General features: G+C 35.7%; 2 long non-coding RNA genes across 2 annotated transcripts; one reads left to right on the plus strand and one right to left on the minus strand.

Moving 5' to 3' along the window:
- Nucleotides 1–18,144: 18,144 nt before the first annotated feature.
- On the minus strand, nt 18,145–81,834 carry LOC307183967. The gene is made up of 3 exons (XR_013827643.1): nt 81,698–81,834; nt 24,402–24,499; nt 18,145–18,204 (listed from the first exon to the last, which is right to left on the minus strand). It is a non-coding gene; the product is annotated as an uncharacterized lncRNA (long non-coding RNA).
- A 494-nt stretch (nt 81,835–82,328) lies between these two features.
- Nucleotides 82,329–86,375, plus strand: LOC307183966. Its single transcript, XR_013827642.1, has 3 exons — nt 82,329–82,461; nt 85,033–85,127; nt 85,250–86,375. It is a non-coding gene; the product is annotated as an uncharacterized lncRNA (long non-coding RNA).
- Nucleotides 86,376–144,179: the final 57,804 nt, after the last annotated feature.

Here is a 144,179-nt window from a genome sequence, read left to right on the forward strand (position 1 = left end):
TGAAGGTATAGAACATTTCCTGCATCCCATTAGGTTCCTTCATGCACCCTATAGTCTACATCCCCTGCCTCTGTATAACAACCCTTCTGATTTCTATAAACATCAGTTAGTTATACCACTTTGTGAAAATAATTAAATGGAATCATACACCATGTATGATTGGCTTCCTTCACTCAACATACCTTTTTTGAAATTCATGGTGCTGTGTGAACTAATATACTCGTATCAATCAATATAACATACTACCAACTAATGCAATAATTGACTAATATACTGATATCAATATAATAATATCAATTACATGGATATATAACAATTATTTATCCATTTGTATTTTAGTTGGCATTTTGCTTATTTTCCATTTTTGAATTATCTGATCTGACTTGAAGTGTGGGTAAAGTTACAACACTGCTTCATTTGATTAATAGATTCTTTATTATAAAATAAAATTAAGCAATTTAATCTTCTACAGGATTTCTCTCTCTCCTGGCAATACTAAGGAGTATTTTCTCAGCCTCTTTCCCTTTATTTTAGCACCCTTCTGTTAACTAAGATAAGTTTCAGTGACTGTATAATATGCCTAATTGTCTCTCCTACTCTTATGGTCTCCCAAAATGGAATAATGTGTTTTGGTGTGAAGAAGATGTTACATAACTCATTTGTAGAGACAGAAACAGGGGAATTTTCATGATTAATGAATGCTTATCTATGAACTGTTACATAGGGCCAATCTACCTATTCTGTGTTTCACTTCCTGGACTAAGAAAGGAAACAATTATGAAAATATTGTATATGAAAAACTCTCAACCATAAGTCTGTTTATGTTCAATACAATTACATGTTCTCCACGTCTCTGCCTGCAGTGATAATATGTAAAACAATATGCTTATTCATTCACCTACTGACTGCTATTTGTTGTTGTTTCCTATTTTTTGGTTATTACATCCCCCAAATTAAATTGGCATAAACACTTGTAGGGACATATGCTGTTATTACTCTTGGGTAAATACCTAGAAGTGGAATAGTTAAGTCATGTGGTAGGTGTATGTTTAACCTTACAAGAAATGGCCAAACTGTCTTCTGTATTGGTTGTACCCACTTACAATCCTACCAGCAGGGTATGAGACTTCCAGGTGTCCCTCATCCTCACCAACACTGATATAATCGGCCTTTGTAACTTTAGACTTTCAAAAGACAGTAGTAGGGCTTCCCTGGTGGCGCAGTGGTTGGGAATCCGCCTGCTGATGCAGGGGACACGGCTTCGTGCCCCGGTCTGGGAAGATCCCACATGCCACAGAGCAGCTGGACCTGTGAGCCATGGCCGCTGAGCCTGCGCGTCCAGAGCCTGTGCTCTGCCATGGGTGAGGCCACAACAGTGAGAGGCCTGCGTACCGCAGAAAAGACAGTAGTGATATCTCATTGGGGATAATAATTTGCATTTTCCCAATGACTAATGAAGTTTAGCATATTTGCCATCTTTTTTATCATCTTTGCTGAGCTTTCACTTCAGTATTGTGCCCATGTTTAATTTTGTTTCTTCTAATTCAGATTTGATACTACTTTTTATAACAAGATACTTTATTAGATATGCAATTTCCAAATATTTTCTCCAAGTCTGTATCTTTTCATTCTTTTAACAGCCTTTCACTTTGTTTTTGATTCGTAGTTTTTACACATTATAAATACTAATCTTTTCTTGCATATATAAACTTAAAATATCATCAGTTTTATGGGGTAGCCCTGTCTTTGACTTTGTTGTTTAATGTAGGCTTTTAAATTATTATTTGAATACAGTTAAATATTCTGATATTTTCAAATGTGGAATGTGTATTTGGTGTTTTTTCAAATAAGCTACCATAAACTGAAATCATCATGATATTCTTGCATTTTCCTCTATATTTTTAAAAATGTTTCCTTTTTTGTTTAGATCCTTAATCCAATCAGTGTATATTAATACAGAACATTTTTAGACACACTTCTGCTGGTAATTCCAGAGTTTTCAACAAAACAGAATGAAGCCTTAAAGAAATTCTTCAACTTACAGGAAAACTAGTGAATTCCCACACAGTCATGCAGCTTCTACTTTTCATAGAATATATTTCCTTCTAACAGAGTCCTAGAGATAAAGTTTCTATGTCACCTCTCTTAGCACAGTTGTTTTATTTTCTCATTCAGTTAGTGGTCCCTACTCTACTCTTATTATAACAATTGGGTTAAGAGGTCCTTACTCCACTTCTCCATTCAGATGGTCCTGCATGGACGTTAAGTACTTAATCCCTAGATATTAAGGGCAGTATTTGTAGCAAAAAACACCCTAGTTTCTGTGACTCTAAATCACAAGTTTCTCTACTTACATGTTGGTCGTTCTTTGAGTCTGAAATACAAGAAATCTGTTCATTTATTATTTATTTTTCATTCTTGAGCTCAACAGTGTTTTTAAAATTGTAGTATTATTTATTTAACATTATTATGAATTTGCGTATGTAAGTCTGTATTTTCTCAGACATATTGATGGTTATAATGCTTTCTTAAACCAATTAATTATTTTTGGTTTTCTAACATACATTTTTTAAAAATTATTGATTTTAAATTACATTGCACTGTAATCAAGGATTGTTCTCTCTGGGGTATTTATCTTTATGGACTTTTAAATAATTTCTTCATGATCAATTTTTCAGTAAATGTTTTATGAATATTACATGTGACCTCAAAAGGAAACACTAGTTTTAAGCTGTTAATTGAGTTATTCAATTGCTATATACACTTACTAAAATATATGTGCTTGATATGTCTGTCTCTGAAAAATTTGCTTGCAAATGTTTCGATGTGAAGGTGGTTTCCCAACTTCATAACATTTATAACTTCTTTTGTATACATATATATATATTTGCTTTGTGTATTTCAGAAGCTAGTTTGCAATATTCTACAAAGTTATAATTGCTATAATTTCTTACAGCAATTGTTCCTTTTAGTTCACTAACTCTGTGGTAATATCATTAATAACTAATTGACAATAATCATTATTAAACTCCAAATATTTAAAAAGTAAATGAATATTTAATTATTAAAATAATTATGAAATCCATCTTATTAATTATTAAATTTCTTTAATTTCTACAAATAGACCATATTAAAACATAGTTATCTTATATTTAGTGTCTCTATGTGAGATTTGTATTTTTTTATATCATTTTTCATTGCCCTACTTTCAGGCTTTCAGGGTTATCTATCATGTTTTAGATTTGTATTCCAGCTATTGCTAGATTTTTTATAAATAACGGAAGCTGGGTGACATTTGGTGGATATGCTTACCCTATTTACATTAATAAAAATTATTGATGTATTTAGATTTGTTTACTATCCCATTTCTTTAATTGACTTTTTAAAAATTAATTTATTTTTGGCTGCGTTGGGTCTTTGTTGCTACATGTGGGCTTTCTCTAGTTGCGGCGAGCGAGGGCTACTCCTTGTTGAGGTGCACGGGCTTCTCATTGCGGTGGCTTCTCTTGTTGCAAAACATGGGCTGTAGGCGCGCAGGCTTCAGTAGTTATGGCTTGCGGGCTCTAGAGTGCAGGCTCAGTAGTTGTGGCACACGAGCTTAGCTGCTCCGTGGCATGTGGGATCTTCCAGGACCAGGGCTCGGACCCATGTTCCCTGCATTGGCAGGTGGATTCTTAACTACTGTGCCACCAGGGAAGTCCCAACTATCCCATTTATAACAACCTGATTTTTTGATGGCAGTTACTATTGACTAACCCAAAACCTATGCTTAAGCTTCTTTTCCCTTTTAAAGTGACCACATTTTGTCAATTACCACTCCTTTAAATGTCATGATCCAGATGACAGGCAGAGGCACCTGAGTAGAGAAACAAATGTAGCCAGTGCCACCCTTCCTCTTTTCTCCTAATCTTATTAAGGGTAAAGAGCCTGAAGCTGCCTAACCCTCACATAGGCATCAATCACAGATGGGGATAGGCAGCAACATGCTGAGGAGATGGGGGTCAGGGGAATAACCTCATTCCTTGATGTAGATTCATTGAACAGTAGAACTGATGTCAGCACCTTCCTATTCCCAAACTTCTACATTTCCACTTTCTTTCAACATCTTTTTTTCTTAATGACTGTACACCAGTATATAACATTAAACTTCTCTCACTGGAAATTGACAAATTTAAGCCTAATAAGACAAATTACTCTTTTCTACAGAATCTATTCCTTCAGAGTGTTTCCTATCTTACAGACTCATCCCACAAGCCAGAAACCAAAGCATCGCTTTTGGTTCCCCACTCTTGTGATCTCCTAAACCAATTTGCTACTGAGTTCAGTTCATTTATATTCTATGCTTGAATTCATCCTTGTCTCTGCATTCTTCCTTCATTTTTGTAAGAGTTTTCTAATTTACCCTCCACTTTCCAGCTTGGCCCCTTCATATACATCTGATATTGCTGTAAGGAAACTTGTTACAATTCTACATTAATTATGTCAGTCCTATTATTAAAATTATGATGTGCCCTCCCCCATGATTTCAATATGATTTTCACACTCCTTGTCTTAAACATGCAATTCCTCCACAAACACATCTCTGTTTAACTTTCCCTTTCTAAGCCCACCTTTACTCCATATGCTGACTCATCTCTAGTCATATTAGAGAATTATCTTCTCTGAATGTTGGACAATTTAACACTTCTGCATCTAAGTATATAGCATTATTTCAAAAATAGACTATCTTTTCCTGTACTCTTTTTTTTAAATTAAACTTAACTCTTAATCTTCCTCCAAAACTCAGCATCAGTGTGAATTTCTGCAAGCCTTCCTAGAAACTCTCTTCATAGTTCCTAGATGCTCCTTTCCAATGCCTGTGCAAACCTTAAAGCTCATTTTTAAATTGTTGTCATTGGCTGATATTTCTGTCTCTTGTCCTAATTGGACATCACAATGCAGTCTTAATATATTCCTCTGAATTATCTCCCAGCTGCACTGTAGAAGAAACTACTCATTACACTGGATCATCTGATCACCTGCCCAGGTTTTCTCAAACCATTTTTGGGAATCTTGTTAAAATGTTTTCATGCTTCAGAAATAAATCACCTTGGAGTTCCCTGGTGGCTCAGTGGTTCAGAATCTGCCTGCCAATGCAGGGGACACGGGTTGGAGCCCTGGTCTAGGAAGATCCCACATGCTGCGGAGCTGCTAAGCTCATGCGCCAAACTACTGAGCCTGCACTCGAGAGCCTGCAAGCCACAACTACTGAAGTCTGCGTGCCTAGAGCCTGTGCTCCACAACAAGAGACGCCACCGCAATGAGAAGTCCACACACCACAACGAAAAGTAACCCCCGCTTGCTGCAACTAGAGAAAGCCGGTGCATAGCAACAAAGAACCAACGTAGTCAAAAATAAATAAATAAATTAATTAAGAAAAGAAAGAAATCACCTCAAACCAGCTTATTATTCTACAAGTTATTCTTTCTCTCAATTCAAATTTACAGCAAGCAAAGAAAATAATCATATAGTAAACAATATTAGATAATTTCATGAAATATAAACTGTTAGTCTACATCTGGGCTACTTTCCAGTTAATAGCAATTTCCAGGGTGCCATGGTTGGGAAAATAGATTGCTAGTGGGAACCCCCTGTACAGCACAGGGAACTCAGCTTGGTGCTCTGTGATGACCTAGATGGGTAGGATGGGGGGAGGGCGTGGGAGGGAGGTCCAAGAGGGAGGGGATATATGTAAACATATAGTTGGTTCACTTTGTTGTACAGCAGAAACTAACACAATGTTGTAAAGCAAGTATACTCCAATTAAAAAAAAAATGGGACATTCACTATGAGTGAATCTCTGGGCCTACTCATATTAAAAGTTAAAATGGGATTTTGAAAAATAAATGATTATTCAAATATAACAAATTATGAACTATTTGTACTAGTTTCTCTCTTAATTTGATACTAAACACCTGTTTCCACCATATTTGCATTTTAACCCCTTCACAAAATTTAAGCTTTTAAGAACAAGTTGAAGTGTCCTTTATTCACATGTAACAAGATAATCAGTGGATTGAGTTTCATCCAAGTATTTGTGTCTTTCTACCTTGCAGAGAGAAAATGCCTGCCCCCTTGAAATGTGGACATTACATCAATTGAAAAATAGAGTATAATTTTAAAGTTTTCCCCCTTTGCATCTAGACACATAATGTATGTTTGGTGCCTGGAATGTTGTAAAGAACTCCATCCGTCAGCATGCTGGAAAAAAAGGGAGCTAAGTCAAACTGGCAAACTTTGAGAAGAGTTTAATAAAGGGACTAAAGTATGACAAAATTATAGGGAAATCAAAAGTAAAATACAGGACCCCAGGGTGCTGTAATTACCCCTAGGTCTTAAAGTACAGCAACACATCAAAGTCACTTTCCAAGGCAAGTAGCTATAGGAGAGAACTGCCTTTCCAGAAAGGGAGAGTTCCTGGAGGGGTACAGCAGGTCTCAGCCACCACTAAAGCAGCAAGCCAAGAGAATAAATAACACAACCTTACTCAGGCTTCCTAGTGTTCCCAGTTGTTCCAACCACCCAAAGTTAGATAACAAGGGATCCCATGCTGTCCACACAGGACAGCCTCCCACAGCAGAGAGCAGATGAAGAAAATGGAGAATGAACCAAGAGTCACAAAGGGAAAATCTCCAAACCAGTCTACTCCATAACTTCTCAGCATTCTTTCTTACATTTTACTCTGGTGAGAATTGAATTTTTATAGCACAGGAGAACTCAAAGTCCCACCAGCAACCACACTGCATTTGCTGAAGTCAACTCAGTTCAACTTCAGCCTGAAACTGAATATATTAGACATCATTAATGTTCTCCATATAAGGCAGTGGGTTGAAGGTGGCAGGAAGAATCAATCATTAATATAGTACAATCTTTCCTTCTTTAGCTGATCAGAAGAACGGAATTTGTAATCAAGTTCCTATATTGCTAGTACTTTCTACTATTTCTTTTCTCCTCAAATAGCCAATCAGTTAGATGGACTATTTAACCAATTGGGTGAGCTTAACCTTCATATCTTGGAGTTATTTTCTATTTGAGTTTACTTCAGTTTTCCATTAACCAGGATTATTAACTAAGAAAGTAGTAATAGGGACCCCCAGTGAATACTTAGGTTTCCAGGCTTGGTCCTGCTACCTTCCATGTGTATCAGAAGGCAATTTTCTTCTAGTGACTGGGATCACTCTCCCTGGCCAGCACATATTCTCCTCTTCATGTTCATTCAACAACATGAGAAACCCAGTCTGGCCAAACAACAGTCATGTATTTGAATTCTGACTATATTCCTCAGTGAAAGCATTTCTTTATTGGGCTCAAAGACCTCTAAGTGTTTATGGCAGTTGCCATATCCCGTAGAATGACACCTCAACATTGTAGGCATTCTGACTTTAGACATCAGCACACTTCCTTCATGCTAGCTCTTTCTAGGTGATAGAACACATAAGACCAGTTGATTCTGTGAGTGAAAATCTATTGCCACATTTCACTTCTTATAAAACGTGCCCAGTGGTCAGAGGAAATACTGTGTGCAAAACCATAGAAATAGATAACACGATTGCTATAGAGTCAGATTCCCTCTCCATGCTCCCTCAAAAATGAAATGCGCAGGCTTCCCTGGTGGCGCAGTGGTTGAGAGTCCACCTGCCGATTCAGGGGACACGGGTTCGTGCCCTGGTCTGGGAAGATGGCACATGCCGCGCAGCGGCTAGGCCCGTGAGCCATGGCTGCTGAGCCTGCGCGTCCGGAGCCTGTGCTCCGCAACGGGAGAGGCCACAACAGTGAGAGGCCCGCGTACTGCACAAAAAAAAAAAAAAATGAAATGTGCAAAATCAAATTTTCATGAAGTGATCAGCTATTTTCCTCAGATAAATGGGAATATCTCATGAATTTGGCATTGGCTCATGCTATAAGCACGTTGTACACTCAACAGTGGTGCCATCCAGATTAGCTTTGATGAGAAGTTCATGTTGAACTCATGTCTGTCCCTGTTTCTTGCCTCCATTACAACTTTATACATCAGGCCATTAAGATGGAGAGATTGAGAAAAGAAGCTGATAATTCTAGCACTGGTCATCCATCTGATATATCTGATAACTGCATGCTTTCTTTGCAGGAAATGCTCTTTGGTAGGCATTTATGTTCAACATAGATATTTTTGCACTCCATGTCATGCATTTACACATCTTTCTCCCAAACTTTTTGCACTCCGTTCCAATATTTGGAGTTTTTTTGTTTTGTTTTTTGAACCACTGGTCACCTAGTCAAAGCACTAACTATTAATGACGCATTTCTAATTCAGCCTCTCTATGTAGAAGGTCTTCTTTCCATGGATTGAACAAACAGGTGCACCACCCAGAGATCTATCTTTAAGGATAATTTCTCTTCTCCATTGTCTTTAGAGCTACCCCTGAGTGGGGCTTTAGGGAAGAAGTCATTCATTTCTGACTGGTGGCAGCAGAACGTGCGGATATATTCACAAATCAAGTTCCTGTTGTCCTCTGTTTTATTCATTTTGAGCAGAGGCCACAGGTATGAGCTTATAGGAAAGAAGAAAAGCAAAAGGAGATCTAGTGCAGGAATCTGTGATATCTGCTCATGTAGCTTTTTTTTTTTTTTTTTGAGCTTTCAGGAACTAATCAGGTCCAATCTCCTAAATACTATTTATATTATATAATTTAATGCTGTTGTGCATATCCATTTTTAATTTATGAAAGTATTTATGAATGGATGCATTTTGTATGTGATATTTATTTTGTGAATTGAATAACAACCACTACATAATGAGCAGTTGAACTTAATTAATGAGTTTGTATTTCATTGTATCAGTTTCCAATTGCCATCATAACAAATTACCACAAATCTAGTGGCTTAAACAATCCAAATTTATTTTCTTACAGTCCTGGATGTCAGGATTCCAAAATCAAGGTGTTGACAGGGCTGCATTCTTTTTGGAGGCTTTAAGGGATTATCTGTTTTCTTGCCTTTTCTAACTGTAAGAGGGCACCTGCATTCTTTGGCTCACGGAGCCATCCTTCATCTTCAAAATCAGCTGTGTAGAGCCTTCCAATCTCCCCCTCTCTATTTTATTTGACTTGGAACTCTGGCCTTCTGCTTATTAGGACCCTTGTGACTATATTGGGCCCACCTAGATAATTAGCGATAACTTCTTCATCTCAAGATCCTTAACTTAATCATATCTGCAAAGACCTTTTTTGCCACGTAAGGTAACATGTTCACGAGCAAATCCCAGTATGAACCAGACAACATTTCAAATGGAGAATAATTTGTCAGTAGAAAAGGGCATGGCCTTACTCCCAAATTCTCTGATTTAGGACTCAATCTCTCACTGGGATTTGTCAAGGCGCCATGAAAATTCTCTCTCTGACACAGACACTTGCAATAACAATAGGTTTCTGGGTCATAAGGCCCAAGTAGCAGGGCAGTTTGCACAGCAACCTGGATCTATTACAGGGCCCTTCTCATTCTGGGCTCAACTCAAAATTAGCAGCCTTTCAAATGACCCAGGAAGAGGATTGGAATAGGATGGCCAAATGTGACATACATTGCCTTTAAAATCCATAAACATGATCCACTAAATATTGTGCCTCTTTATTGATAGTGATTGTTGAAAGGTGCAACATTTTTTTTACCTTTCTACAGCGTAAGAAGACCACTTGAATCTAAGATATTTCATCAGTTTTACAGATCCGTGAATACTGAGGGGCTTATTTGTCAACCTTTAGCACCCTGTAGTTTACTAAGGATCTAGGATGCTGGCTACTTCCTGTGAATTTGTTTTGGAATAATCATACAACCAGGAATATAATGGAACAGTGTTGTATTCTGTGCAGTATCAACACATGTCCCTAGTCAAGAATATTTTATGACAGAGAGTTGGGGAGGTGACATAGCTCTGAAACAAGACAGGAAAGGTATGACCTTGTATTTATCATGTGACAGCAAACTGCTTATGTTTTCCTTTGCTGGCAGAGATAGGGGGAAAAAGATGCATTTCTATTTCAATAGCTGTATACCAGGTGTCAGAGTCTATGTTAATTTTCTCCAGGGGAGATATCATATCTGGAAATGCAGCTGTGATTGGAATCATTACCTAATTATGTGGGTAATAATCGACTGTCATTCTCCTTGACACATCTGGCTTTACACTCTCCAAATAGGCATATTAAATGGGGATGTGGTAGAAATTAGCACTCTTGAAAATTTCAAGTCATTGATGGTGGTACTAATCTTTGTAATTCCTTTAGGGGTGTGATATTTTTGTTTGTTTTGTTTTCTAGCAAGTCAGCATTGGGCAGGTGCAATTCCAGTGGCTTCTACTGGGTCCTTCCTACCATAACAGTCCTTTGTCCATGGATCAGAAAATCAATGTGGGAATTTTGACAGCTATTTCTTATTTCTGTTCCCTATATATGTTTGGGGTTGAAAGAAATAACCATAGAATGGGTCAAGATTGCACTGGAGGTAAATTGGGTCAAGACTCCATTTATTACCTGACCTCCATAAGTCACCCACTTCATCATTAGTTTCCAGAAACAGTTTAAAGTCAGGAGCTAATAATCCCTATTAGATTTGGTATTTGCCTTCCTCCTGAGAAGGTCTGAAGGAAGATTCAAGGTATATATCTGTGACCATATTGTAAGGTTCTTCCTCAAGTTGGTCCTGGCTTCCCCTCACTCAAGACACTGTAGGTCTATAAAGTGGCTTCATTTTTGAAATGGGTGAAGAGGTCATGAATTTGTACTAGGATGTAATCTCATTCATTTCTAAACCCCAGCAAATAAATTATCCAGCACACTACATCCCTGATGATCAAAAAATAAATAACTCACAATATGTGGCTTATGGCTCTAATTGTTCCTATCATGTCTCTAAAATTAAAGGCTACCACCAGCCTATAAAAAAAAAAATCCCATTATTCCCATTGAGATCAAGCAACCCAATTCCACTACAGCATCTCCTACCATCATCTCCATATTAGAGTTCAGTCACCATAAAACCTTTCAAGGGTTCTGGCAGCCCTCTCATCAAAGCATTTCTCCATGCCTTGGTAAAGGGTGAATCTTTTTCAGGCTCTCTCTCCCTGGTAATGTGAATAAAGGGTGGCTGAGCAGACTGTATATAATAGATTTGTTCCAACATTCCCATCTCCCTCAAACTTTGGACCAATTGCATTATAGTGTAGAATATATATTGGAATTTCAATCTCATTAACTATAGGTCACCACTGAAACCAGGATTTATTTAGCCAATTTAGCAGATTCTTAAAGTGACTTTCAGGTACTTGAGCCACTGAATCAAATAATGAATTCCTATCTATTAATTTTTCTTGGTCAATCTTTCTCCTCTATCTCAACCCCTCATAATTCCTGCCAAATACCTCCTTCCTCAGTGAGGCAATACAATTTGCTGAGTCTTATAATTCTTTATGTGTATAGACGATATCTTATAATCTGCTGGAATAGGCCTTCTACTTCTTTTTTTCCCTTTTCCTTTCAAGCCATTTTTCCACCTGTGATATAGTCTTTTGCTTGTTTGTTTGTTTTAATTCTATCTTGACCTAGTTTTGAGGTCCTACCCAAAGGCTTGTCAGGTCTTTTTTTTTTTTAATTCTTTTATTTTTTTAATTTTTATTGGAGTATAATTGATTCACAATCTTGTGTTACTTTTGGGCATATAGCAAAGTGAATCAGTTATACATATACATATATCCACTCTTTTTTTCCTTCTGAATTATTTATTTATTTTTTAACAACTTGTCAGTTGTTGAGCAGCTGATTTAGTCCTCACTGCAGTCACTTTCCTTATCTGATTCTCACATTCCAGGCCACTAAGCACTCACCCTAATGACCCCAGGGTCAGACACTAGATAACTAAGGACAGTCCTTATGCACAGGAGTCCACAAAATTATTCAAATTAGCTAATAATCTGTAGGGAAACAGGGCCAAACCCAGCTAACCCTTACCCACTCACCATACACAAACTGCCCCCTAAGCTTCAGACTGCTGTTACCCTTTCACCAGATGCAAACCTGTATGTGGCCTTGCCTGGCAGCCTTCTCTGCTTGGAGCTGTAGATAACAGAGTTCTACCTAGCATTGACCTCATAGTATATGTATGTGTGTTGAATTGCATCATCAGAAGAATCTTTAAAGTTTATAAGACATTGGTACCATGAGGTGAACTGTGAAGCCATGACCATTGACTCTTAGATAGTTTCTTGGGGGATGGCTCTTGGATTACTAAGTATCTATAAACCTCCACAACAGTGGCTTGGAAAGGAAATACTCCTGACACTGAGCTCAGTCCTGCTTGAGACTTATTGCTTGCTGCTGTGTCTACTGGTGGTTGCCGCATCACCAGACCCAAATGTCCTCAGGGTGGGAATATTCAAAACTAGCAGTGCTAATTTCTAAACTCTGGTAGCTAGACACTCACCCAAACAGGCCCAACCTAGGACAGAAGGAATGATGGATCACTCGAACTGCAGTTTCTGGGACCAGTTTCAGTGGGTTTTAGTGGCCTCACTTTGGCCTTAGTGAGTTCTTCTGCATATCATCATGCCAAGGGACTCATACTTCCAACGAGGGGGTTACCTTTGCTGTCCCAAGGAGAGTGTGCTATAGTTCTCTAAGTACAAATACTAGTCCTTATACTTAGTCTAAGTACAAAAGCTTAGTCTCACTCTCTTTAGAATGAGAGAGACAACTGGACTCCTTCTCCCTCTCCCTTTTCCTACAAGTTCCTAGGATGCACCCAGAAGTTTTGCAGAAGAAGTTATCAAACAAAACAAAACCTAGATACAGTGGGAGGAAATTTTAAAAATTAGAAAAAAATTATGTGTGTGTGGATGTATAATTTGGCACAATTGAAAATCCAAACTTTACTAGAAGAATTTATATAAGATAAAGGTAAAAACAGCACTGACTGGCTTTTGTGCCTTTACATCAGAAGTTCTAAATTACATTTCACATGTCCCAACATGCACCAACTGATAAGGCTTCATGCATTAATCAATACTGGGGTTCAAATTAAAGATATATCTGGGGATCACTCTGAATTTATACATGGTGCCTCCTATAATTTGAAGAGAGTGATTAAATATGACAGAGGAAACTAAGTATACTTCACCTTAACTATAGCTTTGCCTAAATTTCCCCTAGCTATACTATCCATTGTCCTATAAGAGGCCATATTGGGTATAAACAATATGACACTTGTACAAAATTAAAATTAAATTAAGCCCTGGGCAATTACAAATTGGTTTGCCAAAATAAGACTCTATGGAACCACCATTTAAACTGGTTAAGATGGTTCAATGTAAGTTATAATAGGGCCTTCAAGTGTTAAAACTTATTATATAAGAACTAAGTAATGAATTAATGGAGATTATCCTCACTGCTTCTCCAACTGAAAATCCAATTTTGCCTGTTCTTAAACATAAAAAAATTATGAATGGTGCCTCACGGTGGATTACTGCAAGCTTAATGCTATGGTCTCATCCATTAAGGTCCCTGAACCTGATACCCAGTATTATTGAAGTTACTAATATCATCCATTCAACAACTGGTAAATATTTTGCTACAGTAGATTAGCTAATACATTCTGTTCAGTGCCTATTTCAACAGCCTCTTGGCTGCAGTTTACCTTTACCTCCAAAGTGACACAATACGACTTTTTCAAACTACCCACGGGTTACCTTAGCAGCCTTGCCTTTGCACACAAGTTTTGCAGGAAAGATTTTTAACTGCATCCAACTTTCTCCAGGAGCACACATATGACATTACACTGAAGACATCCTCCTCCAAGGAGTTTGATTTGACACAGTCCTTAAGGATCTACATGTCTAATATCTTTTAGTCCTTTTTGAGTTCTGGAGGCAACATATTCCTCATTTACAAATTTTACTTAGCCTCACTGATGTTGCTACTTACAAATCAGTCCACTACAAAAGGTGCTCTCTCCAACAAAGGCTCTAAAATTTATACAAATTAAAATCAACACACATTTCTATTAGTGCCCCCAGGGGCTCCTTCACTGTAGAGACTTTAACAACCTCCTCTCACGTTTTCTGGAATCTCTGGACCACCTATGATGAACATAAGGTGTTAATGGGCTTCTGACTCAAGAGACTATCTTTCTCTACCCAGTGCTATACACTGTTAAAGTGAAAATTGCTGGTCACATACTGGGCTCTTTTGAAAACAGAGACTCACAGATGCTGAGCCTATGACCCTCTCTCTACCACCTGCCCATTATGCCTTGATCCATGGATGCAGCACCCCACGAGCTCCACAAGGCTGTCAAATCCTTCTTGATTCAGTATGATACCAAACCTGGGCCCTGTGGCATATTCCACCTGCAGGAGGGGGCGGTCTCTTCTGTTCTTAGTCTCTAGCCAGATACCACTGCTGGAAGGGTCAATCCTCCCCAAGACCCACTGGCTACCTGGGGAACCCCCTGAGATTAACTGAGTCAACACCAAGGAAAGCTCATAGACTGTGCGAATAGCCTTACCACCATCATAAACATGATGGAGCTAAGTGAAAAGTAGCTGCTTTCCATACCTTAACCAGGATGTCCCAAATAAATAATGAGCCCCAAAGTGAGCACAAGCGGCCAAACTTCAGGCAGTCATTTTAGCACTGGATGTCAGCAAATGGCTCCATCTGCGCAATTTTAAAAACTCTTGGGCTCTTTACCCTATCAGGATAAAAATTTCTGGGAATCTCTTGCCCCACAGACACTCAAAATAGAAATCAAGGTCAAATGTCTCTACATATACTAAGGCCACATAGAAGGTCTAACAGGATATTTCTTATCCCCTTGCAGTTTCGGATGTTGCTAACCAAGGCACACACTTCACTCCCTGGATGCAAAATCCTGTGCTCTTTAAAAGGCTTCCAATGGAACTTTCATCTCTCCAGTAGGTCCCAGGCAGCCTGTTTAGTTGAGAGACATAAGGATTTCTTCAGTCAACTCCTATTTAAACTCTTTGGTTTGACAAATGGGAATCCTAAATGGGTCTCTATTTGACCCAAGGCCTTAATCTCTCTTCATGCAAAGCCCCTTCGCTGACTCACATCTCACACCAACTATAAAAATACATTCCCATTGCCCTTTCCTCTGTTTAAAGACATAAAAATATGTCTCACTGCCATGTAAATAAAGAGTAACTCTACATGAGGCCCTTCAATAAAATTGCCCCTTATCTTTATGGATTTTTCATCGTGCTCCCATCCCATAGGGCTGGAGGTCAAATCAAGGGTGCATACTCTCCTAGGACCTGTTACCTATCGCCTGTCCCTATGGTATGGAACCCGTGTGAACCTAAACTTCAGTCAATTAAAAAACCTCCTCAGTATTGGGGTTAAAAGGAGTAGTTCATTAATCCAGGCTCTCCATCAAATTCCCTCCAAGAAATTGAAGTGAGTTCTCCAGAGCCATTTCCACAGACAGTGTAAACTACCAAAAAGGGAGATTTAAAAACTTTGTTTTATAAGTAAAAATCACATTCAGAAATAATATTAAAATCAGCACAATATTCCATAATTGTAAACCACACATTGGTATATTACCTTCCTTATAATACATGCTGGAGAAAAATCAACATTAGACAACAAAAGCATATCAAGTGCAGCTGCACGGCAAGCTGTTAACTGTTGGTCTTGTTACTACTGGTCTGGGTGCTTTTACGGCTTTGGGATCCAGAGGTTTAAACAGTCGAAGTAAGCTATTATTTCAACCAAATATGGCAAATGCTAAGGCCCAAATGCCATCGAGTTTGGTTCATACAAGCCCTGCAGCCCAAAGACCTCGCTTACTTACTTATCAGTCACCAAACCAACAAGTGAGGCTTAGAGCCCATGGTAATTGGTTAAATTGGAGGGTCCACAGGCAGAAAAGATCAAAGCTCTACCAACACCTTGACTGTAGCCTTGTGGGACCCTAAGCAGAGGACCCGAGTAAGCCTTTGCATCCTGCGTCTTCTGACCCATAAACAGTGAGATATTACATTTGTGCTGTTTTTACATGCTAGGTTCATGGTAAAATGTTATGAAAACAAGAGGCAATAAGAATTATACATAGAAACATATATGTATATATTTGTATATTTTAATGGAAGACACAAAATAAAGAATCATATTGAGATGGATATATTTAAAAAATATTTATAGACACATACCTTGTTTAACAAACACTCCCATTTGTTAAGGTTCTCAGTACCTACAACAGGATTCACTGTGGCTAGATAAAACAGAAAAGTTGTAACATTTAAAACATTTTAAAATACATTAGGAATTCCAGGGAAACTAGAGAGCCAATATTATAACATATATAGCGAGATCAATGCACTGGGCCTTACTAACAACAGTACCAATTTTCTTGCCCCAAATTGTGTTGCTCACTAACACTATAGCTTCTTCGGGTCATACCAATTATTCTCAGAGTTACCAGCCAAAATCTCCAGTATGGTGGCTCAAAAGGATCACACCATGAAACACCCTAAAATATGGTTTCTATATGTAAAAGGAATATTTGGTTGACAGTATCTGAGATCAAGCATCAAAGGAACTTATAAGAATCAGCTTGGGTATATACATTAGGAAAGCAATAGTCATCATATGGGAAACAGTACAAATACATGTAGGGCTTTAAGAACAACAACAACTAAAAAAAAAAACAAGAACATCAAACACTAATATTTCCATTTATTGTTAGAGTAGGAGTTGCTGTTAAATGTCAAAAATATATTTTCAGTGAAATACTTTTTATAAAATTGTGCTTAATCCTATTAACTAAGTCTTCTTTTCCCCATTTTCTATCATCGTACTCCACCATCCTTTTTTTTTTTTGCGGTACGCGGGCCTCTCACTGTTGTGGCCTCTCCCGTTGCGGAGCACAGGCTCCGGACGCGCAGGCTCAGCCGCCGTGGCTCACGGGCCCAGCCGCTTCATGGCACATGGGATCCTCCCGGACCAGGGCACGAAGCCGTGTCCCCTGCATCGGCAGGCAGACTCTCAACCACTGAGCCACCAAGGAAGCCCTCATTCCAGAATACTCCAAACTAAATAGAATCAGTAAGAATATACAATATACAATATGTGTAAAAATACTTTCCAACCAGTAAAATGTGAAAGATATATATTATAGAGTTTTCAAAAATGGTCTTAGGGCTTCCCTAGTGGCACAGTGGTTAAGAATCCGCCTGCCAGTGCAGGGGACACGGGTTCGAGTCCTGGTCCAGGAAGACCCACGTGCCGCTGAGCAACTAAGCCTGTGTGCCACAACTACTGAGCCTGAGCTCTGGAGCCCACAAGCCACAACTACTGAAGCCCATCCACCTAGAGCCCATGCTCCACTATTCACTGCAACTATAGAAAAGCCCACGTGCAGCAACAAAGACCCAACGCGGCCAAAGATAAAATAAATAAAAAATAAAATAAATAAATTTTAAAAAAAGGTCTTAAATTACAGATACAAGTTAGCTTTAGATAGATTACAGTACCCAGTAATTATATTAACTAACAGCATAATTTTATGGAATTCAAACTCTCAGGTTACATGGTTAGAGAGGTGAATACAAGTGGCTATATGTTTTAGATCTCATTACAGAAAAAAATCTCTTTCCAATCTGTAAGACATTTGTTTGAAATGATTTTTCTTCCTTCATTTTAAGATTCTTAGCACAGCTCCTTTTTGTAACGAGAACTGAGTTATGATGTTTCCACATTTTGCATCATGGCATAATTTAGTGCATAGTTTTCAAAACCATAATTGCTAACCATGTACTTTGCCTGTAGATTCACTTGAGAAATCTCATCCTTATCATACATCCTGCATTGAAACAGGCAGCTTGCTTGTACCTACAAATAATGTATTAATAATAATAATAATGAAAACACGTAAAGGGAAAGTATTTTAAAGTAAAATTTCCCAGGGAAAAAATTAAGTTATTAAGTGTTTGTTAATTAAGAAGGACTAAGGTCCTTTATCTTTTACTCTCTGTGGGGATAGAGCAGTGATAATGTATCTTCTGTGGTTCAAGGATAAAACCATATTTTTAAAAGAAAGAGTCAAATGAATATTAACCTGAGTGATTCTGTGAACTTGCAGGATGGTTGTTTGACTTGCAAAGAGACCGGACAGAACCTGTAAAAAGAAAACAATCTTCAAAAATCTTGAAGAGAAATGTGTGTAGTCTGGAAAAGAGGATGATAACTATCTTTGCACCTGGTGAGAAGCACAAAAAAATAACACTGTAAATTAAGTCAGTAGGAGATGTGTGTAAACTTGTAGTGCAAAACCTGATGAAAATGACATGGGTAATCTAAGGAATGTGGGGATATCACAGATAGCCAAATCATCTCTGTTGGGGCAATAGATAAATGCAAAATCCCCAATTTTATACAATTATCCTGCACAACTTTCAAATGTGACACACAAAACTTCCCTTGGGCATAACCATCCTATGTTAAACATGTGCCCATGTGTGGTACAATATCAGAGCTTCATGAGCTTACTTAATTTCCCTAGAGCAGAGGCAGTGACTTGTGTAGTTTCAAATGATTACCCAATGAAAATATTTTTACTCCAAAAGCTTATGCTAAGAAACACTAGGCTTAGAGCAACACTTTTTCTTTTTTTTTTTTTTTTTTTTGCAGTACGTGGGCCTCTCACTGTTGTGGCCTCTCCAGTTGCGGAGCACAGGCTCCAGACGCGCAGGCTCAGCGGCCATGGCTCACGGGCCTAGCCACTCTGCAGCATGTGGGATCTTCCCGGACCGGGGCACGAACCCGTGTCCCCTGCATCGGCAGGTGTACTCTCAACCACTGTGCCACCAGGGAAGCCCAACACTTCTTTTATAAGCTCTAAGTTTGTAAGTTTTATGGCTTTAGGAACTTGTTAATAACATCCAGTCCCAGGCCTTGTTTTACTAGTTGGAGCTTAAACTTAAGACAGGCAGAATTCTGAGAAGATCTCCCATGACTTTTGTATAATCCCCTCCCGCTGTGCCCTTCCCTGCCATAGGGTAGGCAGAACCTATGAATACGATGGAGTATCACTCCCATGATTAGGGTTCTTATCAGTTAACTTTTGTTAATCAGATAGGAGATTATTCTGGGTGGGCCTGACCTAGTCATGTAGTGTCTTAAAAGAAAGTGATGTTTTGAGAGATTCTCCTGCTAAACTCAGAGGAAAGAAACAAATGGCCATATTAATGAACTACACTGAGAACTGCACACTTAGGGCCTTAGTTCTACAGCCACAAGAGATGACATCTGCCAACAACCTGCAAGAGCTTGGAAGAGCGTTGAGTCTCAGATGGGATTGCAGCCCCAGCTAGTGCCTTGAATTTAGCCTTTTGAGAACCCGAACTGAGGACCCTGCTAACTTGTGCCTGGACTCCTGATCCATGGAAACTATGAGCTAATAAATATAATCTTTTTCAGCTGCTAAATGTGTGGTAATTTGTCACACCGCAATAGAAAATGAATACAATATGGTCTTACAAAATGATAACTAGTGTTCTAAAAATAATTTGTAATTGCAACAACTCAACCTCTCTGTAGGGTCCAGATGACAATTTAAATTTCTGTAATGCCAAGCAAAGAAATATAACTAAGTAAATAGAGCAGAATATTGTAGGATGTGTGGCAAATTGAAGGGTCAGCTGTAATCCAGCAATTGACAACCATGTTGAACGTGGCCAAATATTGCATTTTTTAAACAAACCAAAAAATCTGGTTGCACATTTGTTTGTTTGCTTGATTTTATCTGGGAATCAGTTGGCAGCAACATACCCCTTCCCCCTCCAACAAATTAAAAAAAAAAAAATCTGTGTTTGGACCAAAAAAAAGAAGTCAGTAGGACACCATTTTGTAACCTGTGGTATAAAGTTTAAGAATAAGTATATTTGCTTAAGCTCTCCTCTCTAATATCATCTTTATGAATGTTTGAGCATATGTAAACTCTTCTACTTTCTGTCTCATTGACTAATTTTATCCTCTACATTCATTTATCCATAAAATAAATACTTACTGAGTACCTACTATACAACAGACAGACACTATACAAGACATAATGTGCAAAAAACCCCCAAATATTCCAGCTCACATGAGGTATTTTTAGCAGCAGTATACACAAAAAAATAATTAAAATATATACAATGTAAATGTTCATAAGACCTATAAGGGAAAAATATGAAGAAATTATGGAGAGAATGCAAGATTAGAGGTGGGTGGTGGGTGGAGGAGGACTGTTTCATGTGCATGTACTTTATTCCAGGTGGTTTCCTATGTGCTAGACCAACAAGGGTAAAGAGAACATAATGTTTACTCTCAAAGAACTTATTATTCAGTGAAGTTGACATACAGGTTATTGAACTATATTCTAATCATCTGTGATGTGTGACAGCATACAGTAAAGTACGGCGTATTAATCAAATATATAGGAATGCCGGAAGTAGACTCTCAAAGTTCCTAGAAAGTATGTAAACTATATTTTAGTTAGCACTTTCAAATATTTGTTAGGCATTTTAATTAAATAACCTCTAAGTACCCTTCTGAGACTTTATGATTTAAATTGAAGATCCCACATGGTCCTGTAGGAAAATCTTTCCAAATTCTGGATGAGAATTCAACCTATAAAATTTGAAATCCCTGTAACATCCCATGAATCCTTTGGAAAGTAATTTTCCCCATAGATATTCATATAAAGTTCTGCCTATAAAGAATTTTGATATCTGTAAAACATAGAGACAGTTTGGTTCTGAATTTTGGAACTTTTCCAGAAGCACAAGAAACCCAAAAAATCTCCATTCACAAAGTAGCTATGTGACAATGGTAATCTGAGATACTTCAAAAAATTTTACCAAAATTGGAGCCCCACATGTCCTCAGGAGTCCTTGAGCTATGGTGGGGAAAAACTGGGAGACAGGAAGGATCTAGTCTAGGTAGAACAGTCACTCCAGGAACGAGGGGATCCCACCAGAAGGGAAACTGCCAAATCCAGGATGCAGAACAAACAGGGCTTAAGCGCTAGTGAAAGCCAATAGAGAAGGCAAGAAGTTTTCTCCGAGTGACCTAAATGTCTCAATGTCAGAAAGCTCTAGTGAACTAACATTTATGCAAACAAATTCAGTTCATGGCTTTGGAAATTAAGGGCTGTGTCTCTTGATGATGGTGGCCCATAACGTAGTCTGAGAAGAAAACAGGAAAGCACTGGAGCTGCACGAGTTCTCCTGCCCCAGGTTGGTTCTTCGTGTCAGAGGAGCTGTGGCTGCACAAAGACCCATGCTATAAAGTAACAACAGTCTCTACTGTCGCAATAGAGGAGGGAGCCTTTGAGTGGCAAAGCTTGAAAGCTTTCTTCCCTACCTTCACTCCTTCCTGAGGAACCTCTTGAAACAATTCAGGAAAAGTCAACTCATTCAAATATGAATGGAGTATACCTTCTGTAAAGACACAGTTACATGGACAAGGACTTGCTGAGAAAAAAATACAAAGTGTAAATTGATTTTTGCCCCCTACACACTGCTTTCAAAATATGGAGACTTTTCTTTCAAAGGTGCTCCTTGTTAGAAACCAGGGAGGATATTTTTAACTACCATGTTTAGCAGTAAATGAGTTTCCAAGTCTGGTGAGTGGTAATCACAAAATTCTCTTTTTGAAAGAGATTCTATAGTGAATTGTGACCATATTAAAAGTTCTCATGTGTTTTTCTCCCAATTTAACAGTCTTGTTTATTTTCTTAAACACTTTATATCTCTTCTAAAAATATCTGAAAAGTTCTCTGACTCCAAAAGCAAGGGGAAAATTACTGGCCCGTTGAAAGAAGAAACAGAAGACTGAACTAAATTGCTTTTCTAAGGGGCAACACAAAGTAATTACATAGTAAGGGGTTAAGATCTGGAACAAATTTAGCGGGATATAGTAGTTAAACATTGCCCTCTAAAACCTATAATACTGGGGGATTAAGATAAAAGTAAGCCACTCATTATCTATAATTGGTCACTTTTTAGAAAATAAATGAACGCTTTTTATGCTATTACTTGGGTACAACTGTTAAATTTTGTTTCCCTCTTTAAAAATCAGTGCCAAAGATTCTCAGTAGAAACAGGTTAACTATTTTTGCTCTTTATATAATTTTCTGTGATAAAACTTTGAATGTAGTTTCAACTTATTATACCACTTTTACCTGGACTTGACTATGCACATAATAAGATATTAATAATATATTTGGTTTGACTTCACCAGTTAACTTAGTCAAATTGTCAGTTGATCACTGTCACTGAATTGACTAATTCATCAGTCAGTGTTTCACAGTTGAAGCATTTTGCTGTAAAGAGATCAAAAATGTCTCAAAATATCTCAGTTCCTAGTAGCAAAATACAGTTAATTTATATCCCATTTCCCTATGAGGAGTTTGTCTACCTTATTAATCTCTCGTCTCAAGGATAGTACCCTCATGATGGTAGGAGTAAAGACCTTGGTCCAAATGGTTTCTTCTATGTCTTTGTTGGAATTTGCTGCACAGTGGATGGTCACAACTGCATCCCTGTGATCCTGCAGTGAGGAGTCTCATTGTCCATTTTTACCAGGCCCTTGTGGATGTCATGCTAACAATCACTTCAGAAGTTCAGGTGCTTACTTTTTTCCTTCAAACGTTAGGTCTTTCTTGTGGCTTCCTTGAATGACCTCACATTATTGAGCAGCCACTAATTCTCTCAGCACAGGTGTGTCCATCATGCGGCATACTGGTTTCTTGCACACCAAATCAAGGCTATGGGAGATCAAGGTACCATTTGGTACTTACCAATCTAGTCTCCATCTTAAACTTTGGCTTTTCTATTGCTCCAACACTCTGCTGGATGAAGTGGGGACACAAAGTCCCAGCTTATATGTTCCAATATGTTTTCCTCACTATCTGGGTGCCTTTTAGTGCTATAATCATCAAAAAACAAATAAGTTTTACTTTCAAAGTCTCTCCACCCTGTCATGGCACTGCCTTTTTTGTTTCACCTAGTGGAAATATCCTCTGCATTATAGTCTCCCTTTTTCCTACCCAATGTCTTCTTAGTGCCACACAGAAATCCACTAATCCAAGCTTAATGGCAGAGGAACTGCAAGGAAAAATATACTTCAATTGATTATAGTTACAGTAAGTCCCCTACATATGAAACGTCAAGTTGCAAACTTTCAAAGAGACAAACATGCGTTCACATGTCCAATCACGTAGTTAGTTCACGTGTCTGGCGTACATTGTCACGTGCGTGCATCCTCTACAAGTGGTTGTTCTTTTGTGTACTTTACTATACAGTACTGTATAGAGGACAGTAGTACAGTATCTTTATTTTAAGCCCAGGATGTCCGGAAGCAAGCGTTAAAAGCAGCAGTGATGCAGCTGGTACTGCTAAGAAGCTCCAAGAGGTAATGATGGAAACAAAAGTGAAAATAATTGAGACAGTGGAGCGAAGCAAAAAGCTGGCAGAAGTCGCTTGTTCTTATAACATTGAACTCCTTGCTCTGTGACAGGAGAAGATTACTAATGAAGACCTGATAGGATTGGAGGCCCAGAGAAAGGACGAAGAGAGACAAGAGGAAGAAGAAGTAATTGAAGAACCAAAGAGATTCACGATGCAGGAAATGGCAAGGGGATTTTCTTTATTTGAGGAGGCACTGTTAGTTTTTGAGGCACAGGACCCCAACGTAGGATGGTACACAAAGGTTGCAGCAGCCATTCAGAATGCAATCCAGGGCTACTGTGCCATCTATGATGAAAAAGAAAGACCTACTACCCAGACATCACTGTATCGTTTTTTTAAGAGGGTAGATAGAATTGAATCCAGCAAGGAACTGGAACCTGTGCCATCAACGTCAGGCGTGAGTGACATTGCAACTTGCCCTCTGTCTCCTATTGCTGACGATCCTTCAGCTCTACCATCTCCCACCTCCTCTCCCTCCTCCAGTCAGTAACTCTTCTTACCTGTTCACTCGATGCCAGCCCCTGGATGCCAGCTGTTGTACTGTACTACTGTACTTTTCAAGGTACTGGACTGTAAGATTTAAAATGTTTTCCTTATATTTTGTGTTTGTTTTTTATGTATTATTTGTGTGAAAAGTATTATAAACCTATTACAGTACAGTACTATACAGCTGATTGTGTTAGTTGGGTACCTAGGCTAACTTTGATGGAATTACGAACAAAGTGGACTTTCGAAAGCGCTCTTGCAACAGAATTCGTTCGTATGGAGGGGACTTACTGTATTTTTTTTAAACACCTCAAAGTTCACTATTTCATCAAGATTCCCCAAATAAATGTCAAATTTTCCCCTGAAATTACCTTACCTCAAGATTATTAGGTTCTAATAATCCATTCTTCTTTTCTTACTGCAGTAGGTTACAGTGCCCAACTCCTGTGTTTAATGGTAGCGTTCAAAATGGAACTGGAAACACACAAAAGAAAATTATTAATGTCATTATAATACATTATGTGCTCAGGGAGTAACAGTTATTAGCCATGTATTTCTTTTGAGTCATTCATCTTAATCAACCCATTTTAAATAATTATCAGATAATATCTGGGCAGGCTCAATAACTCAGGATTTAGAAACGCAATACAGAATTTGTTAATAATGATAATTATGGTTAGGGAACAAATGATATACAATTTACTAGTGACTACCAAAGACCCAAATTAATAAATGTCAAATTATAATGTTATATATGTGTGGTTTTGCTAATAGCATACAATCCTTAAACACTAGGGAACTGCTGAAACTTTTCGGTAAGGGTAGATATAAACATTGTCTTAGTTTAGTCAGGACCTTCTCCCTTTGTTTTTCTGAGTTGCAGTATTCATTGATCTTTTGAACCCCTTGTGTCCAAATCCCATATTGATTCATATCTATCATTTCTTTGCATTAGCACTTTGAATACCAATTATATAGTGTACTAATCTGTCCTCATTTAGACAGATATCATACTCTAAATGTAATATGTTCAGTTGATAAACTTCTGGAGCCAAAAGTGTTCTTTTCATTCTAGTCAATATGCAAGTTTCTTTTTTTTTTTTCGTTCAGTGCAGAATACAACTGGATATGGTTACTTCAAATCAATCTGAAAATGAAAACTACAAACCACAGCTGCTGGTTACTGGGACGTTATGTGTCCAACTTGCCCACATACAATTACTTAAATGAACCCACAGTGAAAAATTGTAGTGGCCTGAAAATCTGTCTTTTTATGTCTCTCTGAACTTCACTTGCTCAGAAAAAGCACTTTTTTTTTTTTTTTTCCTGAAAATACTGAGGCTAAGTGGATCTCGTTGAGGATATCTACGATCTGTTCTTTAAAAGGAATACCACGGAAACAATCTTTTGGTCCTAACATGCTTGCAGTAAAACAATATTTAATGTTTCCCCTGGCTCCAGAAGCTGAATTAGATTGTTCAGATTGTTTGCCCTCATTCTGAAATTAAATGCCTACCATAATTTGGCAAATATCTGACACTTGACATACTATCATTTTTATACTTGTTGGCCCAAAGAAGTGTATTTGAGTTTACATGACAATGACGCTAAGTAAATAACTGAAACTTTCAATTAGTCAAATATCTGTGGCATACTAGATGAAAAATATTTTAAGTTTTTATATTTGCTTTTCTCATTCAACTCTTTTGATGCCATACAAAATGCACTGAATTCAAATATTTCCTGTGAATCTACATTTAAACTCATAAATAACACAGTGGATAGTTATCATTTTCAGAAAAAATTAACGACTTTACATTTTGAAACCATCTTTTTTCACCTTTGACATTCTAGAAACTTTTCTCTATTTTAATGATTTAAATGTTTTCCAAATGAAATAAAATATGGTAAATATAAAAGCAGAGATAACAGTAATAATTGTAATGTCTATATATGTAATAAAATCCATTTCTAAAATTAAATTTCAATTTTGTCACATCTAAAATTGCAGTCATGGAAGTTTCTGGAATACCTATTAAATGAATACTGTCTATGAAAATTCTGTGCTAAACCATTGTTCTACAAATAAAAATAGCCCCAAATCACCATTTTGTCACTAATTAATATTAATACATTTACTTATTAAATGGAAAGGATCATCTAAAATAACTGAGAAGTATTTCAAAGCTAGTGACAGCTAGGACAACTCAATATTAACATCATGTCCTAAAAATTATTTATTTAACCATATATTTGACCAGAAAAAAAATAGTTTTCAAAGGTGATTTTCACTTTCAAGTGTGCATTTAAATGAATTTAAAATGTTGTAGCAGTGGAAATTCTTAAGGAGTTGAAATATATTGGAAGTTCACCTAGCAGTATGGATTTCCTTAAAGATAGAGTTATGTATAAAAGCTATTTAGGAGATTCATCAAACATGTATCTATCTCTCCAACTAAGTTTCACATAATTTTTTATTATAGGACTACTTCAAATCAAATTTTTAAAATCAACGTGCAGGAATCCGTGAGATCCACATTCAATAATTCAAAGAGATTATTTACTTTCTAAATTACTACCATTCTCTACTATGCAGCAGTTTACTGATTACCTTGAAATGACAGAAATTCTGCAACAAAATGATTCTCGTATAAAATGTAACGCTGAGAGGAGACCTTCAAGATGGCGGAAGAGTAAGACATGGAGATCACCTTCCTACCCACAAATACATCAGAAATACACCTACATGTGGAACAACTCCTACAGAACACCTACTAAACACTGGCAGAAGACCTCAGCCCTCCCAAAAGGCAAGAAACTCCCCACGAACCTGAGTAAGGCAAAAGAAAAAACAGTGACAAAAGAATAGGTATGGGACCTGCACCTCTGGGAGGGAGCTATGAAGGAGGGAAAGTTTCCACACACTAGAAGCCCCTTCACTGGTGGAGATGGGGGGTTGGGTGCGGGGGAAGCTTCAGAGCCACGGAGGAGAGCGCAGCAACAGGGGTGCGGAGGGCAAAGCAGAGAGATTCCCACACAGAGGATCGGTGCCGACCGGCATTTACCAGCCCGAGAGGCTTGTCTGCTCACCCCCCGGGGTGGGCGGGTCTGGGAGCTGAGGCTCGGGCTTTGGTAGGATCCCAGGGAGAGGACTGGGGTTGGCTGTGTGAACACAGCCTGAAGGGGGCTAGTGCACCACAGCTAGCCAGGAGGGAGTCCGGGAACAGGTCTGGACCTGCCTAAGAGGCAAGATACCATTGTTTTGGGTTGCGTGAGGAGAGGGGATTCAGAGCACCGTCTAAATGTGCTCCAGAGACGGGCGCAAGTCGGGCTACCAGCACGGACCCCAGAGATGGGGATGAGACGCTAAGGCTGCTGCTGTCGCCACCAAGAAGCCTGTGTGCGAGCACAGGTCACTGTCCACACCTCCCCTCCCGGGAGCCTGTGCAGCCTGCCACTGCCAGGGTCCAGTGATCCAGGGACAACTTCCCCTGAAGAACACACAGCGTGCCTCAGGCTATTGTAACGTCACGCCGGCCTCTTCCGCCGCAGGTTCACCCCGCATTCCATACCCGTCCCTCCCCCTGGCCTGAGTGAGCCAGAGCCCCTGAATCGGCTGCTCCTTTAACCCCATCCTGTCTGAGTGAAAAACAGACGCCCTCAGGTGACCTCCACGCAGAGGCGGGGCCAAATCCAAAGCTGAACCCCAGAAGCTGTGCGAACAAAGAAGAGAAAGGGAAATCTCTCCCAGCAGCCTCAGGAGCAGCGGAATAAGTCTCCGCAATCAATTTGATGTACCCTGCATCTGTGGAATACCTGAATAGACAATGAATCCTCCCAAATTGAGGTGGTGGACTTTGGGAGCAATGATATATATTTTGTTTTCCTTTTTTTCTTTTCTTGAGTGTGTATGTGTATGCTTCTGTGTGTGATTTTGTCAATATAGCTTTGCTTTTACCATTTGTCCTAGGGTTCTGTTGGGTTTTTTTTTTTTAAGTATAGTTTTTAGCACTTGTTATCATTGGTGGATTCGTTTTTAGGTTTGCTTGCTCTCTTCTTTCTTTTCTTCCTTCTTTTATTTCTAACTTTTTAATTTTTAATGATTATTTTTTATTTTAATAACATTATTTTATTTATTTATTTTTCTTTCTTTTCTTCTCCCTTTTATTCTGAGCTGTGTGGATGGCAGGGTCTTGGTGCTCCACTCAGGTGTCAGGTCTGTGCCTCTGAGGTGGGAGAGCCGAGTTCAGGACATTTGTCCACCAGAGATCTCCTAGCTCCATGTAATATCAAACGGTGAAAATCTCCCAGAGATCTCCATCTCAACGCCAAGAACCAGCTCCACTCGATGACCAGCAACCTACACTGCTGGACACCTTATGCCAAACAACTAGCAAGGCAGGAACACAACCCCACTAACTAGCAGAAAGCCTGCCTAAAATCATAATAAGGTCACAGACAACCCAAAAACATACCACCGGACACAGACCTGCCCACCAGAAAGACGAGATGCAGCCTCATCCACCAGAACACAGGCCCTAGGCCCCTCTACCAGGAAGCCTACAAAACCCACTGAACCAACCTTAGCCCCTGGGAGCAAACACCAAAAACAACAGGAACTACGAACATGCAGCCTGTGAAAAGGAGACCCCAAACACAGTAACTTAAGCAAAATGAGAAGATAGCAGATGAAGGAGCAAGGTAAAAACCCACCACAACAAACAAATGAAGAGAAAATAGGCAGTCTACCTGAAAAAGAATTCAGAGGAATGATAGTAAAGGTGATCCAAAATCTTGGAAATAGAATGGAGAAAATACAAGAAACATTTAACAAGGACCTAGAGAACTAAAGAGCAAACAAACAATGATGAACAACACAATAAATGAAATTAAAAATTCTCTAGAAGGAATCAATAGCAGAATAACTGAGGCAGAAGTAAGAATAAGTGACCTGGAAGATAAAATAGTGGAAATTAGTACTGCAAAGCAGAATATAGAAAAAAGAATGAAAAGAGTTGAGAATAGTCTCAGAGACCTCTGGGAACATTAAATGCACCAACATTCGAATTATAGGGGTCCCAGAAGAAGAAGTGAAAAAGAAAGGGACTGAGAGAATATTTGAAGAGATTATAGTTGAAAACTACCCTAATATAGGAAAGGAAATAGTCGATCAAGTCCAGGAAGTGCAGAGAGTCCCATACAGGATAAATCCAAGGAGAAACACACCAAGACACATATTAAACAAACTATAAAAAATTAAATACAACGAAAAAATATTAAAAGAAGCAAGGGAAAAACAACAAATAACATACAAGGGAATCCCCATAAGGTTAACAACTGATCCTTCAGCAGAAACTCTGAAAGCCAGAAGGGAGTGGCAGGACATATTTAAAGTGATGAAAGGGAAAAAACTACAACCAAGATTACTCTACCCAGCAAGGACCTCATTCAGATTCGATGGAGAAATTAAAACCTTTACAGATAAGCAAAAGCTAAGAGAATTCAGCACCACCAAACCAGCTTTACAACAAATGCTAAGGAACTGCTCTAGGCAGGAAACACAAGAAAAGGAAAAGACCTACAAGAACAAACTGAAAACAATTAAGAGAATGGTAATAGGAACATACATATCGATAATTATCTTACATGTAAATGGATTAAATGCTCCAACCAAAAGACACAGACTGGCTGAATGTATACAAAAACAAGACTCATATATATGCTGTCCACAAGAGACGCACTTCAGACCCTGGGACACATACAGACTAAAAGTAAGGGGATGGAAAAAGATATTCCATGCAAAAGGAAATCAAAAGAAAGCTGGAGTAGCGATTCTCATATCAGACAAAATAGACTTTAAAATTAAGACTATTCCAAGAGACAAAGAAGGACACTACATAATGATCAAGGGATCAATGCAAGAAGAAGATATAAGAATTGTAAATATTTTTGCACCCAACATAGGAACACCTCAACACATAAGGCAAATGCTAACAGCCATAAAAGGGGGAATCGACAGTAACACAATAATAGTAGGGGACTTTAAACCCCCAATTTCACCAATGGACAGATCTTCCAAAATAAAAATAAGGAAACACAAGCTTTAAATGATACATTAAACAAGATGGACTTAATTGATATTTATAGGACATTCCATCCAAAACCGGCAGAATATACTTTCCTCTCAAGTGATCGTGGAACATTCTCCAGGATAGATCATCTTTCGGGTCACAAATAAACCCTTGGTAAATTTATGAAAATTTAAATCGTATCAAGTATCTTTTCCGACCACAAGGTTATGAGACTAGATATCAATTACAGGAAATAATGTAAAAACTACAAACACATGGAGGCTAACCAATACACTACTTAATAACCAAGAGATCACTAAGGAAATCAAACAGGAAATCAAAAATACCTAGAAACAAATGACAATGAAAACACACCGAACCAAAACCTATGGGATGCAGCAAAAGCAGTTCTAACAGGGAAGTTTATAGTAATACAATCCTACCTCAAGAAACAAGAAACAGCTCAAATAAACAACATAACTTTACACCTAAAGCAAGTAGATAAAGAAGAACAAAAAACCCAAAGTTAGCAGAAGGAAAGAAATCATAAAGATGAAATCAGAAATAAATGAAAAAGAAATGAAGGAAACAATAGCAAAGATCAATAAAACTAACAGTTGCTTCTTTGAGAAGGTAAACAAAATTGATAAACCATTAGGCAGACACATCTAGAAAAAAAAAAGGAGAAGCCTCAAATCAATAAAATTAGAAATGAAAAAGGAGAAGTAACAACTGACACTGAAGAAATACAAAGGATCACAAGAGATTACTACAAGCAAGTATAGGCCAATAAAATGGACAACCTGGAAGAAATGGACAAATTCTTAGAAAAGCACAACCTACTGAGACTGAACCAGGAAGAAACAGAAAATATAAACAGACCAATCAGAAGCACTGAAATTGAGATTGTGATTGAAAATCTTCCAACAAGCAAAGGCCCAGGACCAGATGGCTTCAGAGGCAAATTCTATCAAACATTTAGAGAAGAGCTAACACCTATCCTTCTCAAACTCTTCCAAAATATACAGAGGGAGGAACACTACCAAACTCATTCTATGAGGCCACCATCACCCTGATACCAAAACCAGAGAAAGATGTCACAAAGAAAGAAAACTACAGGGCCAATATCACTGATGAACATAGATGTAAAAATCCTCAACAAAATACTAGCAAACAGAATCCAGCAGCACATTAAAAGGATCATACACCATGATCAATTGGGGTTTATCCCAGGAATGACAGGATTCTTTGATATATGGAAATCAGTCAATGTGATACACCATATTAACAAATTAAAGATTAAAAACCATATGATCATCTCAATAGGTGCAGAAAAAGCTTGTGACAACATTCCACACCAATTTATGATAAAAACTCTCCAAAAAGTAGACATAGAGGGAACTTACCTTAACATAATAAAGGCCATATATGACAAACCCACAGCCAACATCGTCCTCAATGGTGAAAAACTGAAACTATTTCCACTAAGATTAGAAAAAGAAAAGGTTGCCCACTCTCACCACTGTTATTCAACATAGTTTTGGAAGTTTTAGTCACAGCAATCAGAGAAGTAAAAGAATAAAAGGAATCTATTTCGGAGAAGTAAAACTGTCACTGTTTGCAGATAACATGATACTATACATAGAGAATCCTAAAGATGCTACCAGAAAACTACTAGAGCTAATCAATGAATTTGGTAAAGTAGCAGGATACAAAATTCATGCACAGCAATCTCTTGCATTCCTATACACTAATGATGAAAAATCTGTAAAGTAATTAAGGAAACACTCCCATTTACCACTGCAACAAAAAGAATAAAATATCTAGGAATAAACCTACCTAAGGAGACAAAAGACCTGTATGCAGAAAACTATCAGGCACTGAGGAAAGAAATTAAGGTTGATACAAATGGATGGAAAGATATACCATGTTTTGGACTGGAAGCATCAACATTGTGAAAATGACTCTACTACCCAAAGCAATCTACAGATTCAATGCAATCCCTATCAAACTACCAATGACATTTTTCACAGAACTAGAAGAAAAAATTTCACAATTTTTATGGAAACACAAAAGACCCCAAATAGTCACAGCAATCTTGAGAAAGAAAAACGGAACTGGAGGAATCAGGCTCCCTGATGTCAGACTATACTACAAAGCTACAGTAATCAAGACAGTATGGTACTGGCACAAAAATAGAAATATAGATCAATGGAACGGGATAGATATCCCACAGATAAACACATGCACATATGGTCACCTTATTTTTGAAAAAGGAGGCAAGAATATACAATGGAGAAAAGACAGCCTCTTGAATAAGTGGTGCAGGGAAAACTGGACAGCTATATGTAAAAGAATGAAATTATAACACTCTCTAACTCCATACACCAAAAAATAAACTCAAAATGAAGTAAATACCTAAATGTAAGTCCAGACACTATAAATAAAACTCTTAGAGGAAATCATAGGCAGAACACTCTATGACATAAATCACAGCAAGCTCCTTTTTGACCCACCTCCTAGAGAAATGGAAGTAAAAACAAAAATAAGCAAATGGGACATAATGAAACTCAAAAGCTTTTGCAGAGCAAAGGAAACCATAAACAAGCTGAAAAGACAACCCTTAGAATGGGAGAAAATATTTGCAAATGAAGCAACTGACAAAGGATTAATCTCCAAAATTTACAAGCAGCTCATGCAGCTCAATATCAAAAAAACAAACAACCGAATCCAAAAATGGGCAGAAGACCTAAACATACATTTCTCTAAAGAAGATATTTAAAATAAATAAAAGGAATCCAAATTGGCAAAGAAAAAGTAAAACTGTCACTGTTTGCAGATGACACAATACTATACATAGAAAATCCTAAAAATGCCACTGGAAAACTACTAGAGTTAATCAATTAATTTAGCAAAGTTGCAGGATACAAAATTAATACACAGAAATCTCTTGCATTCCTATATACTAACAATGAAAGATCAAAAAGAGAAATTAAGGAAACAATCCCATTCACCATTACAATAAAAAGAATAAAATACCTAGGAATAAACCTACCTAAGGAGACAAAAGACCTGTATGCAGAAAACTATAAGACACTAATGAAAGAAAACAAAGATGACACAAACAGATGGAGAGATATACCATGTTCTTTAGTTGGAAGAATCAATATTGTGAAAATGACTATACTACCCAAAGCAATCTACAGATTCAATGCAATCCCTATCAAACTACCAATGGCATTTTTCACAGAACTAGACCAAAAATCTTACAATTAGTATTGAAACACAAAAGACCTCGAATAGCAAAAGCAATCTTGAGAAACAAAAATGGAGCTGGAGGAATCATGTTCCCTGACTTCAGACTATACTACAAAGCTATAGTAATCAAGATAGTATGGTACTGGCACAAAAACAGAAATATAGATTAATGGAACAGGATAGAAAGCCCAGAGATAAACCCACACACCTATGCTCACCTAATTTATGATGAAGGAGGCCAAAATATACAATGGAGCAAAGATGCCTCTTCAATAAGTGGTGCTGGGAAAACTGGACAGCTACATGTAAAAGAATGAAATTGGAACACTCCATAACAACACACACAAAAATAAACTCAAAATGGATTACAGACCTAAATTTAAGGCCAGACACTATAAAACTCTTAAAGGAAAACATAGGCAGAAGACTCTTTGACATAAATTGCAGCAAGATCTTATTTGACTCACCTCTTAGAATAATGAGAATAAAAACAAAAATAAACAAATGGGACCTAATGAAACTTCAAAGCTTTTGCACAGCAAAGGAAACCATAAACAAGATGAAAAGACAACCCTCAGAATGGGAAAAAATATTTGCAAATGAAGCAACTGACAAGGGATTAATCTCCAAAATATGCAAACAGCTCAAGCAGCTCAATATCAAAAAAATAAACAACCCAATTAAAAAATGGGCAGAAGACCTAAATAGATATTTCCCTAAAGAAGATATACAGATGGCCAATAAACACAGGAAAACCATAATTCAAAAAGACACATGCATCCCAATGTTCATTGCAGCCTTATTTACAATAGCCAGGACATGGAAGCAACCGAAATGTCCATCAACAGAGGAATGGATAAAGAAGATATGTACATATATATAATGGAATATTGCTCAGCCATAAAAAGGAACAAAACTGGGTCATATGTAGAGACATGGATGGACCTAGAGACTGTCATACAGAGTGAAGTAAGTCAGAAAGAGAAAAACAAATATCGTATATTAATGCATATATGTGGAATCTGAAAAAATTGGTATAGACGATCTTGTTTACAAAGCAGAAATAGAGACACAGATGAAGAGATCAAACATATGGATACCAAGGGGGAAAGCGGGTGTGGGGGGCTGGTGGCGTGGGATGAACTGGGATATTGGGATTGACATATATACACTACTGACACTATGTATAAAATTGATAACTAATGAGAACCTACTGAATAGCACAGGGAACTCTACTCAGTGCTCTGTGGTGACTGAAATGAGAAGGAAATCCAAAAAAGAGGGATATATGTATATGTATAGCTGATTCACTTTGCTGAATAGTATAAACTAACAAAATATTGTAAAGCATCTATACCCCAATAAAAATTAAAAAAAAAAAGAAACTAGCATTAATAATAATTCTTTGCCAACATACCCAGAATCCTTCAACAGATCATCATGGCAAAGAGGCCTCCAATCTGAATCATGTTCTATTTTAGTTTCTTGAAACAAAAGTATCTACAAATGCAGCACTGTGTGACTTAAAATGCATTTTCACATGAATTATTTTATTTTTCAAAATTAGACATGAAACAGACAGTGTAGGAATTATATAACCATGCAAGTAAAAATCAATAAATGAGGACACTAAGGCTCACAATTACTAATTATATAAGCCATATGAGTATTCTTTAATGCAAGAATTAGAACAGTGATCTTATGATTCTCCCATCAGTTTTAAACTATTAATATTACTGCCCAGTTATAACTATGGAGGTATAGAAGTGGTTAACAATACAAATCACAGTTTATGTTGCATAAAGCCATAAAGATGTTCAAGGTTCTTATTTCATTTTTATGTGCACTAATGACAGTTTGTATTTATTATTATCTTCATATACATGTGAATAGGTGAGGACACTCTCCTTCCATACGCCTCCTTTATTTTCTGCCGCATTCACTTTATGGTCTGCTGCCTTTAAAAACACATTGCTATCCTGGGCACTCTCACTGTACACTCCCCTTTCAGCGATAAGTTGTAATTTTTTTTTTTTTTTTTTTTTTTTTTGCGGTACACGGGCCTCTCACTGTTGTGGCCTCTCCCATTGCGGAGCACAGGCTCTGGACGCGCAGGCTCAGTGGCCATGGCTCACAGGCCCAGCCGTTCCGTGGCATGTGGGATCTTCCCGGACCGGGGCACGAACCCGTGTCCCCTGCATCGGCAGGCGGACTCTCAACCACTGCGCCACCAGGGAAGCCCTAAGCTGTAATTTTTGAAAGACTCTGTGGTCTTACTGTTAGCCCTTATCACATTAGTGCATAACATGATTCCTTACTGTTAAACAAATTCATAAAATCCTAGGGCATTGCTAAGGTCAAAAGTTTCTCTAAAATTTATTTTTATCTACTTAATTTGGAAGCATCACTTTGCTAATTGTATAGTTTATTTATATATAAAATGCAGTGGATTTTCATTTTGCTGAGACATTTCAAAAGCATATATTTACAACAAAATCTGCCTACATATACTAATTCTTTTAGTGTTTTGTACAATGGCAGTTTTATAGGATTGTTTTTCTCAAGTCAACTTAAGGCTTCAAATTTCTTGAATACATGTCACAAAAATGTTTTGTTCTTTTATTATGCAAGTGAAGCAAGCATTCCAAAATGAATCACTTTTGTGTTCACATGTCTGACAGATTTTCTGATGGGTACTTAAGTAATCAGTTTATGCGAGAAATTCTTGGAAGAAGAATAAGAGAATTTTTTGGTATATTAATTTAAAATAGGGTTGGGTAGGAAACATGTCATCATAGATTGTATACATGAATGAAATTTAGTCTATCACTTATAATTTTAAGGTGTGTTGCATTTACTTAAGAAAATTTATGACATGTGGTTCCAAGCAGCACTCATTTATGGGTAAAAGGGATGTTTTTCACACTTGTGTCACAGAGCACCAAATGTGCTGGCAGAGAAACCAGGAAAATCATCAAAGATATCCAGAAAACATAACAATCACCAAACTTATTGGTACGCAATGGCAGAATATGGGGCAGGTGTTGTTAAATAGTGTGAGAGGAAAGAAACCAAGTCAGAAGACCAGGTAGATGAGCAGATTTTTTATAAGAATGTGCAAGAAAATCCTTGGAACTCCAAAAGTACTTGATTAAGGCTTAATCAGGAAACGGATACTAAAATAAGCTACCCTGTGCAAATATAGCTCGTGAAAATATAAATTAAATAAAATACAAATAAATAAATCTGTTCTATTATTTTGCCTCATTCCCAAGAGCTGTATTTTCTACCTAACATAATATTTGAAAATGGTAAAACAAATGTATGGAGAAATCAACCTGAATTCAACATTCAATTTTGCCACCTGAGTGTGTACACTTGAACAAGTTATTCATTTTCTATAATAGTTTATTTGCATTACACACATAAAACACAACTCAATTTTTTTTCCAAAATTATGGTAATGTAACTTCAAAAATCCAGAGGTGGAACTAAATCAGGCACATTTTGATCTGAAATTTCCCAATGCAGTCAGAATTCGTCCTTATCAATTCTTTGCTCCTCTGAATTTTGGCTTCAGTTTGAGGCTGGTACTCTTCATGACAGCAAAAATTACTGTGTGCCTTTTAGTTCTTAAAAAAAAACATATCATTCCATTTCTAGGACAATTCCTACCTTCCCAGAAAATGATCTAAATTTACTATGATTGATAAGGTCAAATGTCTACCCCAGAATAATGCAGGGCTGTCAGGTAAATGGACAGACTGATTAGCTTAACTTAGGTAAAGGGTTTGACACTTTGAACCAGAAGTGAAGTAGCTTCCCTGGAAGAAGATAATTCAGTTCCTAAAGTGTGTGTGTGCAGGGGTGAGGCGGGTGGTTATAAGAAGACAGAGAAGTTCATTGTTGCTAAGAGAGCAACTATCAATTATCTGCTACATTATTTCATCAAGTTGTACAAATTAAATAAGATAACGCACGTATAGCCATTTACACAATATGTGGCCCCTATTAAGCAATTACGTTTTCAGCAATAATGATGTGATGTTCTTAGGATGTGAACTTACAATATAGAAATTCATTTAGGCAACTAAACCAGCTTCGAGGCATCTTGGGAATTGGGTATTGGTGTCTCATTCTGGAGTTCCTAGTTTAACATTGAAAGCACTGTTTTTATGTGAAAATAAGGATTATAATACGTATCTGTGCTGGAAGTACACATTGGAAAAGGTTAGTGCACCCACTAACAGTATAGAAAACTATCTGCCAAGGAAGACTATCTGAAAGAAGAGCCAAATGATCTGCAATTATTCTCAAATGCCTTTTGAGAGGTACACAGAAAAGACTAGAGACTACATTAACCATTTTCTAAAGTGAGTGAGTAGTAGAAACCATTGTACAGCTATCCAGTTACAGAATACATGTGGGCAGTGCACTGATACTGGTGCCTTACCAAGCAAGAACAATGTGTTTCATCTTTACCACATAAAGGGGGTATATAAAAGAAAATAGTACCAGTTAATTGCTAACCGCCACACAAAACTTTAAATAGTTCTTCATCATAAAAGCGATGGTTGTACAGTAAACGTCCCTGAAAGAGTTCTCTACTTGTTCTTCGTATTGGTTCTCTGAATTGGCAAAATTAAACTACCCTATATTTCAACATTTTCTATATGCTACCTAGTCCTGAACTATTTCTATAGCAATTAAATCACTAACAAAATTCATCTCAATTTTAAATACTGACAAAGCAGAGGATTTCCTTTGGAAGAATAAATAAGTAATTAAGTAAAATAATCAGATGCATGAAAAATTTTGTTTTTAAAATAAAATCTCTGAGGAAGTAGATCAATAATTGAATTAATTAAAAAAATAGGATGTTTATGAAAATTTTACAATTTTTATTATCAAAAATTTAAAAGGACTATGCATAAAAAGAGAAAAATTTAAATTGGAAAATATCACAAGAGTCAGAAAATATGACTGGTACATTAAACACATATTGGAGATGTCAAATAATCAATTTAATGATGCAACAAGTCAGAACAGCGAAGGTGAAAATATTGTCAAGATTTTTTTTCTGAAAGGGATGGTATTTTAAAGTCAAGTGAAATAAAAGTAAGGAAGAATAAATACACAGAAAAAAGGTAAGGAAGAATAAAGATACAGCAAATTTAACATTAACATTGTATAATAGGAATTTAGAAGGAAATAACAGTTTACAAGAATCAAAATAACTATTTAAAAAGAGAATTTATGGGGACTTCCCTGATGTTCCAGTGGTTAAGCATCCGTCTTGCAATGCAGGGGACACCGGTTCAATCCCTGGTTGGGGAACTAATATCCCACATGCCACAGGGCAACTAAGGCCGCGGGACACAACTAGAGAGGCTGCGCTCTCTGGAGCCCGTGCACCACAACTAGAGAGAAGCTTGCTCGCCGCAAGGAAACATTCTGCAAGCCGCAACTAAGACTTGATGCAGCCAAAAAAATAAATTTAAAAAGTTTTATAAAAGAGCATTTATGATGTAGAAGCAAATAATAAAGCTTCTACATAGAAGCTTTGAAAACAGATTTTCAAATCAAAAAGGCTCACAAAAAAGCAAGGTAATATGAACAAAATGTGACTCCAAGATTTAGAAAATCTGATTGTAAATTTCAAAGACAAAAAAAAATCCCATCTGCATATGGAAGAGGAAATGGTTTATAAAAAGAAAGAAACAGATATAAGTATGTGAGTGAACACAGAGGATCAGATTGTCAAATCAGATTCATATAAATCAGAGTTCTTCCCCAGGATCAAGCTTTACTAATAACATAAAAGAAGTAGACAAATAAAGAGACTCTGATACACCTGGGAGAGTTGGGGGTTTCTGCATGTCTCTTGTTCTTGAATTGGACACACATTCTCTGCCCCAGAGAGAAAGAAGTCTAAGGCTTGTGTGTTCCTTCATACAAACGGCACCATTTAAGGTAACAAACATCTTCATTTCATACCAAGATTGCTGAGTATTTTGTATAATATTTTCAGGAAGTCACATTTCCCTAAATCCTTGGATGTTAGCTTTGCTTACTTTAAGTAATCCTAAGCCAAAAATAACCAGCTAAGAGTTTCCTTAGATAAGTCCTCTCCTTCCTTCTAAACAATATTAGCAGTCTTATTAAGGAGGAGTTTTGTTTAACACAGTTACAAGGCATTTAAACCAGGTCACCTTCCTCTTGCTCCAGGAACATTCCTCCAGTATTCAGGAGAGATGAAACACAATCCAGCTGCTTTAACATTTTCCTCCCAAGTGTATCCCTTTTAGTCCAGTATCCCTTGCCATATATTTTTCAAGTTGTTGTTCTTATTTGGCTTAGAAAATTTTCTCCAAAATCTTTTACAAAATGATAAGGCAATTAACAACCAAAAGACAACCAGGATTTGAACCTTTTAATGGGAAATAATGATTCCCCCTACCAACAGGGTAATTTTGACTATATGCCTTCTACCTTCTCCTTAAGTCAGACTTTCCAGCTCAGCAGATGTAAGATTTACCACAAAGTTAATAATAACAATATTTTCACAGAAATTATACTTGATCCCTGATCCCAGGCACATAGCATGTGTTTTGGCAAATAAACACTCATAGAACTATCTCTGCCACTTGGTAATGGAGGGATTCTCAATTAGCCTTAATGAAGCTAGATGAGGTAAATTTATGTCACAAACCAATATGCCTCTGGAATACATACTGTCAAAAATAATGTTATTGCTATGATGTTTGGGGCATCAGCTTTTTGGGGAATGCTTATTTAGTCTCAGGCCTGGGACCACTAGATCTGAAAAACAAAAGAAAAAGTGATGTCTTTCTTATTTACATGGGGCACCATTCCTTGGATGGATCAATAATCTCATAGTTTGGTGATTTGGTCCATGTGTTTCTGTCATCTCTTAGTCCACAAATGCAAAGTCTAATTTATCACATACATAGAAACAGGCAGCTATTTGGGGGAGTGGGTGCCGGAGATATGACCAAGGTATCTGATTGGGCCTTACAATCCTTTCTGAGTCTGCAACTATGTTTTTTTTTGGTGGCCATCTACATTATCCACTTTACTTCTTCAAATGTCCCCAAAGATTTCCATACATTCTGAGCCTATTTACCTAATTATATATAAGTGTGGCTTGTCTTTGTCCTAAGATCTTGTGAATATTCAAATGATGCACTAAGAATGGGAGCTTGGTGCTTCCTCCACTGCTTTAAAAAAAATGTTTCTTAACTTCAACCACTGTACAAACTTGGCCTTGCCCTCCTCCACCAAGGTTGTACCATCTCTAAGGTGTATTGCTTCTGATTTCCAAAGAGTAAAGTATCACTCTATCCAGAAATTCTCATCAGTGAATCAGGTGTTCAGTTTTGCCTTGGCTGGAACAGAATCATAAGGCCTTGATCAGAGAGTGATGGGAGGAGAAGGTCTTTGGATGCTTCTATCCTTGGCCGTTTGGATAGTTAATCAACATATTCCTGAACGCAGTAAGCTCCCCTTGAATTCTGCTCCTTTAATATGTTCTTTAATATAATCTACCTTATGAGTGGGCTTTGATATGCTGCTTCCCCTCTTGTTTACTAGCCAAAGGCCATTTCCCCAAACTATTGAATACAGCCTAATATTCCACCTCCATTTCAGTCTCAGTGCTAAGGCAAGATACTGGCTTTTTGTTCAGTCTTTTTCAGATTCTGTGGCCTTAATTAAAGCAATAAATTCAGCACCTTATTTGAGAATCATCTGTTATGAACCACGATCCTCATAACTGGATTTGAATTCCTTAAGAGTAGGATATAGAGAGAGTGAGTTTGCTAAGGTGTTTAAGGAGTAGGAAGTGGGGTTGGAGCTGCTTCCTTCACCAATCAAATTTTGATCATAAACCGTCAAACTCTTAATAGAAAAACTCCACATATTTATGTTTATCACTCCATTTTTATAAGCCAAACAAACAAGTCCACCCAGCTGATCTGGCTGTCATTTCCTCACCTGCCTTTTCAAGTCTCTTCATGCTTTCTTTCTTTTGTAAGGTGCAGACCTTTTCCCACATTATGCAGTCCCTCTGTACGGTACTTAGCCAGTTAAGATCCTGCCTGATGACTATTCCCTTGGTTTCCCAAGAGCAAGCTTACACAAGGCATCCAAGATCAAAAAGCCCAATCAACATCCCTGTCAATGGCATTAAACTGTTTTTGTCTATGATCATTATAAAAGTAGTATAAAGTCACATATTGCTAACATTTCAACCTCTTAAGAAGGATTCTTTTTGTGTATGGAAAATTATAGGGCAGTTACCCCTCTCAGGGTAGATGTGCCCAATAGTTGCATTTAGCTACTGCTGCAGATTAGCTGGCATATTTCTGGAAGATCCTACCCAAGAAAGTTTGCTATCTGTTGAGGATGGATCAACTCAAATAATCCATTCTATTCAGTAGAATCAAAATCTAGTAATGTGCCTTCTGAACATTACTTCTGAGAATATAACCCTGTATAATTCACTAGGTTTCCGCTAATATTGTTCTATGAAACAATCTGACTATTTAAAAGAATACTCTCCTTGACATCCAGATATCTGTATATTCTTACAGATAATAGATGACCCTTACTGAGTTACTTTGTAGGTGAATACTACATTTCCCCACAGCCATAAGGCTGCTTATGCCAAAGGCTTAAGAAAGCTTTCCAGTGACAGGAAATATTAGTCTTATATATGGATCTTTCTGCCAATTCCATCTACTCTTCTTTTAGATTTTTAGACTGGACAAGAGTTGTTAGTAAAAACTAAGGAATAGAAATTTTGCTACTTTTCCTTCAGACTTATACTGCCCAACAATCTATTTAGCCAGTTTCACTGGATCTATTTTCTCCAAATTCCACTGATAAGATATCCCAGATGAATTTACCCCATTATTTCCCTCATACAAAGGATGGGTAGGTAGTAATTCTGTCATCAGAGCCTCATTACATTTTCCCATCCCCACCCTTATCTTTTAAAAAGTGTTCTAGCCATTATGATTTATGAGTCTGTAAAGTAATCCTGTTCACAATGCTACTGAAAGCTAACACAAAAATTGAATTGTCAGATCTGACTCACACAAATCAGAGACGTTACTCAGCATTAAATACTACTAATAATCTGAAAGATACAATCAAGCAAGAAGAAAGGAAAAGGTGGGAGGGCTCTGGCATATTCTGCATGGCTCCTTCGTACTCCAGTCTCATATTGGACACATTCACTCTGGCTCAGTGTGATAGATGAGGTCACTAAGTGCAATTCGTGGGCTACCTCACCCAACAGAGTTTAAATTGTGAAGCACCTTTGTTTTATACCCAGATGATTTCAGGATTTGTATGACATTTTCCAAGGAGTCACGCTTCATAAATCCACGGATTCTAGGTTTGTTTACTTTAAGCAATCCTAAAGTATAGTCATTTTGCTAGGACTAAACGATACATAGTACTCTCTTCCTAGCAAATATCAGAAGTTTATCTACCAGTAGATCAAGATATAACTACATTTACAAGAAAATAAGACGAAAACACCAATCTCCTTCCCGAGGACTCCCCCCAGCCCCACGGCATTCTTTTGTAATTTGGAGAGACATGGATTTCAGGCCAGCTGCTTAACTTCTACCCCTACAACCCAGGATGGGTTTAGTGTTTTCTATAATTCTAAAATCTATAAATTAACAGGTAACAGTGTCAGAAACTTGATGGGAAATGAGTTTGATCCAAGAATCCCAAATCTAAAAATACATGTTCTACATACAACATAAACAATGTATGTCCAAGTATAGATAAATTGTTTTAATGCTTCACATAAATATTTACAAAATATATATATTTTTTGTTTGTTTTATACATTTGGTTCCATTTGAGTTAATTCTGGCACATGTTGTGGTATGGATCCAATTTCATCTTGTTTCAAATTGACTCTCTACTTTACCAATATCTTTTATACAGTTCTCTTAACTCCATTGATTTGAGTTATTCTCCTCCGTATGTAACAAATCTTCATAATATGTTGGTTCTATTTCTGGATTTCTATTCTATTCCATTGGTTTTTAATATTCATCATAAACCAATGCCAAACATGTTTTATTATGGGATGTATTAGTCTACCAAGGCTGCTGTAAAAAATGCCACAAGCTGGGTGGTTTAAATAACAAATTAATTTTTCACAGTTTTGGATGCTGGGAAGTTCAAGATCAAGGTACTGGCTGATTTAGTTCCTACTGAGAGCTCCCTTTGTGACTTGTAGATGAGTTCACAAAGCCCTTTGGTGCATATGTGAGAGAGAAAGAGAGAGAAGAGGGAGAGGGAGAAGGAGAAGGGGAAAGGATAGAGAGAGTGTGGTCTGGTATCTATTCTTAGAAGGATACTAATTTTATCTGATAAAGGTCTTATCCTTAACATCTCATTTAAACCTAATTATTTTTTAAAGCCCCTATATCCAAATTCAGTCACATTGGGAGATAGAGCTTCAACATATGAATTTTGTGGGAACACAAACATTCAGTCCATACATGGGATCTTATCATATATTTTATTTTCTAGTAGAAATCTTCCACCCTGTATGATAGCACATCACTTTCGGGTTATTTTTGCTATTTATTCTTATTTATTTTCCTATATGAATCAGTTCCTCTCATTCACACACAAAAAATGATTCAATATGAAGTAAGTTTAATACAATCAAGATATTTCACATATGAGTATGTGTTTCTATACTTATAGTTATGTTTATGTGTCTTTGAATCCTTGTAATAAAAAAACAAAATTGTTTTCCAGGATTCATGAACATTTTCAAAAGCCATATTACCTATATCAAAGCGTTTGTTAAAAAGTCACAATACACACCATAAAGTAAATCTAATAAAACACAGTGTATGGGGCTTCCCTGGTGGCGCAGTGGTTGAGAGTCCGCCTGCCGATGCAGGGGACATGGGTTCGTGCCCCGGTCCGGGAAGATCCCACATGCCGTGGAGCACCTAGGCCCGTGAGCCATGGCCGCTGGGCCTGCGCGTCCGGAGCCTGTGCTCCGCAACAGTGGTGAGAGGCCTGCGTACCGCAAAAAAAACCCACAGTGTATGATCAAAGTACAAAGAAGGAGATATTCGTAAGAAAAAATAATGGATTTCCCACTCAGTTAAACACTTTAGGTCAAAGCAAAAATAAAAACAGATGGAAAATATTTTTTAAAGTTAATGAATATAAAATATAAATGAAATCATGAGACAAAATAAAGTTAGAGAGTACTGTTCAATATTCATATAAGTGAAATGAAAGAATGAAAAATAAATGGGTTAAGGAACAACTTCAAAACTATATGAAACTTCAACAAAGTAAACCAAAATGAAGCAAAAATAAGGACTAATATAAAAATTCAAAATCACTGACATAAAATATCCATAAAATGGAGCTTTTAAGTAAATGAAAATGCTAAATATGTCCAAAAATATATACAAAATGGACAAACTATTCACCAATCTAATGAAAGAAAAAGAAGAATTACAAATATAAGAAATTACAAGGGAGAAATAATTATTGGAATGAGAATAATTTAGTCTATTTATAAAATATTTATTTCTAAAACTTTATGCAAGTATTTTCAAATTATTTTAAATGTATAATTTCCAAAAGAATATATTTTCTGAAAACGGGCCTAAAGATAACATTTTTAAACAGATAAATTTCCAAGGGAGGAATAGAGAAAATTTTTAAAGAGCCAGCTCACAGAAATACAACTGGTCCAGCTGGCTTCACAGGGAATTCTACAGAACATTCGAAAACTGCCATCCTGTGCTATTTTATTGGTTTAAGACAATACAACATACTATGCCTAGCTTGTTCTGAGCTCCTTGTGGAACAGAATCTAAAACCAAACCAAACAAAAAAGAAACATACAAAAATCAAACCAGTAAAAAGCTCCTCTTGAAATTTTGGGATCACAGCCTTGTCAAGATGCAGGAGTGGTATCTGAATTTCTATTCACTTTCGGGAGTACCCTCTAATAGGGTCTGAGTGTTCATAAATAATTTCAGGGAATATGGCAAAAATAAATGTAAATTATCACTAGTAGCTTGAAGCCTTAGCCTTGCTTTAAGTGATTGTATCATATAAAAACAAACACTCAGATATACATACAATAATAATCATGTGTACACACAACACACATATATTTCATAAATCTACACATCTGAGAGTAACATCAAACAATAGCAAAATAAAACCCAAGTACTCTAGTTAACAGAATTATCAGTTAAATAATATAAAAATGTTTGTTTCTTAGAAAAAAATTACATGAACAAAAGACAGGCTAATAATAAATACAAGATAGATTGTGGTAAAACCAAATAATATCTCTTAAAATAAAAACAAAATATGGAAAATACAATTTAAATTGAGTTAAATTGCAATTTGGAAACAGAGGAAGTTGAGATTACCTAGCCGAAATGCATATCAGAAGAAATTACGTAGTATTGAGTTTGGAGTAAAAAATATAGAAAATATGAAAAAAGTTAAGTTACAAATTAAAATGAAAGGTCTAAAACACATCTAATTTGAATTGCAGACAAAAGGAATAGAGACAATATGGGATGGTAGCATTCAAAGAAGTTATATCTAATAAAATTCCAAAAGTGTTAAAGTCAGGTGTCTTCCAATTCCAGAATCACAATGAATTTCAGACAAGCAAGTACAAGAAACGCACACTTAGATGCATGGAAATGGGTGTCAAAATCATCCTATAAAAGAGAATATCTTAAAAACAGCCAAAGAGAAAGGAGGATCACATCAAATGGAATGCCAAGTATACTACTGGTAGATTGCTCACCTCGACAATGAAAGATAAATGACCTCTCCTTACCTTTACAGTTTTGAGACAAACTATTGTACACTGAATTGAATTTTCAGCAAAGTTACTTTTAATAATGAATATAAATGGATATTTTCAGAAAAACAAAAATTTAACTGTGACCCCTTAACAGTGACAAGCAGAACTTCTAAATCATGTTGTTGAAGTATTTTCAGTGGTTCTTGACAGAAGGTTAGCCCCCCTGTGATTTCAGCCAGACCTGCATTGAACAGTACCCTGTGCACTCACGTTCCCTTCACAGCTGCCAGAATTAATACCAGCCTTGTTGCTTTCTGCTTTCTTCCTCCAGGCATTCTCTACAGAGTTCTCTGGATGTGCTGGCAAACAAGCCAAGAAATAAATAGCTCCAGAGCCCCCTCTCACGTAAGAGGAATAGTAGCTGGTAGACAACCAACCAGACGATTCTGGGAGGACTTTTACCATCTTGACCCTTTTCTAACTCTCTCGGCTCCTTCAGGCCTGTTTTCTGGGACAGTCTCCAAAACTGCCTGCATCTTCATCCTTATTTCAAGCTCTGATTCCAGAGGCCTCAAACAAAAATAGTTGTACTTAATATGGGATATGATTTGGTTAGAAGGGAAGTTTGAAGTATAAGAAGGTCAGTTGACTTACAACACTAAGGGCTATGTAGGTAAATCTAAGTTGGCGTTGTAATATCATATAAAGTGGTAAGAGTGATGTAATATTTTAGGGTGAAATACAAAACACAAGACAGAACCTAAATACTGGACAGCAATATTATCTACATCAGAATGTGAGAAGCATAATGAGAGCTAAATTTTTGGAACTTTTTTTAGTCTTTACAAGGTTAATGTGCATTTTAAAATTTTGTGGGTAAAAGAGGTAAATAGCAATAAAGAGTATATCTTCAAAACCAGCTGAAGACAAGAAGAGTATGAAAAATTTCCCTTCTTCCCAAAAAAAACATAAAAAGAGAAATATTTAGAGTTAAGAATGCATGCACTAATAACAGTATAAGGAAAACCATTGTGATTATTGATGATAATTAAGGATAGGGTTTACTTCTCAGATGAGGGAAAAGTGATATGATTGAAGAGTGATAATCAACTATCTGATATTTTTAAAAAATTTTACAGAAATAATCAGAGTGTTGGGTACTTATTACCCTCTTCTTTACAACTTTTTGTAAACCTAAAATGTTTCATAATGTGTTTAAAGGAAATTAGTGAAGCATCTAAAATTAAAACGAATCATTAAATGGCATGAGTAATACACATGAAGCAGAAAAAAATACTCAGTTGAAAGAATTAAATGGTTTTTAAAGAATTACATCAGAATGGACTTCCATGGTGGTCCAGTGGTTAAGACTCTGCACTCCCAATGCCAGGGGCCCTGCGTTTGATCCCTGGCCAGGGAACTAGATCCCACATGCCATAGCAACTAACAATCTCGTGTGCCACAACTAAGACCCAGAGCAGCCAAATAAATAAATAATTAATTAAAAAAAAAGAATTACATCAGATTGTGTGTGTGTGCATGTGTGTGTAAGTACATAACACAAAATGTTATTAGTACTTCTTGTCTCTGGTGGCAGGAAATTTTTTGTTCTACCTTCTATTTTTTCATTTTGAAATATTCTGTAATGGATATGCACTGATTTTAAAATAAAAATAAAAGTTATTTTCAAATGCGGCAAAATTATGAAAAATATTTTTAACAACTATGCAACACAGGATTGATTACTCTGTGACAGTTTGTGTATCTAAATTGGAGAACTATAATATGCCCTGAAATGTTATTTAGAATATGATTTAATGCTTAAATGTAATTCTTTTTATTTAGAAGCAACCATGTAGAAAGAAAATGGGATTCCTACCAATTCCTTTAGTTACCTGAGTTCAAACTCCCCATGAGAGTTTTAAATATACTTTACTACAAACTTTAGAAGGGTACCAATTTGGGAACACTTGTTCAGCTGAGCCCACGGTGATTCAATGATCCCTTTCAAAGAAAACTTAAATGGCAGCTAAGATTCTGTTATACAGAGAACATTGCTTTCCTAATGCAATTTCTTAGAAACAAATGAGCCTCGCTGTGGTTGCCACTAGAAAACACAGCAGGAACTCTACTGGAAGGAGCCTTTTAAATTGGAGCCATTTACAAGTTTTTTGTAATATTTGTGTGTGTTTTTTTTTTTTTTCTGAGAAAGATCTAATGGTAAACCATGGCCATGCTATCTAAAGAAATATGTATCTTATAAGCAGAATTTTGACTACGTGGGCATGATGGTTAATTTTATGTTTCAACTTGACTGGGCCATAAGATATCCAGATACGTGATCAAACATTATTCTGGGAGTGTCTGTGAAAGTGTTTTGGGTGAGATTAACATTTGAATTCACAGACTGAGTAAAGCAGATTTCCCTCCCTAATATGGTTGGCCTTCATGGAATCAGCTGAAGGTCTGAATAGGGAAAAAAAGGCTGGTCCTCCTAAAAATAAGAGGGAACTCCTGCCTTTGGACTCAAACCAAAAAACTGGTTCTTCTTGGATTTTAAGACTGGCAGCTTTCACATATGAATTTATATCATCAGCTTTTTGGGTCTCCAGCTTGCCAAATGAGATCTCCCCATGATCACATGAGCCACTCCTTTATAATAAATAAATAAATAAATGTGTGTGTGTGTGTGTGTGTGTGTGTGTGTGTGTGTGTGTACACATAAGCATATTCCATTAGGAAGGTTTCTCTGGAGAATCCTGACTAACGTTAATTTTGGAGCTGAGAAGTGGGGTGCAATACCTAAAACTACGGGAGCAGCTTTGGAACTGGGTAATAGGTAGAGGCTAAAAGAATTCTGAGATGCATGTTAGGAATATGGACACTAAAGACAATTCTAGTGAGGTCTTACACAGAAACGAGGAACATCTTATTTGGAAACTGGGGGAAAGGTAATTCTTGTTAAGTGGCAAAGAACTTGGCTGAACTGTATTCTAGTGTTTTGTGGAAGGTAGAACTTGTGTGTGATGAAATTTAGCTTAGGAAATTTGTAAGTAAAATGCTGAAGGAGTGGCTTGGTTCTTCCTGTTTATAGTAAAATGCAAAAAGAGAGAGAAGAATTCAATAAGGAATTGTTAAGCAAAAAGCAAATATAGCTTGAAATTTTGGAAAATTCTCATCCAATCCATATTGGAAAAAAATGAAAAAGCTTGTTCTTTACTAAGGTTGTGGCTGAATAACCATTTGATTAACAGATCAGGGGTATGAATTATGGACTTAATTAGCAACCTCTGCAGAAATCAGGAATAAAGATGAGCTTATACCAACACGGACACAGACAGTTTGAATTATAGGAGACAGAAAAAGCAGGATGAAGTGAAGGAAGGCTGTTGGACCTCTTGAATTCTGCAGGACCATACCATAGAGGTATTTTGCTATAAATGTGTGTTATTCTTCAAGGAAAGGGAAGAATGACCCAGAAGGTGATTCAGAGATCATCATATCTGTACTCTCCCCATTGGCCTAGTGGGCAAGGTTTTTCCCTTGCTTGTGTCAGAGCGTAGGGGTACCTCTGTGGTTTCAAGGAGCCAGGATGATCCTGCCCACTGCCTCAGCGGTAAGACTGCCCTTGTAAGAGCTGAAGGGCCAACACCGCCCACAGAGCCTTAGGGGTGACTCTGCACTGTCCTAAGCCTGGAGGGCAAAGTATTTAACTCAAGAGGATTATTCTCAAGCCTTAAATCTAATGGAATTTGCCTTGCTAGGATTTGGACCTGCAGGGGACTCATCACCCCTTCCTCTTGAATGAGAACGTCTATCTTATACATGTCCACCATTGTATTTTGGAAGCACATAACTTGTCTGGTTTCACAGGTTCACAGCTGGAGAGAAATTTTTCCTCAGGACAAATCATACTTTGATTTAGATGACACATTTTAGAGTTGATGCTGGAATGAGTTAAAACTTTTGGAGATGTTAGGATGGAATGCCATAAGGACCTGAATTTTGGTGGTTCAGGGTAAGAATGCTATGGACTGAATTGTGGTGCCCCCCCCACCCCGGCCAGATTCATATGTTGTAGTCCTCCCTCCTCCCCAGCCCCGCATGAACTCACTGGAGATTAGGGATTTAAAGAGGTGATTCAGGTGAGGTCATAAATTGGAGCCCTAATCTGACAGACCTGCACTTTTACTAAGACAAAGAGACACCTGAGCTCTCCCTCCATGTGCAAGGACCTAGGAAAGGCCATGTGAGAACACCGTAAAGAAGGCAGCCATCTACAAAGCAGAAAGAGAGCTATCACCAGAAACTGAACTGGCTGGCACCTTGCCCCTGGACTTCCTAGTCTCCAGTACTGTGAGAAATTAATTTGTTGTTTAAGCCACTCAGTCTATAGTATTTTGTTAAGGCAGCCTGAGTAGGATAAAACAATGAGTTTTATAGCCACATGAATCCCCTCCCCTGGTATCCAAGGAGCCTCTGACTAGATATAATATAGCTATGGTGACGAGAAGAAGGACTCTTCAAAAATACCAGTCACCCCAAGGAAATTTTGAAAAGCCCTGAATACTGCTATAAATTGCTACTTATATTACTAGCTAACATTAACAAGAACTGTCACTGTTAGTTTCACAAGCAGCCAGGAACTCCTGTCTCTAGGAGGGTTTGACAGCTGAGGGAGACACTGCTGGTAGGCCTAGCTATTGAGGGTCTGCATCAGGAAACGTTTCTGTCAAGTGTGTCTTCATCTGCCAAGAGGCACTGCTGTCAGTACAGCCCTGAGGACAAGGCAGATCCTGTACCTTCACTTTTAGAGAGAAAGTAACTGGATGGTGAATGTATTAAAAACCTTTTACATGATATAAAGCTGAAGGACTAGAGAGTGTTTAACGTGGAAAAGTTAACATTTTGGCGATGTGGTTAAGTCCATTCAAATATCTGAAACTATCCGTCACAGACAAGGGATTAACTGTGTTCTATAGTTTCTCTATAGTTTCTCTTTCTCAAGAGATAAGGTTAGAATGTATGGGTGGAAGCTTCAGGAAGACAAATAATGGCTCAGTATAAAAATTCTTTTTCTTTACTTTTAGAACTGTCCAAAAATGGAATCAAACTGCGATGACTTTTTTGTTTAACTTGTTAGTGTGAAATAATTTTAGATTTACGGAAGAAGTTGCAAAAATGTACAGAGTTGCACACATTCTTCACCCAGATTTCCTAATGTTAACATCTTACATAACTACAGTATAATGTTCAAAACTAAAAATAAATAAATAATATTGATATAATATTATGAACTAAACTACAGATTTTATTTAGAAGTCACCTCCTTTTTCCACTGTATTCTTTTTTCTGTTTCATGATCTAATTTAGGCTCTCACATTACATTTTGCTTTTACAAGTCAATGACTTTTAATATTTGCTGAAGGCTTGCTATTTGTTACTGAAGTCTTTGTTATTAAAACTTTATTAATGTTAGCTGTGTTTGTCATAATAATTGCACATTAGGTAATCCCAACTATTTTATAATAAGGCAAGTTAAAATTCATTTGAATAAAGCCATTTAGAGTTTTGACTGAATACATATTACAATTATCAGAAAAGACTGGCAAGAATGTACTTATTCAGAGTTTTAGACACTCTATTTTTTATGAGACTCCAGTGATAGAATAGTAATAATAAGAAAGTACTGATGCACAAAATTTTGCAGGAGTCTAAGTACAAACCTCTGGAAATTGGATTTTAAGTATTAATTCTATGCATCTTGATGATTATAAAAGTATTTCACGCTTTTACTTAAACATCTAGTCAGGCCAACTATACCTCACTCAGGTATCCATGGGTAACATAGATGAGGGGCAGGAAACAGGTGATGAGACGGATTTAGCTCTGTCACAGTTTATTGGCCTCCAATTTAATATAGATAAATTACTAAGGAAAAATCCCTATACATATGCACTATTTTCAAAACTATTCCTGATCCAGACGTGCTTCATTTCAAGGTTAGAGTTATAAAGAAAAGAAGATGGTGAGATGTGAGGAGGATTTTCATATAAATCTCCTTCTACCACACTAACTTTGTGGTACAATTTGAGAAAAACCTTTTAGCTTTGTGGAGGGAGACATTTGGGTTAAACTCTCAATTTCCTCTCTTCTTACAGAGGTGGAATGGTAGAGATTTGGGCTAAATGAGACTTTTGCTTTATATATGAATGGCACAGCTTGAAGGAAATGAGTATCAGAAAACCTAGGTACTTTTCTGTTATCAAAGAAAGATACCAGCCACTTAGGAATAAGGCTTCAGATAAATTGCTCTTTCTGGTCACTTGAGGTATCAGTCATTCTCTATTTTGGCTGCATATTATGATTGTCCCAGAAATGTAAAAATGTTTTGAATTAATTCATGTAGAAATGAAATACTTTGTTCATGAAAGACAATGTTTTAGCATCACCTTAAAATACTATTTAAGAGGCAAAGTTGGAAATGGTAAATTATGATTTAAAATGACAAATTTCTATAATTATACATAAAATAGTTAGCTCCATATGAGGCAATATAAATAAATCATCACACCTGAAGATTAAGAGAAATATAGATTTCTGATTCTTATTCTAGTTTAATAGAGTGATGTGAAATAGAGAGATTCTGAAATATAGATATGTTTGTGTATGTGTGTTTTTGTTTTATTTTTAGACAGGTCATTGGGGGGAAATGAAAGAGGGATTGTGAATGATTACATATATGATTCTGTATCATCAACTCTGCATTTTCTAGAAAGAAGGATAGTAAAGTCACTAAGAGAATATGCTTTTGAAATGAAATAAAACCGGATTTTTATCTCAGCCCTTACTAGATTCATACTCCTGTTGAAGTTACTTACATAACCATAAAGTCTCAGTTTTCATCCTCGAAAAAGGAGAATCTAATTTTCAGTTTACAAACTGGTTGAGAAGATTGAATCAGATTGTACATATAAAATGCTTTTCAATTGTTTATGTTATTTATTGCTGCTTCTGTAATCCTACCCTCTATAGTGTGACATTTGGTAAAGTCACAGGGACTTACACTCTGGCTATTTCTCAGAAGCATAGTCTCTAATATGGGCAAAAGAGTTTTAAATGTAATTTCAGCAAATGAAAATGACTTTCCAAAAACCAGTGTGACTATGTGCATTTACAAATGTTCCTTCCTGATTCTGCTTCTTGATGCAAGCGATTTCTGGGCCTTGCCGAGTTAGTGACAAAAATATGTGACATACAAAATGATGCCATCTCCATAGGAGAATCTACGGAGTGTTGATAGGGTCAGCAGAAGAATCTCTTCTTTACTCTGAGAGCAATGTGTAGGCTCAACATAATGAGATGAGATTTTATGAGAATTCTCATTCTGAATGCACTGTGGGGGGGTGAAGCAAGGTGGGGCAAGTGTGAAGACTCTCTTCTGACACCATTCCTGGCAGTGCTCCATACGAGCTTTTTCTCCAAAGAACAAATTGATAAATGATAGGAAGAGCAGATTCTATAATTTCCTCCAAGTTTAGAAGCAGCTAAACTTTGGAATAATATGGAAATATAATGTTGATTTCTAATCCCTCCTTGCTGGGAGGGATTAGAATTTATACCATCTTAGAAAACTATGGTAATTGTAAATCATTCAATTTAGGGGGTCCATTTTCCTTCACCTCTCACTTTTGTGGTTCTGCACTTAGTGAAATTTGACTTCAGTTACTTTTCATTCCCTTGCTTACTTTATTTTTAAACCTGATTTAGAGGGTGATATTGTGCTCATTGATTCTATATAACATACGGAACTGCAGAGAAGGTAAGAGGAAATTTCAGTGTTCTAAATAAGTTGTTTTACATAAGATCACATCTTCACAGTCATTTTGAGTGATATTAAGAATCTCCTATTCTGAAGGTTTATTAGAAAATCCTTTTATATTGCCTTTATATTAAAAGAGAGAAAAGGAGGTACGTTTTTATGGGTATTGCTATGGACTGAATGTGTGCCCCCCAAATTTATATGTTGAAGACCTAATCCACAATGTGACAGTATTAGGAAGTGGAAGGTAGTTACGTTTAGATGAAGTCATCAGGGTAGAGTCCCCAGAATGGAACTAATACCCTGACAAGAAAAGATATAAGAGAGATCTTTCTGGGATGTGAATACTCATCAAGAAGACTGTCCTGTGCAAGTCAGGAAGAGAGTTCTCACCAGGAAATGATTTGGCCTGCCCCTTGATCTTGGACTTCCCAACCTCCAGAATTGTGAGAAATAAATGTCTGTTGTTTAAGCCAAACACTCTATAATATATAGCAGCATGAGCTAAGAGAGGTATATAACAATTCTTAAGCTTTTTTTTTTTTTTTTTTTTTTTTTAACAGCCATGAACTACGTATGGAAACTTTCTCTACTTGTTGCTGGCTAGGGTTCTTGGCCTCTTTAATCAATAGAAATTGATCAGAGGTCAGACAACAAATTCAGACGAGGCTTTACTGGTGTCCCTGCTGCAGCAGAGAGGAGTGAGAACAAACAACAGGTTCCTTTGTTTGCCCACTAGGTCAGTGGGGGCAAAATTGTCCTTTATATGGGGTGAGGGTAGTGGTGTGTCTAGGGGTCGGGCCGGAAGTGTGACTTAGGTGGTTTGCCCACCCCTTAGGTGGTGTTGTGTGCAGGGAGCATGTGCAGTACCCTGCTTTTGCTCCCAACACCCAGTTTTTGCTCCCCCGACTTTTCAGAAGCGGCAGTTGAGTTTTTTATTGGTCTTTTGTATCTTTGGTCCAGAATTTGCCCCAACTGCACATGCATGCAGTTGTTTTTAGTCTCATATAGTTTCTTAGTATTTTGTTGCTCCAGGAAATGTTTGTCCAGGTACAAGCATTGCAGCACTGCAGCAAAGAGTCCGAGGTCCCAGCCTGTCTCATACTGACACAGTGAAATATTTAATTTTTTAATAACGTGAAAACTACTTCTTCCCCACCTCCTCAACTTTTCTCATCAATAAGCCGTAGGAGAACAAAAGTCAAAACTTCAGCCTATGGGGTATGCAAGTAAAATCTTCCCATTTAAAATGTTAATAACTAAATCAAACAAAATATATACATGAGATGAAGACAGCTCATGAGCCAATATGACTTTTTGAGCTACAGTATCATTTGGACGGCATGTTTTTATAACTTATTCTTGTTTACACATCAAATTCAGTCTTCAAAATTTAAGCACATATAGCTTTCAAATTGAAATATGTATGTTTAATGTGCAAAAATGCATATGTCGCATATTAATGTGTATACACACATATATGTTCCATGACCTAGGATATAATAAAGAGCATCAAAAATGAGAACTGGTTTAGTTTGGAGTGACTGTAGCAAGTTGTTTAAGAATATTCATACCAATGTTTCTGACATGGAGAAATAAGCAACTGGAATGCTTAAGAAATTTGAAAAAATAATCACTAAGACACATGAAATTTTTTGAACTAGATTAGAAAATAACAAATAAAAATTCTCTCTTAAAGTATAATTTTTCTTTAGTTATTTCAAGAATTATTGAAGTGACTTAAACTAAAAAACAGAGCAAAAATTTTGGAAAGCTAAATAATTTCCTTTAAAGATATTAACCTGAAATGGTTATGAAGGGTTTTAATTTCTACAATAATGTAAAGAGCTTTTTGTCAAAGCCAAAAGAAAAAAACGAGTTTAAATGCAGTTTAGCACAGACATAAAAATACACTCCAGGCTACTGAGGAAAGTCTACCTAATTTTATTGATTCTTTTTTCCTTCAGTTTAAATTCCCTAGTCCCTGTGGACTTCTATCATTTTTACCCAGAGGTGAATAAGAGGTCAAAATTCAATTTCACTGTATCTTTTAGATTATCATTTATAATAATATCCCAGAATACTGACTATCACTAACTACCCATTTGAATTTCCAACCCAAGAAAGAGGTTTTAGAATTTTCTCTAGAAGAAACTACATTTCCCATATATTTTATCTAGTTTATATATTTATAAACAAACAAAATCATATCTGAGGGAGAAAAGCAGTAGCAGTGTTTACTGTTATTAAGCCATGAGTGGATTTTAAAAAGCATAAATAACTTTTTGACTTACTTTTCTAAATAATTACAAAACTGTTATATTATAGAATGATGGAGATAACTCTTCCCATGTACACATCCTGACAGATTTCATAAAAGGTTTTATGCCATTTCAAAAAATATTCCAAATGTCATATATCAATGTATACAAGAAATTTAAGAGAGGTACACACTTGGGTTTTACACCATAAGTGGCTTTCCTCCTTGGGTTGTAATTATACCGTGCCATCCCTTACTATTTGAGTCAGTTCCATAGAGAAGTGGATTTAAGGATTGGCAAAAATAGACATCCCAACACACACACAAAATGTGCACAAAATAAACGTTACTTTTATTATTCATAGGTTTCAGCCTGAGGAATATTAATGAACATACATTGCTGCGTCTCCCTACTCCTTACTTTTATGAGCAGTCACTCTGTTTGCCAACGGTTGCCAGCATGGGTAGGGTGGAGTCCACAATCTCAGGTTGGGGCCGAGCTTATCAGACTTCTTGTAGCCTAGCCACATACCCAAGTAATTCCAGGATAATTTTCTTATATACATATTTTCCAAAATCTCTATATGGTGAGCTATTTTACCCAGACCTAGCATCTCAGTTTTGGGTAGAAATAATTCCTATGACATCAATGTCATATCACTACACTATCCACTCATGTGATAGTGACTAGGCATCATACCCACTCAGTCACACCACAAGTATGTAACGTAAGTCTTAAGGATTAGGAAAGATGGGTGATGAGAAAATACAATAACAAAATCATATTTGATTAAAGATGCATTCAAAGTACAAGACCAATGGATTTTATCATTGATTAGATTCCACACCATGTTTGCTGTAGTATCAAAGAAGATCCACAATTATTTGAAAAGTCTTTTAAAAATGTTTACCCTTTTCCAACTACATATTTCTGTGAGAATAGACTTTTTTTAAATGCCATTCAACAAAATAACATGGTAAAACATATTGAATGCAGAAGCAGATATGAGAATCCACCTGTCTTCAATTAAGGGAGACAGCAATGTAAATGATGCTATTCTTTTCACAATTTTTATAATGGAAATGTGTTTTAAATAAAAATATGCTATTTATGTTAACATAAATTGGGCTTATTAAGATTATTTTAATATCATTTAATAAATATAAATATCTCAGTTTTTATTTCAAATATGGTAAATATTATTGGCTATATCCCACATCATAAAAGCTTTTTCAGATTCTCAGTGGTTTTTAAGAAAGTAAAAGATTTCTGAGATGAAAAAGTTTGAGAAACACTGTCTTATAATTAAAACCTTTAGACCTGGAAGCCAAAGATGGTATCTGTTTTAGTAACATAGCCTAGAATTATATAATGTTCCTTACTGGATTTTCTTTTGGAATCTCTTCTTCCATTGGATCTTTTGAGGCTTGTCTTCATTTTTATTTTTTTTTTTGGTGGTACGCGGGCCTCTCACTGTTGTGGCCTCTCCCGTTATGGAGCACAGGCTCCGGACGCGCAGGCTCAGCGGCCATGGCTCACGGGCCCAGCCGCTCCGCGGCATGTGGGATCTTCCCGGACCGGGGCACGAACCTGCGTCCCCTGAATCGGCAGGCGGACTCTCAACCACTGCGCCACCAGGGAAGCCCTTCCCTTCATTTTTTTTTGGACAATCTATCCTTCTTTTTCTCTTTTCTTAATCCTGCCAATGCAAGTTTCATCTTCTTTCATATATTGTCACTCTTCCCTGATATACTGTGGTTTACATTTTTAAACTCTTTATGTAGGATACAGATTTATGATTTTTGAATAATAATATTTGTTCACAACATTAATGCAGCACCTCAAACAATATTATTGTTCTTAATAAGTGTACTTCATATTCACTTCTTTCATTTCCTTTTTATGTTTTAAATTTATATGACTCATTTTTAAGTTATTAATATTTATAGGAGGTAAGTTTTTTTTCTGGACCAACTATTTGAGGGAAGTTTGTGTTGTAGAGAGGCTAGAGCAATATTCCTGACTGAGAACTTCCTTATTTAAAAAAGTTTTAGTCTTTATTTCTCCCTAGCCAACTGACTTGAAGAATTATTTTTTTCAACAATGTAGCCTTTCTTTTCTCTTAATGCCAAATGATAGACTGTTTCCTACAAATATGAATCATCTGCGCATCACTTGTTTCAAACCACTTTTGATTCAAGTATCTGTCACTTGCCTATAATCTCTGTTTCTACATTCATAAAAATAGAGATTTAGGATTTGCAATAGGTTTCAACAAAGGAATTCACTCTAATTTTAGAAAAAGTTTGAAAACATGGTGATTTTTGAAGTGTATAATATTCTTATGAATATGCATTTTCCCTACGAAAATAACTGCTATACTCTGCAACTGTGTATTTTCTAATTGCCATATTATATTTTATTCATAGCATTACCTTGAAAAGCCAAAGTATGAAACACATTTATGCATCTTTAGAATATTAGCATAGATCTCAATTTTGTTTCATTTCACTTTCTATAAAATGAAATATTGTTTTTAACAGTAATTTTTCTTTTCTAAGCCTACAAGGCTTTTGTGTCAAAGTGTTACTGTAAGTCTATTTGTGGCATTTTGAACTTATTTTTTTAACTTATTTGTTATTTATTATTTTTGTTCAAATAAATGTATGTCAATTGTTATGATGTACAATGATTAAAAAGTAATACTTATTCTGAGATTTGTGATTTAGATTTAAGGTAACTTTTTTACTTCCCTGCTAACAGAAATTCTATTTTATATTTAAGTATAGTAACCAATGATATATTATTTATATCATATATATATAAACATATATATAGACACAGACATTCTTTATATGTGCATATCTATATATAATGTTCCTTTTATCTGTATGTATATGTGTATATATGTGTTAATTTTGCTCACAAAACTTAGATGTTTTTATATCTATACAAATATGTTTCTATATATATCTTTCTTTTCTATATATTTATTTATACCTTAGTGGCTACTGATTATATTTGTACTCTTCACTTGTGTTTAAATTTTACAAATTCAAAGAAAATGTAGAATTATATCATAGAGGTTATTAGAGTCTGAAATTACTTATTGGTTTTATATAGTTATTTTAATCATAAAGCATAACTATTTCTCAGTTATTTGACATTTTCCTCTTTGTGAACTTGCCAATTATATCTATGCTTTTGAACAAATACTTCCATTTCTTTATTTTTCTAACACAAACTATACAGATACCCCAACTATTCTTTTCCTTTCATTAAAAATTCTTGTTTTATTTGATACTTCTGTAAAACTGCTTCAAATATGCTCTGCCTTTTTAATCTTTATATAGCCTTAATGACGGTTCCTTGTGATTTCCTGTCAAATATAGAACATGTTTGGTCAATTTTTAAGTAATTATGTTTCAAAGTTGTGTATATAATGTTCAAGTCAGATACAAATAACAAAATCCTCAAAATAAGTGGAGTCTCTCCTCGGGAAACCATTAACTTGGTTGGATAACGTGCTCTGCCTCCTGCCATCTTGAAGGTCATGCTGATTTTATTGATCTGGTTTGCTATTTTTTCCCATTAACTTTCCTTTTAAAGGCAATTGTGCTGAAGAAGAAGCAGTATTCACTGACAGCTTTCAGCTCCATGTCACCCATGGAGATCTTTAGTTCTCTGTGGTGTGTTTTCATGGTTTAGGTTGCTAATGAGCTGTCTTCTTCAGGCTGATTGTCAGTTAATAATACTATGCTGATTCAGCAAAGTCATCTCTAATCTCCTTATGTGTGCACTTGTAAAGAATGGCTATCAGTTTTCTAAAGTTTCTTAGTTACTAATATCTAAAGGGCTTGTGATAATGCCCTTGGCCTATTGGACTAGAGGTTTTCCTTAGAGAGACTCAGAAAGGAGGAATCTATCATGGTTTTCTGAATATCTTGTTTCCATTTTGTACACGAGTATATAAAATAACTGATTAAGATCAATCCTACACTGTCCTTTTATAAACTTTCATGGTGAAGAATGAACATTTTGCTGCTATATTCAAATAATTCTCAAGGAATGAGTAGCTAACATAACACATAGTGTATAGTCTTAAACAAATAAGGTGTTAATTTTTGTTATAAAATTATTTATACACAAGAGAGCCAATTTAACGTCTATTCATTAGAAATATTTTATATCAAAGAGGTGAAAACTTACTCAAACTGTATTAAACAATGAAGGGAATTTATGAATCAAAAAATATCAAGTCTGGGCTTCCCTGGTGGCGCAGTGGTTGAGAGTCCGCCTGCCAATGCAGGGGACACGGGTTCGTGCTCCGGTCCGGGAAGACCCCACATGCTGCGGAGCGGCTGGGCCCGTGAGCCATGGCCGCTGAGCCTGCGCGTCCGGAGCCTGTGCGCCGCAATGGGAGAGGCCACAACAGTGAGACGCCCGCATACGGCAAAAAAAAAAAAAAAAAAAAAATCAAGTCTGGTGTTAAGGAGGGCCTACTACAATTTCTTTGTGGTTTTCTTGACTCTGTCCTTTCTCATATGTTGGCTTTCATCATAGCAGCTGATCCAGGCACCATAAATACCTTCCACTGGCTCTGGCTCTCAGGCCTTCAGAGTACACCACAGTCTCCAGCTTGCAGATGGCAGATTGTGGGGATTTAGCCTACATAATTGTGTGAGCCAACACTTTACTTAACATATGTATAAAATCTCCTATTGGTTGTGTTTTTCTGGAGAACCCTGACTAATACAGATATTGATATTTAAGTCTACAGTCTTCAAGGATCTAGATTTGTTTTGTTATTATTTGCTTTGTTTGTATGTTTCTGATAACCCAGACTTAAAGTAGTTTGCTTTTTCTGGGTTTGATAATCTCTGCACATGCACTCATTCCTTCAATATTTGTCCTATAAACTTAAAATGGGAACATTTTCCTCCATAGAAAATCTGCCTCGGCTTTGGATTGCAACCAGAAGCAACATCATACTGGGGATTTCTTCGATGCAATGGATGACCTGGCTCAGTGAGTGTGGTGGGTGAGGGAGAAAGAGAGAGAGACACACACAGAGTGGAGAACCAGAGATCCAAGCTCAGGGATTTCACTTTACTACTGCTGTAAGTTTTGTATCAGATGTCCCTGCTTCTCTTAGTGTTCTACTAACGTTTGCCCTCAAGGAGACTCATGATTCCCTTTCCCAGAAGTTTGCCTGCTGCTTGATTCTTGGTGCTCCCAGCTCTAACTATAGTATTTAACATTCCCATGAAGAGGCATTTCTTGGCACTTCCCTACCATTTGGGGAACCATCATCACCTCAAAGAATGTGGCTTTTGTAAAATCTGGTTATTCTTAAAGCGACGGTCTCTCAGAGTACTTAATACCTACTTCAAATTAGTTTGCCATGTGATATTTACATATGTGCCGCTGTGACCATTTCTTGCATTTATCTCATTTTAATGTGATGTTTGCATAAAGGAACACTTCTATTATACTGCTAGTGATATCTAATTCTGTTAGAGGGCTTTGATCTGGAAGAGTTTTTGATAGCCCTTTATATATTGTATCAGAAATCCATAAAAATCACAGAGCACATATGGGGTTTGCCAAATATAATGTAAATGTAAAGGGTGTGATCAATAACATTGTAATAAAATTTAAATCTAAGGTAGATTCACAAATAAGAAAACTATTTTCTTCAAAAAGCATTTTTTGAAGTAACACTAAGCATGCATTGCAGCTTTGCATCAATTCCTCCTTCATAAACTGAGTGTAATATGAAACACTAAATATATGAAAATATATGAGATTTAAAAGAATAAAAGGTTTAGAGGTCATACCTATCTTAGGGTACTAGAATAAATAAATATAGTTGTGTTTTTATTTTTTAACAATATTTAGCATTATACATATAAGTAACTTGTATTTTGAGTGATTATGACCAATTACTTTTTTGTTTAAATATAAAATCAATTTTATATATTTTTAGCTGTTAGTAGATTGAACAACACAGAGTTACCAGGTCCCTAGGAATATTTACGAAAACATATAAAAACATGGGTTTTGACAGGAATCCCTTGTGAGTTTAGTTAGCCATAATAATACACCAAGTGTTTAAATAGCATGTTTTTTATAACTATAGTACAAATAATAACCTAATAAGAATCAGAAACAAACACAGTTTAATCACAAAATTGTTTCCTTGCAGAAACAATTTTTTTTAATGGATATAAGGTCTATACTTGACTTATTTCCCCTTTGATATATAATACTTTCTATAATTTTGTTATACTTTCGATAAAGTTTTAGAAGGCATTTAGACAGGAGCATTCTGTCAATTCTCTTCTGCATTTCCATGGACTTTCAAAAATGATGAGGCCAAACCTCAAATCAGAAAATGTGTATTATCTAGCAAGTTAGCCCTTTATTGAAAAAAAAATTTTTAAGTGCATACTTTCTACAGCATACACAGTGTATGGACTTGGATTAACAATATTTATGTAATTTAAGTTGCACACTGAATACCACTGAGTATTGATGTGAATGGAAGTTATGACACAAAGACACGTTAAATGGCGACCTTGCACAGATGGGTTTCAAGCACTCAGAGGTCTAGTGAGGTAGGGGAGTGCAGAGAAGAGTTGGATTTAAATATCAAGGCACATATTTTCATTGTGGATGTATTTAATTTATGAAAAATGTCACATGAGGAATCAATTTCAGATCAGATGATTGGTCTCAGGCTATATAATAGGGTGCAATTTTTTTTTCCAAAAATGTGAATAATCTTTCCTCCATCCTGGCATAAAGTAGATAAGGGCAGTACCTTCCTAAGACAGAAAAAGATTCTGAAGTTTCTGTCTTTTGTTTGCAACAGAAACGTGCTTTTAAAAGTTAACACGAGGCTCTTCAAAGGTCTTTCTTGAGTAACGTACATACAGGGATGCTTTGCTAATTAGAGCCAGTATCTTTTACTGCCTTGCTAATTAGAGCCAGTATCTTTTACTCCTCACTATGCATTCAAGGAAAGGAATAGTAATATCCTTAACACTTTATTACAAATTTGATAGCAAATTTATTGAATATTTGATACTACACTTGTGGAAATATGTGAATCTTGATATATATTTAAATAATCTTAAAATGTATTCTATTTATATTTTGTAGGGTTAACATTAGGAAACATATATGTGCTACTGTAGCATCTAATTTTCTACTATAAATACATTCGTTTTGTTTTATAGGAAGCTGATTATTTGAGTCAGTACATTTTAATTTGGTCTATAAAAATATCCCTAAGGAGTATCCAATTAATTGAGATTTGGAAACCCCAATATTGACAGAAGTAACATTAAAAACAGATACATGACTATAGAATTTCAGAATAATATGTACTTGATTTAGGAATTGTCTTCCCTCATTATACAAGGAGAATTTTCTCAACCCCAGAAAGACTCTTTCTCATAAAGATCATTTTGATGAGTTATTAAAGGCTGCAAGAATGTTCTCAACTAGATATTTCTCAATGTTTTTTCCCATATGCTTAAAACTTCATATGGGAAAAAACAGTGAGATAAATGTTTGAAATTGAGATAATGATAAATTATTGAGATAATGATAAAAAGAAATTATCATTATATTGTCATATAATTTACTATTATTTTTTGCTTATTATTAGTGATTATTTTTAATTATATCCTGAGAGTTAGAGGTGTTTTCACTTGCTCCTAATTATTAGCTTTTTGTTTTGTTTTGGTTTGTTTTCTTTTTGATTTTCCAAAATAGACTGAGCAATCCACCTGTCGGGAAGGCTAGTATTTTTGGAGACGTATTATCTGTTGAATGTTTTAAACACTGTATCAAACAACTAGTTTTGTATCAAACAATGCTGTAGGTCATATATTATTTTGTTCAAGATCTTTGTGCAATTGATGCCTTGTGGAAGTGACTTGCTAACTGTCTTTCATGTGATGCTAATTATTACATAATGAATTTTCATGGGCCTAGTACAAATACAAGGCTTAACACTCCCAGAATGCTTATCTTTGCCACAAATAAGGGGAAAGGCATTTTCTTCTCCTAATTAACTATATTCATACCTCCATCATAGAGCCACCTTAACGATAATAAGCCCTTTCCCCATTTGGCTGAACTAATCCGAGTCATGTGCTCCAAAAAAGAAGGTATAGCAACTCATAAGGGAATGTATTTGTTTCCCAGGACATATACCTATTTGTGGATATCATGAGATTTTGTGGCTCATGGAACTTTAGAAAAATACAGGCACTCCCAACATATGGATTGTGTGATCTCTTTGGAGGAAAGAAAGGGCAACAATTTAAAGGAATTTAGTATTAACAAATCTCTCAGGACACAATTAAAATAAAATATATGGTTGATAATTCTTAATTAATCTCTTGGTATTATTCAGTTGAATAATGAAGGAGTATGTCCTCTCTTTGTTAAAGACCAGTTAACATACTTTCCTGATAATTCAGAAATTATCCAAAATTGTTTACTAATTTTGTTAGAAAGGGAAGGGCAATATCACACCAGATTAGAAAGTAGGATTGTGTCCTTGTGTCCCTTAAATTGTAAGGGAAATTAAAATCTAAATTGCATGGTAAATTATATCTCTGGCTTAAATGTGGTAGAAATGGTGATAAAATGCTACCTAGGCTACACTACTAATAAAAAGAAAAAAATATTTACTGATGGAAATATTATATTTATTTAGAAATAAGACTGACACAATCAGGAGAATGCTTCTACTCAAAACATTTGATCGTGAAGCAAATTGGTTCAAAGGAAGCACTAGAACTGAAAAATGGAATTAGAAAATGATAAGACCGAAATATCCTCATTCATTCTTGATTAAAATGAAAAGAAACCAGAGACCACAAATCTCTTTTGCATTTAATGGCAAAACTTGGGAGGAAATAAAATTGTTTACACAATATTGTGAATATAAAAAGTGTCAGATTAATTATTGTGCTTGGTTGCAAAAGTAGGGGAGAATTTAAGAAGATGGTTACATAAGGGTAACTGTAAATGAGATGAATTTCTTGTGTTAAATTTATATATATTCTGTAATTGTGCTAATTAAATTGCATTTAAGATGTTTCTTTCCAGGAAAAAAAAAATAGCTTCCATGTGATATTCTGCAATTAGTTACAAAAACTGTACAGAAAGATCCTATGGAAAACAGCCATCACCTGCAAGGGTAAAATTATTTCAGTGTTTAATTTCAAATTTGCTGCAGTCAATAGTGTTTGCAAGGATGCTTATTAGGGGAAATTTAGGTGAATCATTCAAAGGACATCTCTGCTTTTAATGGATGCCTTATTAAACATAAACTTACATTGATTACTCCACCATAATAAAATTACACATCTTCTCTTTCTAGACAGAAAACATTTAGACACTTGCTTAAGTGCCTCTTGAAAAATAAAAGATAATAAATGGATGCTGGCTAGAAATATGCTTTCAAGTTAAAGATTTTATTTCATTTTAAAGCTTATATTTCCCTATATACCTAGCATCATATTGAGAAATGTCTCCTCTATAGTTGGTTGCTTGAATAAAACTATTATGAATAGATGATGAATTTTTATCAAGTTAGAATTTTTTAACTTCAACTAAAAGAAGCATAGGCTTCATCTCCTTTAATCTGTTATCATATTCAGTTATATAAGGAATTCTTCTAAGATAAACTTTCCCTGATATTGTCAGATATATATTTAATGCATTGCTGTTCATTAACCTAATATTTACATATATATAATATATTTACATATATATTTACATATATAATATATTTACATATTTATATAGATAGATACACATACACATATACATATACATATAGATCTCCTTTTCCTTTGCAGTGGTGTTCTTACCCACTTTGGAGCAGTGTTACATGGGTCTCATATAAGGTGAGTAAATTTCCTGCTCTAGACCCTTGAGTTTCTATAAGACAATATCTGTTTCTTGAAGATTATTAAAACTGGCCTGTAACATTGTTAGGTTTAATACAATTTGTGTGGATCTTTTCTTTCTCCTTACACCGTGTGCAGTGGGTTGAGGAGTGTACGCAAAAATTTATGTCTAATGGTACCTTAGAAAGTGTTTTGTTTGGAAATAGTGTCTTCTGCAGATGTAACTAGTTAAGATAAGATATATTGGGCCAGAGTGGGTCCTAAATTCAATGTCATTGGTGTCCTTATAATTAATATCACTTTAAAAGCATTAGTTTTATGGGATATAAGATTATCAGATAACCCACTATATCCGAATTAGTTTCTAAAATGAAATTCTATAGTATCCATAAAACAAGGTCATTTAAATTAATAAAAGATGTGCCTTTGCTTTTAACTTAAAATATTACCTTATTATAAGAACACTGATTCTATATGTTCATTAACATTTAAGACACATAGCTTAGACAAATTTTAAGCCCTCCAAAAATTTCATATTGATAAAGCTGATGAAAATGAATCAGATTGAAAATGTTAAAATTGATTAGTGGTGGAAAAGCTGTGAATACTGGTCAAGAAAGTTATTATTAAATAAATGTTTATCATCATTTTTGAAAAGATTATCATAACAGTACTTTAAGTTTTGACACCTTCTATCTAGTTTTCTGAAACTATGGCCAACACAATTATACCACTAAGAATATTTTTTTTTAAGTAAGATGAATTTAAATTACCATTCTCTTGTAATGAATGGTGACATCATTACCAGTGACTTAAATTATAACAATCATAAAATGAGTCAAAAATCTTTAAACATGTTGTAGACAAATACAGGTAATTTCATTAATAGTTCTGGTTTTTTTTTTGCGTTACGCGGGCCTCTCACTGTTGTGGCCTCTACCGTTGCGGAGCACAGGCTCCAGATGCGCAGGCTCAGTGGCCATGGCCCACGGGCCCAGCCGCTCCGTGGCATGTGGGATCCTCTCAGACCAGGTCATGAACCCGTGTCTCCTGCATCGGCAGGTGGACTCTCAACCACTGCGCCACCAGGGAAGTCCCATTAATAGGTTTTGATGTATAAAGTTTAATCTAGAGCTGAGAACAATAAAAATTATCAAATAAAACCTAGAATTTTCCTCTAGTCTTTTAAAATATTTTCTAAGTTTTCATAGCTGTTTCAGTGGAAAACATCATGTGAAGTCTTTAATGCATAAAGTTTTCTTCAACTCAAATTTTAGCCTTGTCTTGGAATATAGATGATTTTCTATTAAATGTTAGAATGGGAAAATCAATCCATTTAATATAAGCCACCAAGTAGTCGTTAAATTGAACCTGTCTTTCATTTTATTCTGAGGTCTTAAAGTGACATTTCTTTTATCAATTTATTTTTTTCTTTTAGCAATTTTAGTTCATCTTTCCCCCTTGACTACTTTTAGTTTCTGTCTTTGGAACTTTATCATTGTTACCTTGCTATTCTTCTTTCTGTCTCTATTTCAACTAAGTTTCAGAATCATTTTTAAACTAATATTCTAAATGATGCTTGGAGAAAAAGAATAACACTACAATACAAGAAAACAAAAATATATCTCAATAAAGATTTCTATGTTCCAGCAATACTATTCATCTTTTCAGAACAACATTCTATTGAGGACTCATTCTCTTGAGGGAGCAATTCTAAAGAATTTCTGCTACTCACAAGCCAAGTTCCAATATTTTATTTTATAGCAAGAAATAAAGTTACAAAAAGTCCAAATCAACTTGCATCAGCAAATAAACTACTTGTGATGTGCAAAACATGGCAAGCTAGACTATCTTATCTAAAACTTTTTGTTTAATAAAAGTAAATCCAGATCTAAGTATCTGAGTATTTTTATCTAAGTATAGAAACAACTGTAGCATTTTGAGGAAATATGAATTTTTCACCTTCTTATTAAGCAAATATTAATCTAAAAGGAACAAGTTCAGCATTCTGTGTTTTATACTTTTTCATAATGTTGACCCTGATGAGATTATTTTCTTCTGAAGGTAGGATTTTTAACTATATATGAATATACATAAAGCTTATTATAGTGGGACAAGATCATAGAGATCATACAATTTACATCAGATGTACATCACACATGAATAGGAAAACATGCAATGAACACATGCAAGAAAAATGCTGTGTCCCAAGTGCCACAGAAATCTCTAGCTGTAGAGATTTTGGTGTGTCTTTACTCCTGTACTCATTTACCTCTTATTGTCTCTCATTTTCTTTATTATATAATCTCATATATATTAAAATGATTTTGCTAGGAATTCACAATTAAACAAGACAAGCAAGATTGTCAAAAAGTGTTCTCATGAAGGATACAACCTAATAGAAAAAATATTCATGTTAAAAAATAAGTAATAATATAAGAGTGACTAGTAAAATTAATAAAATAAAAGAGTGATAATTAGGGAGGGGCAGAGAGTTGGGAAACTTTAAACAGGTATTCAAGAAGGATTTTCTTAAAGCTTAGGCATGAATAATTACAGGAGGTAACCATGTAAAATGTGGGGTAAAAGAGAATAAGCAGGGCCCAAAAACTAAGGTGAGAACTGGTTTAACTTAATCTGGGAACACATAGAAGGTAGTGTGGTGTCAACTACAAATTGGCATTTTCCCATTGGCACTTGCCATTTACCTCTACAAGGATTAAGTCATGTGCTGTTGCAGCTGCTGACTTTCAACACCCCCTGAAAGGAGTTCCGGTGAAGAGCAGAAATGAGGCACTCTGTGCTCTGGGAAAAACTGGCAGAACAGGTCTTCAGATAGTCGATATTTTCAGGAGCCAATTTTATGAGCTGAATTCTTGTATCTCCTCATATCTAGAAAAAATCCTTCATGGTGACGTCTGCTTCTCGTGACTAGCAGTAACCTGCACGAGGCTAGCAGAGACCTTCTGTAAAAAAATATGTGCTTGATTGCATGTATTTCTCCTTCACCAAAATCACATATTTACTGACTTTCCCCCCTGCCTCTTTGGAGCAGTGTGTCAGAGCTATCTGAAATGCTGTCTCCCGGGCTGCAGTCCTCATTTTGCCCCAAGTAAAACTTAACTCGCAACTCTCATGTTGTTGTTGTATTTTTTCAAGTCGACAGTGGATAATTCAGAATGGGCAAAGGAGCTGGTGTTAAAGGCGGGTTTAGCATTGCAATGGAGTATGTGGATGGTCTGAGTCAGAAAGGATGAATTGGCATCGATATTTTTGCCTTATAAAGAAAATGGATCATGTCAGATGAAGAATGATACCAAGGAGCAATTAACAAAATTGTATTCATGATCAGGGAGGCTTTGATTGGAGTGACAGTTGTAGATATGAAGAGAAGTGATCAAATTCAGGCCAAATTTTGGAAGTGTAAAACAAAAGCTTTTGGTAAGTGTAAATACATGAAGTTACAGCATAAAAAGCCACAAAGTCAACCCACTTCCTAAATACTCAAGTAGCTTCACCTCCCCCAGTTGCGGTAGGGTGCTGTAGAGGTACAGGCACTAATATGCAACTCTGCTTGGTAGCTACTTTGTACAGAGCTGTGTGTAGCTCCCTTAGCGCTGGTACCCAAGGTCCCAATGCCCCCATCCTGTATGCCAGGTCATTGGAATGCTAACAAAATCCACCGCCTTCACACATCTGTTATGAAAAATGCTGGGTAGCAGTGGGATAGGAAGGCTTTATGGAAGAATAATCTGCAGTATGTCCATGTGATAGGAACCTTCTTTGTGCTTATGTCTCATTATTCCATTGGAGATAAGGGAAAGGAATGAAGTGAAAATGTTTTCTGGTTTGAAGACGGTCCAAGTGGATTGATTAAGATGCAGGAACTAGGAGGACTGTCATCTTTGTAAGAAGGGTTCTATAATCATTTTATTTTATTTTATTTATTATTATTTTTTTTTTGTGGTGCACGGGCCTCTTACCGCTGCAGCCTCTCCCGTTGTGGAGCACAGGCTCCGGATGCGCAGGCTCAGCGGCCACGGCTCACGGGCCCAGCCGCTCCGCGGCATGCGGGATCCTCCCGGACCGGGGCACGAACCCGTGTCCCCCGCATCGGCAGGTGGACTCCCAACCACTGCGCCACCAGGGAAGCCCTCATTTCATTTTTAAAAAAATTATTTTAGGGGCTTCCCTGGTGGCGCAGTGGTTGAGAATCTGCCTGCCGATGCAGAGGACACGGGTTCGAGCCCTGGTCTGGGAAAATCCTACATGCCGCGGAGCAACTAGGCCCGTGTGCCACAACTACTGAGCCTGCGCGTCTGGAGCTTGTGCTCCGTACCGCGATGAAGAGTGGCCCCTGCTCGCCGCAACTAGAGAATGCCCTCGCACAGAAATGAAGACCCAAAACAGCAAAAAATAAATAAAATTTAAAAAAATATATTTTAAGGCTCAAAATAAGCATATAGATTATCTAGTCAATTCCCTCATATTAAAAGTAAAAAAAAAAAAAATATGACCCAGAAACATGAAATGACGACTTCTCCAAGGTCATACAAGTTATTGCCATAGCTGAGACCAGAAGGCAGAATAGCCCTCAGTTTCCACTGACAGCACAATATATTTTAGTTTACCACTTATCTGCCAAGGAAATATATTAGTTAATGAGTGCTTAGAAGTTAACTTCCTGGAAAACATCATAGGATGCCTTTCTTGTGTATACTGATGTTTAATTCAAATCACAAACTGCCTTTGGAATGTAAATTAGTGTGTTCTTCTCAGGTTAAGTGGTAACATTGTGACAGAGAATAATTTAAAATGTAAGCAGTTTTATTAGTTATTATGCACAGTGTAGAACAGAGATACAATCTTGTGGGTATTAACATTTTATCTTTCTCTAAGGGGAAAAATGCCTTGGCATTCTAGGGATCATATGGCATAATAAAACATACCTAGAGTTTGGAGTCAATTAATTATACCTTGGCTCAGCCCCATCTCGGCTACAAAAACTCACAAATGCACTCTATTCCACTGAGCCTCAGTTTCCTTTTTGTGAATTATGAATAAGTTAAAAGAATGTTATTATAAAAATTAAACAAGATAGCTCCTAAGAGAATGTCTGGAGCATAATCTGCACTCATTAAATGTTAGATTTAACCAATATTAAAAGGTAGCATGCTTTTTAATTCCAAAAAGGTTGCTCTTTGCAGGACTCTTAAAATGCCACCTATGTCTTTTCAGGCCTAACTACTCCTACAGTTTCTCTTACAGATATAATTACATGCCATTTTAGAAATATGATTATTAACATTTGAATCACTAGGAGGAATGATAAAAAACATAAGATGTTAGAGTATACTTTTAATGATTGTTCAGCAGTTTTCCTTAGCAGTTTTCATCATTAAACCTTCCCAGGTATTTTATTATCATCTCACACAATTCCCTGAATAACCATATCCATTTTTAATCCACTAATTTATTCTGTGGTTGGTCCTACTGACTAATGTCCCCAGATGTCTTTTAACTGAGTAGCAATACAGTCAGTTATAGTTTCTTTTGACCTTTCGACATTTTAATTTTTTACCTATGCTGATGATGAATATTGGAAGGGTATACATTATGCAAATAGCATTTTAACTAAGTGAACTACTAGGTATAAATTAAAGCAAAAGTCACAATTTCCCTACTAAACTAATACTGAGTGTGTGGTTCCAAGAAGGAGCTCTATTTCTGGAAAAATCTAGACTAGTCTATTCATCTGGGTATCTAACTACAAATATAGAGCTTTCAGATCTATGTCCCCCTCCCACATTCCTATAGAGTTGGCATGGATAATGCTTGGGATTAAGTGTTCGTAATAATAGGAGAGTCTGACAGATGTTTTATTTTCCAAAATACAAAACCACTTCACACTCTATAAGAATACCATGAAAATGCGTGTCATAATAACATACATATGAGAATAATAAGATATTTAGTAAAAATCATGGAACTTATTTTATTCATATTTTACCTATTAATCCATTTTACATATATTTAAGGGACACCTTCCGTCTATCAGGTTTTTTCTAGACACTGGGAATAAAATAATGAAAGAAAAATGAAAAGAAATTCTTTAGCACAGAATCTACTAAGGGACAGATATTAATGAATCACACAAATAAATATAAAATTAAAACTTATTTATAAAGTGCTAAATAGACGCTTGGTGTTATGAAAATGCATCATGAAAAAAATTTATAGTTAGGGAGGTTAGCAAAGGATTATCTAATGAAATGATAGAGCTGAAATTGAAGACAGAATTGAAATTAACATGGCAAATGGAGGAATGAATGGAAATGTTCTAGGCTGAGAGAAGAGAGTATAAGCAAAGCAAAGGCCTTGTGCTAGAGCAAACATGGAGTACATAATATAATAAAATAATTGTGTATCTGGAGCACCACGATCAAGATGGGAATATGTTTAGATGAAGGTAGACAGGTAGGTAGGGTCAGAATATCTAGTCTTGTTTTCTATTTTAATACATTTTGCCTTTTATCTAAGAACAAATGAAAATAATTGAGATACTTTAAGCAGAGGGCAATATAATCAGATCTGAATTTTGATAGGAGGACTCTACTTGTCACATAGGAAATGGCTTTGTTAGAATCAGCTTTGTATATACTGAGATAGACTGAATTATCCCATTGGGTATGTGCAATATTTCCAACTAAGGATTATGGTGGCTAAAAATTGCCAGATAGTAAAGAAGAAAAGCTGATAGATTCAAGGGATATTTAAGTAATAAAATGACTAAAAAATATTGGAAAATGTTGAATTTGGTTCCTAGGTTTTCAAGTTTAAAATTTATAGTGCTGTCATGTATTAAAATAAGGAACCCTACTAGAGTATAAAATTGTGGAAGGAGAGTTCATGGGTTTTATTTCAAACTTGTTCTTTTTAAGGTGAATTGAGACTTCAAAGAAAGCTGTCATAGAGGAATATAAATACATAGGTATGAAGCTCAGAGGACAGAGTTGGGCTAAAAGTATTAATGTGAGAAAAATCTGATAAAAGTGGCAATTGAATTCACTGACATGAATATTTTTTATTGGGGAAAAACTGAAATAAGGAGAATGATGTTCTACAAACAAGATTTGAAGAAATTCAAGAAAGGATGTGGGGCTGGGGGGAGAAGATCAAGAGGCCGGTGTTAAAAAAAAAAAAATCAAAGAAACCAAAAAAGGTGAGGGTTTCAAGAAGACAGTGGTCAGCAATATAAACTGCTGTAGGGTTTAGTGTCATATAAATCACTATTGATCTTAGCAAAATATATTTTAGGGAATGGGATGGGGGAAGTGCAAATTACAGTGAGGTGAAAACTGAGTGATTAAAAAATAGGTATGGCAACCTTTACCAACTGTTTGAAGAAGTTGGCTACATAGGTAAGCATAGACATGTGATTGCTGCATAAGATGCAGAACAGGTTAATTTAGAATTGCTTGTTTTATTCTATAAAACATAAAATATGCAACATCTAATAAAATACATGAGATAAGAATAAGTATGTTAATGAGGTTGAGAAATAGAGATAGAAAAAAACTTCAAAGTGTAGTCTTGCAATAAAACAGGAGGTGGTGATATTATATGAAAAATAATATGTTCAACAAGAAAATTCTAGTAAATGCAGGTAAACACAGGATGGACTTTGCAATGGAATAGTGAGTGTAGAAGGCATTGGCACTTGGTAGGTAAATTATAATGAATAGACATGGCATATTTTTAATTTGCTATATAAGACACTTCAGATTACAAATCAGTTAGTCACATATTCAACCTGAAAAAGTGCAGGGGAGAATCTCTGTATTCAATTCTCCGGAAGTCAAAGACTCACAAGCTAAACTTCACAGTGAGTCTATCACTTCCTGGTTGATATAGAATAAAACTTCCAAAGCATCACGATGCAATTTCAGTCCATGGAGTAACCACTGTTATTTCTTTAATTTTCTATTCTTCTTATTCTTCACAGTTTCCTTGTATTCTAAATGTTCCTAATCTCATTTCTCTCTGCTCTAACCTGCTTTTGAAAGCCATTTCATAACTTTCATAGTATTTGTAAACGTCTAGGACCTATTTTTATTAGTTATTGACTATTACTGAAACTAATTACTATTGTAAAAATAATGCATGATTAGGATGAGTTAAAAACATACACAAAGGCTTCCCTGGTGGCGCAGTGGTTGAGAGTCTGCCTGTCAATGCAAGGGACACGGGTTTGAGCCCTGGTCTGGGAAGATCGCACATGTTGCAGAGCAACTAAGCCCGTGTGCCACAACTACAGAGCCTGTGCTCTAGAGCCTGTGAGTCACAACTACTGAGCCTGCATCCCACAACTACTGAAGCCCGCGCACCTAGAGCCCATGCTCTGCAAGGAGAAGCCACCTCAATGAGAAGCCCACACACCACAACAAAGAGTAGCCCCTGCTCTCTGCAACTAGAGAAAAGCCCACGTGCAGCAGCGAAGACCCAACGCAGCCAAAAATAAATAAATTAAATTAAATTAACTAAAAATAAATAAGTAAACATGTTTTACATGAAGTGTTCAACTTACAGTCTTACAATTCACAAGCAGCATGGTAGTGGATATTTTATTCAACATTTTACTAAGGTATTAGAGATATTCCATTATATTTTATCCCTGATAACTTTCCTCACCTTGAGGTCTGCTCTGTCTGAAATTAACATAGTTACTCCTCTTTCTTTTGATTATTATAAACATGGTACACCTTTATGTATTTATATTATTTTATTTTTTTAGAGTATAGTTATTTACAATGTTGTGTTAGTTTCTGCTGTATAGCAAAGTGAATCAGTTATACATATGTATATATCCGTTCTTTTTTAGATTATTTTCACATATAGGTTGTTACACAGTATTGAGTAGAATTCCCTGTGCTATACAGTAGGTCCTTATTAGTTTCCTATTTTATATATAGTAGTGTGTATATTTCAATCCCAATATCCCTCCCCACTCTTTCCCCCTGGTAACCACAAGTGTGCTTTCTACACCTTTTACCCTATTTCTGTTTTGTAAATATATTTGTATCATTTTTTTAGATTCCACATATAAACGATATCATATATTTGTCTTTCTCTCTCTGACTTACTTCACTTAATATGATAATTTCTAGGTCCATCCAATAGAATTACCACACGATCCAGCAATCCCATTCCTGAGCATATTATCCAGAGAAAACTCTAATTCAAAAAGATACATGCACCCCAATATTCACAGCAGCACTATTTACAATAGCCAAGACATGGAGGCAACCTAAATGTCCATCAACAGATGAATGGATAAAGAAGATGTGGTACTTATGCACAATGGAATATTACTTAGCCATAAAAAAGAACAAAATATTTTACTTTTTAAAAAAATTTCTCTTTATAGGTGTATTTATATTTAAAGTGGGTTTCCTGTAGTCAACATTTAATTGGGTCTTTGTTTTCAATCCGCTCTGACAATCTCTTTTAATTGGTGCATTTAAAACATTGACATTCAAAATGATTATTGGTATAGTTAGATTAATATCTACCATATTTGTTACTCTTTTCTATTTGTTACTCTTGTTCTTTCTTCCTAGTTGTCTTTCACTCTTTCTTCTTTTCTGTGCTGTTAACTGAGCATTCTATATAATTCCGTTATTTTCTATTTTCTTACAGTATCAGTTATACTTCTTTCTACTTTTTTTGACTGGCTGCCCTAGAATTTGCCATATACCTTTATGACTAATCCAAGTCCACTTTCAAGTAACACTGCACTACTTCACAGGAAATGTGAGTACCTTACATAACAAAATAATACCAATTCTTCCCTCCCATCCTTTGTATCATTGTTGTCAATCATTTCACTTATAATTAAGCATGTGTAAGCATATATGTAAGCATGTACATATATAGATAGGCAGATAGATAGATATAGGTATATGTACATATATACATATATATATATGACAAGTGAAATTATAATGAAGTAATTATTGTTCAGGCATACAAAAATGGAGTCAGGCATCCACCGAGGATCTGGCCTCAGACACACCCCTGCACCACTGAGAACTGTATCACACTCAAGGACACCACTAGCCACGTTCAAAACAATTCCTGCAAGCAGCTGCTAGCTGCAACCTTGTAGTTTCAAAGTTCTCCCTGCTTCACAACTCTGTAGTAATTTCAAACCCCAACCAATACTGGCTTAACAAGCACCTTTACTTCTTGCCAGCTCCAGTTCTAATCCTTGACAAACAACTTAATGTAACCTTGCAGTACCCTTTATAAGCCTCCCACATTTTCTAGTTCATGCGAACACAATGCAAGTGTTCTTGAATCTATGTCTCCTAGGCTGCAGTCCTAAAAAACCACAAATAAATGCCTCTTTATTTTAATCAGGTCTGTTTCTGAAATTTATGTATATATCTCCATAAACAAATATATTATTGGTATTATCATTTTTAATGATTTTGAATACCATATACATGTTGGAATATTTCAAATATAAATATATATATATGTATATGTGTATATATAGACACACACACATAATCAACCCAGACCTCTTCTTTGAGATCTAGATTGTATTATTATTTTGAACAAACTATTGTCCGTTAGTTCAATTCAGAATAAAAATAAGAAATTAAAGGTTTTTCTTTTAACTTATTCATTTTTATGTTCTTCCTTTCTTTACGTACATCTGAGTTTCTGAGTTATATTATTTTCTCACTCTCTAAAGAACTTCGTTTAACAATGTTTTGCAGGGCAGTTCTACGGGAAACAAATTACCTCAATGTTTGTCTGAGAAAGTCCTTATTTCTCCTTCACTTTTGAAGGATAATTTCACAAAGTGCAGAATTCTAGGGCGATGTTTTTTTTTTCTATCAACATATTAAATATTTCACTCTACTCTCTTCTTCTTGTATGGTTTTTGAAGAGAAGCAGATGTAATTCTTCTTTGCTCCTTTGTAGGTAAGGTATTCCTCCAGCCTCCAGGCTTCCTTCAGGATTTTTTTCTTTATCTTTGATTTTCTATAGCTTAAAAATGATTATGTCTAGGTGTAGTGTTTTTTTTATTGGTTTGTTTGATTGTTTTTGGAATTTATCCTGCTGGGTGTTCTCTGAGCTTCCTAGATCTCTGGTTTGGTGTCTGATATTAATTTTGGGATATCCTCCATTATTATTCTTTCAAAATATTTCTTCTGTCCCTTTCTCTATTGCTTCTCCTTTTGGTACTCTCATTATGAATATGCTACAACTTCTGTTGTTGTCCCACAGTTCCTGGATATTCTATTCTGGTTTTTTTTTGTTTTTTGCTTGTTTGTTTGTTTTTTCAGTCTGTTCTCTTTGCTTTTCAGGTTTTAAGAATTCTGTTGATATATCCTCCGCCTCAGAGATTCTTTCCACAACTGTGTCCAGTCTACTGAACACCTATCAAAGGCACCCTTTATTTGTGTTACAATGGTTTTGATCTGTAGCATTTTTTTAACGTGTTTTTTTTTTTTAGGATTTTCACCTCTTTGCTTACATGGCCCATTTGTTCTTGTATGCTGTCTACTTCCTCCATCGGGGCACTTAGCATATTAATCATAGTTGTTTTAAATACCCAGTCTGATAATTCTAACAACCCTGCCATGTCTGGTTCTGATGCTTGCTCTGTTTTTCCAAATTGTACCTTTTACCTTTTGGTAATACTTTTATTTTTTTCTTGATAACCAGACACGATGTACTACATAAAATGAACTGCTGCAAATAAGCCTTTAGTAATGTGGTGGTGAGGCATGGGAGGAGGGGAAACTTTCTATAGTCCTATGATGAGGTCTCCTTTTTTTTTTTTTTTTTTTTTGCGGTACGCGGGCCTCTCACTGCTGTGGCCTCTCCCCTTGTGAAGCACAGGCTCAGCGGCCATGGCTCACGGGCCTAGCCGCTCCGTGCATGTGGGATCTTCCCGGACCGGGTCATGAACCCGTGTCCCCTGCATTGGCAGGCGGACTCTCAACCACTGCGCCACCAGGGAAGCCCTAGGTCTCACTTTTTTTAGTGAGTCTATGCCTATGGACTGTGAACTCCACAAGTGATTTTATTTTTCTTCTCCCTTCTTAGGTGGGACAGGATGGCTAGAGGCAGCTGAAGTTGCATACTTCCCTTCTATATGGAAGGCTGGCAGTGACTGGAGCTGGCTGTTTCCTTTCCCCCAGGTGAATTAGGCTCTGATAAAACCCAGAAGGTTAGGCTTCTGGTTAACTAGTTTCCCCTGAGGACAAGCTTGTTAAGAAGAGCTGAATGCTCTGGCTTATTTCAAAATGGTTCCTGTTCCCCTCCCCCTTCTTAGTAATTAGGAGGGAACATTTCTCTAATATTTGCTGTGGGAACCTGGTCAAGCTCCTGGAGGTAAGTCTCAGAAAAGTTTCTGGGTCCCCCTGAAGTTTTTAACTCTCAGACTTGTACATTGAGATGCTAGCAATTCAGCAATTACAGTTCAGGTGTTCCTACTCTGGTACTCCTAAACATGAGTTCATACTAATGACTTCAACTCTAATCCATTACCAACCAAATGAATCACTCTAGCATCCCCCCTTGCTTATATATAAATTTCCACCACAGGAGTGAGAAACATGGCTTCCATTATTCACCAGCCACTTATTTAATTTCAGCATACATGTATAGCAGCATAAGAAATGCTGACCCATACTCCACGGGAAGCAACTTTATCAACTAGATAGAATGATGATGGGAAGTTTCTTTTTGTTCTTAGTCCAAAAGATTCCATTTATTTCCAAAGTTACTTAGGTCAGCACCTTTTTCTCCAAACCCAGGCAATGAAGTTGTTTCATACATTTATCATACAGGTAGATTCTCAGACTCTACTTTCTGTTACCGACCCTTTAAAGTCAGGCTCCAAAAAGGGTTCTCCTGCCCAGTGTCACTCATGTCAATAGAAGGAGTTTGGTTCAGAAGCAAAGGAAAGTTTTATCCTTTGATTAAAGAATGGAGAGGTGCGAGCTCTTGCTCTAGAGTACACACTTTCACCAACAGGCCATTGGCAGGGTTGCTTTATAGGGTTCTTGTCAATGGGGAGGGAGGGGCTCAGTTCTTACCGGTCAACATCTTGAATTGAGGTGTTGTGTGCAGCTCTTCTACACACAGTCTGCCAAGTTGGTGTGTTGGGTGCAGTGGTTCTGCACTGGGAACTCTAATCCTACATGTTAGGTGCAAGGTCTCTGCACAGAGCCCCCTATAATAGGCAAGTGAATCTAGACTAAGCACAAAAGAAGAGATTAGACCTTATCACCTACCATCTTATTTTTCCCCCCAGGGACCCCAGTGGGCTTTGCCACTAACACATCCCTCCTCTGTCTTTTGTCCTGCTCCTAATTCTTTACCCTGCTGAGGGGCAATTGTCTTTCTTCTGTAACTGCTTTCTGACAAATTTGGATGTTGTCATAACACAACGTCCAAAGATGTTGAGGAGAACTTTTCCCTAGCTACCTTTAGATATTTTGATTGTCATCAGGCCTTAGCCCAAACTGCTCATATCCCTGAGTGACCACCATTTGAAGTTTTATGGATTCCCAAATATTAGCCAGAGAACAATGGTTATTAAGGAGCTCAGAAAAGGTAGAAACCAAGCAGCGCTGGGGAGGGCCTGTTTTATCCCATTGCGAATTTGTTCGGCCAGATGAGGCTGGGCTGGCTTCTGTTACTTGAGTTGCTTTTCCTAGTAGCCTGTCTGCACTTTCCTCAGTCAGGCCACCTGCACTGACATGAAAGCAACATGACACACTGGCCAGCCCACAAACCTCTCCTTGATCGGCTAATAGATAATCTAGGGCAATTCTAAACATTAGGATGCCCAGCCCCTCCCTCACTGAGTTTAGGGGCTTACCCAAGAACATGTACCCTCTTTGCAAATACATGGGCCTTGTACCATTGGCTTGAGTCCTCAATGGGTTGGTGCTCTGGTTTTTCATTCATGTAAGTATATTTAGAGTCCTATTGGGGCGCTCGTGTGCCAAACTCAACTGTGTCTTCCCTCATTGGACTACCTTATTCACATATTGTTGGTGCTGTTGGTCCATAAGTGTCACAACTGGGACCAGCAATTTGTTTACAGTTTATCACCTGCTGGGAGGAGGTGGTATTTCCTCTTAAATATGTCTGATGGTGGTGCTTCCTCCTTGGTTATTGGGGTTGACTTGAAAAATTACTGGTTTTAGAATCACTCTTTCGGCAGTTGTTTCCTTTTATTACCTCTGCATTCCCCCTTTTGGTTACCACTACAATGAATCACTGCCCCCTGTTTTAGAAGCAGTCTTCAATATGCTTAAGCCATGTTTCACCTGTTTACTCTCTGCAGCAAGCATACCTCTTTCCTTCCAAATAGCCCCGCGCGCGCGTGCGTGCGTGCGTGTGTGTGTGTGTGTGTGTGTGTGTGTAGGATGGCATATGCATACTGGGAATCTGTATAAACATTTAGTACCTTTCCTGTCCTGAGCTCTAAGGCTTGGGTGAGGGTTATCAGCTCCCAGAAGCCCCTGGGGGTATCTTCTTGCTTCTACGACTTGAGTCTGGGAACTTACTGAGGGAGCTTACTGAGTAGCCCACCAACCTTTTTCCTTTCCTCGTAAAACTACTCCTATCTATAAGCCATTCCTCTTCAGTGTTCAGGAGAGGCTCAATTCCTGGGTCAGGGCAACTGTAATAGACTGTGTCTATTGTTTCTATACAATCATGTACCAAGGGCCCTGTTTCTGTAGGTAGTACAGTGGCAGAATTTTGTGCGAGACACTTCTTTATAGTAACCACTGGGTTTCTAGTTTCTAAGTTTACACCTAACGTCGGAGGCACTTTGGGAAATGACCCAAATAAGAATTCCAGGGTTTCCCTGGTGGCGCAGTGGTTGAGAGTCCGCCTGCAGATGCAGGCGACAGGGGTTCGTGCCCCGATCCGGGAAGATCCCACATGCCGCGGAGCGGCTGCACCCGTGAGCCATGGCCGCTGAGCCTGCGCGTCCGGAGCCTGTGCTCCGCAACGGGAGAGGCCGCAACGGTAAGAGGCCCGCGCACCACAAAAAAAAAAAAAGAATTCCAGTTCGGAAATTTGGAACCAGCACCAAACTGTTAATACATTCCTCAAAAGGCCAAAATAAGAGGGGTCCAAATGGCATGGACTCTGATTTAACTGGGGGTCCCCCTTGAATGCGTAATGGCCCGTTAGTCCCTCCTCAGTCAGAACGTCTCACAGGAGGCTAGACGCGACCGCCTCGGGCCAGAGCAGCTTAGCCATGCTAGTTCCCGACCAACCTGGTCTCATGCGGGGGTCACAGCTCTCTGAGGTGGGGGTCTTCTCTTTCCCCCTTTTACCCAAACAGGAGGAGTTTTCAGACTTCCAGCCGGGTGAGAGCTAAAAGCACGCAGGATTCCCATGGGGTACTCACCAGATCACCGGGGCAGCTGGTATTCTGTGCTGATCCTGGAGGAGACCTGGGAGAACCTTGGTGGATGAAGAATCACCTAAAGTTCGCTTCACAAGCAGAGGGGGAGGAGAGGTGGGGTGGCGGGTGTTTCCTGTTCTCGCCAGCAGCTCACGAGGTTTCCAGATAATAGGGTTCCTGGTCTCGAGAGCAACTCACAGTGTTCCCCAGCCCACTTCAGAGAAATTAGCTCTGACCAGAAGAGGTCAGTCCCAGGTCGGGTCGCATACCTACAGTGGGACCCTTTCATACTCGGGTATCCCCGGTGCCTTTTCCTGACCCCGAATTCAGCGTCCTCACTCATTTTGTCGGGCGGTCCTCACTACCTGTTTCCGGGTACCGCCTCCTGGCTCACGGGGCTGCTCGTTTCCTTACCAAACCGGAAGTGACAACGGAAAAATCTGCTGTTGACTCCAGGAAGTCGGCAAACAGGGGAAAAAGCCCTGGAGCAGCTGCTGCTGCCTTGTACAGGGGTCAGGAGGGCAGCACGGCTGGCGAGACAGTGGGCAGACTGCCGCGGCCCCCTCTTGTCCACAGGACCCCACCGTCACCGGGCGTCCAGCACCAAGGGGAGGGCAGCCAGGGACAGCGGGCAGACATGCGTGAGTGTCAGTCTCTGATGCCCAGCGATGCCACCGTCGTACCCCATCACAGTGTCCTCAGAGGCCAGAGGCAGTCATCTTCACGCCAACCTCCCAAAGCCTCTGCCATCTTCCCCTTGGAGCCAGGTAAGCCCAGAGCATAGTGAGTGGATGGATGCAGGCGAAAAGACCCTGGCTGGTCCCGAACAAGGAGCCTCCTGCCCAGTCTGGTTCAAAAGCAAAGGAAAGTTTTATTCTTTGATAAAAGAATGGAGAGGGATGAGCTTGTACTCTAGAGCACAAACTCCCAGATGCACAGGCCATTGTGCTGCTCGCAGGCTCCAGATTGCAGTGTCGCACGCAGTGCCTCTGCAAGAGGCCCGCTGAGCTGAGGCGCGGGTGCGGCCGTTTTGCACTGGGAACTCTGGTCTGAAGTGCCGGGGGCAGCGCCTCTGCACGTGACACCCCACCATCAATTGAAACGAGTAAGCACAAAGGAAAAAAAAAAGTTTAGACTTTATTACCCAGATTCTATTTTCAGTTCCCGGGAATTGTTAATGGGCTTTCCCAGTGACGATGTTCCCAAGGGAGTGGTTCCCCATAGGGAAAGGGTTGGATTACTGGAGGAGCTGGTGTTAGTAGAATTGGGTTTGTCCATAAACCAAGTATCCCCTGCCCATCATGGTGCAGTTCTGAACAGAGGAAACACATTTCCTGGAGTAGAGAAAATTTTCATCCCCACTGGTGAATGTTCTCAGTTGCCCATTTCATACACTCTGCTTTTGTCTTGACCAAACAATTAGTCTGGCTTTTCTCCTCCCTACAAGTTCCTGAATTTTAACTTCTCTCAAGTCTGAGCAGGAGCTGAAAGAGTGGATCATGCCCCTTGTCAGCTCTTCCTGGGAACTGGCTGGCTGCAGGGAGACACTGTTCCTGTCAGACTCCACTAATCATTTTCCCTTGCGTTTGCAAATTTCCCTTATAAGTTCTTGCTGACCTTTGTTACCCCTCCTTTAGTCTGCAGAGGGAGGAGGGAGTTCTTGCAGTCCTGATGCTTCAGTCTGAAGTGTGGGGTGCAGCATCTCTGTACACAGTGTGCCGTCACTGTCTTGAATTGCAGTCCTGAGCAGTGTTTCTACACAAGGTCCCGCCAAGTTGGGGTGTTGGGCGAGCACAATGATTCTGTGCTGGGAACTCTATTCCTACATGTTAGGTGCAAGACCTCCCCCTGTAGGCTAGCAAAACTAGACCAAGCACAAAAGAAGAGATTAGACCTTACATTATCTCCTAGATTCCACCTTATTTTTCTGGAGGACCTTTCTTGTGTTTTAAAATTAGGCTGTTTTATTTTCTTATCATGAGATTGAAAAGTTCTTTAGAAGCTTTGAATACAAGTTTTTTATCAGATAAGGGCTTTGCAAGTTTTGTCTTACATGGGTTTTGTTTTTCCTTCTTTTAATAGTGTTTGTCACAGAGTAGATTTTAAATTAATAAAATTTAATTTTTCTGTTTTTATTTTTTTCATAGATCATGATTATTGTGTTGTGTCTAAAAGCTTATTTGCAAACCTAAGGTCAACCAAATTTTCTACTATGTTTTCTTCTAGAATTTTGATAATTTTGCATTTTACATTTAGGTTTATGATTCATCTTGAGGTAATTTTTGTAAGATTTGTAAATTCTTTGTCAAGATTAACATCTTTTTTGCATTTTGTTGTACAATTTTTCCAGCCATTTGTTGAATAGACTGTTTTTTTCCCCATTCTCTTTGTGCCTTAGTCAAAAATTTGTAGAATATATTTGTAGAGACTTATTTCTGGGCTTTCTTTTCTTTCCCTTTAATCTAGATGTCCATTTTTTGCCAAGACCCCACTGTCTCTATTATTGTTGCTTTATAGTTAATTTTGATGTTGGGTAGTGTCAGTCCTCCAACTTTGTTGTTCTTTTTCATTGTTATTATCACTATTCCACATCTCTTTTCTTTGCATATAAACTTCAGACTAAGTTTCTATCATGAACCTCAAGACACTTCCAGACTCTAGTGATTACTCAATTCCAAGTCAACTTCAAAGTTTTCAAGTAATTGTTACACTAGCACCGCACTCTCATCACCAAAATCTTTATTAGTATCCTAGGTATGCCGTAACGAGTGATAATTCAGGTGGCTTTAAACAACAGAAATTTATTTGTTCTTTCAGTTTTGTAACCTAGAAGTCCAAACTAAAGTTGTTGAAAAGGCCATTCTCTCTGAAGGCTCTAGTGAAGTATCTTTCTTTGCCTTTCTCTGGCTTCTTGTGGTTGCCAGAAACCACTGGTATTCCTTGGCTTGCAGGTGTATCACTCCAATATCTGCCTTCATTGTCACACGGTATTATTTCTGTGTGTCTCTATGTTCAAATTTCCCTGTTCTTATGAAGGCACCAGTCATTGGATTAGGGCCCACTGTAATATAGTATGACCTCATATTAACTTGATTACACTGGCAAAGACCCTATTTACAGATGAGGTCATATTCCCGGGTACCAGGAGTTAGAAATTCAACATATATTTGGGAGATACAATTCAAGTCACAACATTGGTTAAAGAAATTGATGTAAGTAAACCTTTCATGTGAAACTTTATGTTAATCTAGTGAACATTGGGATGTTTTTAATGTTTGCTGTACCTTTAAATGCAAAGGGCTTCAAAATTCTCAGGTGTTCTTGTTTTGTCTTCCCAGGTGTGTCCGTTTCCCTAAGACAGCCTCTTAAATAGAGGCTGACGCCCTGCAGCTCTTTCAGCTTTCCTCCATTGTTGAGCCCTGATGGTGTGGCGGTAAGTAGATGCAGAGGAAAAAAACCTTCTATGGTTTTATGATTAAGTTTCAGTATTTTGGTGAGCCTGTATTTCTGGACTGCAAACTTCAAGGTGTCTGTTCATCCTCTCTCCTTCTATAGGTGAAAAAGAAAGGCTAGAAGAAGGTGGAATCAGGGAGATGCCCTTCCACCAGGGAACTAAGGCTCTTGAGAAGTCTGTTTTGCTGGAAAGTAAGCCTGTGTTATGGAAAACACTTTCAGCATATTTCAAAATGGTTACTTTCCTCTCTTCCTGCCAGAGGTATGAGGTGAGTTTTTTCTTGTTCTTGATTTTTAAAGTTTAGAACCTTGTGGGGTTGTTATAGGAAAAACACACAGAAGCATGGGGTTCCCCTAAAACTGCAAACCAAACCTCATGAGATTCACACTATTTTACACACATCCTCCAGCAGTTTGTCAAAATTAACATTTATGTATTCCAACCAGTTTATGGCTCCAGCAATTTCTGCTCCAGGTGAGCTTTATCTGCAATATTTTGTGTTTGCCTATCTCTCCAGATTTCAATGTCAGTTTGGCCTATGCTCTCCTTTCTCTGATGGATTCAAGAAAAGTTATTCTCAGTTTGTTCAGAATTTTTCGTGTTGTAAGAATGGGATTGAGAACACTCAAGTCAGGGACAAAACTACAATCCTGTTTTGGAAAGATAGTTTTGCCGTTTATAAGATTATTGGTTGACCAATACTTTAAGACTCTGACTCTGTCTTTGCATTGCCCTCTGAACTGCATTGTTTCTGTTGAGTAGTCAGCCTTTATTTACATTGGATGTTTGTATGTTATGAGTAGCTTTACTCTGCTCCTTTCAAGATTTCATTGTATTTGGCTCTCAGCATTTTTACTGTAACATATCTGGGTAATATGTTGGCTTTTATCATGATTTTTCTGCTTCTATTATTGTTACATTGATTGAGTTCTGAATATTATTCTAATAGACATTCCTGGTATGAAAGCAACTTACCTTTGATTTATCTTTTTATGTATTGTTGGATTTGACCTTCCAATATATTATGTTTTTGCATCTATATTCAGGAGATAACTTTCTTTTCCTGTACTGTCCTTGGTAGTGGTTTTTACTATGTAGGTTACTCTGGACTCATAAAAATATTGGGGATTTTTCCTTTATTCATATTGAGAGTTTATGTAAATTTGTTTATTCGTTAAATGTTTCAAATGTTTCATTAGTGAAGCTGTAAAGTTGTGTAGGTTTTTTTGGGGTGTGAGTGATTTTTAACAATTACTGTGAATCACAAAATTATTCATTCAGTCTTATTTAGTTGTGCTTTTGAAGAATTTTTATTTAAATCCAATTTTATGTTTTAGAGTAAAGCTGTTGCTGATATCCACTTAATTTTTTTTCTCCATTATATTAGCTCATTAATTTTCTGCTGTTGTCCTTATTTAGTTCCTCATATTTCCTTTTAGTTTGATTTGTATTTTCCCCTAAACTTTAATATGAAGAATATATCACATATTCTCAGACTTATCCCTTTTCTTTCATATATCTAAACATAAATTTCCCTCTGAGCTTTTAGACTCAGATACATGTTTTGAAATATAACACTTGTTTCTCTGTTTTATGAATTCTCTTGATTTATGTAATATTTAGAATTATATTTTAACTCTAAGTGATGTGGAGGGGGTAGCTCCAGACTTCGCTCCTTCTAAAATAATGGCTAGAACTCCACAGTCACAGAACCAATGTGACTGTTTTGCCTGCTGCTTTTTCTGTCTTGTTAATGCAGTTGAGTGTGGGAAATAACCACCAGCTGTATCCACAGCTTCAAAGTGTTTTACAGTTGAGCTGGAATATCATTATTTTACCCTGGCCCAGTTACAACTAGATTGCATTCAGGTGCCACTGGTTCCACATATAGCAACGCTCCCTGTTGTCCCTCACGATAAAACATCAATAACTGCAATACTACCCTATACTCCAAGGGTCCTTGTCACCCAACATACCAGCATCAATGGGGTCTTATCACCACTGAACCATAGATGGAGGTCATATTCTAAAATTCCATCCTGAAGTTCTTTCTAGGACTACCGATGGTACTGATTGTATTACTGTATTAGCTTTGGCTTCTCCAAGAAAGAGCTTGAGGCAAGATTTGAGTGTATATATTTTAATGTGGAAAATATTCTATGATGAGGTTGGCTAGTTGCTCATAATCAAGCTAGAGAAAATAAGGAAAGAAAGAGATGATCAATGGGCTTCAAAACAATCGGGCAGCTTAAGTTACACATAAATGACTTGAGAGCTTTTATATCTGCTGTCAAATAAATCCTATGTCCTAGAGCTGCAGGGCCATGCTTTCTGAAAGTCAAGTTCTGTGAGAAGCTAAATTACAACACAGATTGAATTCTCAACTTAGCAGTGAAACTTCTGTTAAAGTTAGGGCACTTATGGGGGGAAAATGGCATCCTGAAAAGTGAAATGGGAACCTATGGTTAGATCCTGATGAACCTAGGGACATTGATCTAGATGTTACCAAGTTGTCTTCGCCTATAGAAATGGCTCTTCCACCACTGGCTATGGAGTTTAACCCTTCTTTTCCCAAAGAACCTGTGATGATCTCCACTGAATTAGCTGCCCTTCAAGAAACTGATAATCCTCTTCAGAACCTACCCCAATCACCCTTCTTTGTTTCTAGACCAGTAACAAATCCCATTAACAAATCCTAAAAGGCCATACAGGGGAAGGAACAAAGTGTTAGCCACAGTGTTGTACTATATACCAAGAGAACTTCATGGTTTTTCAAATTTTGATACCAAAATTGGTATAATATCCAAGTAATATATAGAAAGAAAGTAACCAACAATTATGTCTAAGCACATATGCTAATTAAAAACATAAACTGACAATTTAGAGGATGATTTCCCGTCACACTGAAATCTGAAGCAATGTATATTAAAATAACTTCCTAACTTCCTTAAAGACATTACATGTAGCATTATCTACAATTTCTAATAGGCAAAAGGAATACAAAAATATACTGTTGATTTATTTTTATGTTATTAAATTACTCAAGCTATTTCTATTTTCAAAACAAGTTTTCCCTTTGTGCAGATATGTGTTTAATCCCTTAAGCAAATTAGTGAAATCTTTATAAATCAGTTTTGCCTGTGTTTTCTAATGTACTGTAAAGAGTTTTACCTAATTGCCTATTAATATTTAAATAACATAAAACTCATGAAAAAATTTAGAAACAGCCTTTTAGTGTGTTAGATTTGTCAGAACTGACAGAAATGTTTAACTATAATAGTTTAATAAATTGTTATGTATTGATTCATATCCTGGATTGATTCATATCCTTTCTCTTTAGTTATAGATGTGATAATGAACAATAAACTCTGGTAGGAAAAAATGTAAATGTTTAAGTTATGTGTTATTTAGTACATCTTTACTAGGCAGAAGAGGTTTTTGGGTTTTGTTTTGTTTTCATTGTTTTAAATTTTTGGTTGCACCGTGCAGCATGCAGGATCTTAATTCTCCAACCAGGGATGGAACCCATGCCCCCTGCAGTGGAAGCACAAAGTCTTAACCACTGACCACTAGGGAAGTCCCTGGAGGAGGTTTTTTGATACACCTCCTCCCCCTAAGTAAAGAAAGAAATCTACCAGTGTTTTCTGTAGAATAAATTTAAAAATATATTCAGTATGGATTTACTTCTAAAATAAACTGTTTATCTTTTCTGTTGAAGAAAAAATGTAGGAAGATAGGCTCATTTCATTCGTTACTAAGGAAAATTTATAAAAGTGTATATATGCAAAGTTCCTTTAGTTTTTAACTAAAAATGTGTCTATCACATTTAGATGACTAATAACATTTTCTGTGTCCAAAATTAGTTGATATCAATGAGATTCATCTTTCCTGCAGTATAATGTGAATCATTCTTTTGGTTCACCTGATTCTAAAGGAACAAATGGTGAAAATAGATTCTTTTTCATTCATCTATATTATTATTATCTTTTTTGATGTTGGGGGTAGGAGTTTATTAATTAATTAATTTATTTTTTGCTGTGTTGGGTCTTCGTTTCTGTGCGAGGGCTTTCTCTAGTTGTGGCAAGCCGGGGCCACTCTTCATCGTGGTGCGCGGGCCTCTCACTATCGCGGCCTCTCTTGTTGCGGAGCACAGGCTCCAGACGCGCAGGCTCAGTAGTTGTGGCTCACGGGCCCAGCTGCCCCGCGGCATGTGGGATCTTCCCAGACCAGGGCTTGAACCCATGTCCCCTGCATTAGCAGGCAGATTCTCAACCACTGCGCCACCAGGGAAGCCCCCATCTATATTATTGATGTACAGATTATTTATTGGTCTATTATGAACTGTATTCTCACAAAAATCTCCAGTGCCAGCAACATTTTGATTCCATTGATTTGGTTCCATTTGCCTAGATAAACTTATGTTTACTTATACTTTCCATTAGAAAGTTGACACACTGACCTAGAATGAAATGGCTCTTTGCTATGGAGTTTAGAACCTTTAATGTTTGATCAAGGGCCATCTTAGCACACTCAAACTTCTAGATGTGTTTCAGAAGGACTGAGTGGCAAAGATAAAACTTAACATCATCTTCTAATTGAAGATATTAAATGCAACAGCTAGATATTCAGTAGTGTGTTGCTGTGTTCAACATACATATTAATGTATAAAATGTGTATTAACGCAAAATTTCATGGAGTTTGCTTTTTTAAAGACTCTGGAAACTTAACTTTTCCTCTGTATTGATGTAAAAATGAGTTATCATAATTTTTAAATGACATAAGTTTAAAATTTCCAATAAATATTAGAAGTAACACTTTTATCTAGTTCTCTGAACCCTTTACAAAATATGTATAACAAATGTAACATCTTGGTAGATTATGGAGTAGAGGTTTAGAGATGATGTTTTATTCCCTTAAGGCCACAAAGCTGATAAATGGTGAAAGCAGAATTTATACTCAAGTTTTTTGTGATATCATGGAATAAATTCTTACATATTATTGGATTCTTTTTTAGTATAAACATAAATAGTTTATAAACTGATTTCTTAAATATTAAACAACAACTAAATGTACTGTTGGCTGGGAGAGAGTGAAGGAAAGAATGAATGAACAACTGCATGGTTCCCTCTCTTCTTCTTGCCCCCCCATGCATGCAAGCACAGACACACATGCTTGCACACACACACTGTCTCTGACACTTAAGTGTTAATTTTAGTATTTGTTTTGCTCTGTCTCACATGAAAAATATGTATGTGGGGGGAGAAATCAGATATGAAAAACAAAGGGGAAAGAATGTATCCATAAAAATTACTTGGATAAATCCCAAAAAAGCACAAAACTACTTTTGAATTTAACATTAAATGTGTGGAAATTAATGAAACAATCAGGCAGGTGAGTAATGAGGTTTGATTTCTACAAGGAAATCACCCTTCCTTTAGTTTAATTCCAAATAGTAGCATTGTTATGTGCCAATATGAAGAGAAGATTAGGACACAAATTATGTGCAAATTCTGTTCTTTGGGGTACAGTGTGCTGTAAATAAGACATAGAAACACCAAAATGCTGTGTTCTGTGGAAGCATATCTTGAAGAAATAAGAAATTCAGTGGTTATTATGTTTAATTTAGACGATATTAACATTAAAAAGCAATTTTTTAAAAAGGTAGACTATCTTAAGGAGCATAAAAATTAAATAGATACTAATATCTCCACTACAAGGGTAAAAAAATTAATAAAAAATTACTACCCAAGGACTCTTCTTATCTACCACAGGGGAAAAAAAGTTTGAGAGAAACAAAATCAACAGGAAAATAGACAATAAGAATTAATTTAATATAGCTTTAAAAATATTTCAAATTTTTAAATGATTTACTGAATCAAGAATATGTGAAATAGAGAAAGAAACTAGGGCTGGAATAAACAGGATAATTATGGTGTCTCATTTCAGTATAGATAAAGTACATGAGTTTCCTAAAATAGTTCACCTGTTTTTAACTTTTTATTTTATATTGGATTATAGTTGATTAACAATGTTGTGATAGTTTCAGGTGTGTACAGCAAAGTGATTCAGTTATACATATACATGTATCTATTCTTTTTCAAATTCTATTCCTATTTGTTACATCAAAAATATCAGAATGTTATAAAACATTAAGTAAAGCTGAATTTACAGAAAATAGGAATGGTTGTAATTTTTCAACATACTGATTAAGTTTCAGGTTGAGCTATATAAGATGATTTTTTTCAGCCTGTAGATGTTATTTTACTCCATTCTTTCCCATGAGTTTTTATTTCTCATAATTCATTGACAAATGTGTCACTAGTATACACGCTAGGAGTGATGTCAGTGAAAATAGTAAAGGTATCTGAAAATTCTCTTCCATAACAACAATGGGAAAACTGGCAAAAAAAGTCAGACAACTCTTCCAGAACTCTGGAAATCAACCAAAGTCTTGCATAAAGTAGGAAATGTTTATTTCAAAAACAATGGAATTACAGCATTAACAGCATTTTGTATGTTTTAACTTGCCCTGTTCCTATTCTCCAAGACCCACCTCTGTAGTGGCTTTGAAAACCAGCAGCCAGGTAGCCAATGAAAGTGGAAACAGCAGTGTTTAGGCTCCTTTATAGTAGATAAGTTGAACTACATAAAAATTAACAATATTTGTGCCTCAAATGACACTATTAACAGTGAAAGGGCAGCAAACCAAATAGTAGGAAATGTTTGCAAATCATATCTGATGAGAGGTTAATATCCAGAACATGTAAAGAACTCCTATAACACAATAACAACAGCAAAAAAAAAAAAAAAAAAAAAAATCAAAAATAGGCAAAGTGCTTGAATAAACTTTTCTCCGACCATGACATACATATGGCCTGTAGCACAGAAAAAGATGCTTAACATCACTAATCGTTAGAGAAATGCAAATTTCTCCAAACCACAATGACATTCCACTATACTAATTAGGAAAGCAATGAGAGAGAATTTCTTTCACTATCTCTGTAATATCTCCTTTTTCGTAGCATTAAGTAGTTGGAATCAAGCAGTGTGTGTCCTTCTTAGATTGGCTTGTTTTACTTAGTAGTAGGTGTTAAAGTTCCTCCATGTGTTTTCATAGCTTGTTAGCTCATTTCTTTTTAGAGCTGGATAATATTTTACTGTCTGCATGTAAGACAATTTATCCATTCACCCGCTAAAGGATATCTTGGTTTCTTCTAAGGTTTGGCAATTATTAATAAAGCTGCTATAAACATTCGTGTACAGGCTTTTGTGTAGACATAAGTTTTCAGCACATTTGGGCAAATAACAACGAGCACGATTTCTGGATTGGTATGTCTAGTTTTGTAAGAAACTGCCAAAATTTCTTAAGTGTTTGAACCATTTTGCATCTCCACCAGCGATGAGAGTTCCAGTTGCAACACATGAACTATAATTTTCAGTTGTCTCATTGTCTTGTATTGTCACCTGGAAGATTTGAGGTTTTATGTGGAAGCATCAAATTGGTGGCCAGGCTTAGTTCACATTTCCTTCTTCCCACTTTCTGGGGCAGTGAAAAGTAGTATCTTGCTCCTTCATGTTCTGTATCAGTTCATGAAACACTTTCATTATGAAACTATAATAGGAAGACTATTGAACTATCAAAATAAGTGAATAAAAAAACAAAGCTCCTGAACATTATAATTGGATAGTGTTAAATATTTCGGTTCTTAACTGTAAAGTGGTGATGTATAAAAAAGGGCTGTTGTAAGGAATACCTGACCAATGGCCCAATACCCATTTTTATGTGTTAGAAATGTCACAATTATATACTCTTAAAAATTAAATAATTTTTGTATGATAGATAAAATTTTATTTAAAGAATCCAAGGCTTAGAAAGTTTTCATTACTTTTCAAGTTTATTTCCCAAGATTTTATGACTAGAAAGTAATAGGAAATGACTTTTTTTTTCTGGACAAATATGAAGTAGTATATATAGCATTCTGTGAATTTTCAGAAGAGTTAAAATTTAGAAAGGGAGCTATAGTATTCTGATGGTAGAGGTGGGCGCCTGATATAAATTCACAGGTATACTTTAATCAAAAGTCTTTATAATACTATGGTACCACATTCTGTTGCTATATATTAATTATTAATGTTCTTGTCCATATGCCATACAAATTTTGAGCACCTACAGTTTTAAAACAGTGTATCCTTTAATTACTCTTCAAATCTTAGAGCCTTTAGCATGGAGCTCAATTTACAGTGCTTGATATAAATTAAGAGTTAATGAAGTGGCTTATAAATTCAAATTACTATAGAAGAGTAGCAAAAGTGGTATAATGAATATTTGGCATCTAACATGTTCAACTGGAGAAAAGTGTCTGCTTCTTCAGTATATTACATGGATTACATAAATATATGTATATATACATATGCATATATGGCATTTATATACACAACATATATATTTATATAGATGATACATACTTCACTGTAAATGTAGAGTGAAAACTGCTATATGGAGACAAGAAAGGAGTGTTTATAGCTTTCTGAGTTTGTTATGGAGCTTATATCTAGTGATCCTGCTGAGTCCATAGTTCTAAAAGGGCTTCTTTCCTGCTGAGCAAGCAGTGCTTGGTGCACGCATGACTGAGCTTTCTGAATAAGTGTAGCGTCCTGTAGCAATGAGTCACTGAGGTGCTGAGAGGACTCAATCTTTGTTGATTCAGGTGGCATTCATGGGAAAATTGTCCAATTGATTTATTATTTGTCCAGTCCCAGGTTATCTTATGAATATACGTCACTAAAAACAAATAAAAATTATTTTGGTATTAGAAGTAAGAACTTTTATACTAAAAAATGTAGTTTCAGTGATTATTCTTAGGGTAAATAAATAAAAAATAGATTTTTCCTATTTTTCAGCCTTTTGCAGATTTGGGGAATCAAGGCAATTCTCATGTGGTTTATTTCTTTGCAGCGATTTTTACAATAGAAGAAAATAAATCCATCCACTCAGATTTTTTTTTCTGGGAGTGAAGAAAATAGGAAAAATATAAAGGCAATGAGAGATGGGTTTGAGAAGTATTTTTTATGATTTATTTTTCTTTAAAGGAATTAGTATGAGTTTATCATGCATTCATTGGTTCTTAGTAGGGAGAGGTTTTTAATGACAAAAATTATGAACAGAATTTTCAGCTGATTTCTAGGCTAGTACATTTAGAAATATTGACCAACCTAATTGGATATTTTTTCTTTGCTAATATGAACAATTCTAATAAAATTTTTTTGCAGAGAAATAAATAGTATGATCATCTACCAAATATAATGTCTATTTTCTTCCAGTTGTTTCGCAGGAATTATTGACTAATATATCAGAAGGACTTAGTGGGCATTTGGGGTTCATTTGTTTCCTCTATAGTGAAGGTCCTCAAAGCTTGGGTGTGCTCTTATCTATATTTAGTGAACTGGCTTCTTTTTAAAACCCATCCTATAGCATCACCTGTGCTATCTTCAAGGGCAAATATAATTTCTTTCCTCAGGCCTCACTCCCTTTAACTTTTTTTCAGCATTCAATGATGCTCATTAGTCATCTCAGTTAATCCTTTATCACCCTCTATATTAATACCATCTTTAATTTCCCCATCTCTCACTGTCACTTTCTTGTGTTTCTTTTAGTCACATTTCTTATTTGCATTCACTAAATACCTGAGAAATTTCTCTCTAGCATCAATGTGCTTTTATTTCTCTAAATAAAATGGGTCTTCATGTTAAATTTGACTCTACATTTCTAGCTAATATAACACATGACTACTCAGATGTCACAACTGTCTTGAAACAACATATATAAAGTTGAATTTATTTTGTACCCCACCTCTACCATTAGAATAGGTCCTTTTCTATATTTTACTTCTTAAAATCCACAGAATGATCTCTTTCACCTTCTTTCTCCAGAAAGAGACTTCTTTTGCCTGTTCTTTTCCTTTGTACCTCTCATATGAGATATATGTATTCATTTATTATGTGTAAAATCACTTTACATCTATTTTGTCAGCTGATATTTGTGCCAAAGCACTTTTTTTTTTATAGGAAGATCAAACGACTTTTTAGAAAAGTCAATATATTTTTAAGGATCTCCATACACATTCAGATCTTTATCTTCTGAAAAGACAAAGTACAATTGGCTTTAATTTGGATAAGAAGTAGGGTATAAAATATCACATACCCACAGGAAAAATGGGTTATATAACAGAACATTTAGATAAGTTTAAAAAAATACTTTGCTTAATAGGCCAGGAAACTACAAGGTAGGGTCAAGTAGAATGAGGAAAGGCAAAATGCCTGCATACCTCAGCACAGTCAAATAAAAGAGGACATTAAGAGTTTTCTGCTTCTTGTATATAGATAGAAGTGGGACAGCTTTTCTTCCTTGATTCTGGGGAACTGATATAAAAACCCTAACAAGTCTAGTTAGAATAGTTTCCAGGTAGGAGTTTTCTTGGCATTCTTAGGAAAATTATGTTTTTTTTTTTTTTTTTTTCTGAATCTTATATTCTGGGGAAAATTGGTTAAGAACTTTTGCCTGTGAGAATTAGGTTTTTAACAGTCAATAGATGTTACTGCTTCAAAGGGATCCACTGACGTCAGTTCAAAAGCAAGATCAGGATATGCTGCTGTGCTGCCAAGGGATAAGTTGAACATTTCTGAGACCCAGAGAAGGACCAGACAGGACAAGAAGTGGTCATGATCTAGTCAGTGAGTCCTGCTTGTATTCACTGAAGTGTTATAAGTGTGTGTTCATGGCCCTGTCTTCTGTAAAAAGTGAGCCATTGTGCAAACAACATAAATATTGTTTATATACATAGTACATGTTCTATAAACCCTATGAGTGGTAATACAAAAAATTACTTTTGGAGCAAATTGTGCCCTAACTTTGGTAATTTTCAGGGAAATTCGAAGGTTATGTTTACTTGAATACTACTTGAAAACATTTGCTGGAATTTCTCAGTGCATCATTATTCAACACGGGCTGCAGTCCATTGTAAGCCTATATTTCTCATACTTTAATTTTTAGATCTATATATAATAATGATAAAAAGTGAAAAGTTTAAAATATTTAAAAAATAACTCATGGTTCTGAAATTTTATAGAATTCATAGGAATTCTGATTTCTAGTTTCTGAATCCCAAAGATTAATCTCTCTCAGTAAATGGGAAATGAGATTACAATGTGCGAAGTTTTAAATTATTGAGATTGACTCTGTTACTGTAAATTTATCTCTGTAGTTTAGAAAACTCCAACAAAATCTAGAATCAAGCAGAGATTTTAATTTCAGTTCTAATTGCTGTATTTCTGTTATTACCTATAATGTAACAATATTCTACTCATTCGTGTTTCAAAGTGCTGTAGAATTTTTCTCTTCTAAATCTAATGAAGACCTCATCACTGCTACCACAGGGTAAATTGTTTTCTTTTAACTAGCCTCCACTTCCTCTGTTTGACACTTACTACCTCTTACCTCTTATGCTGTCTTCCTAAATTAACTCCTTTTTTCTTTATTCCTTGTTTTAATGACTATTTTAGTCCTCTTTTTTTATGTAGATAATCTCTATGTCTTTAAAAAAGAAATTGTTTCCCTAACTTCTGTCTTTCAAGTCTTGTAAAATATCTTATGGCCCACAATAATTTGGAACAATGCAAAAAAAGGAATGCTAGGAAGTGGAGTTCTAGTTTAATTAGGCTGATCCCTTCCAAAACCCACCACAAATTAACATTATCAACTTGGTGTTCATACATATTACTTTCAACCAAATTTAATATACAAGTAATATTCACAAAATCATGCTTCTCACTCATAAAATATTCTAAACAGCAACCGTTTCCAAATTGGATGGAAAGTACGTTTACCGATCTTGAGATCTTTTCCTCTTCAAGCTGTGGAATTCCTCCTTTAATATCGCATAACTTAATACTGAGATATGTGGTTAACTATTCTTAAACTATTATGCATGGGCTAGGAAACAGGAAAGGAGGAAAAAAATGATTATATAGAAATTATTTCAAACCAAGTAAATTCTCTTCTAAATTGGGTCTCATTGTTGTAACTAGTCGTAAATCTGTTTAGAGAGCTCATTTTAATAAACTCAAACTGATCCGGCCAACGTTCTTTCCACAATGATCCCCAGTTTTAAAATACATCTCCACATGTTCCCAAGTTTCTGTTGATATCAATTGCTAAAATCAAGTGCTTATATTGTGTATCACATCTCCTAAGGGGTCATACTTTGTCACTCACACTCTAAGTCCGTTTTAACTTGAGTCTAATGATAGAAAGTGGAAGAGTGTAATAAACCAAATAATAGCTGTCCTAAAATGGCCCTGTCTTAATCCCTGGAACCTGTGAATATGTTACCTGTTATGGCAAAAGGGACTTTGCAAATTATGATTAAGTTAAGAGAAGAGATGAAATTTTATATCCTTGGTTAACTGGGTGGGTCTAAGAGTAAGATAGGAAGGCCAGAGTCAGATAAGGAGACATGGTGATGATGAAAGAGTAAGAGATTGGAAGGTGCTACACTGCTGTGTCTGAAAATGGAGAAAGAGGACCCAAGCCAAGGAATGTGAGAATCCTCTACAAGGTGGAAAAGATAAGGAAACATATTCTCTAGTACTTGGCAGAAGTACTGTCAAAATTTGTTATAGTTTGTTTACAAAAGCAATAGGAAACTAATATAAGGGGATGAATCCTGAAGAGGGTCATATGTCTTATAAAGCCATTATTTCATAGGAAGTTATAGTTTTTTCAGGCAAGGGAAGATTAACCTCCCTGCAGAAGGTGTGAAAAGACACTTCTGTTGAAGGAGGATCAGAACAATTTCGAAGTGCAAGCTCCTTGGAATTTAATTATAGATGCATCCCAGTTTTCAAAATTCTACTACTAAATTGATTCCCTACTTTAAAATAATGGACCTTGAAAACTTTGGAATTTCTTTTGTGGTATAACTCGATCACAAGGAGGATTAGATTTAGGGTTTTGTTTTCAGAAATCTTAACCTTGGAGCTATAAGAGTTTATAGTATTCAAAGAAGCAAGACCTTGGGCTTGGTAGTTAAAATCATGTTTTATTCCCTAAGTTCTCCAGTATATTTTGAAACAATCACCTAACCCTATTATACTGTTTATTTCCACTATATTTCTTATGGCAGCAAATAATCTGTCACCTAATACGTTTTGTTCTTTAATCACTGGATTACAGCTGATATTTTAAGACATTGTTTTGTCACGTTCCATGTTTTTCCACATTATATGATCTAGCATTGTCTTTACCATTGGAAATACTGTCATTAAATGTCTAATCATATAAGATCACTGTGGATAAACTACACAATTCAAATAATCCATTTTAAGGTTCTGTTCCACTGGAAACACTTCCTGTACTAAATTCTGTATCAGAAAATTAGAGAAGCAGAACTCACTAAAGAATATGTATAGAAGCATTTGTTACAGGCATCATTGGGGATAATTAAAAAGTCTAGGTGAGGCTGATTTTTTTTTTTTTTTTAACATCTGCAGTTAGACCCTGAAGTCAGTAGGGCCATCGGCAAGGAGAAATAAACACAAATTTAGGGAAGCAAGGAAAAACTTGAACCAGTGAGGATGTGCTGGAACCCACAAGGATAGCCTAGAACCCTCCTCAGTCTCTCAATACCTAGACATCTTCACCTTTAGTGATAGAGATGTTCCACAGGAGAGGATGATGCCCTTCATCATGAAGCAAAACATACACCTGGTCCAGTAGTTGGACGATCTTAAGAAATCCATCAGGAAGTAGAGGAGCCTAGTTGCTGCCTCATACCAATGGCAGAAGAGACAATTATGTGATGAGCTATAATCGTTCATGCCCTGCACTGACTCTTTGAGATTGAAAGAAGAATGTGTCTGCTGCTTCACTTCCATCTTCAGCATCTCAAACTATCTCTGTTCCCTTCCCTACAGGGAGGAGAATTCTGGGAAATGTAGTTGACTCAATACAAATCCACAGTAGTATCCACAATAGAATGTTTAAAGCCATATGATGCTAGTATTGGCTATTCACAGTAGACTGGAGTCAGAGTTGAAGTAGTGTCCATGAGACCACCAGTTCTACTTGGATTTGAGTCTTTAACTGCAGGGAGTTTAGGGGTTCTGAAGTAAAGGTCAGGGTGTGGGAGAATAGTGCTAGTGGGAAGGTTAGGATAGTGGCTAATAAATAACCTATCCGTGACTACAAACTTAACAACTCATATGACTACGTTATTAGCACAGTTCAATTAGTAACAGTTCAATGAATACTTTTTGGATGAAGGATGAATGAACGTTCCAGTGATCCTGGTGTTTAATAGAATAAGTGTCTTTCCTGTTCATTGCATCTTCCAACTAATTTTTACACCTTTCTCCTTTTAAACTCCTAATTTAATATACTGTTTCTAATGTACTTGACATTGTTTTTAAATTAATTTATATCTTGTGGTGAATGTACTTTTCAAAAATTCTCCAGATCACAAACTCAATGATAATTATTTGAATGTATTTGTTTACTCAGTAAGTATTTCAAATAGATTAAAATATCAGGAAGATGTAAGGAATCTGAAAATACTTAATGCTTTAACTTGATTATATATATGAACTAAACTAATATGTTAGTGTTTGATTTGTTCATTTTATGCTAATTTCTGTTTACATAATTTTGTTAAAATTTTTAAAAATCAGTATTTGTTATATACCAAAATAATTTTACATTCTCTAACTTAATTTTATATTTTTAAGATTATAATTTATAATTTTGTCATTTTATGTAAGATACAAATTTTATATTTATAATCTCACAAAATATTTATATAATAAATAACCATGTGTTTCTTCTATTCAGGTGAATGTCCCAATTCAGTGCTTATATAATTTAATGTTTTGTGATAGTAGCCTAAATATTGTTTTTTTCTAAATTCTGAGTTTGATATTTATACTATATAAAATCAAAAGATAAAATTTTCTCAGGAGGAAGCTAAAGTTGATTTGACCCTTAAATCTCATTTTCTTCCTAAAACTCTAAAGAGTCTAGTTCATTATTTCTTCTATTCTAATACTAATAGTTTTTTTTCTGGGTATATAAAATCTCCATTAATACATAAGGTTAATTTACACTTTTATAATATATTTTGGCTTTAGCCAATCTGCTGTTAATATATGAAATAAACCTAAGTGACAGACATTTTAAAATTGCAATCCATTATGCTATTTATAGTGCTATTCCGTAGGTCTTTTTAATAGCTTATATTTTAAATAATTCAGTTTTTTAATATAAAATCAATTTGATCACTAGTATTTTCAGGCAATTAAAAACAAGTGTGTGTCGGATGAGGGTTATGCATAGAAACCCATCTGGGAAACCCAATGAACTATGTCCTTCAAAGTGAGCAAAGTTATGGTTGATGTGTTTGGTGATTGTCTTTAATAATATTTCACCTTTCTATATTTAATGATGGTGTAGTAGAGAAATAATAGAGTACTTAATATGTCCCAGACAATAATGATTTTACATACTTGTATATTTACCCATTTTTAATGTGGATCTTTTGTACTTTCATGACAGTATGCCATTCATTCACTCGTGAAATACTGGCTGCGTGGTGGTGAATAATCTCCCAGGCCAGATAGCCGCTATTTAGGGTTATTCATTCAGGAGAAGGGAGCAGTTGTGCAATTGTTAAGAGAATTTGATAAGAGGGCAGACAAGAAATTCAGGCAAGCCTTTACTGGGACTCATGCTGCAGCAGGAGAGAGTGAAAACAAGTAACAGGTCCCCCTGCTCCCCTCCCTGGAGGAGGCGTGGGGAGCTGGTTTCTTATATGGGGTGAGAGTAGGGGTGGGTCCAGGGGTTGGTCCGGAGGGGTGGCTTAGGTGGCAGATGTTGTGTGCAGGGTGTGCATGTTCAGTACCCTGCTTTTGCTGGGTTTTTGGTCTTTTTGTATCTTGTTCATAATTTGTCCCTACTGCGCATGCACTCATTTTTTAGTCCCTTATAGTTTCTTTGTATTTTTTGCTCTAGGAGACATTTGTCTAGGTGCAAGCACTGCAGCAAAGGGTCCCAGGTCCCAGCCTGTCTTACAATTAGGTACCATCAGCATCCAATAGTTAAAAGAGTTCTAGGGTGTGTGTCCCAGACTCTTAAATGGATCTTAGCATGACACCTTTGGCATTGCTTTAACTCATTTACTCTTTACATTAAGTTTACCCCATTCAGGCAGAGCTTCGACAGATTTATTTTCAGTCACAACTTGAGCACCCAGTCTTTAATAACACTCATCTGTTTGGCTGACAGTTTTCTCCAGGTATATCTTGGCATCCTGACTTCTTTTCTGTTTCTTCTTTTCTATGGCCAGGAAGTCTGATTCTCCAACTATATTTTTATTTTCTAACTGTATTTAATACTTGTTCATTAAATGTGTTCCTTAGGGGCTTATCCTTGTTTCTCTTCTCTCAGGGTTCTCTGACTGCGAAAGAGAATATATTTCTCCCAAATCTGTGGCCTCATAGAACTCTAAATGTAACTGCAGCCTTTCCTACTTTTGTCATAATAATTTCCATGTCCATTTTCACTCCTATGCATATCATTCACTATGTTTCTACCCCGAGCAACTGCCTATTTGCTTTCTATCATTCCAGTTCTTCACTTTTGATATCGTGTCATGGAAAATCACTGGAATCATTGAAGTGTCTTGACAAATTCAGATGGAAATACAAATTAGGAAATTAAGTGAATGTGAAACTCAAAATAAAGCTCAATTGCAGGAACTATCTATTCGTATCCTGGAATCCATGGTGCTACAGAAACTGATGGGGTGAGGTTCCTAAAATTCTTTAAAACAGACCAGTAATTTCAAGCTAAACATGATCTCCAGTTGCTCATATCCGAAAGGACACTACTGCAAATTGGATAGTTGGCACGTATTACTAAATATCATGTTTTTTCCCCTCTAGAATTAGGTATTCCTTCGAAATTATATACTGTCCATCTTTATTCAGGTTATACTGGAGTTAGAATGAACTCTGTGAAACAATGTAGAAGTTTCAATGTAAAGTAAAATCTGTTGTATTACTAATGCTGTACCATGTTCTAATTTTTTTTCAAATTGACATTTTATATCTGTATAACTGAGTTTCTTATTGTAAAATATGAACTCTCTTTCTCCCCTCTGCATTGACTCTTTCTAGCTAAGTGAAAATAAACTTTTTATTTCTTGACAAAGAGTACCATAGTATAATTAAAACAACTTATTGTTTTTGACCTAACCAATTTAATGAACTGCTATTTTATTGTTTCTAAAGGAAGTCAGACCCTTTGACTAATCAAAATTTAGCATATCAAAATGCTATTTGTATAAGTTATAGTAAATCAAGTTATCTGAATTTACCAAATATTCAGATATATTATCTCCAGAAACTCATAAATAACACTGTCAAAAATGGCAATACACAAACTCCTAGACTGTAGTCTAATTCTGAAAGATGCAGATGAAATGAAAGTCTCTATACTAAGGAACTGTTCATTTTTCCATAGCCTAATTGTTGCTGCCTCTCTCCTCTTACTTTATTAGATCCATTATATTTTTTAATATTCAAAAGAAATATTGATAACATCTAGCCAGTAGTATGTCATAGGAGAGAATCAATTCATGGAAAATTATTTTTCACATCCAGTGGCATAAAAATTAATATCTTAAGGTTAATGTGTAGTTTTATCAAAAGAAAATATGAACAGGTACACACTAGATGCTATGGACACAATTTTAGCAGTTACTACTTCTCTAGGCAACAGTTGTAAACATTTTCTTTTAGGAATATTTAGAAGTCGATGTAGAAATTTTAAATATATAGCCATTTGAAAACCTGTTCAGGAACTAAATTAAACATTTACTTTTTCTTAAACTATATTATATTGTATTCACATATTGGTACAGTAATGTTTTATTATAAGCTATAGGGATTCACTAAAAAGTGGGCAAAGAAAAATACTACTGAAGGCATCCTAAATCATTTGAAGCCATGTTTTTAAAACATTTGAAGCTTTGAGAAATCATCGAATGGTCGGAACCTCACCAAAATTAGTTTTTCCCAAGATGTTTGACAACATTTAGCAAACAATAGTTTATAAAATATAAAAACTATAGCATCAATGTGGATAATTTTTTTAAATTCCAAGTGTACAAGGTAGGGGTTATTCACACAGACACTGATGATATATCCTACCAAATGAGAAATTAAATGGTATGTATACCTTACTAGTATTTATGGGTATATGAGAAGCCCAGTAGTGGAAGTGAGTACAATAATGAATAATGAGGGTGGCTATGTAAAGAAGGAAAATATTGTGCTGTGGATTTTATTCTTATAAACATGTTTAGTGTTCCAAAATGCATTATTACACTTACTGGTTTCAGTTTCCGAAAATGAGTTTAATTTTGCTACTGCATTCACTTCTTGTATCTTTTTGACAAGTGGAAGTTGTAACTTGGAACCAAGTGCCTTGACTAAACTCCCACAGAGAATAGATTACAGGTTGCCACCCTCCTTGATGTTAATATTCCGAGATCCTCAACAAAGACACCCCTGGAATGCAAGAGGCTCATTTATCTTTCTGAAAAATTGCATACATCTCAAAGTTACAGAGAGACGATTTACAAACACTTTTTTTTTTTTTTTTTTTTTACGGAAAATGCTAAAAGAGGGGTTTAGTTCAGTTTCCCTTTTGGCACTAGGAAAATCTAAGATTTATTTTTCTTAGATTTGTGTTTACCTTTATGTTGTCTCCTGTTTTGTTCATATTTGTTACTAACACTACAATTTTTCCATTATCCCCATTTCTAGTTCCACCTTTCTCTAGGCAGCTACAGAGAAATCTGGCTGTCTAAATATCTACCAAGTCCCTAATAAAATGTAAAAAAAAAAGCAATTATCAGAATTACAATAGGATGAATTTTTTAAATCAAGTACAGTGTTTGTCTTGGGGGAATTACCTTTCAATATATCATACTAATAATGAACGGTTAAGGCAGATTCTTGATTAGCAATACGATAAAATTGTTCCTTATCATACATTAATTTCACAACTTGTTATATCTTTACTGCTTGACTCTTTAGCTTGATAATTTTTTTATCTGAGTTTTTCTTGTAAAGCCAATAAATTTTCTTGAGTTTTCATCAATCACATAAGTAACATTACATTTACACACTAATCTAGGTGCTTTGGTAATTATTCTGCCTTCCCAGATAATTTTTCCTGGATGTGAAACACAATGATGCCCATGGCCATTAGCAGGTTTCAAAGTCTTATTAGGAGGTACTCACTGAAGTGTTCAGACTGAAATTCTAGTGTTTAATGTACATAGCTCTAATTGTTTTAAGTCATTAGAACAAATACAACCAGTGGGCCATTTTTCACATTGATCAAAATCAATAGGTATATTATGATAAATTAATTATGTCTCCATGAATAATAGGCATCCACCTTTGTTTATCTTCACTTTTACCAGCAAGAACTTACGTTCCAATATTAATTGAGTGACATTAGACCTGTCTTTTGCAGTCCTCCGTCTGTAAATGCCAGATTTTGTCTATTAATTAAAAGCTTTCCTTTTCTACATCTTTCACTCTTTTCTGGGGTAGCCTCATAGTCTCAGTACCCAGCTGTTCCCTTCTGTATGCTTTACGAGAAGTACAGGAAGAAAAGTAATATTGCAAGTTAAATTTTGTCAATTTGATCCTTCAAGTCGTTGAAATAAAGAATATGACATTAAGATAAAATATAAGAATAGTATAGTAAGGTAAAATATTAGAATAGTAAGTTCTCTAGAACACCTCCTTTCAACGGAATTTAGTACCAGTATCAGTTACTCTGGAAAGCTTAGATTTCGGGTATTTATTTTATGGAAGCCACAATTCAGTACTTCTGAGGTGATGCTTCACATGGGAATCATGAATCCCACTGGGTATTCATTTCACCGTAATAGTTTTCTGAATGATCAGCAATCCTTGAAAGGATCCCTTTCAGCATGGGACAGCCCATCTTTCCTCTGGAACACTTATGTAGATGAAACCTCCCAATGGAAAGGACAGACTTCTCTGTGTTGGTCCTCCTAGGTCCTTAGGACTTTGGTTTCCAGGGAAGGGAGAATCCCTTTTTTGTTGTTTTTCTTTGGTTTTTTTTTTTTGCATATAGACATTTTTATTTGCTTAGCAGAAAATTAAATCCAATATGCACAAATTGACTGTACCCTACTTGCAATAAGCAGACTTTTTAAACAGAGGCAGTAATAGGCAATATGGAAATAAAAAGTCCCAAAGTATCCCTTTATGAATACTTATCAGTAATTATTAAAAGCCAGAATCAAAACAAAACTTGAAATATTCACAGTGAAACTATGTTTTAAATGAAGAGAGTCACTATTTTCACATCAGAATTAAAGTAATTGATCATTTGCTGCCAAAGTCTATGCCCTGTTGTCTTTGAAGGTTTAAGCTCAAGTTCGTGGAAGGCTAGAGATTTAGTGGAAGCCTTCAAGTCACCTTGTTTCCAAGACATGACCTTTTGTTATTGATCTTGGACATAGGTTGGATAAAGGACAAATTTTCATGATTTAGTAACAACTGTTTAATTCAAAATGATAGATGGTTTTCACATTGCTGTTTCCTCTCTGGGTTAGCCTGGGCTTGAGCAAGTTGATAGATAAATGAATCAAACTCTCTGAGTTTCCAGTCACTTGTTGTAATAGATGAGTTAAGCGAAAACCACAGTCAAAGGTAAGATGACTTCTCTCACACCAGGATGCTATAAACTACTAAGTACTTGGATCTAAAGTTCTCATCCCAGTTGACACTTTGCTTTTCATATTTAGCCTTCCTGGACCCCCGCCTTTCCTCCCTCCCCACTTTAAGAATACAATACTTTCTTGCTTATACCATAACAACAGCGACAGTGACAGAATACAGGCTTCATTACATTTTTTTTCTTTCCACAGACCCTTTCAGAATGATCCAGTTTCTTTTGCTAAACTGTTTTTAACACAACTGTCCTGCCCAGAGGAGGAAAAGAGAAATATACTTCAAAACTTCTTTATGATCCTCCTCTTTCATCTCAGCAATTTATTTATTTTATAAATCAAATAGAAAGGATTTTTTTTGTTTCTGCTTTATAACAAAGTGAAGCAGCTATACATATGCATATATCCCCATAACTCCTCCCTCTTGCGTCTCCCTCCCACCCTCCCTACCCACCCCCTAGGTGGTCACAAAGCACCGAGCTGATCTCCCTGTGCTATGCGGCTGCTTCCCACTAGCTATCTATTTTACATTTGGTAGTGTATATATGTCCATGCCACGCTATCACTTCGTCCCAACTTACCCTTCCTCCTCCCTGTGTCCTCAAGTCCGTTCTCTACAACAGCGTCTTTATTCCTGCCCTGCCCCTAGGTTCTTCAGAACCATTTTTTAGATTCCATATATATGTGTTAGCATATGGTATTTGTTTTTCTTTCTGATTTACTCTGTATGACAGACTCTAGGTCCATCCACCTCACTACAAATAACTCAATTTCATTTCTTTTTGTGGCTGAGTAATATTTCATTGTATATATGTGCCACATCTTCTTTATCCATTGATCTGTTGTTGGACACTTAGGTTGCCTCCATGTCTTGACTATTGTAAATAGAGCTGCAATGAACATTGTGGTACATGACTCTTTTTTTTTTTTGTGGTACGCGGGCCTCTCACTGTGGTGGCCCCTCCTGCTGAGGAGCACAGGCTCCGGACGCGCCGGCTCAACGGCCGTGGCTCACGGGCCCAGCCGCTCCATGGCATGTGGGATCTTCCCAGACCGGGGCACGAACCCTTGTCCCCTGCATCGGCAGGCGGACTCAACCACTGCGCCACCAGGGAAGCCACATGACTCTTTTTGAACTATGGTTTTCTCCGGGTATATGTCCAGTAGTGGGATTGCTGGATCATATGGTAGTTCTGTTTGTAGTTTTTTAAGAAACCTCCATACCGTTCTCCATAGTGCTGTATCAATTTACATTCCCACCAACAGTGCAAGAGGGTTCCCTTTTCTCCACACTCTCTCCAGCATTTATTGTTTATAGATTTTTTGATGATGGCCATTCTGACTGGCGTGAGGTGATACCTCATTGTAGTTTTGATTTGCATTTCTCTAATGATTAGTGATGTTGAGCATTCTTTCATGTGTTTGTTGGCAATCTGTATATTTTCTTTGGAGAAATGTCTATTTAGGTCTTCTGTCCATTTTTGGATTGGGTTGTTTGTTTTTTTGATATTGAGCTGCATGAGCTGCTTGTAAATTTTGGAGATTAATCCTTTGTCAGTTGCTTCATTTGCAAATATTTTCTCCCATTCTGAGGGTTGTCTTTTCATCTTGTTTATGGTTTCCTTTGCTGTGCAAAAGCTTTTAAGTTTCATTAGGTCCCATTTGTTTAGTTTTTATTTCCGTTTTTCTAGGAGGTGGGTCAAAAAGGATCTTGCTGTGGTTTATGTTATAGTGTTCTGCCTATGTTTTCCTCTAAGAGTTTTATAGTGTCTGGCCTTACACTTAGGTCTTTAATCCATTTTGAGTTTATTTTTGTGTATGGTGTTAGGGAGTTTTCTAATTTCATTCTTTTACATGTAGCTGTCCAGTCTTCCCAGCACCACTTACTGAAGAGGCTGTCTTTTCTCCATTGTATATTCTTGCCTCCTTTATCAAAAATAAGCTGACCATATGTGTGTGGGTTTATCTCTGGCCTTTCTATCCTGTTCCATTGATCTATACTTCTGTGTGTGTGCCAGTACTATACTGTCTTGATTACTGTAGCTTTGTAGTATAGTCTGAAGTCTGGGAACCTGATAAGAAGCCCTTTTTTAAATGTTGAAAACAATTATGGAGGATTCAGTTAAATCAGGCACAGGACAAGATTGTGGACCCAAGTCTGTAGACCTGTCAAATGTAAGTTCAAAGGGAGAGGTATTTTTTGCTTGCAGGATTACTGTAGTTTTTACCAAGGCTAGTATAATAGTAAAGCTGCAGGCCGTTTTAACCTGGTAGACTGTTGAATCTTAGCCAATGAATTGTTGAATTGTTTTGTTGGATTTTGTTTTCTTTTTAGAGTTCAGTTCAACCATTCTATTTGTTCAAAGGACTGAGGGTAAAGAAATGTGATATCTAATAGATATCCATAAACATTTGTGTAACTTCTACATGGCAGTGAAAACAAAATTAATTCCTATATGATTCAATATGTTCTGATACCCCAAAGTAGGAATTTTATGTATTATAAGAGCTATTACTCCTGTCTGATAATCACCTTTTTAGAAGCAAAAGATTTTAGGTGATCCAGATATCATACATACCATATACAAAATATCTTACATTCCACAGGTGTTGATTTTATGAAACCCAGCTGCCACCAGATTCCTTATAAAGTTGATGGGGAAGCTTCTGCATATATTTTGGAAGTGGCCTATAAAAAACTCTGACAAAGAGCATGTATCTTTAATATGTTTTGAATAATTTCATCTTTTTTGGTGGGTGTACTAAGAGTCTAGTTACTCACATGGCTTTACTGGTGACACAACAATTTTAACAAAGCAAATAAAGACTGATATAGGAATTATTTCATCAGATAATTCCCATTACTCACTGAGTTTTTATCATTCTAAATACATGTAATTCCTCCATGAAGCCTTTTTTCAATGAATGAAAATTTCTTTTTTGGGGGGGCAGGTGTCAGGTACTACTCACATTTTTATTCCTAAGAGAAATTTTGAGCACTTTACAGTGATAATCATGTTGCAAAAATCATGAAGTTTCAATATATTTGAATGATTTAACTTCAATAAGACTTTCTTTCCTTTGTAATCATGAGTTTAACTTCTGCCTCCAGCATTTATTATTCATAAAACTATGTCATTCAGAATTGTTTCTACATGCACTGAGGGTTTATTGCAGAGAATTATATAAGATATTAGGACTTGTTAGAATAAAAAAAATCAAAATTGTATTTGAGTATATGGCAACACTGATACTAGCTATCTGCATGTCCAATTCCAGATAGTTAGGATTACTTGATTTTTTAAATTTTTATTTTATATTGGAGTATAATTGATTAACAATATCGTGTTAGTTTCAGGTATACAGCAAAGTGATTCAGTTACACATATACATGTATCTATTCTTTGAACATCTCTCATTGTATTAAAAGTGGGGCTTCTGAGTTTAGAGTCTGCCATGTTTTAACAATGCTTTTTTTCCAGCTTTGTCAAAAATATCATTGCCTTTAGAAATTTTGTTGTTCTGCCTTGTGTAAGCTCTACAATGGATTACTGATACCTAAGTAGGCAATTAGTTGTAAAGCTTCTGACAAATTGGCTATGAATTTTCCATGAGACATTTTAGTTCCCATCAAAATCAAGAATTCCCTATTTTTCCAAATGTTCCCTATTGCTTGATAGAGACCAAATACTCACACACATGCACTTATGTGTACCTGCTTCCTCTCACACACTAATTACATATAATCATGTGTGTTTGGAACAGGAATATCTGGTATTCCAGTCAGGGACTAATGTCCTCTATTATCACTGTGCAATCATGGTCATCTGTTTCCTCAGGATCTGATTTTATTTTAATCTTTTAGAAAGTAAGGTTTAGGGAACTGCATTTCCTAAGTAATACCATGATTAGAAAATACCACTCATTCATAGCTAGTTTGACAGTGCATTGATGAATGTTTACAGGACTTATGCACCTGTAAGGCAGCTGTCAGGTAACCCAAGGTAGGTCTTGAGCTTTGTCAAAAGTGTGGCTTCTAGATTCCATGTATAAAATAGATATCTAATGAGAACCTACTGTATAGCTCAGGGAACTGTACTCAGTGCTCTGTGGTGACCTAAATGGGAAGAAAATCTAAAAAAGGGGATATATGTATATGTATAGCTGATTCACTTTGCCGTACAGTAGAAACCAACACAACATTGTAAAGCAACTATATTCCAGTAAAAATTAACCCCCCCTCACACAAAAAAAGTGTGGCTTCTGTTTGCCTTCTTGGAGGCATCCAGGCATTCCCAGCGCCGCTACTTGCAGAAGAATGGAGAAATATGTTATTGCTCTATAGTCTACTCACAAGTTTTCAGTTAAAATTTCACTATTAGCACATTTATTTTCATAACAAAGCAAGTGGAAAGGCTTCCCAAAGTCTGGAATCCCCAAAGCTGAAAGACAGACTGTAGCCCATTTCAGTTGTTCAAAAACCTGTACAGCTCCTAGGAGCAAACCCAGACGATCTAGAGCAGGGGTCCCCAACCCCCAGGCGGCGGACCCGTAGAGGTCCGCAGCCTGTTAGGAACAGGGCCGCACAGTAGGAGGTGAGTGTCAGGTGAGCATCTGCCGCTCCCCGGAACCATCTCCCCCTCACCCCTGTGGAAAAATTGTCTTCCATGAAACCGGTCCCGGGTGCCAAAAAGGTTGGGGACCGCTGATCTAGAGAATTACCACATAATTGCTCGTTTGGTGGTTTTTGTGGCTTTTGCAAAAGCTGAGACCCACTGTCTGTAATATCCTACTTGTCCCCAAATTGTCAATTTGGGTGTTATTTGCTCCTTTGGTTTTTAGTAGCCCGTCTCATGCAGAATTCTCTGACTCCTAGATTGTAACACTTGCTGGCTTCAGCTGACAACAGATGCCCTAGATATTTTACTTCATTTTGGCAGTATTGTAATTTGTCTACTGAGGTCTTCTGCCCCTGTGAAGCAAGGGTACTTAGCCAAATACAAGTATCAGTTTTCCTTTGATGTCTAGTTTCCAAGAGTACCAGCAAATAATCTACATTGTAAATATTTCATAAATCTCTCTGGTGGGACAAATTTCTTCAAGTTTTCCTGTAAATAACAAGAGAAAATAAGAAGAAACCTGAAATCTTGTGAACTCCTTTGCCATAAATACTGGACTCATTTATAAGCGAGCACCAACAAAACTTCAATACTCATTCACTAGAGGAATAGGGAGAAAAAGGCATCGGTGGAGTGGTGACACCTTGATCAAATTTATCTTCCTCTTTACTGAAAGTATGGGAGTATTGCAGAATGACTTCCCTTTTTACCTATCCCTCATTTTCTAATTCTTGTATGACTGTTTTCCTCCTAATTGAGTGTTTGACAAATGATATTATTTTCTACCTGGTCATGGCTTATTGTTTTATTAGCTATATTTATTAGTTTTACATATCAAATTAAACCAGTATCATTATTTTCCAGGGCCCAAAGTGATACATTTATTTGTTTCCATTGAGGATATTTTTCCAACATACTGTAAGACTGACACTCTGTCATACCCCCTTTTCTTTCTGAAAGGGCAAAATAACCAAATAAAATGCCTTTTATTCCCCCAGGAAGCTCTGTAATCATTCCGTCTGGAGTGCAGAATATGGAGGCCTTTAATTTGCATAACCTATGTCTCCACAGTTGTTTTACAGGTGAATTGGGAGGGGGAAAAAAGCATGTTCCTCAGTTAGAAGAACATACTTGTATTGAAAAATTCTGAAGAAAAGGAAAAGAGTGAAAGGCTGAGTAAAAATACCAACAGCTGATATTGATTTATCATCAGTTTGAAAGAAAGAAACTTGTATGGAATAAATATCACCAGTATGTACTAGAAAAGGCAAGGAATAAGATAGCATAAAGGAAATGTATTGAAACATATTTCACCAGTTATTACCTCTGAGATTCCCTCAATCCATCAATTTTAAGCCATTTGCCTATTATTCCCTAGCTGAGGACTTTGTCCTTCTGGGATTTCCTGAATCCCTGTTCCTGCCATTTCTGTGTTTCTCAGAGTCTCTGTGTACAATCCATCTTCTAGTGTCCTGGACTCTTGCAGTAATGATACACAGTGTTTCTTTCTTAGCTCCCTTCAGAGGATGTACAGAGTAAGGGTTATATTGAGTAAATAGTTCTAACTCAGCAGCAGCAGACACTGTATTCTTTAAATTATTTCTTCTTTTCTTTGTCTTGTCTCTATGTTGTCCCTAAACTGAGTAGCTGCTGCTAAGATTTAAGTAATAGTCTATCTTTGCCACCCTACCTCACTTTTCGCTCGCGTGAGTTTGAACAGTGGACAAGAGAGCACAGGGGGAAGAAGAAAAAAAAAAAACTTTAAATGAGTAATAACAGCAGGTAAGGAAAACAGGTGGATTACATAAGAGGCCTGGGTAGCTTTGCAATGTCATCAGCTCCATTGGCAGTCTGTATAGGAAGGGCTGATTTTCCTCCTGTTGAGATAAAAATGTAGAATTTATGGCATTTTGATTTTTACCTTTGGTATTTTTCCACCTAATACTTCTGTTTGCCTTTTTCCAAGTGACTAATGCAATGACTGGCCAACTTATTGCCTTCACATAGGGACACAGCCTTTTATCCAAGTTCTCAATTATCCTCTATCATTTCTGCTTCCTAGCTACATGGTATGTGGATGATAAAGGATTCTTGGAGGTTAAATCCAGGCTAATACATGAAGTGATCCCAGCTGGGTCATGAGATTCACAAACTTGTGTCCTCCAACAAAGAAAGTGGTTCATTACCAGCTAAAGATATCGTGCACCTGTCCCTCTTTGCATGGAAATCCACACATGAAGGGGACCACACATCTAAAAGACCATTCCTTCCCTCTTTCCAGGAGTTGATTTTGAGGAATAGAGAGACTAAGAGATGTAGAAGGATGAAAGAGGAAGGAAACAGTAGGGAAAGCAGGGTTCTGTGAACAAGAAAGTAACTTTAATCATATTTCCTCTTCAATTTTTTTCTCAATATTTTCTTCTGGCTATTTTTAACTTTCCTCTTAGAGTGATATTCACTCCACAAATAGCAACATCCCATTTACTTGTGACAAATTCCTTCTAAGAACCCCTATAAATACCTTATTTATTCATTTAAGACACTATCCTCTGGTTTACTGGAAGACTAGATTCATATATATATACCTGTTCCAAATATAATGGAGAGATATAAGCCATTTATGAGAAAGACCTGCAGGATACATTCCTGGCTTACATATTTTTATATCATCAAAACTAACAGTGATCTTTACAGGATGTAAGAGCCCATTGCCAATGCTTACTCTCCCATAAACTCTTAAATTTGGAGAGAATGTTTTGTCTGGCTCTATACCAAAAAAAAGCAGAGAACCAGAAGGGAGACTTTTTGTAAGTTGGGGTCTCTTACCTGATATTTGTGTTGCCACTAGACCATCAGCTGTGTCTGCTCAATTCAGGAACTGCCACACTAATCCTGTCCTCATTGTTAAATTGTCAGAGAAATACAATTAAAAATCAAATACCCTGCCAACCAAGTAAACCTATCCACAAAATTTAAAAAAGAATAAAACAGTTTTAGCCCTTAATAAGCATTAAAGTAGATTATAAAGTGCATCACAGGTAATCTGCTGAAGAGATTCCAAAGACCAAAAGAAATCTTACCCTGTTTATATAGCCAGATAGATACAATCCATTATATATATTCTCTCTTTTTTTTTTAGGTTGTCCAATTTTGAATTTATTTTTAAAAAAAATTTTTAAGATTTTATTTTATATTGGAGTATAGTTGATTAACAATGTTGTGTTTCAAGTGTACAACAAAGTGATTCAGTTATCCTTATACTTGTATCTATTCTTTTTTTCAAATTCTTTTCCCATTTAGGTTATTACAGAATATTGAGCAGAGTTCCCTGTGTTTTACAGTAGGTCCTTGTTGGTTATCTATTTTAAATATAGCAGTGTGTACATGTCAATCCCAAACTCCCAGTCTATCTCTCTGCCCCACCCGTCACCCATGGTAATCATAAATTTATTCTCTAAGTCTGTAAATCTCTCTGTTTTGTAAATAAGTTCATTTGTATCATTTTTTTTTAGATTCTGCATATAAGCGATATCGTGATATTTGTCTTTCTCTGTCTGACTTCATGTAATATGATAATCTCCGGGTCCATCTATGTTGCTGCAAATGGCATTATTTCATTCTTTTCAATGGCTGAGTAATATTCCACTGTATATATGTACCACATCTTCTTTATCCATTTATCTGTTGATGGACATTCAGGTTGCTTCCGTGTCTTGGCTACTGTAAACAGTGCTGCAATGAACATTAGGGTGCCTGTATCCTTTCAAACTATGTTTTTCTCCAGATATATGCCCAGGAGTGGGGTTGCTGGATCATGTGTTTAACATTGCAGTATAGGGCTTCCCTGGTGGCGCAGTGGTTGAGAGTCTGCCTGCCGGTGCAGGGGACGTGGGTTCGTGCCCCGGTCCGGGAAGATCCCACGTGCTGCGGAGCGGCTGGGCTCGTGAGCCATGGCCGCTGAGCCTGCGCGTCCGGAGCCTGTGTTCCGCAACGGGAGAGGCCACGGCATTGGGAGGCCCGTGTACCGCAAAAAACAAACAAACAAAAACCCATTGCAGTATACATTTTTTAATATGATCACAAGTAATGAAACAATTCTTTGCATAAATACATATAATATATAATTAGCTTAGTGATTTCAGTAATGGAAAAATGATTATTCTGATTTCATGATTATGTCCTTATAATTTGAGTGAAGTAAAATAGTATATATTCATTGTTTATCATTTACCTAAAATTAATAATGGTTAATACTTGTCAAATTCTGATGTATACTCAATATTTCATTTAATCTTATCATAAACCTTAATCTTATAATAATAAACCTATTATCTTCTAAATTTTATAGATAAGAAAAGGTTGAATTATTGAAACTAAGAAATACATATTTCACATTAGAATATTCTTTCATGGTAGGTGATTGATATCACAGGTATGCATTCTATTATAATTCTTTAATATCCGCATATATCTTTGACTAACTAGTCTTCACTACTATGTTTTTTGTTTTGTTTTTTTCCACTGAGAGTAGTTGGATTGTCTAGAAAAAGAACTGGGTTACTACCATTTTATGGTTATTTTATGCAGTTAGGGAGTATATAATAAATCATGTGAAACAGTTCCAGTTTCTTTTCTGGTTCCCGAATCTTTCACTTTGGGAAATTTACTTAAATTGTCTTAGATTATTTTGGCTACAAATAGGTTAAATGAAACATCTCAGAATGTTTGATATATCACAAAATATATGAATGCTCTTATAACATTTTAGGTGATCAATAAATGTCAGTTTCTTCCCTCTTAATATGTCATCAATACCATCTACTCCCACAAGTAACTAGTTTCATTGTAAGGCAGTCATAAAATTATGCTCTGAAATCAAATAATGTTCTATTTTTAAGATCATCTGTCTCCAGTTTAGGAGCTATCACCTCACACCTGTCAGAATGGGTATTGTCAAAAAGACCACAAATAGCAAACATTGGCGAGGATATGAAGAAAAGGGAACTGTTGGTGGGAGTGTAGATTGGTGTAGCCACTATGGAAGACATTATGGAAGTTCCTCAAACTAAAAATAGAGCTACAATATTATCCAGCAATTCCACTCCTTGGTATATATTGGAAGAAGATGAAAACACTAATTTGAAAAGACACATGCACTCCAGTGTTCATAGCAGCATTATTTACAATAGCCAAGAAATTAAAGCAACTTAAGTGTCCAACAACAGATGAATAAAGATGTGGTGGATATATATACAATAGAATGTTATTCAGCCATAAAAAGACTGCAGTCCTGCCATTTGAAACAAAATGGATGGACCTGGAGGGCATTGTGCTTAGTGAAATAAGGCAGAGGAAGACAAATACTGTATGTTATCACTTACAAGTGGAATCTAAAAAGTGAAATGAATGAATATAACAAAACAGAAACAGACTCACAGATACAGAGAACAAACTAGTAGTTACAGATGGGGCAATGGATGGGGGGCAGGAGACAAGATAATAGCTTGTACCTCTTAAATCCCTACCCCTATGTATAAAATAAGATACAAGGGTATATTGTGCAGCACAGGGAATATAGCCAATAGTTTATAAATAACTTTAAATGGGCTATGAACCATAAAAATACTGAATCACTATATTGTACAACTGAAACTAATATAATATTATAAATCAGCTATAATTTAAAAAGGTACAACAGGAATACCACCTATTTTGGGCTGCATGGGTTCTTTGTTTTTATATGGAAGGCAGGTTCAATGACACATTGTCTAAGTGATTTATCCAGAGGTACAGTGTCTTTGCTAATTTTGCCAGGTAATAATTTTTTTTTAATTTACTCTTTTCAATGCAAAATTATCTAAGTTATTTTCTCTATTATAGTTGAACAGTCCTGTATATAACAATAAACTAGGAATTTGCTGAGAAAAAAGCTGAGAAAACCATGACCCCTTCTCTTTTCCTGCATCACTTCCTTGGTGACCAGCCCATAGCTGACATGATGCCTTGTGTTTCATGAAATTCTTATGGTCCTCATGAGGATGTGATCAACTCCTTCTACTGAATGCTTTACCATGAAGATAAAGAGCCTCGACTTCATGGTACAGCATGGTAGTTAGAGGAGATGGCTGAAATTAAATTCTGTCTTTTTGGCAAAAAGATACTGGAAGAGACAAAGATATGGCAAAGGGCACAAGCTGCTTACTTATAAGGAGGTTTCTTGGCATCAACTACATACCACTTCTGTTTACATATATTTGGCCCAAATTTAGACACATGTGTATGCCTCAGGGAGAAGGAAATGAGATGTGACTCTTACTCAGAGAAGGAATATACCCTGTAAGGGGTTCTCTGGAGAAAGGCAGAGCTGAGATTTGGAGACAACTTGGCATATTGGTCACAGAATGTGGTCTCTATTTCTTCTTCTTGAGATGCCCTCCTCTCTGATATTTTTATGACCGCTTTTAAAATTTTTATTATTTATATCTTAGCATATGTGTGATGTTGTCAGAGACCCCTCCCATTGCCAACCAATCTACATTTGTCATTTACCTCTTACCACATTTTACCATATATTATTTGCAGAATATGAATCATACTCATATTTTTCAATTGGGTATTTGATCAGTTATTCATTTTATTTGTCCCTTCTTCTAAGAAGAATGCCAGCGTTCTAGGAAGAGAGACCTGTATGTCTTGTTCAGAGATGCATTCCCAGACCTTCAGACTGTGATTGGCATATAATAGAACCAAATAAACAAGAGTAGATTAGATACATGCACAAAAAATCAACTGTTTCTAAATATTTTGAAACAACTGAAGGACTCCATGTAAACTAACAGCTACCTATTTTATCCGTCTAACCACTTCAAGTATCTCAGGAATGCATTACATTAGAAATTATAAACATATGGGGAGAAATTCAATAGTTCTGCACACTCCCACATTTGAAATGAGACTAAGTGGAAATATAGATGAAAGAAACCATGAAAAATTATGTAATTGCTATAAAGGAAAATTGTCAGAATATTCACACACATTAAAAAATGATACTTTGAGGATACTTAGAACAATTTTTCAGCTTGATGGAAAAATGCACTATTTCAGCATAAAGACAACATAGGCTTAGATATAGTTACAGCTAATAGATCATTTTGCACAACATTAAGCCTGCAAATGCTTTCAAGAATTTTTGATGCTGCAGTACTTTTAAACAACTGTGATGCAATTAATTTCTGCTGTGCATACAGTCAGCTAATAACTGTAGTGGCAACATTCAGGCAGTTATACAGCAAATATAGAAATGGTGAACAAGTAAATTAGAATTGAAAGAAACTTGGAGTAACGGAAAATCATTCTGGTTTGCATGTAAATATATGAAGACTGAACTGTGAATCCACAGCACAAATTCCCTTTGTTTCCAAAATAATGAAATTAGAGATAAAAACTTATATAACACATACATACCAGTCTAGGATTCCAGTAGTTATACTAAGCCAGTGTCATATCTGTAGCTGAGCTTGCCTTGAAATTTGGTGATTCCATGACAGTTTGGAGATTATTGTACTATGTTAATTACCACCTTGATGTAAACTGTTTTATTTCCTTAAGGCTGCATTTTTTCATGTTTAGTTGTACCTCATTTTTTATGTTCAAGATGATTGGGACAGTGTTTCTTGCATCTCCTTCAACTTTGATAATTCCTTTATGGCTTATTGCTGTATCACTCACATTCCCATCAGTATAGTACTTGTCTTTTAGGATTATGCTATCCTATGGTCCATATTGTCTACTTTGACTTTTGAATCTTCATCTGAAATAACTCTTGCCAAACTTTTTAATTTTTATTTTCCCTAACTAGGTTTGGATTTCTTTCAGTGATCAATATATTTTCAGATATTTTAGAACAAAATGCTACAGGTTTTAAAAAGTTCGATACTTAAGAAAATGTGAATTTACTATTTCAGTGGTTAGTACCTTTTCCCATTACATAAATTTTTAAATATATATATAATAATAACTCTGACCAAATTAAGGATTCTTTGTGCGTTTTTAAAGTGGGTGGTTTCTTATGACAAAGCCTAGTGGGAAACATTTCAAATTGTGGAAAGCCGCTTCTCTAGTATGTTTTGTTACAGGGCACATCAGATCATTTGCCTGGCTCTATCTTTTTGGTCACTTCCTCTAAACAAATTGGATTTCCTAGAGGAGTTTGGCCTGTGTGCAGCTGATAAGTAGTGCAGCAGGCTATACTTGCATTTGGTATTCCTCCTACAACTTGGACTTCATTCTTTTCATCCAATTTTCTGGTTATAGTTTGTACTGATGTTTTTCCTCCTCTGCCTCTCCTTTCCCTTTCACTCAAATACAATTTCGTGTCCCTTTCAGTGCTTGAATAATAAGGTGCTTTGTTAAGCAATGCTAATATGTTGTCTCTAGTCATATTCCTTGAAGTGACTCATCCCACAAAAAGGCATTTTGCATTACTTGCCTCTAAAAATACAGATAAATAACTACAAAATCTTTTGCGAACCTGGATTAGAATTTAGCATAACATGCAATGAAAAATAAAAGCCACATTAACTCTAAGATTTTTTAAATCTCTGCCATAGTAACCTAAACTTGTATTTGAGCGTAGAAAAATCATAAGAGATTTATAGATCCATGGACTGTGAGTATTAATTAGGCTGGAAGCGCAGGAACAGCCACTATGTGATTGAAACACACAACGGCAATAACAAACCCTCTGAATAAAAGTGTACAAAAATAAATATGGCAAATCTTATCTATTGCTTGCTATAGACGTAAAGATTTTCTTCATGTTAATGAAGTCACTGGAATGAAGAAGGTAGAATGTTTGGACTGGCAATTCTGGTTATTATCAGACATGTTTATTTGAATTTGGTGAGCACAGAAACAATTTCCATCCAAGAATTTAACATAGTAATTATAAACATTGTATTATTCACCATATTGCTGGGACTGATGAGGTTAAATAAATGTTACATATAAACCCTTTATAATCATTAGAATCAACTCCATAGGTCAAATAAACTTGCATTAAAACATGTTATAAACAATGTAATACTAAAATATAATCAAAACAATAAGGCCAAAGAGAGCTGCTTTTTTGTGTTGTGAATCAATCTACTGCAACAGATAGGAAATGATTAACTTCTATGTAAAATACTCACCTTCAATCCAGAGTAGAATTAGCTTAAAAGCCACGGTAATGTTCATGGTAAACAATAAAAATATACACAGCAATATATCAGGAGATGGAGATATATTCACCTTGAAATGTGAATATTTTATATTTGCTTTATGTATTTTATTTTAGATTATCTAAAGACAGTAGCATATAATAGCAGAGATAGTTTAAATAGCTTAATGAACCATAACCAAAATATCTTACTTTTAAATTAGGCAATTTTCCAGAGGCTGTAATGCCTACGAAATATCACTATGTCAACTGTACTTTTTCCTACAGGGTACCATTTTACTAAACCTGATAAATTGTATCGTTGAAGAAATTGACCTAGAAAATAATATTCTGGTTCTTTTTAGAGCTACTTTCTCTGCTATGGTGTGTAGATGCCAAAATTAAAAACTTACTTTACCTCAGGATTTTAAAAGCAAATACAAATTTAATTCAATCTGTTCATTATGGGGAAAATCTTTAATTGGATTTTAAGCTATTTTCTTTACATGCTCACTGTAATTCTTTTGCACCAATATTGGAGAGAGAAATCTAGAAAAAAATATATTGACCCTTGCCCAAATGCTTTTCAGTCTTTGAGAACTGCATTTTATCATTTTGAGTATTGAAATAGCCACTAGGACATTCAAAAAACAAAAATATAAAGAAAAGGGCTAAACAAACAAAACAATGAAGAAAACCATGATTTTAAAAAATTAAGATATAATTGACATTTAACACTGTAAGTTTAAAGTACACAACATGTCGATTTGATACATTTATACATTGCAATATGATTACCACCATAGGGTTAGCTAACGCCTGTCTTCTCACATAATTATTTCCTTCCTGTGATGAGAACGATAAAGATCTAGTCTCTCAGCAACTTTGAAGTTTATAATACAATCACTGTGCTGTATACTGAATTATTTATCTACTGGTTGCACATTTGTGCTCTTAAAAAACTTCTCCCCAGTTTTCCCACCCCCTAGCCCCTGGTAACCACAATTCTACTCTGACATGTAAAGAAAACATTTTTTTTTCAAAAAGTAAGTTAAAATTATAATAAGGAAAATAAATCTATAGAAGCATCAAAAAGTAGAACACTAGTCTAATTTGAAATAATAAGTGATGTTGTATCTGATGCCTGCAAGGTGAAGGAAAGGGGGAATAAGTATTCAAAATATAGAGAAAGGATATGCAAAGTCCTTGTAGCAATAAAGACCCATAGAGACAAGAGACCAAGGTAGCTAGAGATTAATGAATGAGGCAGAGAGTGCAATGAAATTAAGTCAAGATGAAACAAGAGGCTATGTCTGCTAGGCATGTTGAAATTCATTCTAAATTTAATAGCAATAGGGTGAGTGATATTAAGCCAGAGAGCAACAAGAATAAATTTGCTTTTTTAAAATATCAGTCTCTCTGTCATTTGGAGAAGAGAGTAGAAGTGACAAGTTTAATGGCAATAAAGGGATCCTTTATGAATTTATTCAGGTGGTCCAGGTAAGATGATGGTGTTGTGTTGGAAAGCAGAAAATGTCTGCCAAAAGGGGCAGATTAGATAAATATCTTTATGTCACATAATTTATATAATTCACATATCACACATCAGTCACATCTTTTTAAAACAATATGTACTATTGCTTTCAATTATATTTAATGCATAAGTGTACTTTGTGCAAAGAGATTGTTATGACCAGCTTTAGCATAAACATACTTTGATAACTGAATTATATTTTATACAGACTTAAAGATCTAATATTTGAAGAAAAAATATTTTTAAAATATTTTGCTTATCAAGTTATTTTCTTGCAGTGTACCCATTTAAGTCATATGTATTATGTATGATATCACATTTTCTCCTAGGTATGATATATATTTTATATAATATAACATAACATATACAGAAAACCAAACCTCAGCATGAGAGTATTCTAATTCCCAAACCCAACAGAGCATCCCACTTGCCACATCTAGAGGAGATTCTTGCCTTCTATAATCAACTATGACCCATTAATCTATTTTTTAAAAATCAAAAACAAAAGCAAAAATACTATGCACTTAAAACATAACTTTCAAAAAGTAATTAATTTTTATTTACTCACCATACTCTGTGGAATAAGAAAAGCATATCTCTTCTGTGTAGTTAAATCACACAGTATTGGATTTAAATATAAACTCCCCAACAAGTAGTTGATGATTTTAAAAAAGTCAACGTGTGCCTATTAGAGATTTTGGTTGTAGGATAAGATAAACAGTATGCAGTGAAATAGAAATGAGATTGCTTGGGCTGTGTGTCCTTTAAGACATTATCAAACAACTTTGAGTCTTTGTCCCTTTTATAAAATGGGGGAAAAAACTTGCTTTGAAAAACAAAGCAAAGGCTTTAAAATATAATATTTATAAAGATATAGTGTGATTATACAAACTTAAACAAATGATAGCTATGATTAATATAGTAAAATCCAGATTTTAATTTCTTATTTTGATTTATCCTTTTCAATACACTGTTGCAGACATGTATAATGTATAAAAAACTTTGAATGTTTTTTTCTGAAACAGCTTTAGTATTTGATTTATTTATTCAATGTTTATAAAACAAATTTGACCATTGGTTTTATTTTGCATCATTATTTTTCTATTCATTATAAAATACTATTTGTTTTCACTCTGGAATTAGAGTGTTTTATTTTGCAGTGATATAGCTCAGCTTTTTAAGTTTGAAAATTTTTGTTTTGATCCTTTGTTTTCTCCAACTGTTTCTGTGTTCATATGTTTTCATGATAAGAAACATTAAATTCTCCTTTCTTTCACAGAAAGTTTGAATTCTTCATAGATGCATAAGCTTAAAGAAAATTTTATAGTAGGCTAAAATATAAACATAGTTCAGGTTTAAGGATTTCACATAACCTCTCTCTCCTCCAACACTGGCTCAGTGTAACTCTAATCCTGTCATCACAAAGTCTCAGTGAGGGATAAATGTGGTGTTATGGGGTTTTCTTTTTTTCTTCATTAATTTCTCCCAACTGTTACCACCTGGAAGTAAGAGGATCTTTCAGTGTAGTAATACAAAATATTATGCTAACAGAAGTGGTCAGTAACACCAAGGAAAAGTATTCTATTTTCTAAGTAGTCTACACTCTAAGAATCTACTACTGAGCATCTACTCATCTAGATTCACATCTAGTTAGCAGTAGGAGATTTCAAGAAGCAAACATTCCTTTTTGAGTATGCATATTGGACCATTTTGAGTAATACAAATACACATTTTATAAGACACAACTCTATCTGAAAAAGTGATATTTTAAAATTCCATGTGCCTTCATTGAATTATTGAATGTGACTATTTTTAATCTTTCTTACTAGTCTAAGAAATAGTTTATATTCATTTATATTTAGTATTCATTTGTACTTTAAGCTCATCCATTTTTAAATATGGTATATAAAATGGTCTACAACACTCCACAGTTAGCGTTTGACACAATATAGCATGTCTATTAATATATATCTTGTGGACTTTACAGTCTAACAACTTGTTAATAAGTATATCAATTACATTTAAAAGTTGACATATCTTCTTGTTTAAATTATAGTTAAATATTAATGTCTTTATCTAACTGATATATATAATCATTTTAAAAATTGGTCTCCAAAACTCATTTCCTCTTCTTTGTCTCTTTCTCCTCTGCATGTGTGTGTCTCTCTGTCTCCATACACAGACAGTCACATACATACATTTTTTAGTACAAAAAATTGTACTAAAATAATATAACTGAATTACTAAGAACTGACTTGACACATTATCAATAAATATAACAAACATTTCTTGAAAATGAATTTAAATCCTTTTTATTTTAAAAAGTGGTTTAAATTGTACTTCTATTTCTATTTTATACTATTTAAATGACTCCAATATAAGCTTTATGACAATTAAATTCCCACTGGTAAGTGGGGATTTGAGTTGAAGTGTAAAGAATTTGAACATTGTTTTATTAATACTGGAAAAAGTAATAAAATGTTGCCATTTCTGTATTTTCATTAACAGAAAAAATATGTTATTTTATACTAACCACTAAATTGTTACTTTTAAAAAAACTTGAAGTGCCACAACTTCATCTAAAGTCCATTGTTTTCCCCAAGACCATATGGTTAATACAACAAATATTGTGTATAAATTCTGTCATGTTTTTCATCCTTATTCTTTCTTTGGTTTATTCTACTATAGCTTTCTTTCTCAACGTGCCAATGAAAGAGTCCTTACTAAGGACACCAGCACTTTATATCTTACAAAATGTTAATCCTATGTTTTCATCTTAATTTTCCTCTCAGCGGGATTTGATTGAACACGACTTACAACTTCTTGGTGGCAGGGGGTGGGGGAACAACTCCATTCCCAGGCTTCAGTGACAATAGAGTATATCGGTTTTCTTTCCTCCCTAGCCCTACAGCTAAGGCTTTCCTTAAAGGGGCCTCAAAACTATAGAGTGCTTTAGGGCTTCACCTTGGGCTCTTTTCTTCTCATAGTGCATAATGTCATTTAGCCTCAAGGCTTTAAAATAATCTACACGCTGATGATTGCCAGATTTATGGTTATAGACTTGCTATCTCCCTTGAGTTCCAGGCTCATATATCCATTTATCCAACAGGCTACTCAGAATCTTCCTTTGGAAATGTAATAGATATCCATATTTAATCTGTCCAAAAGAAGATACATGAATTGCTCACTCCCTTGCATCAGTTCACAATTGATCCATTCTCACATTATGGCATCAGCATTCTGCTATGGCATAAATTATCCTGAATTTATCTATTCCCTTAGTGCTCTCAGAAAATTCATTCTCTTGGTTGTACCTCCAAAATATTTCCCAAACGAGCTTATTTCCCTCCATCTCCACTAATTCCATTTATTGCACACCCATTATCTCCTACTTAGACTAATACCAGAGACTAACAATTAGTTAGCTTCGGATTGCTGTTTTAAATATATTGAATCATGTCAACCACTTGATTAAATCACCCAGAGGCTTTCTACTGGAATTAGAAAATATCCAACCTTCCTGTCACGATTAGAAATCTGATCCCTGCCTCTTCCTGCAGTGAGACCTCTGCAGTCTTCCTCGCTACGTTGTAGCTACTAGCATTCTTCTTACTCATCAGTTAGTTCTGGTTTATTCCCATCTCTTGGTATTTGTGCTTTTGTTTCCTCTGCATGGAAATCTATTTTCCTAGGATGTAGGACTGGTTTCTCTTTATCATGAAGCCTGTAGTTTAGCTGTTGCCTCATTACCCTTTCCATTCTATTTAAAATAAGTTCCCAGTCAGTAGTTTATCACCATATTGATCACTTTCTGAAATATCATATTTATTTACTTTGTGAGTAATTTTTTGTATCCCTACCTCTCAGACACATGCTGATAAGGGAGGCTCCATGTGGCCAAAAACTTGTTTGTCTTGCTCAATTTTGCATCTCCGGTACTTACTACAGTGATTGACACGTTATAGAGAAATATTGGCAAATATTTTCCAAGTAAATATTGATTAAATGTCAACTAGTTAAGCAAAATAACAGGTGAACAATTTAATATCTCAGAAACAAAATTAAATTTCAACTTTATAAAAAGTCATTTCATTACTTAAGCTTTTAAATTCTGTACTTACTAGTTTAATGACTTCCTTGTGCCAAGCATTAGTGATAAAGTTTAGCTCAGTTGACCCTGGCATTGACTTGTGAGGAAGATAATATCTTTACTTTATACCTCATGGTGTAGTTATAGAGGAGTTAATTCATTTATGGTTACACTACTATTAAGTTATGGATCAGGTAATTTAGTATCTCTAGTGTTCTTTGTCTTTCAATTTAGAATGTTAAATGATTGAAAAACTCATACGTTTACACACATGGTTTTCAAAAATGTGGTTTTATGTTAATGTCATCATTAAATATATCCAGAATTTATTTTCTGGGGAAGACTTATATGGTGGCATGCTTATGGCTTTCTCATAAGAAAAATGGCACATCATAAGAAAAACAAAATATATTTTTAAAATGATAAAAATGTGAGTTTTTAGCCCCTCTGTCTTTATTTTTTATAACAGCCACTATTCAAGCAGCTATTATAGATGCCATCAAGCTCATACTTCATTTTGACAGGTTAACATAACTATCAATATAGAAATGAATAGGTCATGAAAATAATAAGCAGCGTTCCAAAGAACTATACATTTATCTTTTTTCCTAAAAACAGAAGAAACCCATAAGTAATAGCCAATTACTATACAGGTCAGGAAAGTATCATACTCCTAAACAAAACTGTATCATTAAAACTTGAAAAAAATAATACCAATGCCCTTGGCTAATGTAAACATTATTAATAATAATATATTATTTAATTCTGTTATTCTAAGTTAATTATTTAACAAGTCTAAGTTAAAACAATTTGAATTAGGAATTAAAATATACATTTGAAAATATTTTTTTCAACGAAGGAATTTAAATACCGTTATAATACAGTAGTTTCCATATGCATGCAAAGGTGCCCCTGGAAACCTCAGTGAATGAACTTACAAGGGTGCCCTAGGGTATTTTAAATTTTCAAAGGAAACATAGAGACATAAGTCAAAATCATATAAAGTAATATATTAAGTGGTTTGGTCTTAACTATTTACTAAATTTAGTAAACCGTATTCTTAAAAGTTCTGTTTTTTATTAAGTATTTTTTCTTATTAGGGGTGGCCTGAAAATCTGACTGATAAACTAAGGTGGCATGAACTTAAAACATTTGGAAAACATATTTCTAGAGATAGTTTTCAAAATCTGTTAATATAGCATAAAATTATGAGTAATATGGTCTCATTTTCAATAATTAAAATAACAGAAGAAGTGAAGTGTACCACTGTGCTTCCCCCAAATGCGTCCCTTTATGCAAAGGTAAGCACTGTGAACTTTCAGTCAGCCCATCACTCGGTAAGTCAGTAACATATTTATCAAATGCTTAACCTCAACAAGGCTCTGTTGCTGGAGAGAAAGCTTTATACAAAACAGCTACAGCATCAGCTTTTATAATATTAATAATAGTGTATATTCTGGTGCCACAGGTAGAAGTTTGATGTTTTATCTTACCATTCTTTTTAAAGCATTTGTGTCAGTTTATAATGACAGGATGTTTTTTTTTTCCTACAAAGAGGATCGTTTATTCTCTCTTTATCTCTCTTTAAGACACACCCACACCAGCACACACATTCACTACTGGGTTTGTGTGTGTGTGCGTACACATACATGTGTGTATGTATACGTATATGCATGTATCTCCCACTAGGAATAACACAGGCTGGGGAACAGGCTGCCTTGGTTTGTTTCCAAGTTTCACCAGGTTCACTAATCCCGCAATCTTGAGCAAGACCCTAAAACCTCTCAGTGACTCCATTTCCTCATTTGTAAAGAGAGGATTATAATTGTACCTACACTATATAGTTATTGTGAGAGTATAAATGTAACACATTTGAGATGTTTATACCAATATTTGACATGGAGAAAGTACCCAATAACTATTAGCTATAATAGTAATTTTACTTCTTAATTCTACCGCTTAACCTATGCCTTAGAGAGTCTTCCTTACAAGGAATATTTCCACATAAAGTCACTTCATATACAACTTTAACAGCTTCATAGTATTTCATAGAATACATATTCAATAATTTATTTAATTATTCCTTTCAAGGTTGTTTGTGACATTTTGGAATAAAAAGGAATACAATGATGAACATCTTTATACATTTTTTCACAAATATGCAAGAACTATTGGAACTAGTGCAATGCATAGTTTAGGAATTTTGATGGACAATGATGTAACTAGTCCCCCCCAAAAAAACTTTAACAGTTTATCCTAGCAGAAATGACAGCTTGTTTCCCCTGCATCATATTTTTTTCTTTACATTTTATTATTGAAGTTCAGAGGAGGTAGTATTTTTGTAGCTTTGCATTTCTTTTTCACTAAGAAATGATTAACAACTCTTAATTTTAATGTCTGTTTTAGTGACTTTCCATATTGACATATTCCTGCACCCTTTTAAATGTTCTTCATTCCTGCTGCTTATCTGGCCCAATGCCCATAAAGGCATAGCTAATTAACACAAACATGCATGTTAAAATTTCAAATTTCAAGAGCTCATATTAGATTCATTTCCTCTCTTTACCAGAGGCAATTATAATTTAATATTGAATAAAATTTGTGAATTTATTTGTAAATTTGTAAAATAAAAAATTTAATTTGTAAACTGTAGAGTAGAAAGTGATTTGTAATCCTGTTTGTAAGTACAGAAAGTTTAGTGCTGTGGGAGTTATGGAAGCATTTTGGGGAAAAATTCTTTCAGGAGAGCTTCTTATGTTATTTTTTTTTTTCAGTTTAATTTTATTTATTTATTTTTTATGCAGCAGGTTCTTATTAGTTACCTATTTTATACATATTAATCAATCCCAATCTCCCAATTCATCCCACCACCACCACCCCTTCTTAAATCACAGAAAATAGAAAAATTCTTGCTTAATCTTCTGCCCCAGGGGTCTTGAGAAAATCATTTGGAATGATACGTGAAAGGGCTCATATTATGAAGCTCAGTTTAGTTAAGCACTGCTCTTAGCCAGACTGGGATACAGACATGGAAATATAAAGTGTAATTAGGCATATTTGAAGCAATTCATTATATTTCAAATCATTTTGCCTCCTAACATAGAAACATCTATATTACAGTAAATTGTCATTTCTGTGTTAGTACTCATTTTTCCCCAAATTATTGCAGTGACAACACTTACCAAGTATTCTATTTGCTCACCATATTTTCTTATTCTCCTTGTAGTTAGGCAAAGTCATGTTCCTTATTCTGGCTAATGAGCTCTGAATGATGATGTATGTCACTTGCAGCGGGACACAGTGAAAAGTATACATTTAGTTCTCACTTTGTGACATTTCCCTGTTGCAGCAACTGAGGTAGTCCAAATGGTCTTGATGTTGCCATGCATGTTGGTAGAATTGCTGTCAATCTGGATCCCTGCTATAGAGCTCTGTAGATTGCTTGTCACTGAAGGATGGCCTACTTGACCCTGACTAAGGCATAGTTCAACTCTTAAAACCTTAACTTTTTAGAGACAGGCTAAATTGTAAAGATCCTCCATCGTTGGAAAAGAGATCAATTCCATTGTTAATTTACTAAGCACTGATAATAACATTATATTTATTTAATTATATAACAGAGCTCAAAAGTACCAAGTTTGGCTATAATCAGCAAAATTTATGGCTTTGAATTCTAAGTACTAAAGTCTGCTGATTAGTGTATGCAGAACTTTTCACTTGCCAAATCTGTAAATTGCAGTTTTATGCAAATAAGTGCTCGGACAATCTTCAGAGTGTAGAGATTTACTTAAAAGCTGACTATTTATCATCTTAAAGTATAATAAAATCTTAATCAGAATCTCCAGGATAGAGTATTCTAGTTGAATTAAATGTATGTTAGCTACACTCTTTCCTCAGAAAGCATAGTGTATACAATGGCATTTGATCTCTCTTTGAAGTTTTTTAACCATGGGAAAAGAAAAATTAAAGACTGTTCTTTTCTTTGCAAGGTCTGTTTTGTTTATTCAAATCAACCACAATTAGTCAGGGGTACAAGGATAGGGTCAAGGAAAGCATGGGTAAAACAATTACAAAAAAACTGAGGTTGTGATCTTTGGGAACATGGCTTGATAGAATTTAGTTGCACACTATACAGGTTTAAGCATAATTATAATCTACGCTACTATAACAAGTTAAGGAATACTAAAGTTGTATGTTGGGCCTCTACAGAGAGATGGTTCTGTGAAATATAATGTCAAAGCTCAGATGGGAGCCTAAAAGACAGAATTTGTAGGAATACAGGTATATTAAAAACTGTCATAGAATGGAAGTTTATTATGAAACTATTTTTATTTTTAATAAATCTTCAAAAACCAGACCTTGTAGTAATGCTCCTTTACATTCAAGAGTCCTGGACTCTGAATAGGATACACTCCTGCCCTGGCAACTAACGTATTTTGACACATATTTTATCACGACTTTTTACCCTATTATATAAATTCATATCCAAAGATATACCACCTACTAGAACAACTCCATGTCTATTATATTTGCTTAATTTATTTTGTGGGCTACCTAGGTGATTTACGCTTATACATGATTAATGTTAGTAGTGAGAATTTTAATCTAATTCATTGAAAAGTTTGATGAATTGAGTAAATATTCACAAGGTTTGTTACAAAATAACCTGTAATATTGACCCTTTTAATTGCTGTTAGGTCTAGATTTGATCATTGTAACCCTGTACAAGAGCATATTCTCTTAAGCTGAAGAACATACACAATTTTTGATATTTATAAAACTGGGAAAGTTTAGTTTTCATTATATATCACATAGGATTTCTAGAACTTTTTCGAATACCTCTAAATTTTATTTTATTGATGGAAAAAGGAGAGAAAGAAAAATACTTGGATTACTTTCTTGAAACAAATTGAATTTTCCTTTTCTTATATTCTAACTTATCAATTTACATATATATATATGAGAAATATTGATTGGGCCTTTGGCAAAATATAGAACAGACATTTTTAAATAGCTGTATTTTCCTTTCTATTTATTTTCTATAGAAATTATTATTATTATTTTTTTGCGGTATGCGGCCCTCTCACTGTTGTGGCCTCTCCCGTTGCGGAGCACAGGCTCCGGACGCGCAGGCTCAGCGGCCATGGCTCATGGGCCCAGCTGCTCCGCGGCATGTGGGATCTTTCCGGACCGGGGCTCGAACCCGCGTCCCCTGCATCGGCAGGCATACTCTCAACCATTGCGCCACCAGGGAAACCCCAATAGAAATTATTTTCAAAGTATTGTTGTTGACTCACTTTATGTTAAGATTGTGTTAATCATAATACCAGATCATAAAACATACATAAAACTCACTTTCAATGTGGTTGTTATAGTATTGTTAGAAAAATGGCATTAGATATAGTTGAAGTATGTTTCCTTTATGATAGAGGATATAGAAACACATTTGTAACATTGAGCTACTTAAAAAAGATAGGATAAAGTGCTCCCAGATGGAAATAACAACTTCCTCAGCATCCACATTTCCCCTGAATGCACAGCCATCATCAATACCATGTATGTAGACTGGGGGTTACAGTAGGAATGATTGTAAATTCACATCTTCTCTTTATCAGGTATCTGTATACCCTCCTAACTCCTCCTGACTGATGGCGGAATTCTGGCTTTGGGCTCACCATGCATAAATAACTTGAACAAAACAACCCAGCACTCTTCTCATAAGACTGAGTGACTTACAAGCTAATTTGCCTCTGTATAATTCCCTAAGAAAATAAACTTTAATCCTACTTGAAACAACTTACGAGTTCAAAATAAAATAACCAAAAAAATAGTTTTGCCAAAGTATGCTTGTAATGTGATTCATTTGGCACACTGTTACCTTTCTCTGTGTGCACACACAAAACCATGAATTCTGTCAAAGAATTCTGAGCATACATGCATGTGAATCACACGAACATTTGTTTCCTTTGAAACACAGTATTGTCCATACACAAATCATACATTAGGAAGTATCAAAGGATGAAACCACCTCCACAAATTTTAAATTACTAAATTTTGATTTTAAAATTTTAGAATATCATGTTCATAGTTCAAGTGCTATGCATAATGTAATATTTTACAATTGTAATGTTGAGAAGTGAAAACAACTTGTTCCATTTGAAATTGAAGAAAAATAACCATTTACCTTCCTTTTCTTTATATAGTTATTTTAACAGTGTCAAATCCAAAATGACAACAAAGCTCACAAATCAATAAGAAAATGGCATAAAATTCAAAAGGATTAAGCCCATAAAAATCTAAAACACCCTTCCTACTCTCATAGATATTGTCCATTTTCTTTTATCACATCATATATTGACTGGATTTGTAGTGAGCAATGCTTTTATTTTGACATTAAAAATTTAACAACAAAGGTAATATTTTAGTAAATATTTAAAATTACAAATAGAGCACCTGTCCAAAGTAGTTTTTATAAGTCATATTTCATTATACTATCAGTAGATTATCATAAGGAAAATTATTATGTCAAAATGAAGTGTCATGTGCACTTGACCAAAATTAGGTTATTAAAGTTTTGTTTTCTGAAGAATAACTTGGTATTAGATAATCACATAGGACACAGAAAGCCTTTATTTTCTTATTTTAAAGTAGGTGTTATCCTATAGTTTTTTGCTGATAATGAAATATGATAGGTTTTGTATACAGTGCTTGAATACATGTCTAGAGAAATAAGTATACATGTCTAAAGAAATAAGTATAAAAGCATTATTATCATAGTCTTTCAAAAATAACAAAATTCACTGAGCATTATAAAGCTTCCTTAAACAAGACTACGACATAACTGTAACTATCTCTCCATCAGTGGGAACCATGACCTGCTGCCATTTATCCAATCAGATAACTTGCAGAGGTAATGGTATTCTTGAATCATTTTACTAGCTTTCAAGCAGTACTCATGAGAAGAATAATATGGAATCAAGAATTGCTGAAAAATGTCTCTTTTCTTCTCCAACCATTCATCTCTGTAGGCAGGCATCAATATCTATTACATTATCAGTGTGAGTGCTTGGTACAGATACAGTAGGATGCCTGATTTCCATTCTTTCCTCAACTTACCTCAGTTCCAAAGTTCATCAGCTCTGGGGAAGTACAGTTACTTCCCACTGAGTACTCTTTCAGTTCTTCATCTGACTTGAATTTCTGCCATAAAAGCATAGTCATTATTCAGTGAATTAAGGCATGCCTGTGAGCAACCTATTCTCATTACGGCTAGTAGATTTTCATTTTAAGAGGAAGACAAGCAATGCCTTTAGGTTCTCACTCCATGAAATTTCTTCTCACCATGGGTGATTATGATTGAGCTGCCATTATACATCTCTGATCACATTTGTATTCATCTTGTGTTATTTTGTCTTTTATAAAGAATAATCTAAATAGAAGACTTTCTTTATAATCCATACTTACAAATCAATTTGCATTATGTTCATTAAAATGCTATAGCATTACTGAAGCAAACCAAATAGATGTATATAGCAATTGACTATGCTGCTTTCAATATACTTAAAACCTCTCAACAGAAAATAATTTTGTAGGTAAAGGTTGTTTTCCTTGATACTGAATTGTAAGTATAGTATATTACAGTTTCTAGTAAAAATAGCACAAATGTACAATTTTCTAATATTTTGCTTCTTTCTCAGTTATTAGTGACAATATATGGTTAAGTAACCTAAAATCATAATCATCCCTTTATAAGTTACAAAAATTAAGAATAAGAATATTAACCTGGATTTTTTTTTTTATTTTTGCTTTTCCTTGTTCTGGACAAAATCAAAATGATTATATTTAAAGAATTCTAATCCATCATCTATTCCTCATCTGAAAATTTAAAATCACTCTAAAACTGAACATATCTATTTCATGATTTCTAAGGCATTTACAAAGCAACATGTATTAGATTTATTCTTTTAAAATTTATATTTATTTTATAAATGTTTTATTTATATTTTAGGTAAGCAAAAGGACAAGCTAAACTTAAAACAAGCATAAGTATGGGGCTTCCCTGGTGGCGCAGTGGTTGAGAGTCCGCCTGTTGATGCAGGGGACGCGGGTTCGTGCCCCGGTCTGGGAAGATCCCACATGCCGCGGAGCGGCTGGGCCCGTAAGCCATGGCCGCTGAGCCTGCGCGACCGGAGCCTATGCTCCGCAATAGGAAAGGCCACAACAGTGAGAGGCCCGCGTACAGGAAAAAAAAAAAAAAAAAAAAAAAAAAAAAAAAAAAAAAAACTCAATTGAGTAATTATACTCAATTAATTGGCACTTGATAAATAAAATTCTGTCTATACTGAAAGCAAAGAAGTGGTCCAGGCACATAGTAGGTGCTTACTACATATTTGGTACATTTGTATTATATTAATCATATTATACTTATTTCATACAAATGATAACCATTAGATATATAACAATGTTGTAAAGCCATGGCTGTTGTTTTTTACACAGAAGGAGACCCTCCATCTACATTTATACTCAATGAATTTATATATTTCCCACATGGATCCTTTCTTTAGTTAGTCTTTCTATTGAAAGGCTGCCTTTTTTGAACTCTTTCTCTAAAGCAACACTGACATTCTGCCAGAGAATAAGATGAAAGAATTTGTTAGAGAATACTGGGTTTAGAGATAAAAAAGTTAAGAGATCAAGGAAAAACAATCTACTTGCTATATATAAGAAACTTTCAGGGGCAGGTGCACATTGCAATATTAGAAACTATAGACAACATTGCATATGTTACAAATGTTACAGGTTTGCAAACATATGTCAAGACGTTGCAGAATTTGAGTGATTACATCTCCTGCTCTGTATATCAGAGGGGCCCTTCTCCTACGTCTTTTCTCCCAATGATTTGACCTCTCTTGTTACCTCTATTCAATTATATTTTCTAGTTTTCCAGTCATAGATTATTTAAATCTTTTATGTTTGGATGAATCCCTGCTGAATTCTAACTCTATTGCAATGACTTAATCCATAGACCACTCCATACCCTTTACCATCCTACCTCTGAGATCTGCCTACATACACTATCCATTAATCCAGGTGTTCTTGCCTGCAAAACTCAAGTTGAATCTCTCACCAGGAAGCTGGAGTACCTTCTGTTATGTCAGATAATGTATTCTTCTGAATATAGAATAGTTTCCAGAGTGTAACCTCTAATGACCGTACATCTATTTCTTCAAGATATCAACAAAAATTCTAGTTATTTTAGCTTTTCTTATGGATTTCATTCATCCATCCGCTATTTACTCATTCATTAATCTATTCAAAAAGTTAGTAAACTATCCATTATATCGTAGAAATAACTTCTATAAACTTATGTGCACATTAATGAATAATATAGTTAGGGTGTCAGTCTTTATGGTTTTTATAATTTAGAGTGGCACACAGATAACTCATACTAAGTAAGAGAACACTGGCTTTAAGAAAATGTATGCTCTCATTTTCAAGTTTCCTTTGCTATTTAGGTCATAAAGAAAATGATTTTAACATTTTCAAGGGAAGTAAACCTACGTTCACCATTTGGATTTCTGACAATTGGAATCCCTTAACCAATTTAATGAGATTATTTCTCCTCCTGTTTTGGATAACTAAATAAGACAAAATACTAGTATGCACTCTTTATCCATTAACACACTTATGTATTAACACTTAATTCAATAACTATCACATTTCTACTTCAGGCCAGACACTATTTTAAGAGCTGGTGATAAAATGTGAATACAGAATATCCCATAACCCTTGTCTTCATGGAGTTTAAAATTCTTAAAAACCAAATGAAACTGGTGATTTTAAACCACATTGTATTGAGTAGACTATATTAATTAAGTAAATTTCTCTGTAAACCTGAATGAATTAGTGGTAGGACTTCTGACACTCTAAAGTCAGAATGAAATAGAACATTTGTCATCCCAGTGAAACATTTTTATAGCTACAGATTCTTTATGTAAAATGGTAATTTTCTCAGTAAATAGATTTCTAAAGAGACTTGCTGAATGTTAGATACCTGAGTTGATGGTTTCAAAATATTTATTCATGGGAATCTTCCTGTGAAATCACAACACAAAGGAGGCTAACAATTCTGCCTATTTAAGTAGCGGAAACAGTTCTTTGGAGTCATATAACAAGAATGAATCCTTGCTGGAGAGGAAGTCTTGTATTCAAACAGACTTTTGGGATAATGAGTTGGATGCTAGAATACACTGAGTAGCTTTAAAAGTCATCTGTAGACATTTAACAGACTTTTGTCCTTTTTAGATTTGCCTTAAATTTGTTTTTTTATATTTTAAACTTATTGCTTCAGTTAAAATAACAACAGAACTGTAGTTAACCGGTTATAAAAAAACAAAAAGGCTTTGAGATATTTTTTAATTGGCATTTTTGGAATGCCTAAAACACTTCTATATGGTATATTTGAGGCTTAAGAGAAAAGATGAAGCCCATTTCTTTTTTTCCTTTCTGTGACAGAGACGGCTCTTTCTTCCCCAATATTTCTTCTCCCATTATTCTCTATTTAAAGCATCCTGTCAATACTTACTAGGCACATGACCACCCAAAATAAAAACTAAATTTCCCATCCTCCTTTGCCCCGAAGCTTGTCCTTGTGATAATCTTGATCCAAAGGTGATCTTTTAAATTATTGAAAAGTGTCTTTAAACTGAGGGGAATTCTCTCCCCTTTTTCTTGAATCTTCTGGAAGTTTGTAAAGCAGATTCAGCCATATTTGATTAGAATGCATAAGTTGTCTTATTGAACAAGATAGAAAATACAATAGAAGAGGCATTTGTCCCTGATGGTCAGAGAAGTCTAGGTTAACCCTGAATTGCCCGTATGTACGTGAGAGAGAAAAACTTTGATCTTTTTGAATTCACAGTTATTTGGGCTTTACTGTTGCCCTCAGCCTGACCTAACTGCCACGAAAACACCTCTCCATACTAGGAATTATGGCACATATTTATCAGTCAATTCATATTGAATTAATTAATTTTCTTGAGCTTTGGGAGAAATAAAGTAAAAATATAACATCACTGCTGTGAGTTGGGTTCTCCAGAATCAAACCTTAGATGAGGATTCTTTGTGCAAGTGATTTATTAAGAATTTGGTTCCAGGAAAAAAATTGTGAGTGGAAGAAACAGGTCAAGAGAAGAAGAAACCAAGAATGTGTTTGGCTCTAGACAGTTCCAAGCTTCAGTGTGATCATGCAGCAGAGCACTGCAGTATAAACGATGCCTCAGAATTTGGTCCAAATCCAGGCAAAAGAGCTGGGCTTTCCTACTCCACCAGTGCTTAGTCACTGGCGACTGGTTGTGTGGACTAAATTCCCAGGTGTTTCTAAACCTCTGTTCTTGTGGGTAATGACTCCAGTAGTACAAGGGCAGTTGTGGAAAAAAAGTCCAGATGCCAGACTTTAGAAGTGAGTACAACAAAGCTTGATAAATCATTGCTCAGAAGTACTGAGAAGGATCTGTGATACAATTAAATTAGAGAAACATAGTACAGAAATCATTTCACTAAACATAATTGTCATATTTTTTGGTTTGACCTAATTAAGAAAAATTAACAAATTATTCATAGAGAACAATACAAGTATAAAAGCAACATGTACATAAATCTTTAAATTTAAAAATATATTTGAAATCTTCACATTTCAAAAGAGTATATTTGGTATTTACCTAGATCAAAGAGGCAACTGCTCTCATGGATTGGTTTCAAGAATGGCAAGATAAATCAAACATCTACAATATAACCCATTATTTGCTTTGCCGTTTTGACTTAGTTTTGCCAATTGCCATTCAAACATTACCCATTTTTTTCCCAGAAAAGTCAAAAGCAGCTATACAAATGTAAATATTTTTGAAGAATGTAAGCTATTTAATTAATTGAATTTATTAACAAAATTAAATATGCCCCTTTCGCTAATGAATTGTCCAAAGTGTACCAAGAAAATGGACAAACTCATAAAGAACTGTGAATAATCATGAAATTGTATTCAGTGAAATAAGAGTCTTGATACATCTAGGTCTAAACGTGGATCACTGAAGAAAGTTACCAAATGAAAAGGTAGTCTATAATAGCAACATGAAAAAAAGAGAAATATATTCAAATTAAAAATGTTTAATTATGCCTGATCCTTACATATACATGTATAAAATATATTTTTACAGAAAGACATAACACTTAGTCTCATTCTATATTTTTTCCTTTCAAGAAGAAAAAATCCTAAAACAAGAATTCTAAGACACGAGAGTACAAAATCATCTTACTAGCACTACAATTTCAATATCTATCTCATTCACACTTTATGTATTCATGTTAAAATTAGCTGCAACTGCAATGATTCATTTGAATTTACTGACATTAAAGTCCTATAAAAATATTAAAATGTCAAGGGATATAACAAAAGTATAACAGAACATAGAATTCAGAATTGTTTTCCACTTTACCTAGAATCACTCTTAAAACAGCAAAAATTTTCTTATGAGTTTTGTTTCTGTAGGTATTTTGACTCAGAGTCTTTAAAAAAAGTTAACAATTGACAGATCTTCTGGAATGATTTAGATATTTGTCTGCATTTTAAATGACAGATCTTCCTTACATCAGATGGATGATGTAAGTCAAGCCATATTTCTCCTTGAAAATCATAATTCTGAAATAATGTTCATTATACTTCAGAGGAAAAGCCTCAAGACAGAAGGAAATCACTTAATACTTTAAAACATAAAGAAACAAGATAATTTTAATCTTTATTAATTTAATCTTTCAAGTTATCCTTCACTCAGAAGTACCAAATGAAGTCAATATAAGTTAATGACAAATGGTGGAGATTTGATGTAACAGATTTGAGTCAAAACACAGCACTCTGCACCTGGGGAAAGGGCTTTACTCCTCTGAGCATCAGTTACCATATTTGTTTAAAAGAGAGAGACAGAGAGAGAAAGAGAGAGAGGGAGGGAGAGAGAGAACCTTTAAATCAACTGTTTTTGAAGGTTATATGAGATAATGCATATAATGACCTGTAATAAATGTAGAGTAAGTAGCAGAAGGCTTTAAAAAGTACATAATAGATTATAATGTTTGGACATTTGCCTACTCTTGCTATTAATTGCTGGCATAGGATTTAAATGTTTTATTGAAACAAGGCAAAAAGCCAACAGTTCTCAAATGACTTTCTTTTCAGTCTTAGTATTTGGCAATAACCCAAATCTAACACCTTGAAATCCTTACTTCTTGATGATTGAGATTTAAAGTGTTACAGTAAGAATGAATTAGTTGATGGCAAGATTATGTCATCAAGAACACAGAAATATCACAGAAGTATCTTATCTCCCATCTCTTTACTTCATATCCGGATGAGTTTTTTTTTGTTTGTTTGTTTGTTTTTTTTGCGGTACGCGCGGGCCTCCCACCGCCGCGGCCTCTCCCGTCGCGGAGCACAGGCCCCGGACGCGCAGGCCCAGCGGCCACGTCTCACAGGCCCAGCCGCTCCGCGGCACGCGGTATCCTCCCGGACAGGGGCACGAACCCGCGCCCCCTGCATCGGCAGGCGGACTCTCAACCACTGCTCCACCAGGGAATCCCTCCGGATGATATTTTGATTCAATTCAAGATTATAATACAAAATACAATATCAAGATAAAATGAACATATCTTTAATTTATATTCTGTTGATTCCTATTTCTTCTTTTATCAACAAACGTTATATTTGAATTATCAAATGAAAAAATATAAAAACTGGAACAAAATAGTCCAGGTTTTGGAATAATAACTCCAAATTTTTGTTCAGCTTATATTTTTCTTTCAATTGAACCATATTCTAGGAGAGAGAAAATTAAGAGGGGAAGAAAAGGAAAATATTGATAAGTAATCCAAAGTGCCTGTACTGTCCTTGAGGTCTTTTTGTTGAAAAGGCCCATTTTAAACACCCATATTACAAGAGGAACCATCTTTATGAAAATGCTTTATAACAAGCATTCTGATTTAGGAATACATTTTTCTGTGTGGCACAAATTCAATTTTCCTTTACAAATTATTTTACTTTTTTTTTCCCTTTAGTGTTATGTCATATGTTATCCTAAGAGCATCATAAAAACTATGCTTTTCATTGAGTTAAGTCTTCCTTGGTGTTACATTTCCTTGAATAAAACTCTGCAGGTATTTACTGTAAGATACAATACATTTGAAGGACTTTTATCATGTCCAGATTAGAGGTTTCTTATCTATGAAGATTAAATATGTATACATCATCCAAATGTTTGTATGATTTATCTGTTCTCCATATGATTATTATTTCAAATGCCTCCAATTCTGCACTCAGTGCAGAGTTTCATATAATGTAATATATGTAATATCATGAGATAGACAATATATATAAAGTTTTTTAAATCAACATGACTTGTTGCTAATTTTTTTCAAAGCATGTTTTAATTCGTCTTACATTTACGTATGCCCAAAGATGAATTCATCAAACTACATGCAAATATTTTCAAATCATCTTATTTAAAAATTTGTTTAATAATTTAAATGTCTAACTGCTGTTTCAAGGTATGCTTTTCAATTCACAATACTTTTTTTGTTGTTGCAGTCATTCCATTATAAAGGAACCTATTTTTTTCTGCTCAAACATCATTCTTCTCCGTATTTTACCTGCCACATCCTCAGGAAATCCTTCCTATTTCAAATATATTCTCTCTACCACATATGTGGTATTTTTCATCTGAATGATGATTTCCTCACTTAGCAGGAGTGACTTGCTGATTGTAACTTTTCTATAATGCTAAATAAATTCCTGATTTTGTTGTAACTGGGCATATAGCTTCTGTTGCCCAATGACTTGATGACCATTGTTCCCTTGTGAATATATAGATGATTCTGAATGGGATGTCACAGAAAATGTGGTTTATTACCATTAAAAACAGTGATTTCACTTTGCGGACAATTAATTGCTGGTTTAAGGATATCATAGGCATCACAAACTCACTGATGAGTGTTACATATCACTGATACAATAACATTAGTTCAGGGACATTGACCTTCAGTTGACTTTTTGATTTTGACAAGTTTTAAATTTTCGAATAAAGCGAAGGGGGGGAAATGTGCCTGTTTCCAGAAGGCTTGAAATTAAACAATGAATAATTTTTCCAATACTCTGGACTACTTAAACCTGTAATGGATGTTGGGTTTATGCCAGTAGGAGGAATGTAGAGAGATTTGAAAGCAGTCCCTCTCCATTTGGATTTACTAACATCTCCAGTGCTTCAAATTCTGCGCCTAGCGCCTCAGCAGATAAAGTGAAGAACCAGACTTTCATCACAGAACTTACAGGGAAATAGAAAAAAAAGCAATCACAATATAATAAAAATAAAGGGCTTTGGTTGGAGAAGGGCTGTGTACTAACCCTAGTAAATGTTAGGGTTACTACACCAGATTAGGTTATTAAAATTTTTTAGCCTGATATCTGGCATACATAAGTAGATCTTTAATTTCCACTCATTTTATGGGGCTGTTCTAACCACCACCTTTTTGTGGGCCATGGGGAAAAGTGAGCTGTCTCACTCTAATTTTTCTTTGATGGAGGAGCAGATTACCTGTCACTCAACTATAAAAATAAATAACTGACTTGAGTATATGTTTGATGGTTGCCCTAAAACTGACTTGCCTGAAAGTGCTGACTAGCCAACAGCACTTGAACTTCCTCTCTTACATGTTTCATTGGGTCAAATAACACTTGCCTCAGACAGAGGGTCATCATGGCTAAGAAGTGCCATTTGAAATAAAAGCTAGGAATCCTTGTTAGATTCACACATTAACTGGTAGCAGGACTAATTGGCTGTCTATAGCCATTAATATGTGACCATGAATATGTTTACATATTGATATAATGAATAAACATGCCAGTAAAAGGAAAGTACATACACACTGAATACATTGTCAGAGAACCAAAGCAGCATTTTGTGGAAGAATAATGGAGAAAGGGAAGTGGAGAAAAACAGCTGAAAGATGAGGAAGTGAAACGAGGGCACTGGACCCCTAAAGCAGGAGTGTCAAAAGGGGAAATAAAGAATCAGCATTTGGAGGAGCGGGTAACTGCTGAAAACTTGAGTCTGTTTTGAAACTAGCATGTACTTTACTTTAAAGTAAAACGTAGAGGTGAAAAGAAACAGATCAGAAATAATAGTGTTATATTTACCTAAAATCACACTGATTGTTTGATTTGAGGAATGACGGCTTTAATATATTTTCAGTAAATGAAAAAGAATGTCTCCTACTAGGAATCTTGACATATATTGAGAAATTCCAAAGTAACCCAATTGATAAGATTATTTAAGGTCTCCTGTGAGTCATAAGTTTGAATCATGAATGGCAAAGGCTATCGCCTTACCCTAAAGTAGAAAAGTCACAAAAGAAAATAAATCCTTTTAAATCCAGATACTTTGTCACTGAACTGTTTGTGCTGAGATTTATGGACTGAATTATTCTGCACATATTTCTAGAAATCTTAAATTAATATTAACAAACAACAGATATGTATATTAGACACAGAACGTTTCACCACAGCTTATAAATTTTCTCAAAAATGGATCTGAAAGTATCTGTCTATATTTGCACTTAGCACATTTTTATCAATATTGCAATTTTTGCTGTGTTTTTTACAACGAGAGCTAATTGCAGTTCATGTCAGATACTCAGTTGAAATATGGATGTTTGGGAAGGATAAGGAACAGTGACCATTCTTTTCTCTGTGCATGAGTCCAGCATCAGGATAGGTCACTTGAATTTTATCAGGTTGGCTAACTTGCTATAAAAGTAGGTTCACAGATACAGTGTGTTTTAGCTGTTGTAGATGATTGATATAATATGGATATTAAACATTCTACATTTAAATATGTTCTCCCAGTTATATCTGTCACTGTATAACCTTTCAGCTGTTTCACCATGGTTTTGTAGGGATTAAATGAGATATAGCATATAGAGGCCTTAGAAAAAGAAGACTGTTAAGCATTCAAATACTTTAGCCATTTTTAGTATCATTGTGATATATTCCTTCTTGATTATTTTAAACATGTTTTTGTAATATATTCCTTATTTGTGTTCAGTGGGTAATATAGATTTTATGTCTTTTAAATTTTACATACTATATATATTTTTAGATTGCTGTATAATCTCTCATAATGGTATGAATTCTCACATTCTTGGGAGTGACTACAATGCTTTTGATGATTTTCAACTTCATCACTTTCTGTGTATGTGTTTCTTTGTTGTGAGTTTATCATTCCTGGATAACATCTTTCCCAGGAGGTGACTCTGGCACATTCTGTGTATGGGTGTGTGTTTGTGTGTGTGTACGTGCACATGCTGTGTAAATTTGTCCTGATCTTAAAATATTCTACAGCTTTGACTCAATTTTTCAACTGGATCAGCATGGTGAGGAATTGGCAATTTATTTTTGCTGCAAACATGGCTAAGGTTGAAAAAGTTAGCTTGGTCCGCATTTGTACATAATCCTTTGACTTACAACAGGAAGCCCAGAGTGGGGTCTGAGGAACTATGGGAGAGTAGCTCTAGCTCCTATCTAATAATGGCTTTCAAACCACAACCCCTAACATCTGCCTTTGATATCTGCACAGTACCCATTTTGCAATTTTATTTCTCCTACACTCAGTGTTACAGATTTCCTTTCTATTCTACTTCTGGAGATTTTTCTTTGTTACCTTTGCATCTGGTAATGAATTTTAAAGTATTTTAAAATGTATTCCCACTGTACTAATGTACTTTGAGCAGTAAGATATAACTTAATATGTGCTCAGTCTTCTGCCTTGATCTTGAAGCTGATAAGTGTTTTCATTTTTTAATAATCAGGCATAGCAACAATTTTTTTATCATGCAAATCATGTAACTTTCATGTTTATTAATTCTTTCATGGAGGAATCAACATCCACTCTTTCTTCATTTTTTTTTAACATCTTTATTGGAGTATAATTGCTTTACAGTGGTGTGTTAGTTTCTGCTTTATAACAAAGTGAATCAGCTATACATATACATATATCCCCATATCTCTTCCCTCTTGCATCTCCCTCCCACCCTCCCTATCCCACCCCTCTAGGTGGTCACAAAGCATCGAGCTGATCTCCCTGTGCTATGTGGCTGCTTCCCACTAGCTATCTATTTTACATTTGGTAGTATGTATATAAGTCCGTGACACTCTCTCACTTCGTCTCAGCTTACCCTTCCCCCTCCCCGTGACCTCAAGTCCATTCTCTACGTCTGCGTCTTTATTCCTGTCCTGCCCATAGGTTCTTCAGAACCTTTTTTTTTTTTTTAGATTCCATATATATGTGTTAGCATATGGTATTTGTTTTTCTCTTTCTGACTTACTTCACTCTGTATGACAGACTCTAGGTCCATCCAACTCACTACAAATAACTCAATTTTGTTTCTTTTTATGGGTGAGTAATATTCCATTGTATATATGTGCCACATCTTCTTTATCCATTCATCTGTCGATGAACACTTAGGTTGCTTCCATGTCCTGGCTATTGTAAATAGAGCTGCAGTGAACATTGTGGTACATGACTCTTTTTGAATTATGGTTTTCTCAGGGCATATCAACAATTGACATGGCCTGTGACTAGCAAATAGGAAGCACAGTTAGGATGGTAATTCAAGGAATTATAAGATCTATCTCAAAATTATTGACTGCTGTGAAGTATTAG

The sequence above is a fragment of the Stenella coeruleoalba genome (assembly GCF_951394435.1).
Source record: "Stenella coeruleoalba genome assembly, chromosome: 3".
Taxonomy (NCBI): Eukaryota; Metazoa; Chordata; class Mammalia; order Artiodactyla; family Delphinidae; genus Stenella; species Stenella coeruleoalba.